This window comes from Heptranchias perlo, chromosome 16 (assembly GCF_035084215.1).
Source record: "Heptranchias perlo isolate sHepPer1 chromosome 16, sHepPer1.hap1, whole genome shotgun sequence".
NCBI classification, from domain to species: domain Eukaryota; kingdom Metazoa; phylum Chordata; class Chondrichthyes; order Hexanchiformes; family Hexanchidae; genus Heptranchias; species Heptranchias perlo.
This window is the reverse complement of record NC_090340.1, coordinates 17,340,858-17,461,509: the sequence shown is the minus strand read 5'-3', so window position 1 is coordinate 17,461,509 and position 120,652 is coordinate 17,340,858. Positions and strand designations below refer to the sequence as shown.

At 43.4% G+C, this 120,652-nt stretch overlaps 1 protein-coding gene and 1 pseudogene across 3 annotated transcripts; both read right to left on the bottom strand.

Moving 5' to 3' along the window:
• Window positions 1–5,131: 5,131 nt before the first annotated feature.
• Window positions 5,132–101,830, bottom strand: glg1a (golgi glycoprotein 1a). 3 transcript variants are annotated; one of them, XM_067997711.1, is made up of 27 exons: window positions 101,195–101,830; window positions 58,473–58,505; window positions 56,600–56,686; window positions 55,510–55,725; window positions 50,313–50,498; window positions 46,150–46,221; window positions 41,927–42,110; window positions 40,646–40,860; window positions 39,765–39,886; window positions 38,596–38,697; window positions 36,312–36,465; window positions 31,128–31,265; window positions 30,376–30,462; window positions 27,669–27,731; window positions 27,340–27,453; window positions 26,157–26,245; window positions 25,539–25,656; window positions 24,271–24,363; window positions 20,362–20,499; window positions 16,220–16,343; window positions 14,426–14,619; window positions 11,748–11,849; window positions 11,494–11,601; window positions 9,128–9,248; window positions 8,062–8,168; window positions 7,260–7,423; window positions 5,132–7,149 (listed from the first exon to the last, which is right to left on the bottom strand). In XM_067997711.1, exons 1-27 carry the CDS (start codon window positions 101,819–101,821, stop codon window positions 7,080–7,082), a joined length of 3,828 nt encoding a protein of 1,275 aa, XP_067853812.1. In that variant the 5' UTR covers window positions 101,822–101,830; the 3' UTR covers window positions 5,132–7,079. The 3 variants fall into 3 exon arrangements, with proteins under 3 accessions (XP_067853812.1, XP_067853813.1, XP_067853814.1); XM_067997712.1 differs by having other exon boundaries at window positions 14,477–14,619; XM_067997713.1 differs by having other exon boundaries at window positions 7,057–7,423; window positions 14,462–14,619.
• LOC137333856 (proteasome assembly chaperone 4 pseudogene) lies at window positions 77,931–78,297 on the bottom strand (annotated as a pseudogene).
• Window positions 101,831–120,652: the final 18,822 nt, after the last annotated feature.

Genomic DNA, 120,652 nt, shown 5'->3' with positions numbered 1-120,652 from the left:
CCCTTTTGAAAGTTATTATTGAAACTGCTTCCACCACCCTTTCAGGCAATGCATTCCAGATCACAACAACTCGCTGTGTAAATTTTATTTCCCTCATGTCGCCTCTGCTTCTTTTGCCAATTACGTTAAATCTGTGTCCTCTGGTTACTGACCCTTCTGCCACTGGAAATAGTTTCTCCTTATTTACTCCATCAAAACCATTCATGATTTTGAACACCTTTATCAAATCTCCTCTTAAACTTCTCTGCTCTAAGGAGAGCAACCCCAGCTTCTCCAGTCTCTCCACATAGCCGAAGTCCCTCATCCCTGGTACCATTTTAGTAAATCTCTTCTGTAACCTCTCTAAGGCCTTGACATCCTTCATAAAGTGTGGTGCCCCGAATTGAACACAATACTCCAGCTGTGGCTGAACCGATGTTTTAAAGAGGTTTAGCATAACTTCCTTGCTTTTGTACTCTATGCCTCTAATTATAAAGCCCAGGAACCCATATGGCTTTTTAACAGCCTTCTCAACTTGTCCAGACACCTTCAAAGATTTACGTACGTGCACCCCCATTCGGCCCATCATGCCTGTGCTAGTTCTTTGGTTGAGCTATCCCAATTAGTCCCACTTCCCTGTTGTTTCCCCGTAGCCCTGCAAATTTTTTCCATTTTAGTATTTATCCAATTCCCTTTTGGGAATTGGATAAATACTAAAATGGAAAAAACTTGGAAATATAGCAAACAATGAGTAGGATAGCAACAGATTTAAGGTAATTGGCAAAAGAAGCAGTGGCGACATGAGGGAAATAAAATTTACACAGCGAGTTGTTGTGATCTGGAATGCATTGCCTGAAAGGGTGGTGGAAGCAGTTTCAATAATAACTTTATTCCTGCACCCGCTTTAAAATTGTACCATTTAGTTTATATTGCCTTTCCTCATTCTCCCTACCAAAATGTATCACTTCACACTTCTCGACATTAAATTTCATCTGCCGTGTATCCGCCCGTTTCACCAGTCTGTCTACGTCCCCTTGAAGTATGTTGCTATCCTACTCATTGTTTGCTATATTTCCAAGTTTTCTGCCATCTGCAAACTTTGAAATTATGCCCTGTATACCCAAGACCAAAACTTTTGGTTTTGTTTCCCATTTTACTTTGCCAATCATTCCACCAGTGATCCAGATACTTGCCACCTACTTGCACTCGCTGTCTTCCAGCCAGCATCCTCCATGAATTTGAGGGTCCTCTATTTCTAAATTATTTGATGGGGTGGGAGGCTTTCTAATATATGCTCTATTGGCCATGGGACCATAAATCTGCTCAAGTGGGGAGAAGGGGGTCGGAATCTTGTTCCGTGAGGAGGGAGGAGCAAAATCTTGATTGATGGGGAGGAGCTAAATTCTTGCTCCTGGGTGATAGGGAAGAGGCAGTATCGCTCAGCAAATGTATATTTGTTGGCCTGAGTACCTTTAAATAGTGTTGTCAGCTCTTTTCAAATCCTCTCTTCCTCTTCCAGTCCCTCAGCCATTTTCAGCCCACTGGTATTTGGTACTTATTTTCTTTCTTCAGAGTGAGTGGTTTTGGGTTTTCCCTTTAGGTATCCAATTTCATTTTTTTTTCACTTCTCAACCTCTCCTTTAAATATTACTTTACATTCCTTATTTTTTTTAAAAAATGAGTGAATAAAGGGGTCAATACTAGGACCGCTGCTAGTTTTGATAAATATTAATGACTTAGACTTGGGGGTACAGGGCACAATTTCAAAATTTGCAGATGACACAAAACTTGGAAGTGTAGTAAACAGTGAGGGGATGGTGACAGACTTCAAGAGGACATAGACAGGCTGGCGGAATGGGCAGACACATTTCTGCATTAAATTTCATGTGCAAAGTGCTAAGTGATACATTTTGGCAGAAAGAACAAGGAGAGGCAATATAAACTTAAATGGTACAATTCTAAAGGGGGTGTATTAAGACAGAGACCTGGGGCTATTTGTGCACAAATCTTAGGCGGTGGCAGGGCAGGTTGAGAAAGCAGTTAAAAAAAGCATATGGGATCCTGGGCTTTATAGAGTCATGGAGTACAAAAGCAAGGAAGTTATGTTGAACCTTTATAAAACACTGGTTCAGCCACAATTGGAGCATTGTGTCCAATTGTGGGCACCACACTTTAGGAAGGATGTGAAGAGAGGTTGTAGGAAAGTTTTACTAGAATGGTTCCAGGAATGTAGGACTTCATGGATAGACTGGATAAGCTGGGATTGTTCTCCTTAGAGTATATTTGATAGAAGTCTTCAAAATCATGACAGGTTTAGATAAAGTAAATAAAGAGAAACTGTTTCCTGGCAGAAAGGTCAAGAAGCAGAGGACACAAATTTAAGGTAATTGGCAAAAGAATCAAAGGCGATGTGAGGAAAAACTTTTTTACCCAGTGAGTAGTTGTGGTCTGGAACACAGTGCCTGAAAGGGTGGTGGATGGAGAGTCAATCATGGCTTTCAAAAAGGAAATGGATAAATATTTGAAGGGAAAAAATTTGCAGGACTATATGGAAAGAGCAGGGGAATGGAACTAACTGGATTGCTCTTACAAAGAGACGGCACAGGCTCGACGGGCCAAACGGCCTCCTATGCTGTAACAATTCTACAACTCTAAAGATCGCTGCCGCTTACCTACAGCAGTACCAACTTTAACAGTTTCTCTGTGCCGGTAAAATCACTTTGTTTTGAGGCACAAATAGCTGGGATTTAATCAGGGTACCATTTGGGCTGTCATTTAACATTAGGTTGTATCCCACTGTTTTCAATGTCTCAATATTACAGTGACAGTGCCACCTACTACCACAGAACCTTTGCAATCCTGAAACCACCGCTTTTAATAGACTAAGCTACAAACTTTGATTTTATATTATAATTTCTATTTAAATAGCAACATGTATCACAATTTGAGAAGCAGAATTGGTTAGACCATAAGTTTCTATGCAGTACAGGCTGATGGTGCTGTAGTGCTTCAGTCTTGCATCATCACTGGTGGGAAGATGTAGTTACTGCATGACAAATTTAGAAAAGTATTTTCCATTAGAAATGTGGGCACAGAAAGAAATAAAGAACTTGAATTTATGTATCAAGTATCACAACCTCAGGACATCCCAAAGCGCTATCCAGCCAATGAAGTAATTTTTTTTTTAAAAAGTGTAGTCACTGTTGTATTGTAGAAAACGTGGCAGCCAATTTACATACAGCAAGGTCCCAAAAACAGCAATGTGATAATGACCAGATAATGTGTACCATCCACAGGATGCACTGCAGCAACTCGCCAAGGCTTCTTCAACAGCACCTCCCAAACCCGCGACCTCTACCACCTAGAAGGACAAGAGCAGCACGCACATGGGAACACCACCACCTGCACGTTCCCCTCCAAGTCACACACCATCCCGACTTGGAAATATATCGCCGTTCCTTCATCGTCGCTGGGTCAAAATCCTGGAACTCCCTTCCTAACAGCACTGTGGGAGAACCGTCACCACACGGACTGCAGCGGTTCAAGAAGGCAGCTCACCACCACCTTCTCAAGGGCAATTAGGGATGGGCAATAAATGCCGGCCTCGCCAGCAACGCCCACATCCCATGAACGAATAAAAAAAAATGTTTTAGATGTTGGGTGAGGGATAAATGTCGGTCAGGACACTGAGGAGAACTCCCCTGCTCTTCTTCGAAGAGTGCTGTGGGATCTTTTACATACACCTGAGGGGGCAGACGGGGCCTCGGTTTAATGTCTCATCAGAAAGACATATGTTCAATTTTATAATGGGAAAAGTTGCCAGAAAATGTGCAGCGATGCAGAGTTTTTTTTTTATTTCCGATAGATTTGTATGCTGTGTGTGTAGCACCTGTCCGCCATGTCAAACCTTTGCCTATAGACAAACTCGTATATATATTTGGAAAAATAGATATTAGTGATGTGAAATAATCAGACGGCAGCGGTTCAAGAAGGCGGCTACCACCACCTTCTCAAGGGCAATTGGGATAGGCAATAAATGCTGGCCTCGCCAGCGACGCCCACATCCCACGAACGAATAAAAAAATCGGTTAACATCTGCAATTAATGTGTTAATTTTTTGGGAGTTTTTTTTATTAACGTGCATTGATCTTGTGGAGTGTACCTACGTGGGAGTTTTAAAGTAATTACAATCAATCGTTGACCTCCTGGGCCCATCACACCTGGAACCGCCTGCAGCCTTCAGGACACCTCAACTCCTCACCCTAAGCTTCTGTGCACAAGCGGCCATTGTGTCCTGTGGACGTGCGAGCATTATCCCGCTTCTGCACATGTGCGGCGTTATCGCAGTGACAGTTGAGTGCGAGTGCAGCAATGCCTGTCAGCGGTACTCATCACAGAGCCTGAAGCCAGCTGCAGACTGTCTCCATCAGCCGTGGGCCCCAGTCGGTCTGCTGCTCCATGGATCTCCAGTCGTGTGTTGCAGGTTAGAGTGTTACCGTGGTTCGGATCCATTTTACTGTCTGGTGGGAGAAAGCGAGGGACCCTGGAGTGGGACTTGAACCCACCACCATTCTGACTTTGGAGAAGAGAGTGCTACCAACTGAGCCGCAGTTTACACCATTGGATTAGATATAAAGATTAATTTATCCTCTCATCTCCATGTAATATTCAGTACACAGCCAATCCAGGAGTGACTATCAAAAGCAGGAACAGGTAAAGTTACTTGAGAGTATCACCATGGACCAGATCCACTCCTGACGCTTTGCTGTGGTCCTATAACCCCTTTACAGTAAGACACCACAGTGCTGTACCCTTAATACCCTCCCCCTCGTGATGGGGCACTATTACTCTACTCCTATAACACCTTCATGTGAAGGTATCACACTGCTGTACCCCTAGCCACCACCTCATTGATATGTTAAGCACTATATACTCCTGTATATACTGCAGTACTCCTAAAATTCCTGCTTATCCTTTACAGTATGGACAAGATGAAATGAATAGCCTTCCTCGGCCCTAATTATCTTGCGATTAGTACATACATCCCTTCAATCTGAGGGAGCTTACCCAGATAACTGGTCAAAACCCACTGCAATTCAACTAAGGCAAGGAAAATGCAGCAATGAACAGGACTCAAAAGGAAAGGACAAAGTTTAAAAACCTGCAGACCTTTTTATTAATAAATTCTGCCATTTCATCTGTACAGAACAAAGAGCCTGTATGTTAGGATTTCATTAACATCTCAAATTACACAGCATGATCGGGAACAAGTATCTTGTACGTTCATGAAGCGGATTTTATACACAGAAAAAAAATTTACAAAACCCTACAGTTTGTAAATTTTACTTCAAAGTGACATCGACACCTATAGCAGTACAACGCATGACTTTTTGCGTCTTGTCTGTACAACACGCAGGGCGACGCCAAGGAGTCTCACTGTACACAATTTCACTACAGATATTCTGTATTAAAAAATTTTAAACACCCCTAATACAAAGGAAATTTAAAAAAAACAGATAATCCCAAGTCTGCAACATGCAGGCCACCCCCTCGCCATGATGGCAGTCACCAAAGTGACCAGGCAAATCCACACAAGAACTTAAAACAGAAGGCAACAGAAAAGAGTCGACAATTACAGGCTGTGACCCTGCTAGAATTTATTAGTAAACAATAAATAAGGCTGAAGATTCAACACAAAAAGGAGAAAATAAATGTGCGTGATACTTCTGTTAGCAGTCAGAGATCAGTATTTAAAATGTACATTTCCTGATTAGATTGTTGTTCAGAAGCAATTTGTGTAGAGGACTATGGCTGATGGGATTTACAACACAGTCTAGTGGAATGGTGTTGATCACTGGTAGCACCCTCAGTGCATCCAACAGAGATCCTGTCAGTGACTGACTGAGGCCGATTAAAGCAGCCAGTTCACTTTGTGCAAATTAACCTTGCATTAATGACCACACTGTACACTCACAGCTTAAAAAAGGAACTTCAAACAACTAGTAGAGATTGACAATTGTTCAAAGAGAATTTTTAAAACAGGCAAAAATACTGCCACAGAATTTTACTTCTCTATATTTTTTTATTCCAAATCAGCATATTTCTTACAACATACTGATATGCAAAAGTTTAACGCTGTACACTTTATGCCATCTTAGTATGTACCAATGTGACTGCACAATTCAGTGTAATCACAGTATACATGTGAAAACGCATCTCATATGAAATTACCTCGTTCGCCTACAATTAAACTAAAAAATTTCAGGCTGCCTTGTTTCCTACTTGTCAGCCTTCACCTCAGAGTACCATAATTAGAATGCTGCTGTGAAATAATAGTGCACTAATATAGAGAGAATTACATAGATATGCATTAATGAACATTGGCTTAATTCAGAATAAGGTCATTTCTTAGCTTCACTTGGGGTATAAAAAGTGACGTAAACTTTAATGCATTTGCAGGGTAAACTGTTCTTAAAGTCGGTGTTGAGCTTTGTGGATGGTCCCCTTTAGGTCATCTTGTACTTCAATTGAGAAATGAAGGAAAAATCTGTAACCAAGACCTCAAACTGGAGCTCACAGTCCGAGTACCCAACCATCAAAGCACAGGGTGCGGATGAAAACGTCTACCGCAATTTTACGTAACACCAAACATTTCAAATTTACAGTGAATTAAGTTTGGCCTCAATACCTCTGGGCACGAGAGTGGCCAGATCTTCATGTTTTGCACAGACAGGTCCCTTTAAACCACTAACGCTCAATATTTCATTTATAATGTGGGCTATAGTAGGCAAAACCATAGCCAGCTTTTCTCCTTCTCCTCCCCACCATCACCAAAAGAAAGCGCAAAAAAATATATAATCTCCAAAAAAGAGAGCAAGACCGGTGTGCTTTATACAATCAAAAAAAGAAAACAAGAGGCATGTGTCTAAAGCATCCTACAATCTACTTGAACTGATACAATTCTTTGGAATCGTTTGGTTTGTGGCAGTTACCTTTTCTACAGGTGAGAATCGCTGTTGGATGAGACTGCTACCAGTAAGGTTCGTTTGATCTGGGCGAACATGATTCAGATACACAATGGGAACCAAGTCTACAGGAAACTAAAGAGAGGAGTCCTGCTGGAGCAGAAGCAGCAGCTTTTGGCTCGCACATTTGTTCTGCAGGTAAAATCTGTGCGGAACAAACAGAGAGAAAGTGTAAAGGATCGGATTGCGTCTGCTGCTCTTATTTAAGGAGACTATACAGAGGCTGTACAAAGGCAGGCTCGGGCCATGCTCTACCTATCCTTCAGCTCCCGTGTCACTCGTTTGGTGATCCTGCCGCAGGTCATGCCCAGTAGAAATAGGACGCACACTCCCAGCGCCAACAAGCCCATAAGGTAATTTTTGGACGGAGACGTCATAACTTGATAGGCTAAATCTGCAAATCCCTCAGCTGGGGCCACCTACAAGAAAAATAGTAATGCTATGTTAACTGAGAGGCTTTAGACTAAGGTAAAGCAGAATTAGACATCATGAAAACCAGGCAATGGATGCGTGATGACCACTTGAAGATTTTTATGGACATGAATTTTACCGCAATATTTTTACACAGGTCTCATCTCACTATCATCCCCTACAATGAATCATCCCCCAAAAAGACAAAATCACACCTTGGATTCTCCATGGCTTGAGCTGACTTGTTAAAATTGTGACTCTCCTCCCAACCCTTTCCATCCCTGCTGAAAATCACTGTTTGCTCCCTGGCAGCATCAGAAATTCACTGCGATGAATCATCAAGCTTGTGCCCAACGTGCCAATCTGCTGAAGCATGGGATTATTAACAAGCTCCATTCCCACATACATCACAAACCTGGAAAAGAATAGAGTGTTGGCTACACTCTGCGGGTTGGACTCGGGGGTGGGGGTGGGGGGGGGGGGGGGGGGGGGGAGAAAGAGGGGGAAATTTCAATTGTGGCTTTATTGCCTCTCTCTACAAAGAGAATGTTCCATTGTTCATTCATACCCCAGCTCCCCAGAAGTGGGTTGGATGCAGTGGCACTCTGCCTAGGATCCCTTCCCCAAACGCTCTGACTCGTTTTACCTTGGCTGCGTAACTCCACATTTCCAGACGATCTTGTAATCTCTTTTTACAGTCTGGCTGCAATCTCACCGTTTTATCTTCCAGTGCCTCCAGCAAACAGGACATTTCTAGGGAAAGAAAAATATAATTCAATAAACGTCGAACCCTTCCACTGAGCCCACCACAGGAAGCGGGTGCCAAGCAGCAGATTCCACACACACGAGGCCCAACGACAGATTGCTGCTAAATTAATAATGGGCTCCGATTCAGACCTCTATCCTCAAATATTCAAAAGAATACTTATGGAATGAAAAATTCACTTATTAAAAAGTGGAATTATTAAAAAAAGCTGCAGTTCATTTTAAACGTATAATTATAGTGATTTAAGAGACAGAAGCAGCGTTCCCTACATCCCAGCCAGAGCAGGGGCCAGTGAGAGCCTCTTGCATCTGTCCTGCTGCGTTGGAGCGATCAAAAGGTAAGTGGAAAATTGGAGTCCCACTGATGCTGGAAATGCCAGAGCTGACTGCAGCTTTTAAATGGGATATTTTGTGAATCTACATATATTAACTAGAGATTGCTAACGCACGATCATAGATTAAAGCCCACTTGACTTTTTTTTGTGTGATGTATTTATTAACGTGAGTGATGTTAGTGCTGAGCAATGGGACACTTTCCCACTTTCAGTATCAGCGGGTTGGGTTTAGATTCAGAGTAAAGGTCCCTCCCCACTCAGTCCTAACAATGTGCTTTAACGCAGAACAGCACCCCCATTACATCAGTGGGAAACAATTTGCATGTTACCCACCCTTGCAGCTTATGCATAGTTAATATTTATTCACAGGGCAGCGAGTGTGGCAGCAGGGCAGGAAGAAAGCACGTTCCTTCCTGATGTTCTCTTCTCCCTCTCCTGCTGCACAAGCAGCAACACATGCCATCAGGGTAAGTATCGGGTTTGTGGTAACCTCGACAGATAATGAGACTGACTGGCCAGGTCATTAGCTTGAATATCAGAATGGAACAAATTTCCACTCCAACCCCCCACCCGCCCCCACCACACCACCACCACCGAGTGCAATTTACTTACGCCGTCCCTTGCCAGGTAGGATCGAAGCACACTGATGTTTGATATCTAGGCCGCAGGCTGCATGAAGCACTGGGTCCACAAAGATGTCGGCTTTACTCTCCTGCAGCATGTTAAGCACCTCCTACGTAACAAGGAATTATTCAATTAAACAAAACCGAAGCAATCTGTAATCTCTCCTGTTGGCACTAAGTAAATGATGCAGTGTCAGTGTGCTGTACAGACCAGGAAAGAACACACCACCCATCAATTCCAAAAGTGGGTAGGACATTGGTATCGCCCACATGGTGGGTGCAGTGCCACAATTTGTCAGAGATAAGTGAAATCAGCAGCTGCATCCTTTCATAGTATTACATAGTATTTATAGCACAGAAACAGGCCATTTGGCCCAACAGGTCTAAGCCAGTGTTTACGCTCCACACAAGCCTCCTCCCACCTTACTTCATCTCATCCTATCAACATATCTTTCTATTCCTTTCTCCTTCATGTACTTACTAGCCTCCCCTTAAATGCATCTATCCTATTCGCCTCAACTACTCCATGTGGAAACGAGTTCCACATTCTCACCACTAAGTAAAGAAGTTTCTCCTGAATTCCTTATTGGATTTATTAGTGAGTGTCTTATATTTATGGCCTCTAGTTTCGGACTCCCCCACAATTGGTAACATCTTACATGGAACGTACGACACAGAAACAGGCCATTCGGCCCAACAGGTCCATGTTTATACGCCACACGAGCCTCCTCCCTCCCTACTTCATCTAACCCTATCAGTGTATCCTTCTATTCCTTTTTCCCTCGTGTTTATCTAGCTTCCCCTTAAATGCAAATATGCAATTCGCCTCAACTACTCCTTGTGGTAGCAAGTTCCACACTCTAACCATTCTCTGGGTAAAGAATTCTCCTGAATTCCCTATTGGATTTATTAGTGACCATCTTATATTTATGGCCCAAGTTATGGACTCCCCTGCAAGTGGATACATCTACCCTACATCTACCTTATCAAACCCTTTCATAATCTTAAAGACCTCTATCAGATCACCTCTCAGTCTTTTCTTTTCCAGAGAAAAGAGCCCCAGCCTGCTCAATCTTTCCTGATAGGTATAACCTCTCAGTTCTGGTATCATCCTAGTAAATCTTTTTTGCACCTTCTCCAGCGCCTCTATATCTTTTTGATCATAAGACGACCAGAAGTGTTCACAGTACGCCAAGTGTGGTCTAACCAAGGTTCTATACAAGTTTAACATAACTGCTCTGCTTTTCAATTCTATCCCTCTAGAAATGAAACCGTGCTTGGTTTGTGCTTTTTTTTTTAAAAAATGGCCTTATTAACCTGCATCGCTACTTTTAGTGATTTGTATATCTGTACCCACAGATCCCTCTGCTCCTCTAACCCATTTAGACTATTATCCAAGCAGTATGTGGCCCCTTTATTTTTCCTACCAAAATGCAATACTTCACACTTATCTACATTGAAATTCATTTGCCAATTACACGCCCATTCTGCAAGTTTATTAACGTCTTCCTGTATTTTGTCACAGTCCTCCTCGGTATTAACTAAAATCTGAATTTTGAAATTGTACTTCCGATTCCAGAGTTCAAATCATTTATGTAAATGGTGAACAATAGTGGTCCCAGCACCGATTCTTGTGGAACACCACTTCCCATCTTTTGCCAGTCTGAGTAACTGCCCTTAACCTCTTTGTTTTCTGTTTTGTATCCAGCTTGCTATCCACTCTGCTACCGTCCCTTGACTCCACATGCTCTGACCTTAGCCATGAGTCTACAATGCAGTATGTTATCAAAGGCCTTTTGAAAAACCAAATATATTACATCTACTGCATTACCCTTGTCTTTGTCTTTTTGTTTTTGTTACTTCTTCAAAGGATAGAAGATGATGTATCTTCTCTACATCTACCCTATCGAATCGGTGCATAATTTTAAAGACCTCTATCAGGTTACCTCTCAGCCTTCTCTTTTCTAGAGAAAAGAGCCCCAGCCTGTTCAGTCTTTCCTGATAGGTATAACCTCTCAGTTCTGGTATCATCACTGCATATCTTTTTTGTACCTTCTCCAGTGCCTCGATATCCTTTTTGTAATATGGAGACCAGAACAGTGCACAGTAATTCAAGCGTGATCTAACCAAGGTTCTATACAAGTTTAACTTAACTTCTCTGCTTTTCAATTCTATTCCTCGAGAAATGAACCTCAGTGCTTTGTTCCCATTTTTTTTTAAAAAATGACTGTTAACCTGCACTGCTAATTTTAATGGTTTGTAAATCTATACCTAGATCCCTTTGCTCCTCTTTCCTTCAAGTAGCTTAATGATTTAACTTCTAAAACCAACAATCAACTATGAAGTTGGCTTTACCTTTTTGCAGGATTCTACTGTAATCTTCAGCAGGTTGATTTTCAGACACTCCTCCACCTGCCCAGTCTGTTCCTGTGCTGCAGCTTCCTCTGCACACAGAGTGTTAATCTGCAAAAACAGGAAATGAAATTTCACAGAATGGTCCCAGCTATATTCCTCACCCCAAGCAACACTCCTTTATCCCAGTCACTATTTCTTTCTCCTCTCCATCCCCACTTTCTTCTTCTCACCACATTGTCCTGAATCCAACCCACCTCTTTAGTGCAGTGTATCTGCAGCTGAGGATCCAACCTGTAGTCGAGGGCTGACTCCTGGATAATCACACGGATCTGATCCTCACAGTCGGAAGACAAGCGCTGCCAAGAAATGAGAACGTCATCAGAAGGAGCTCAATCACTTTAGCGCAAACTCTTAAATCGATGCTCTCAGCACATTCTAAAAGAAAACCTAAGATTCATAATAGCTCAGATCAGGCCACTGCCAAGCGGACTCTAAATATAGTCTAGAAATAAAGCAAGAAATATCCACCAGTGGAATCACTCCAGTCCCTTCTGGCTTGAATTTATTTCTGCTCACTGCAGGGAAAGATGTAGAAAGGTTGTGTACACAGTAAACACAGGCAAAGCCTCAGTGGGAAGAAAATCGGTCGAACTGCACAACTCCATCAGTACGCTACGGTGTGGTGGAGCCAGCCACTTTCCAAAGAAAACCAGGCTCTATACAACTCCTGTTTAATACACAGATCTTATTCATCCAAACCAACAGGCCTTCCACTTACAAACAGCAACCACTGATCACTGTGGAGACATTAGCTGCCTTCAGTCACCAGATCTTGAGTTAATAACCGGTTGCGTCAAACGCTTTGGAAATCTAGTTCTGTGCACTGTTTGTTTTTAATCATGAGAGAACGAGGTGGCCCGTTAACACACAACGCTCCTCTCCTGTTTAATCGTTGCTAGGAACTTCCGCTCATAAAATGTCAGATGACGAGACATTTTCCTCGCTCACCAAATATAGCCTCTGCAAATGAATGAACATCTGCCAATCAGTGGGAAAGCTGCCTCTAATTAACCGTTAGCTTTTGCTGTCAGTGAGCTGAACTCCCAATGTGTGCCTGCATGGAGGTTTAAGTAAAACAAAGAGCAAAATACTGCGAATGCTGGAAATCTGAAACAAAAACAGAAAATACTAGAAAACACTCAGGCAGCATCTATGGAGAGAGAAACACAGTTAACATTTCAGGTTGATGACCTTTCATCAGAAACTGTGTTTCTCTTGCCACAGATGCTGCCTGACCTGCTGAGTGTTTTTCAGCATTTTCTGTTTTTATTGGAGTATTAAGTCCGTCATCTTAGCTTGCAACATTTTAAAATGCTGATCACAGACCACATAGGCTGGTTTGAAGATACTATGCACTTCGAAAATAGTCTAATATCAGACAATGTGAGCAGCATTCCCTTGAACCGATCACAGTAAAAGGACCTGTGGTGAGGTCTACAATTCTTGAATTTGAGGGTTCCTATAAAGTAAGGCTGGAGATGGCTAGCAGGACCAGTCAATACACACATCAAACAGATCTTAATGGGGAAGATATTGCCCTGAAAAGTCTAATTAAACAGAATATGAAAGCTCAGTGAAAACTTTTTTTTAAAAAAATTATAAAATTTTCAGCATTTGTCAAAAACAAACAAAAGTGGAAAGGCCAAACTAAAATATGAGAATGCTTTCTGGTACATTAGCTAAGCTGGCAATGACAGAAAAAGAACTGAGGTGGACTTCCAGAACAAAGCCCACAGATACTCAGCAACAAGGGAAGCCTGCATACTGCATAGGATTTTACAGCACAGGAGGAAGCCATTCAAGCCCATCATGCCTATGCTGGTTCTCCGATTGTGCTACCCACTTTACCCTTTGAGTTTTTTTCTTTCAAATATTTATCTACTTCCCTTTTAAAAACTAATACGGATTCTGCTTCCATCACTGTTTCTGGTAGGGCTTTCCCTGTCCGAATCCCTCCTTTTTTTCCTCTTTTAATGATCTTAAAGTTATGACCTCATACTGACCAGTGGAATTAGTTTTGTCTGATATCAAAGCATCATAACTTTGAACACCTCTATCAGATCACCATGTAACCTTCTTTGTTATAATGAGGGTTGTCCTACGAGGAGAGATTAAATAGAATGGGCCTATACTCTCTGGGGTTTAGAAGAATGAGAGGTGATTTCATTGAAATATAAGATTCTGAGAGGGCTTGACAGGGTAGATGCTGAGAGGATGTTTCCCCTGGCTGGAAAGTCTAGAACGGTAGCACTGGGGACATAGTCTCAGGATAAAGGGTTGGACATTTAGGACGGAGATGAGGAGGAATTTCTTCACCCAGACGGTTGTGAATCTTTGGAATTCTCTACCCCAGAGGGCTGTAGATGCTGAGGCGTTGAGTATATTCAAGACTGAGATCGATAGATTTTTGGACTCTAAGGGAATCAAGGGATATGGGGATAGGGCAGGAAAGTGGAGTTGAGGTCGAAGGTCATCCATAATCTTATTGAATGATGGAGCAGGCTCGAGGGGCCGCAAGGCCTATTCCTGCTCCTATGTTCTTATAAGAGCCCTAGTTTCTCTACTCGCTCATCACTAAATCCTCTCATCCATGATATTGTATCTGCTTGGCAACAAACTTGCAAAAGGAAGTGTGTCTTGGTGTTAATCCCATTTGTATGTGCATGACTGATTGAATAAAGGGTCTCAACTCGCTCTGTACTGAAAATTTCCAGTTTCTCTATTTTACCAAGTAGTGTAACATCCGGTAACAAGAGGCTAACAATCCCGCCACAGTAATCAACACAACCACTACATGCCTGAAGGCAGATACATTTGCTTAGTTACGGTGTGTAACAATGAGGGAGGGAGGGGTGAAAGAGAAATGACCAACATGTAATTCAGGAAAACGGTCTCCTTCGTGGCCCACCTGTCCTGTCAGTACCTGGTCAGCATATTTCAGTTTCAGACAGGAGACGACCTGACCCTCCAGCTCTTTGCCATCCTTTACATTATTCAAAACAGACTGGCAGAACTTGGGGATGTCAGCCTTGCAGGCTTTCCTCAGGACTGGATTTAAACGGTAATCTGAAAAAGACATACATGAAATTTAAATGAAAAATGCACAATAATACATGGAGGAAAAACTGAGCATGGTGGAGACTCCAGTCATATGGCTATAACTGCAGTAGGCTTTGATGACATACTCCATCTGGAGGCTGTGGGGCAGCATAGCACTGATCTGTAGTAATACGATGTGGGTTCATGTGTAAGTCACCATCTCAGCTATTTTATCATGGGAAAATGTCTGAGACCAGCTGCTTTCCCATATGCAAGGACAGAAAGGTGAAGTTACCCTGGGACTCTACTTATAACTGCCCCAACTTGGCCCATTTGAGACCTGCATGGACAGGTCTGGGAGCAGTTCATCAGCTTGGCTAGAGATGGTCTGCATAGGAAAATCCTAGAAAGGGAAGAAAATACCTTCAAAGTCAAAAAAAGGAAGACTCACCCTTAATGGCTACTACAACTGCATTTACTAGCACATCTATTAGGTTTCTCGGGTATTTAAATCAGTGTTTCATTGACGTAACTTACCAAGTTTTCTTAAGACCAGCATGACTTTTAAGGAGTCGGGGAATTAAATGCAAGAGTTAAAGGATAGTGGAAATCTGGAACACACTCCCCCAAAAAGCTAGGTCAATTGAAAATTTCAAAACTGAGATTGATAGATTTTTGTTAGGGAAGGGTATTAAGGGGTATGGAACCAAGGCAGATAAATGGAATTAAGATACAGCTCAGCCATGATCTAACTGAATGGCAGAACAGGCTCAAGGGGCTGAATGGCCTACTCCTGTTCCGATATCTCCAGGAACAACCCATCATCAGTAAGTACAGTTGCAATATTCCTCTGAGGCTCCACTGTGGCAAACTGGAGTCATTTTCAGGCAACTTTAACTGGTTCCACTAGCTCAGTTCATTCTGTTGAGAGCAATATCGGGGGATATCATAACCCAATTTTACAAAATGAGTGCAACTCCGCTTACTTCATAAAAACGGAAAGCGTTCACAATCCGGTCCCAAGAATTCCAATCTGATATCAGATCACTTCTAACACACAGAACACAGCACCCAGACCACAGCACCCAGACACCAACACTGCAGAACTATTAACAGCCTTGTTAAAAATGCATGTACTAAATTACCTTGCTACACATGGAGAATTGGACACAAGTTGTAAGCGATTGCACAAAACCCATCTGTGCATGGAAGGAGCAATCCAAAGGCTGTGCTCAACTCTTACCATCTAAGGTTACTTTGTTTATTTTCCTTTCATAGGAAGCATCCCCTGCAGACTAGATGCTGTACATAGTTAGCACTGGACTTGGCTTTCCTGGGAACCGGCATGCACTATGAAATAAAAGTTCCCTCTCTCTGCTGATTGTAAATGCCCTGCAGAAATGAATTTGGGCTGTGTCAATTCCTGTTCCTTACAGGTGGGGCCCACAGCACAGAACTGGCCATAATGCCACACAAAACTGCAATTTGGCAGGGTCAACACTTTCTCTTCTCTCCTCCCACCCCCCCCCCCCCCAGCCCCTCCTCCCACACAAGGTTGCAGGGCCCTACACTGGGAGGTTTCCAACTGCTGAATTGTGTCGGATTTTCTGGGCTCAGCAGCACATACCAGTGTTCTGCGTGATTTGCCGCTTGGTGATCATCTGTTTGCACTTGGGATCCATCAGTTCGGCATTCTTATTCTGCTTCAGGCACTGCAGCACATTCTTCGAGTCAGCATCAGCGCAGTAACGCTGCAAATACAGGGTACACACAACCTGTCAGAGTCCAGAAGAACAGCCTCTGGCAGCCAAACATTCAAACTGAGTTCTTATGAAGCCTAGCTTCAATGTTAAATCCACACACAGATGCTTGCGACGCTGCAGTTGGAACATTCCTCATAATAAATAACAACCCTCAAATAAACCAATGTTAGAATGGCATTTCCATTTATGCACCGTTAAAGGTAACATCCATACTAATCACCGCCAAAACTGGAATTATCACCCACATAGAAAACATAGTTTAGCAGCCGGGAAATTCAGCCTTTGACATCTGATGCACTTTTTCCTGAAACACCAGTGATGAAAAACAGATTTTGGAGAATGCGTTCAATAAATGAACACTTTCTGCTGTTTCTTGTACCCTGGGTATCTCACAATTTGCTACCACCAGTGTGATGTAACTTTAGGGTATGTTAACCAAGCCGTTCTTTCTTGCAACAGTCTCCCCGCATTTTCCCACAAGTGGACCTCACGTCCCTATGACCGAAGCCTCAGCCCTTCACTTTCCTACCCCCTCATACCATTTAGGACTCCCACAATCCTTGATCGCTAGTACCCATATACAATTCACTCAAGGACTGTTCTATCAAGATCCCATAGTTGAGCCAGGCTCAAGTCCCCCAAATTAACCAACCAGATTTATTTACACTAAAGTAGAACACATAGAACATCACAAGCTTGTGTACAATGACTGCAGCAAATAGCCTGACCTTGTGATACTACACTCTACTCCCAACAGCAACGCGTATAGTCAGTCTCTATCAACGCTCTAACACACACCAATACTCGCTTTCATGGTTCAATTTTTCCCTCAGTCTCAAACCACAGGATTAAATTATCCAGTAGTGTCACTGCATATAGGTAGGTAGGCAGCCAGAGACAGAGCTGGCTTTCAGTATGAATGTAAAGTAACACACTGAGCGGATGCAGCCCGGCCCCAGCAAGTCTAGTTTCCAGAAGGTGGCTTTTGTCTTTGGCTTCCAAACAGCATTAATGTGGTCATTAAAAGCCAGGAAGATTTCAGTCAGGAGATCCAAACAACTCCCTCCTGTGGATCATTCAAGCTGGAAATAGTTGTAACTTGTCTCTGCATTGGTTTATCTCTGCCTGGATATTCACTGTGGAGTCCTTGGATTTAATCCTCCAGCCTGAGAAACTGGGGAAACGCAAGGGAACCGGGATGGTCTTGGGTGAAATTGAACTGAAAGTGAGTACTGGAACGTGTTACAGAGTGTTAGTAAAGAGACTGACGACCTATGCTGCTGTCAGCAGCAGAGTGCAGTTATAAAAGATCAGACCATTTGCTGCCACCATGAACTCATGCTGTTCTGTATGTGTCCTACTTGTTTAATGTCTGTAAATAACAACTTGCATTTATATAGCACCTTTAACATAGTAAAATGTTCCAAGTGTTTTACAGGGGCGTAATCGGACAAAATTTGATACCAAGCCAAAAAGAGATATTAGGACAGGAGACCAAAAGCTTGCAAAGAGGTAGGTTTTAAGAAGAGTCTTAAAGGATTAGAGGTATAGAGGCAGAGAGGTTTAGGAGGGGAATTCCAGAGCTTAGAGCCTAGCCAGCTGAAGGCATGGCCACCAATGAAAGAACGATGGAAATCAGGAATGCACAAGAGACCAGAATTGGAGAAACACAGAGTTCTCAGAAGGTTGTAGGGTTGGAGGAGGTTAGAGGTTACAAGGAGGGGCGAGGCCATGGGGGGGTTTTGAACACTAGAGATGAGAATTTTAAATAAAAATAAATCCTGTTGGTTAATTTGGAATCTGAACCCAGCCCAAGTGTGGCATGTTAATGATACTGTCTTCCAGAGTGACTTGGAAATAAAGTTCAGTTGGCATTAACGATCTAATACAGTGAGAGTTAAAGGACGCAAAGGCTCTGAAGTGGTAGAAAACTGGAGGGCTGCAGTTTAAGAACGTAAGAAATAAGAGCAGAAGGAGGCCATATGGCCCCTCGAGCCATTCAATAAGAACATGGCTGATCTTCGACCTCAACTCCATTTTCCCACCCTATCCCCATATCCCTTGATTCCCTGAGTGTCCAAATATCCACTGATCTCAGTCTTGAATATACTCAACGACTGAGCATCCACAGCCCTCTGGGGAAGAGAATTCCAAAGATTCACAACCCTCTGAAGAAATGTTTCCTCACCTCGGTTCTAAATGGCCGACGCCTTATCGTGAGACTATGATCGAGTTCTAGACTCGACAGCCAGGGAAAACAGCCTCTCAGCATCTACCCGTCAAGCATTCTCAGAATTTTATACGTTTCAATGAGATCGCCTCTCATTCTTCTAAACTCCAAAGAGTATAGGCCCATTCCACTCAATTTTTCCTCATAGGACAACCCTCTCATCCCAGGAATTAATCTAGTGAACCTTCGCTGCTTCTAAGGCAAGTATACCCTTCCTTAAGGAGACCAAAACTGTACACGGTACTCCAGGTGTGGTCTCAACAGAGCCCTATATAATTGCAGCAAGACCTCCTTACTCACATACTCCAACCCCCTTGCAATAAAGGCCAACATATCATTTGCCTTCCTAATTGCTTGCTGTATTTGCATGTTAACTTTCTGTGATTCGTGTATAAGGACACCCAAATCCCTCTGACTACCAACATTTTAGTGTCTCACCTTTTAAAAAATATTCTGCTTTTCTATTCTTCATACCAAAGTGGATAATTTCACATTTTCCCACATTATACTCCATTTGCCTCCTTCTCGCCCACTTAACTTATCTATATCTCATTGCAGCCTTTGCGCCCTCCTCAGTCCACTTTCCCACCTAGCTTTGTATCAGCAAACTTGGATACATTACACTCTGTACCCTCATCTAAGTCATTGATATAGATTCTAAATAGCTGAGGATCAAGCACTGACCCTTGCGGCATCCCACTAGTTAACCGAAAATGACCTGCTTATTCCTACTCTGTTTTCTGTCTGTTAACCAATCCTCTATCCATGCTAATACATTGCTCCCAATCCCATGAGCCCTAATCTTGTGTAACAACCTCTTGTGTGGCACTTTATCAAATGCCCTTTGAAAATCCAAATATACTACATCCACTGGTTCCCCCTTATCTACCCTACCAGTTACACCCTCAAAATACTCTAATAGATTTATCAAACACAATTTCCCTTTTATAAAACCATGTTGACTTTGCCTAGTCATATTAAGATTTTCTATGTGCCCAGTTACTACGTTCTTAATAATAGATTCTAGCTTTTTCCCTACTACTGATATCATTCATAAGGGGTGCAGGGTCAGCTACGCGTGTGCAGCAAGACCACATTTAAATACCCCAAAAGTACATCATACTAGCAGCAGCAAGTTGAGATCTATCAGTCCCATCATACCTTCTACAACATTGTAATGTTTCGTTGTATAGAATGAATCATTGCACATTTGTCTCAATGCCCTCCCCGTTTAAGGAGGGTCATCCCACCATAATAAGAACATGGCTCAGTATAGAGATCAAGGAAGGTGCCCATTAAGAAACGTAGACATTGGATCACACAAAGTACCAGGGTGCAGATTTCACCAGCAGACGCACTTTGCTTCCCCCAGAAGGGAACACTTTTCTAAGTAACACCACAGGTCTAACATAGCAACGAGGGGAAGAGTGCAATCATTATTAGTTTCTAGCCTGGATACCAAGCTGTTACACAACTACAACTGCAGCAACAGTTCAGGGATGCAAAGTGGCTTCAAAGCATGAGGCCTGGTTATTGGCAGATATTTCCAGACACAAACTCTGGATTTTTCCAGTCACAAAATAAAGTGCATCACTGTCGTCAAGGACATAGCTGTGTCCCTCATGTCAAAACTACAATTCACTCTGTGGTGACAGGAACATCAGGGACACATTATACACATGCTGGACATTCTGGTGAAAAGCTGGCTTTGTTTTTATTGCAATTGGTGAAGTCTCCAGACTGAAAGCTTCTCTGAACCTAGCTCTGTCCTCCTACCTTAATCATCTGCTTGCAAACCCTCATGAGGGTATAGTCCAGCTCAGGGTCACTCATCTCTGTCTCCTGCAGTTTGAAGATTTTGTCATGACAGCGGCTGGACAGAAACTTCTTAACATCTTTTAGACACTCGACCACCTGTTAAGAAAAAGAGCACACACAGGGCTGCAAAGTCAGACAAAGCCAAGAGAATCTGTACTCATTAACTCAGAATTACATGGGTTTCTGAAACAATTTTTTGATTAGTTTCGCAAACTTGGCACACAAACTATACACCAAGAGAAAGGACACAGCAATGCAGTGTGTGCGTGCGCGCTTGGTACAAATAATCGAGAGGTAAAGAAAAGTCATGACTAGGCATTGTAACCAACCATACATAATTCTCGACGGGATAAAAGACCAGCAAGTGCCCAAATTTTACACTAAAGATGTCCCTGAGCAGATCATTTATTTAGAGCTAGAAATGACTGGAGAAATCAAGGTTGGTTTTGGGTGGTTAGGGAGAAGAGAGGGGAGGTGGAAAAGAGGAGAGAAGAGAAGGTGCATCTGGGTGAAGTACAGGGTTCACACTCAGCTCTATGCATTTTCCAGAGGAGGGAAAGCAGTGAAGTATGGGCAAGACCAAATGATGTGCAGAAATACCCTCACAAACTGGCACTGTGGCTGGTTAGTATCGATTCACTTTGAAGTGCTGCTTGAGTTTCTATTTGACTTCGATCATGAGGGAAGCTAACTGAGTGCGAGCAGATTTTTTGGGCAGGTGTTCAAAATATTTCCCAGGCCAACATTGATTGGATTACCAGGTCAATCCTCAGTGCACTCATTTTTTAATTATCATCCCTTTTAGAATTTGATCTTTTTTAATTTAAAAAGGCAAGTCTGATTTGGTTTAAGCAGCTTGCACACTTAGAAACACTCAGCCCCAAGGCTTGCCCCTTGCTAACTTCCAGATGTAAACTCATTTCCTGGGGCATTATTGCTCTGCATTTCCATTATTCACTAAGCTAATTAGCTTGCACAGATGCAGCAAGTCTACATTTCATAACCTCAAAAGTGAGGGAGATGAAATTTATCCAAAAACTGAACAACTGCTGCTAGAGGAGTGGAGGCCCCAGACTGATATTACCTACAAGATCTCCAGCACAATCTGTAACCTCATGGTCCTGCATATTCCTCACTCTACCATTACCAACAAACCAGGGGATCAACCCTGGTTCAATGAGGAGTGCAGAAGAGCATGCCAGGAGCAGCACCAGGCATACCTAAAAATGGGGTGCCAACCTGGTGAAGCTACAACTCAGGACTACATGCACGCTAAACAGCAGAAGCAACATGTTATAGACAGAGCTAAGCGATTCCACAACCAACAGATCAGATCAAAACTCTGCAGTCCTGCCACATCCAGTCGTGAATGGTGGTGGACAATTAAACAACTAACGGGAGGAGGAGGCTCTGCAAACATCCCCAACCTCAATAATGGCGGAGTCCAGCACGTGAGTGCAAAAGACAAGGCTGAAGCGTTTGCAACCATCTTCAGCCAGAAGTGCCGAGTGGATGATCCATCTCTGCCTCCTCCCGATATCCCCACCATCACAGAAGCCAGTCTTCAGCCAATTCGATTCACTCCACGTGATATCAAGAAACTGCTGAGTGCACTGGATACAGCAAAGGCTATGGGCCCCGACAACATCCCAGCTGTAGTGCTGAAGACTTGTGCTCCAGAACTAGCTGCGCCTCTAGCCAAGCTGTTCCAGTACAGCTACAACACTGGCATCTACCCAACAATGTGGAAAATTGCCCAGGTATGTCCTGTCCACAAAAAGCAGGACAAATCCAATACGGCCAATTATCACCCCATCAGTCTACTCTCAATCATCAGCAAAGTGATGGAAGGTGTCGTCGACAGTGCTATCAAGCGGCACTTACTCACCAATAACTTGCTCACCGATGCTCAGTTTGGGTTCCGCCAGGACCACTCGGCTCCAGACCTCATTACAGCCTTGGTCCAAACATGGACAAAAGAGCTGAATTCCAGAGGTGAGGTGAGAGTGACTGCCCTTGACATTAAGGCAGCATTTTACCGAGTGTGGCACCAAGGAGCCCTAGTAAAATTGAAGTCAATGGGAATCAGGGGGAAAACTCTCCGGTGGCTGGAGTCATACCTAGCACAAAGGAAGATGGTAGTGGTTGTCGGAGGCCAATCATCTCAGCCCCAGGACATTGCTGCAGGAGTTCCTCAGGGCAGTGTCCTAGGCCCAACCATCATCAGCTGCTTCATCAATGACCTTCCCTCCATCATAAGGTCAGAAGTGGGGACGTTCGCTGATGATTGCACACTGTTCAGTTCCATTCGCAACCCCTCAAATAATGAAGCAGTCCGAGCCCACATGCAGCAAGACCTGGACAACATCCAGGCTTGGGCTCATAAGTGGCAAGTAACATTCGCACCAGATAAGTGCCAGGCAATGACCATCTCCAACAAGAGAGAGTCTAACCACCTCCCCTTGACATTCAATGGCATCACCATCGCCGAATCTTCCACCATCAACATCCTAGGGGTCACCATTGACCAGAAACTTAACTGGAACAGCCATATAAATACTGTGGCTACAAGAGCAGGTCAGAGGCTGGGTATTCTGCGGTGAGTGACTCACCTCCTGACTCCCCAAAGCCTTTCCACCATCTACAAGGCACAAGTCAGGAGTGTGATGGAATACTCTCCACTTGCTTGGATGAGTGCAGCTCCAACAACACAAGAAGCTTGACACCATCCAGGACAAAGCAGCCCGCTTGATTGGCACCCCATCCACCACCCTAAACATTCACTCCCTTCACCACCGGCGCACAGTGGCTGCAATGTGTACCATCCACAGGATGCACTACAGCAACCCACCAAGGCTTCTTCGACAGCTCCTCCCAAACCCATGACCTCTACCACCTAGAAGGACAAGAGCAGCAGGCACATGGGACCACCACCTGCACATTCCCCTCCAAGTCACACACCATCCCGACTTGGAAATATATCGCCGTTCCTTCATCGTCGCTGGGTCAAAATCTTGGAACTCCCTTCCTAACAGCACTGTGGGAGAACCTTCACCACACGGACTGCAGCGGTTCAAGAAGGCGGCTCACCACCACCTTCTCAAGGGCAATTAGGGATGGGCAATAGATGCCGGCCTCGCCAGCGGCGCCCACATCCCATGAATGAATAAAAAAAAAAGACCTAGAGTCAAAATAAATTCGATGATAGTAAACAACTATGCAGAAAGGCCTCAAGTTGGACACATCTTTCTGCCTGCTCACACATCTTTTGAGACAATTGGATTCTGTGCTAAAGTGTTTAACACCAGTACTCTCTACAGATCTCCAAACCTTTTCTTATTCCCTATTTCTGACTGCACAGTGGGAAATTATACAGGCTCTCATCTGATCGCAGAGGAAACCAGGAGTATCAGCTCACAAATCCAGTTTCAAGTTTATCCAAAATTAAAATTCACAAAGGATATGTTTAAACTGCATCCCTTAGGGGAAAAAAAATTGATGGAGCTGAATTCGAACAAAGCATATGGTCGGAAATGATTAATAAACCACATCCCTGTCAGAAACAAAATCATTCTGAGAAATGTCTCTTTTCCCAAGATGGAAGGGCCCCACTTGACACAGCCAGCTTCAGGCTGGCTAAATAACTAATTTTAGAAACAATCCATCTCATTATACCCTGCTTATTGTAAGTTAATGTTTTACAAGAGATGTTACTTTTAGAAACAATCAATTCCTCTGAACACGTAGATTAAGCAGGGTCATTTTGTGTTCCTAACATCTGAAAATTGCTCTCATTTCTCATATAGTGGCTTTAAAACCTCTGAAAATCTTTTCCCAGGTTAAGATCCTGGTTCCTCCGCTGCTCACCTGCGCATTCCCAAATGGTACGTTCTGACAATACTTGTCCATGTCTGCTTTGCAAGATACGTACAGCTCAGGCTCCAAACGAATGTCCTCAGTCTGTGGAAAGATGAGCAAAGTGTGAATAAAAATACATGGCATCCCTTTATACAGGCCAGTTCCTTTTTTAAAAAAAAACTTAGCAAGGGTCCTCTCTCCTTTTAATCAATCCAGTGCTTCTCCCCAAAGGAAAATTCTGAAATTATAGTCAACACCCTGAAACTTCTGAGACATACTCATTTGGACAGATTGAAGGATGATAGCAATGTGAGCAGATTTCATGTCCCCTTTGCAACCATCTCAACACCTGCATTTACCAGACAGGTACCGGCTGGGTCTTCTCAATTCGGAGCACAGCCACACCCCAATAGCGCCTCTAAATCTCTTACAATGGTCCGTTAATGACCTATGTGGTAGGCCACAGCTTTCCAATGGAAATGGCAAGGGTCCAAGGAGGTCAGCTGTGTAAAGATGCTCCACAATTTCACATAGCTCGAGAGATTCCTGACCCACTTTGTTAACCTGGCTTGGACTTGGTGGATCACTAAAATGGCAGAGGGGTTGATGGAAAAAACGCTAGCAGTTTTTCACAATCCTACATCTTGCTATATACTGACTTGTCCTTGACTGAAAAGCCCACAAAGGTTAATCATGTCTTTTCCCAAAAGGGCACAATATGCAGAATCATTACTGCTCACTTGGGATCACACTCATTGATGGTAACCTGTACAGAGACATAATCATGCAATCTATACGTCTTAGGATAAATGCATCAGACAGTGGGACCAGGACAATCTCTTCCAATCACCCTCCCCCCTTCGGTTTAATGCATTTTAAACCTAAGCCGGTGGGGAGATTTTGTACTGGCTCCCTCAGGTTAAGCTGACCCTGGTGAGCTAACTTGCCTGAAACTGTCAATATCTTATAAAGGGCAAGTAACCAGAACTAACAGAATTTAACCGATGCAATTTTCTGCCAAAGCACTCTACTTCAGCTACAGGGAGAGGAAGATACTTCCTCTTCCTTTTGTGTGCATTTGCCTTATCACAACAACTTGGTCCTTTCTGTTGACACTTGTCAAAGAAGATGCAATTCAAGGATAAGTCTTTGTACAAAGTGTGGACTCTTGTGGCTAGCACGTGAATCACGTCCCTGTTTAACAGACTATTCATTAACAGTGGAAGATGAGTAAGGAGCAATGGCACTGCCGTGGCTACATACTGAGGGACACTCACCATTTCCAGTTCTTCCACACGCAGCTGTTTCCGACATTTCATGGAGACACGTTGCTCCTTATTGTCCTGAAGCGTGTCATTCCGAACTGTGGTACTCAGGCAGATTACAACATCCACCCTGCGCAGAAAAGTGAGGGTTAAGGGTCAGAATTCTTTTACAGAAGGTTCCTCCCACACCTTGTCAATTTTCTCCTCCAAACCTTTGCTAGTGCATAGTTCCATGGGCACCCTGTGATACCATGACCAGTGGCCATTAATCATGTGGACACATTAATAGCGACTCCCAGTAGGCTATTTTACTGCAAGAGCATCACAGCTGAACCATATTCTTACTTGACTTCCCCACGTCAGGGGGGGGGGGCATTGTATATTGGAATGGGGATCCTGACCAATGTTCCCCTTCCTAACCAAGATGGGTACGGGGTAGCGTAGTGGTTATATCACTAAACCAGTGATCCAGAGGCTTACTGAGCCATTGGACAGCCCGAAAAAAAAAGGATTTAAATTACTTCTTTAAATGATTGTGTTAAATCCAGAATCAATGTGCAGCTGGCAGAGTCCCATCGACAAAGTGATGAGCACTGGCAGGGAAAAATCCTAGAAACGCATCAAACTTACTTCTTCTTGATGTTCGGACACAGTTTCAAAACATCTTCTTTACATGCCATCTTAAACTTGTAAGAGAAGCGGAAATCTTTCATTTGAACCTGAAACAGTTAGCAGAAGGAAACACGTTTAGCTGCGCACCAAAATAAAAGGGATCAGGATTCTCTTGGCTTTTAACATTACCAGCTGGGTTACGATGTACATCAGTGGGAAAGGTTCGGCTCACATTACCAATGCTGACCTCCCAGGATCCTTTGCATGACTGACTTTTGTTGATCTCCCAGGATTCTTTGCATGATTGACCTTTGCTGATCTACCAGGATCCTTTAAGTGACTGAGCAAACAAGGCCAGTTTCTTCTGACCTCAGGGGAGCACAAGGCAACTGAGGTAGCAGCACCATTTGAAATCATAAATCTCACCTTTATTATTGCCTGCCCAGCAGTTTAATTTTTGAATGAAAACCCTTCTCTAGAGATCTTGGCTTTGACATTGTGCTGGAGAATCTATCTTTGAGCTACCTTTCAGGCAGCACTTTCAAACACTAATTCTGTTTGATTACATTTCCTCTGTGTACAACTATTGAAGATGCATACAGAAGCTATTTTCCTGCATGTCAAACTTCACAGAGACTAACTATACGATAACTGGCTACACTTGTATTAAGGAAAATTAGTGGCAGTGTGGAAGGGGGCAGAAGAGAGTGAGAGAGAATGTTCAAGGTTAGAAAGTATCTGATGAAACCACCAGGAATTTACAACACTGGTACATACAAATATATTTAAGTAAATAGGATCTGTGGCATCCTGTGTTAATAGACTTCATGCAGTAGCAGTCCTTCCAAGGATTCATGACATGGTGGGGGCCTGGGTCCACATTTAACCACCTTGTGTCATGATATCACCGCTAGATGAATGCAGATTCACCAACTGACAATGGCACTTTGGAGCAGTAAGTGCAAGACGGCCAATAAGCTTAAAAGAGCCCTTGTCAAAGGAGTTGAAAATTCACACCAACCGTTATTTTGCTACAACCAGGCAAGAGTAAAGTTTTTAAACATGTACATAATCTGCAGGGAAACTAATCGCCAGCAGTGAACATGACCTTCTAGAAACGGAAAACTTCACGCACCCCAATTCCCCCCCTCGCACTCCTCTCCCTCTCCAACCAGCCCAATGAGATTTGGACCAATCTTACCAATTGGAAGTGTGTGACTCCAACAGCACACTTGTCGTTCATCTCCTTCTGGTGTTTATTTTGAACCAGACACTCCATCAGGTCCCCGCTATCAATTTGATTGTCTGCTAACTCCTGCAAGAGGAGAAACATAATGAGACCACTGTTTAAAATGAGCAAGGGAACTGGGTGCTAATACTATTGCTGCTATGTAGGAGATAATCATATTTTAACAACATTGCTACTTCCACCATACAGGGTCCAGTGAAGACTTTTTAAATGTTAGCTGCAGACCATTTTCAGTCTTTTGGCTTCTGACAGCCAACACAAAACACTCCTCAGTTACTCACGTGACAGTATGTCTGAATGACAAGATCACAGGCTCTCATAAGCAGGACTTCAATTTGAATATCCTAGAAAAGGGAGGAAACAACAAGATCAGTTCATGTCATTTCTCCTTCACATTAACAGGCGGCAGAAAGGAAGCAGAGTAGGTGTGATTTAGGTTTTTAAAATGCTGAAAGACAGACTCATATGCAAGCCTGTAATTTAACTTTCAAAGCATTGAAAACTACAGGATGCCCAAGACAAAGCATAGAGAGATCAAGCAAAAATTGAGATTAAAAGAAATGCCACCTCCCCTTACAGTATGTACAAAAGACTAGTTGAACTTTTTTGAACAACATCTGTTTAAGGGACTGAAGTTCAAGTACAAACAAGATCAATAATTTTATAGCTCCCGTGATGCAGGAACCATGGAAATTTTTACGGAATGTACCTGCAAGTTCCAATGTTATGCTAACATTGAGATTTTTGTTCAACTGCCTTCAGGGGTCAGGGAGAAGGTTCCCTCTTCTCATACTTGATTGTTGATTATTTTGAGCTTCTTTAAAGGAGAAGGAAAATCCTAAGGAATACTTGTAATTCTAAGTAAAAATTTTTTTTTTTGTTGTGACAAATGATCAATTTTCTTATCCTCAAGTGAGGTCTGCCTCCATTAATCTGCTCCGGTGACATCACCAACAGGGAACAACAAAATTCACCTGAATCTATTGTTTTGCTCTACAAATATAAAATGGGGGAATAGTTTGAACCAAGAGTACTCACCAAGATCTGTTCTCCCTCCATATCAGACTGTGTTGGGGTACACAATTCACTTGAAGGATAAGGCACAATGGACTGTACAGACCGCTCATCTCATCTGGACTTTGGAACAGCTGCATAGCATGATGAAGCCCGCTGGTCACAACTGATATGCCACAGTCACAAATCTTAAAATATTCTTCCACCCTACTACAGTGTGGCAGCAAGTAGTGAAATAGGGACTGATGTCCCTGTCATGCGTCTTCATGCATGGAATGAACATGTGGAATTGACTGATGAATAAGGTAGCGGAGGCAAGAAGCTCAATTGTTTAAACAGTTAAATACAGTGACAGGGGCTGTGGATTTGTTCAGGATGGATGAGCTGAATGGCTTTCCCTAATCAAATCTACCTCGTGATGTGGGGAGGGGTGGGAAATCAAAGCAACACACCACAGTTTGAGTCACAATCCACGGGTTTCCCTCAATACATCGTAGAAATACACTCAGCCACAACTAAATAAAGGAACCATCTTCAATTCCTTTGAAGCATCTTAGAACAAGTGACAGGCCTTCCAAAAGTACCTACAGCAGCAAAACGCAGGGATTCTCTGTCTGGGTGTACAGGTTGGGAAATGCCACTCAACAGTGACAGAGTGAACAGGCCAAGTAAAAAATACTCTCACTGTTACACAGACTGAATGAGGTCGGGTCTTCGGACTGAGCAGTAATTATAGGCCAAAAGCTATTAAACAGATATAACTGATACCACGATGCATTACAAATGGCATAGATGAAACAGGTCAACACTAAATATACATAATGGAATAAGCTACTCCTTATCTATTGGACGTTGGAGAGTTGGTAAGAGTGCACAGCAAATTCCAGGAGTCCAAACACTTAAAGGGAAGACAAGTCTGTGAAGGGGGGTACTTTTTATTTAAAGTGCACTCTTCCTTCATACAATATAATTTTAGTGGTTTCTAGTAGGACTCCACAAAGCCACGTTGCAGGCTGGGAGCAGAATCTGTATTCTCAAGCCTATGGTGCCTGCAGCACTCCAGCTGCTCTGAGGTCACAGTCCCCATTGTTTGCATCCCAGAGTGGCTCTGTAGTAGAGATCCACCCAGTCAGTGACACCAGCAGAGCAACCTAGCAGGGTTAGAGACCTAACTTGAACATCAGAGAAATTTCTGGGATACAGATATTATTTTCTTCAATACATCAGAAAGTACTTTAAACAAAAATGACTTCCCCTAGAATTTCCTCCCCTTTTAAAATGTACCGAGTGTGCTAGGTCCCAATACAGAAAAGACAAAGTCAGATCAGATTTGGTCTTTAAAGCAGTAATGGATCAGAAAAAAAAACTAAGCTCAAACCATAGGACCAGGACTTCATTAGAAAGTTACAAGTAGCTCATCTTGCTTTGGTGAAGTGCTGTGCTCCCTTGTGAAGGAATTGAAGCACAGAGGGACAACTGCAATTGCGGAGTGACAGCTGGCCTAGGGTCATTGAATGGGTCACTAAGCACAAAGCCGTTCAAATGGATGAGCCGTATATCCAATTCTCGGATTATGAATTCAGCACTTAAGGAAGGCTTCTGGGGAGGAGCCAGTTCAACAGGGTCAATGGTACATCCCAGAAATTAGCAACTACCACAAGAGACAGAGAACACCAGTCTAACACAGAGCCAATGGTACATCCAGAAATTAGCAATCTCAGGAAAGAGAATCAATTTAGAGTCAAAGGGAGATGCCAGAAATTAGCAACTATCACACTCAGTACAGATACATTGGGTGAATAAGTAATATGCAAAGAAACCTACAATAGTATCAATTTAATACACTGATCCCAGTAGTAAATTTGACAATGACTGTGGCAAGTTACTAAAAGTCTCTGAGGATGGCACTGTCATTAAAATTAAATCAATCTGCTGGCTCAATTTACAAAGTTACTTGGTGCTGATCTCACTTACCTCTGACTCCAGCTCGGTCAGATTACCCACAATTTCCCTGCAATTCAGTGCCAAGTCATCAAGGTGGTCCTGGAGACACTCCAGCTCCTACAGACACAGAAAAGTAATCCAGCAACGAACATCAGGGATGCGTCACTTAACGATCAATTTGAGACAAACATTGGCCTTATGCCCATTCCAGATTCAGCAACAACACTGGGGAACAGGTTTGTAACAGCCCTACCAGGACGCTGCCTGCATGTGGATCACTTTCGTATGGAGTCACGTACAAGGGCTCACCAAGAGCTTTTTGTTATAAGCTGTATAAATGAGTGTCTGTCCATTCCCATTAAACCCCTATTTCTTTATCTATGCTCTTCAAAATATATACACCAAACAGCAGTTCTCATTTTGGAAAAAACATAGAAGAAACCAAGCCCAAACTGCTTCAGCAAGATGCCAGTTGCATCACCTCCTTGCTCTTGGGCTGTCCGAGGCACACTACCCTGCACATCTCCATACGCAAGACCAACATGAAGCAACCATGAAATGCAACAGAGGGTTAGCAATGTTAAGTTTGCTATATTGCGGCTACTTTTGTCAACTGGATACCTCCTCTGAGCACTCAGATTGAAGCCAGTTCAATTATCAGGCTACTCTTGTAACTGCATACTCCTCCCACTCTGCTGGGCCTCCCAGCAGCAAACATGCCTCGTCCACCCTGCCCACTCTGTTAACCCTCTTGGGCACACCCTGGTAGAACTGGTGAGTACCTGTCCAGGCTCTGTCTTTTCACTGCACCATTTCCCGAGGTCTATTATGCAGCGGTCTTGTAACGCAGGCTCCAACTTCACATCCAATGCTCGTTGATGAAGAATTCGCTGAATCTCTGCTCGGCAGTCTCGGGATAACTGGATGGAAAATTTGTTCTGGTCAGTTTGTCTTCTCTGCCATTTTCAACAATATTTTGCACTGATACATTGCCAACTTTCATTTTTGTGACCAACAACATTTTTTTCTAAAAACAGACATGATTCAGAACAGTTACTTTAATACATTAAGAACAAACTGACTCCTTAAAAGGCATGGTCTCAGACGTAAAAACCCTACGAAAACCGGGATTGCTCAGACCGGTTACCACTGCAGGTAAACCTCCATTGAGCCGTTGCTGGAAAGTGCACGTGGATTTCAGCTGAGGACAGAATTGGGCTCAGCTGTGACATCTCCCAACTATTCTCAAATAGCACAGCCCCTCTCACGCGTGAAGAGTGGTCACGTCAGCAAGGTGCAAAAAGGCTGCTACTGCCCGTACAACTGCACCCTGGCATGAGTCCTGACCTTCGGGTAGGGGAGAAAATGTGAAGAAAAAAAATGAACACTCTTTTGCAGGCCACATAAATATTCTGTTTCAATGGTGAATGCGTAAAACAATCCAAGTAGAGGTGCTGATCCCATGGAACAAGGGAACCAATAAATCATTATTATTAACTTGGGGTGCTTCAGCAACAAAGCCTGCTTGAACCGTGGAGGTTAATTTAACTCGGTGCACCATCAGGCACAGCCACACCACCAAGTTAACACCCAGTGTTAACAGCACTCATTTTAAATATACACAAAGTCAGTAATACTGAACTGAAAATAATACCAAGAACTATAATCTTTAAAATGAGAACCTCAAGAGGTAAAGCTCGCGCTTCAAAAGTGTTCAACACCCTACAAAACCCAGCCAGGAGCCCAGGAATTTTATCATTGAGTAACCATTGAGTGCATTTACTCCATGCAGCAGCCACATTTCAGCTTTAATAAGCAGTGAGTTGAGGTCTGTCTCCACCTGCAGAAAGTTCCGAAAAGATGCACATTATGCTGCATGACTTAAATGCTGAAAGAATTCACAAGGGGGCAGTACTGATTACAACAGTGCAGCACATCACAATTAATTTCCCTTGTGCACATTCTCTGTCCACGAGAACTGTACTTTACGGTATCCCCACGAGCTTACTGCAAGGCTTCAGGTGCCATCAGTACTATAGGAGGACTGAAAATCAGCCAATGCTCAATTCCAATAACCTAACTGATGCAAACACAAAAGTCAGAGTAAACACATTGATTTATGGAGCTTTTAATTTTAAAATTTGGCAGATGGAATATGTGGGAAAATGTGAACTTGTCCACTTTGGCCGGAGGAATAGAAAAGCAGTATATTATTTAAATGGAAAGAGATTGCAGAACTCTGAGGTACAGAAGGATCTGGGTGCCCTCGTAAATGAATCACAAAAAGTTAGTATGCAGGTACAGCAAGTGATTAGGAAGGCAAATGGAATGTTGTCATTTATTGCAAGGGGAATGGCATATAAAAGTAGAAATGTTTTGCTACAGTTGTACAGGGATTGGTGAGACCACATCTAGAATACTGTGTGCAGTTTTGGTCTCCTTATTTAAGAAAGGATAATTGCTTTAGAGGCAGTTCAGGGAAGATTCACTCGACTGATTCCTGGGATGAGGGGGTTATCTTGTGAGGAAAAGTTCAACCAGTTGGGCCTGTATACAGTGGAGTTTAGAAGAATGAGAGGTGATCTTATTGAAACATAAGATCCTGAGGGGACTAGAAGGGGTAGATGCTGAGAGGATGTTTCCCCTTGTGGGAGAGACTAGAACTTGGGGGCCACAGTTTAAAAATAAGGGGTCTCCCATTTAAGACGGAGAGGAGGAGAAATTTTTTCTCTGAGGGTCGTGAGTCTGTTGAACTTCCTTCCTCAGAGAGCACTGGAGGCAGGGTCATTGAATATTTTTATGGCTTAGTTAGATAGATTCCTGATTAACAAGGGAGTCAAAGGTTACAGTAGGTAGACAGGAAGGTAGGGTTGAGGTCATAATCAGATCAGCCATGATCTTATCAAATGGCAGAGCAGGCCCGAGGGGCCGAATGGCCTACTCTGCTCTTAATTCGTATGTTTGTATGTTAAGGAAGGTATAATGATGATTATCTGGAGTTGTCTTACTGAAGGCCTCATTGAACAGCATCTGGGCATTATAACTTTAACATATTGAAAGATTTAAGTTTGCAGTGCTGGAGGGCCTGCCACTGGCAAGCACTGTCTTTTTGCAACTTTTATTGTTGGAGATCGTTAGGTCACATCACACTGGAACACTTCACTTCCCGTCACCAATAACCTCTCCACATCAATCGTGGATACATACCGTGCTATCAATCTACAAAGTGTGCCAGATGTGGGAAATCAGATGAGCGTCACAGTAATTAAAAATACAGCTCCCAGTAAGAGGCAGCTTCACGTTTTTCTTTCAATCTTCATTCACCCTACAAGATGGTATCTGATCCAAAACAGTGGCAACCACCAGCATACCCCATTTTGCAGTCACATTGCGGGTAAGCACTGTGCATCAACTGGATGGGCCTTCTAACCGCACCCTGGAACTTGAGGAACTTACTGAAAATAATTCAAAGTCTTTTATAAAACGTATAAATAGTAAAAGGGTAGTCAAAGGAAGCATGGGACCGATTAGAGACAAAAAAAGATGATCTTCTTGTGGAGGCGGTGAGCATGGCTGACGCACTAAATGAATACTTTGCATCCGTCTTCACTGGAGAAGATGATGCTGTCATCGTAGCAGTAAAGGAGGAGGTAGCAGCGATATTGGATAGGATAAAAATAGATAAAGAGGAGGTACTTAAAAGATTGGCAGTACTCAAAGTAGAAGAGTCACCCAGTGGGATGCATCCTAGGTTACTGAGGGAAGTAACGGTGGAAATTCGGAGGCTCTGGCCACAATCTTCCAATCCTCCTTAGACTTGGGGATAGTGCCGGAGGACTGGAGGTTTGCAAATGTTATACTTGTCCGAAAAAAGGGAGGGCAATTACAGGCCAGTCAGACTAACGTCAGTGGTGGGGAAACTTTTAGAGACAATAATCCAGGACAAAATGAATTGACACTTGGAAAAGTATGGGCTAATAAATGAAAGTTAGCACGGATTTGTTAGAGGAAAATTGTGTTTGGCTAACTTGATTGAGTTCTTTGATGAAGTAATGGAGAAGGTTGATGTGTATATGGACTTTCAAAAGGCATTTGATAAAATACCACATAATAGGCTTGATAGCAAAATTAAAGCCCATGGGATTAAAGGGACAGTGGCAGCGTGGATACAAAATTGGCTAGGGAACAGGAAGCAGAGAGTAGTGGTGAACAGTTGTTTTTTGGACTGGAGGGAAGTATACAGTGGTGTTCCCCAGAGGTCAGTATTAGGACCACTGCTGTTTTTGATATACATTAATGACCTGGACTTGGGTATAGAGAGTATAATTTCAAAGTTGGCAGATGACACGAAACTCAAATGTAGTAAACAATGTGGAGGATAGTAACAGATTTCAGGAGGACATAGACAGACTGGTGAAATGGGCAGACACATGGCAGATGAAATTTAACACAGAAAAGTGTGAAGTGATGCATTTTAATAGGAAGAGTGAGGAGAGGCAATATAAATTAAATTGTACAATTTAAGGGGGTGCAGGAACAGAGAAACCTGGGGGTGCACATACACACATCTTCACATCTTTGAAGGTGGCAGGACAAGTTGAGAAATCTGTTAAAAAAGCATATGGGATCCTGAGCTTTATAAATAGAGGCATGGAGTACAATAGCAAGGAAATCATACTAAACCTTTATAAATCACTGGTTAGGCCTCAGCTGGAGTATTGTGTCCAATTCTGGGCACCAGAGTTTAGGAAGGATGTCAAGACCTCAGAGGGTGCAGAAAAGATTTGCTAGAATGGTACCAGGGATGAGGGACTTCAGTTATATGGAGAGAGTGAGGGAGCTGGGATTGTTCTCCTTAGAAGAAGGGGGGATTTAATAAAGATGTTCAAAATTATGACAGTTTTGATAAGAGTAAATAAGGAGAAACTACTTCCAGTGGCAGACGGGTCGGTAACCAGAGGACACAGCTTTACGGTGTTCGGCAAAAAAGCCAGAGGCAACATGAAGAAACATTTTTTTTTTTACGCAGCGATTTGTAATGATCTGGATTGCATTGCCTGGAAGGGTGGTGGAAGCAGATTAAATACTAACCTTCAAAAGGGAATTGGATAAATACTCGAATGGAAAAAAAATTACATGGCCATGGGAATGGGATTAATTGGATAGCTCTTTCAAAGAGCCGGCACAGGCATGATGGGCCGAATGGCCTCCTCCTGTGCTGTACCCACAATGATACTATGAAACGCAGTTACACCCCCGCCCCCCTGAAAAAAATTGTCTACAAAGGGAACCCATCCTCAAAAAAACCTCATCTACAGAAAACAGCACGGATTTCAGTGTAAAATTTAACTAATAAGTGTTAATAGGTGAATCCCGAGGCGGCATTGATCAGTGGGGAAGGCTGTTTATCCTCAGCAGTGCAATGCTAAACAGTTTAATTAGTGATTTAAATGGCCAAGATTAAAACTTATCTTAATGGGGAGGGGCGGGGGGGGAATCAATGCAACCTAGGCCAGGTGATGAAATACCATTTGGCAACTCAGTTTGGCAGCACAGTCAGAGCCTGTCTCAATACTCATCCATGAACAACTGCTTCATACAGGTGACTGTTCACTTATGCCCATGATTTGCACCAATTATCCTATGCTGAATAAAACATTTCACCACTCAGTTTACTTGTGTATCACCTGCATTTGCAGTGCAGTGAAACATGCACAGGCCGCTGTCCGCGACTCTTGCAGGAAATTACGTCTGGATGGCCCAAGACCATGCTCAGCTGTGATGCCTTCCATGGTCAAGTAGCCTAGATACTCACTCTCACAAAAGGAACGACCCTTGGGCTACAGGCACTTTCAGCACAAGTCGGCACCTTGAGGGGAGTATGGAAAATATGTAGAACCCTCTCTCCTCACCTCCCAATATGGTACTGCTTAGTGTCACAGACATGGTCGAACTGTCATTCTTACCCTACGTCCCTGTTCCTCTGTACGATAGGCATGACGATACAGGCAAGAAAACACAGCTCCAGGGGGCAGCATCTCACTGGTTTGATTCCAACCCGGGGTGTGGCACAGCCTGGCAGCATCTCCCTGGCACTTACGATAAAGAACAGGATCCAGTCTGAGGAAGGACACCGTAAGAAGATATTATAAGACGACTTGACAATCCCATTTTATGACAAGAATCCCAATAAAGTCACCAGCCACTCCCCAACAGCACTTGATCAATTATAAAGTGACCGATTTACAACCAGAACAGCTTGCATTATATAGTACCTTTAATATGGGTGACAGCCCATAGCACTTTACAAAGAGGAGGAAATAAACAGATAAAAGGAACAGGACTTCAGTCAATCACCAAGGTTACAGCCAAAAACTGAAAATGGCTGCATGAAAAATCTGAAGCATTAATTTGAGAACTTTCTCGGGGAGGAGGATACTTTCATTAACTTACTTACTATATTAATAGCAAGAAATCATGGGGTGGGGGGTGTGAAGAAAGAAAATATCACAAAACAATTAAATGTTGTTTCATACTCTGAATTTGTCTCAAGCTGCTTCTATGACCACTGACAAGACTTGGATTCACTGGTTAGTCAGTTCATAGTGCACTCTCCTTTTGGGTCAGGAGGTTGTGGATTCAGCCTTCAAGTTTTATAATCTAGGGTGGCACTCCCAAAAAAAATTGACGAAAAGAACATTCTGCTTTTATTCTGATACATTTCAGTGAACATAATGAGGGCGGACCACCCTTTAGCTGCGACCTTCAACTGAAGTCTGCCTGCCTGTTCAAATGGTTCACTATCCGGAGAGGAGCAGAGAGCCATCCCAGTGTCTTGGCCAACATTCTTCCCTGAACCACCACCAAAATGCACAGATTTACTATTTATGGGGCCCTGCACAATAGCTGCCATGTCTGCCCACGTAATAGTCACTGCATTTTTGTGATGTGCTTTGAGATGCGTTACCTAAATGCAAGTACTAAGTTAATTATTGGTTACTTCACTCGAGCGCCATCCAGCCCAAAATGCCATCATAACCCAAGTTTAGAAGGACAAGATCTAACTGTAATGCTAGACATTGTATCCTCATTCAAGTACAAACATTTCACACATCTGCCATTACACTTCACTAAAATCCCAGTGACAATAGTATCCTGAGGAGCGACCCATACAGGAGTGAACTCAACATTTACTGGAATTAGAATTATTCCATTCTTCACACAACTTCACCTCATCATTCAGTCTCTACTGGTTCCCGACATCTTCAGCATCTTGAGGGGAGCATGGAAAATTGGTAGAAGCTCACCTCCCTCAAAATGATGTAATTATGGTCTTGCTTAGTGTCACACTGAAATGGACGACATTCTTCAGATGTCATTCTAACCCTGTTCCTCCGTATGATAGACATGACCATCAATATAAAACTACAAACAGTGGGAACAGGCAACGAATCCAATCGAATCCTCAACTGGATGAAGTGTTCGAAACATTCCAAGCTATTATGTTTTTTAAAAAGTAAAAAAGAGTCGATGCAAAAATCACTAATAGCAAACCTGGATCACTAACTGTACAGTGCTGTTTATTCAGCAGGGTATTGGTTTATCAACTGTATGCAGTTCCTGCTTGTTAATCGGGGTAAGGATTAATCATTGAGCAATTGTATGAAAATACCATTTATTCAGCCATTTACAAACATGTTCAATTTGCTAAATTATGCAGAAAGGGTTCACAATCCACTATACACGAAAAATAGCCTATTTACAGGCTTTGTGAAAGTAGCCAGTATTATCTGTATACTTCATCTGTACCAGTTCTCCTCTGTCCTCTTCTGTTATGATTAGCTCTTCCCTCCTGGCCTCCAGTCACCACTGTCCCCTGGAGCTTGCTTGCTTGCCTTTGGGAGAATCAGAGAGGAGGTTCCCCACCCCTTTCCCCTCATTAATTTGCCTCACCCAAGGAGATTGTGCAGCTGCGTGGAGTGATTGTGTACAGAGGTCACACCATGCCAGGATGTGCCAGGCTCTATGGTCCAGCTGGTCTTTTGTCATTTTTCTTATGTTCATAAAGGCCTCACCGTAAATGTTTACCTTTCTGTTTTGGATGCTAACTGATGCACTGCATATTTACAGCATCTTTTATTTTGACCTCAGATTTCTTGCAGTTAATGTTTGTCTTTGAGCTTTAATGGCTCGTGGTTTGATTACAAGATACTTAAACACGTAACTTTCCAAACAGGCGGCAATGCTTACTTCCAGTCACGGGAGATGAAGTACTGCAGCTCAAGTAGGCGATGCTCGCACTCCTCCACCATCTTCTCTGTGTACAGATGTTCCATCAGGCATGAGAGGATCCTGCCAAGAGAAAATATGGCAAGCATTAGCACAACAGCTTGGCGGTTGATCCATTTCCCAAATACAGGACTGTCGCTGGCAAAGTGCACAACTGCGTCAAGGGAGCAGCTTTCCTCAGCACACTCCAAGTAAGAGTAAAGTTTTATTTACAATCACACCGTTACTGGTGTTAATCTGTACAAGTACCCAGCAGCTTTTCAGTTCAACAAAGTGCATTTTGCTTCTGTCAATATTCGCCCTCTTCTCCTGAAGGCATTGACTGCTGCTGGGGTATGGTTCCACAGGCAATGGCAGATCTTTGATACATAGCTCAAGAAGCCACAAGTCACGTGTAAGCCAAGACAGTGTGTCAGCAGGCTATCTGACCATAGAAAACAAAACAGTTGAACCCAATACTATCTTATGCCAGCGTGCACACTTTCCTGTGGGATTCATTGGACAGTAACCCTGGCTAGTCCATGGTACTGAGCCACCCCAATTAGTGCCCTGGTTGAGGTCAGCTGACTCAACATAGGTCAGAAATCGAACCTAGGATCCTGAGCTTGCATGGCCTAGTGCTGCACTGGATTATGCTTTTACCCACATGGCTGTTAGGAACATCAGCACAGGAGTAGGCCATTCAGCCCCTCAAGCCTGTTCTACCATTCAATCAAATCATGGCTGATCTGTACCTCATCTCCATTTACCAGACTTGTTCCATATCCCTTGATATGCTTAGCTAACAAAAATCTATCTATCTCAATCTTGAAAATGTCAATTGACCCAACATCCACAGCCTTGAGGGGGGAGCAATATCCAAATTTCCACTGCCCGGTGTGTGGAAAAAGTACTACCTGATTTCACTCCTAAATGGCCCAGCTTTAATTTTATTATGCCCTCTTGTATACTTTTATCTGGATTACAGATTTCAAAAGTTTGCTGCAGTCAAAAGCTTAAACATAATATACTGAATCTGAGCCTAGTATCTCATGTACAGACTCTACACACCCCAGATGACAGCAGCAATTCCTCTCTTTCCCTGCCTGTTTCACACAGATTAGACAAACATCATGCTTCCTCTGACTTACATCGGATCTCCACTGCGGATGTGTTTGCAGGCTGTTTGGATGACCGACTCACAGGCTTCATTCAGTGCTCGATCAATACGGTAGTCTGCACCAGGGTCTGTTTCTTGAATTAGGGACTGGAGCTGGAATGGGAGTGGAAAGGGTATTAACAAGCAAACTAACTAAAAACCTGGTCACTAAACACAGGGCTGTTTACAGGTGATGATCAATTCTTTCCAGCCACCCACATCCTCCCAGCTCCTTGATCCTCAAGTCCCTTCATCCACCTAATGTACTCTAAAGGTTGGAACTACACACTATTGATGAAGTGGCATCAGTACACCACTGGCTGCATCCTCTCTGCAAATAAGGTGATACTTTTGACCTGCATTGTTTTGCGGAGCATGACTACAGTATCCAGATCATGACACTGATTTTCACTGCAGTTAAACCTCCACTTCACCATTCATCACCAGATGGCATGCTACTAGCTGACATTACACTGAGATTTAGATGTGAGGTCTTCTTTAAAAAAAATCTAATCCAGAATAGCCACATAGAATAAGTTTAAACAGTACTGAAAAATGGAATATCTCATTAAAAGCACACCCTCCTGTGCTGACATTTAGATTTCCCGTGTAATTTCGTTAGGAGCAACATGACATCTTCCACTGACAAAGGCCAACAACATCTGCACAGCTATCAACAGCTGGTCTGTGTGTGCAGGAAACACTCCCTTTAAGGGCTGGCTTTTCTGCACTGTGCAGTTGCTCCCTTCAATTAGAAAGTGATCAACTTCACTTTCAATCTTGCATCAAGAGTGTCAAATGATATGCTGTGAATTAAACATCCAATCTATAGGTTTAAAAAACTATGATTTTTCTACCCATCAAAATACTCACAGCCTGCTGGCAGCTCTGCCCCAGACTGTTCTGCTCTCCTCGACCCAGTCTCATCAAGCAGTGTAACGTCCGGCCCTTCCGGTGTAGGCCTGAACAGTGGAGTTCGATCTCACTGCGACAGTTAAGGACAATCTCGGGGCTTAGTGAGAAATCCTCCATCAGCATTCTGCGATAATCCAACATCTCTCCCTGGCACTCGCCGCTCACCTGCCGACCTGTCCAGTATGAGAGATAAACAGTGGAACATCAGCAATTTTGTACATAACACAGCACATAAGCAGGAATAGTCAGAGGCACACCCCACTTCCCAGTGCCTCCTTATGGATTGTGTGGCTACCTTCTCCTCCTCCCCTACCAGGGGTGTTCAGTAACAGTATATTACATAGAGTAAAACTCAAGATAGTTCATGTACTGTAACCAAGCCCCCCTTTCGCCAAGCTCCACTTCTGTGGCCAAAGGGCAGGCACGCACTAAGCCCCCAGGATTCAACATCATCGAAATTTGGTTGCCAGATGGTGCAAAATTCTGACTGCGCAACACATCCATTACTCTACACATGCTAACAATACACTCAAGATTAAAAACTAGGGAAATCGCACACATTAAGAAGCAAATGTTTTTTTGATAAATTTGAAGCACAAACTCAGGATTGGCACCTGTCTGGGTTATGAACGGTCAGTCTGGTTTTTCACTGGGTTGTCTGGTAATATTTTAAAATGTCATCTCTAATTTTCAAAATCCAAGTCCTTTTTGTGCCCAGTGTGCAGGCATTGAAAAGCAAAGAAAACACCAGAACTCAAGCTATGATCCCACTCCTATTCTCCTCACTCTTCAGTTTCTAACTTTGTAAAAAGGTGGCATACCTTCCACAAACGTGCAATATCCAATTGAGTTCACTGCCCAGGGCTGTGCTGAACACTGCGTTGCAGAATAGCAGAGGGATTCAGAATGCTGTAATTGGCCCAAATTAGCTCACCGATCCAGTCTTGGACAAAACTGAATGTGCCTCCCCCTTCAGTCAGCTGCTACTTAATGACTCAGGGGGCTACTTGTCTGAGGTTCCTGCTAGTGAGATGACTGATCAAAGCAACACTCCAACTTCCTGATGCACCCACTTTCCCAGGGCGAAGTAAGAGTGCCACGCTTGTTAAATTAATTGGATTTCAGTTTTAAAACTCCACTGCAACCTACAGATAGTCAGCATTCACCAAAATGCTCAATGCTCTTGGTTCAGGCGACACGCCCAACTGCAGGCCAGTGCCAGTATTTGTTAGTACTTACCTCGGTGCACGGAAGATTCCAGACAGAGCAGCAAGTAGGAAAGTCGAGCCTCACGGGCACGTGGCAAGTTCTCTGCATTGCACCGATATTTCCTGAGGTCAGCTTTGCATGCCTTAGCCAGGGAGTAACTCACTTTATAATCCTGAGCAATCAGCTTCTGTCGTGTTGTGAGTGCCTCGCGACACTGGAAAGAGAATAGAGAGTGTCACCGTACTGCAGCAACCCCACACTGAAAACAGATCTTTACAGAATGCGTTGACCTTTAACAAGCCAGTCTTGCAGCAGCATGAAGGATGGCACACCAGGTCTGCGCTGCAGCAATGGCTTAAGAGAAACTCCAGGCTCCAAACTTCTATTTAATACACGTAACGCTCTTTTAGCATCTTATTGCCTAACACCATTTAATTTTATACAGAAAACAAACTTGTTTCTCTGTTATTGGATTTCATATCCAGGAGGGGGAAGGATACTAACCCACACTCACACTGACAGAGTAAGATGGGTCTCCAGCAGCTGCCAACATTGAAAAGATTACCAGAATTGATGTATTTTTCTAACTTCACGGTATGTCCTCCCACCCTAAAAAAAAATGACTACCATGCTGCTAAGCAGTACAACTCCATGAAAATTTACAACTTCTTGCATTTTAAATGCAAATATTTCACAATTCCTCATTAACGCAGCAGTAAGGCAAACCTCCACTCCAAGTACCCGACTGCTGTGTTGAAAGAGTCAGGCCCTAGGATCTGGGGAAGCACTACTACATAAATGTTTGCCATTGATGGACCCTTTCTGAAGCCTTGACCTTTGGCATAACTTTTTTTTTGTGTGTGTTTGATGGCAAAACTGGGTTTAGTTGGGGACAACTGTAACATCTCATTAGACTTGGAGAATCTGTACCGCGGTTCCAAGTGAAAGTCACAGGTTTCCCGTGGCTTAATGCAAGTTATAGTTAACGGTTTGAACCTGGGTACAAGGGCCAGAGTACCAGATGACATTGTCTAGAGGAAAGCTCCACAGGCATAAGTGGTGTAAGCATCCTTGCCGCAGGTGATCGCACGCGAACTTTTTAATTAAAACCACGAAAGTGCAGATGCTTTTCATGCTCCTGACAAACATGGGAGGTCTGGATCAACTCCTAGCAACTCGTGATGCTGCTCAAGTCAAACACTTGCAAAAAGGCTAACAGCCCAGCAGAGGGCAGAATACACAAGCCTGCAACTGAAGTTGCTGGTGAGGTCTTCTCCTCTTGCTCCAGTGTGGATCAGATGTAATTATCACGAAAATAAACTCAATGTTTGTAACTGAAGAATTTGCAACCCTTAGACCAGAGGTGTTTGGGCAATATCACAGTCAGTCTTTCTTGACAGAGGTATTGATTTGGTCTTCTGAGCTCTTGAAGAGGAATGTGCCATCTGCCTGCTTCTGGAGACCCTGTAGCGCACATATGAATTATCCAAGGGATAAGAGAGCGCAGCAGGCCATTAAAGGACACAGAAAGAGGGCAATTAAAAAAGAACCAGAATGAAAAGGACCAAAACACACAGAAACTGTCAGTTCTCAAGTGAAAATTGCTCCCAACGTAAATACATAAATCAAAGTCCATAGTAATAATATGAAGCTGGTTGGAAGCATACAAACTGGTTTTAAATAAAAATGCTGCCATTTTACAGTAACATTGCAAAAATCAGAACACTGTGCAAATATACCTACCACCAGGTTCCCACTCCAGAGTGAGATCAGCTTCAGAAGAGACAATAACTGCTAGGGATGTATTTTTCTAATTAACTACAATTTCCAAATTAATATGGTAAATGAAACATCCTGCAGCTGGTCACAAAGTCCCACCTTTGTGGGGCTATTAATATATTGAGATTATTTATGCACTGACCCAAATTTTAAGAACTCAAACACCCGCAGAGCTATCACTGTTCAACATTCAGAAATATCATTGAAGTTGAGGATATGCGTATCAAAAACAAACACAAGTACCCTCATGCACGCACTTTACGGTAAAGCAGCAAATTCACTGTAAATGACACATCCTGTGATTTTAGTTATTTGCACTCGGGAGGGAGTAAACTCCAGTGAATGAGGCAAGTTTCAATGCAGACAAATGGCAGCTGGGCCATGACAGAATGTGAACATTTCTATTAGCAGCTGATACACAAATGTTTGAATGATTCGAAGGTCTTAACTTGTCCTGTAACTGGTTAATATGAAGTGTGAAAGAGAATGCTAGGATACTGCCTGTTCTCTTCTGCTCTGACTGAAGTCTTTATTTTACTGCTCATCCTTCAAGGGATCACAATGAATTGAGGGAGAATAACAGTAACTAGATATAATTTTGTTTTAAATCCAGATTGTATTCGATATCAGAACAGGAAACTAGATTATCTACCTTTGAATCAAGCCTTAACATGCATGTCTGCATTAATACAATTTTTAAAAAAAGGTCTGAAAAATTCCAGGCTGCATTGTGCCTGCCATTTTGTAGATGAAGTCTAACCATGCATTCAATTAAATTCTACAATTCTGGAGAGGTTGTGCTTAAGCAATGCTCACTGTGAAGGAACAGTGCTAATGACTTCCAGCATCTAAAACGTGGCACATGTAAAACTGCAAGCAGCAGCTATGCCATTTAACAGACACATTACAAATAAAACCCAGCTGCTTTTCATTTCCTCAATAGCTTGGCCACATTTAGAACAGCATAAATTTAATCTTTCTGCAACTTAGTGGTTGCTGCATTACCAACCACTAACCTAGATTTTGGGCCCGTAGGTTTGATTTCTACAAAGAAAATCTGAGCTGGTAGATACTCTCCCTGTTTTTAAGCACACAGTAAAGAGAAGCATATATTCAGTTATGTATAAAACCAACTCACTTGTATGAATGAATTATGTAAACAAGCAAACAAAAAATTAAATTCAGTTATCCAGTGTGGGTTTTGTCAACTTATAAGGGGACTCACATTCTGGACCAATCCACGATCAGAGGGGACTGCTAGTGCTTTAAGGGTGTGAAGTTATATCTGGTGTTCCCACAAATGATACTAAAAACTTGTCACAAGGCAAAAAAATGCACAAAATTCTCAACTACAAATATCTGCAAAAAAGGAGGAGAGTACAAAGATGGATTTGTGCTTTGAATTTCCAGAACTAGGAGTTTGCAGGCACTTCCTAGCATAAGGATAATTTGGAGCTGCTCAACTATTAAATGAAGAGCTTCAGATTTAATAGATCAGTCATCCCTTTAGACTTTACTGGGTTATATAGGCGGGGGGGGGGGGTGGGGGGAGAGAAATGATGTGAGGGTTGGCCATTCCAGGCCCAAGTTTTGAATCACTATGGACATTGGTTCTTGCACAGTAGCTGTGGGCAACACTTCTCTGCCTTGATAACTGGCTAAGGCAGGATTCAGGAAATGAATTCCACAGACTCTTCACTCATTGCTCCCAAATCTTTGTTCAAGGCAGCACAGGTGACACAAAGATCCAAAAGCACTTTTTTTTGTGAGAACCTGTGAAAATTAAGAAGGAATGTGCTGCCTGCTAAACTCAGCACATCTAAACTTGCTGAGTTTTGCAAGGAGCACGTTCCTTGTTCATTTTTGTCCCAACGACACTGAAAATAATTCTTGGGAGTAGGACATTCGAATCCAGAAGTTTACACATGCAGGTAGACTGATTTATAAACACATGGGGGTGTACGACAAGGTCATCTTGCAATCACAGTTATTGTTCAGTCAGCTGCGCAGGTGTACATTTAACCAGGTGAGTGCTGGAGAGCCCTTAGTTAGTATGAGTAACAGACACTCACTGAAAATACAAAACAAAGTGCAACTGGGAAACCAAGTACAGTATCCAAGTGAAACAGAAAAGGACTCCATGGTGGCAGGATTGAAAAGATCAACTAGGCACACATGCAGTCCCACAATGTTACAATTCAAATCCAAATTTTACAAGCACAGGAATACTAAACAAATGGGAATGTCTAACTTGGACTAATTAAGTTCAGGAAGAGTGGTTGCAATCACCACAAATAATGCAATATATCAGTGGGAACTGGCTAATGGAACATATTGAACCAGCAATTGGAAACTTGTATCAAAAAAGGAAAGATATTTGGCAAATTTACCATTTCAAATGAGACCAAGACACAATAGGACACAAGTGGATGAGAGGGCAGTAAGGGTACTCAAAACGTTCATTGGCCACTTACCTTATCACTCATGGCGTCATCAAACTTGTGGTTGAAAAGGCACTTGTACACTCGTCCCTCACCACCCTGAATCTACGGAGCCAATAAAAAGGCAGAAGATTAATGGCAGTCAGTAAGTAGTGTTAGAAAATCGTACCAAACAGGTGCAAATTAACAAAGCTGAATACCATTTACACGAAGAAGCGAAGAAACTGAAGTTGCCTCACATACAGTGTTAGGATTCATTTTGCTCCTAGCACTGTTGTTGCATTGCTCTAGTTGCTCAAGAGTCAAATCAAAGGAAAGAGTCACACATTCTGCTTCAGCTACAACATCCAGCCGGCCATAAATGCTACCAGAAATTGTAAGACCCCCAAGGTTCATATTCCAAGGCTGGTCCTAACTATGGGCTGAACTCACCAGCTAGACTGGACTAAAATCTTCGTGCCAGCCAACCTAGGTTGAATGACAAATATCATACAATGTTATGACATGATTATTCCACATATATTATTCCACACACAAATGGTCCTGAGCAGGTCATCGGGGAGGCTTGAGTGGAGATTCCTCCACACCACAAAAAGAAAAATCAAGTCACTACTCTTCTCCCTCCTCTTCCCCCCCACCCCACCCCCTGTACTTAATACTGCAATCCAGGATTAGATTGCAGGGATGTCACTAGAAACTGAAGAAATTTGTCACCTACCAGCTATGTAACAATTAGTGGGGATTCAATTCCCTCTGTACTGAGTCAATGCTGTGGGCAGTAAAAACAGCTCTTACAATGAGAACAATATTTCCCTCTTCTCTCTTTCCTCCCCCCTCCAAATGGAGACTTGTCTCAATATCTTGATGTTATACAAGATATTTTATCTGAAATTCACTTCTTTTCCCCCTAAAAACAAAGTTACTGAATACTGAAACTATATTCTGGCATGTTTAAAACCAACATGAATCCCTTCACACAGACTGGAGCTGTGGCTGTACACAATTATGCAGAGTCTTAAGATTTCCTCCACATCGACCGATGACAAACAATTGAAACCAACTACATTGAGTTGTAAAGTCAGGAAGGAAAGTATATGTGTAAAACCAAAAGCAGGGCCAGGGAGGTACTTAAGATACCCAGGTTATCTCCCAGATTTAATATTGCTGAGAAAATGACAGTTAACACATAAAAGTAGTTGTGAACAATTCACATGGCATCCCACATAATGTTCCCTTGGCATTCAACGTCTTGAATTATCAACCTTGGAGCACTTTGACCATAATGGGTATCTTGTAATTTAATTGAAAACAATGCATCTAATTTGGGTTCTTAGTGGAAGCCAAGACCCAGATTAAATCTGTTATGTTAAAAATCAATTCCATCACTATGGCTTGTATTCAAATCTTTTATTTCAAGAACCCAAATACCAATGGAATATTGTGCATCGAGAACTTGCTGTCCCTTCTCACACTTCTTAGCTTTGAATTTTATGTGCAAAATATATCCACATCTTTAAGTCTGCCCATGGTGTACCTCTGCTTCCAACCCACTACCAATGCCCACTTTTATCACCTGCTGTGAGGCAAAGTGCCACCCAGTCAAGTATCCAATCAGATTTACCTTTCCCCTCTCCCACTGGAAGATGCCACAGCCTCCACTGGTCTTCCCAGCCAGCACTGTAAAATCAGAAACTACACAGTAGGGATCAATCCCATGACCTCCCATAGCGTCCATATCCTATCCTGCATCGTCCCACTCACCCATCAGCTCTGTGCTTACTGACCTACGTTGACTCCCAGTCCCCCAGTACTTCAAATTTAAAATTCTCCGCCTCGTGTTTAAATCCCTTAATGACCTTGCACCTTCCAATCTCTGTAACCTCCTCCAGACCTAAAACTACCATCCCCCCAGCACCAGAACTCTCCATTCCTGACTCAGGCCTCTTGTGCATGTCCCCCTCCCTTCGTCCCATCGGTGGCCATGCCTTCAGCCGTCTGGGCCCCACGCTCTGGAAATCCCTCCCTAAACTCCTCTATCTCTCCAGCTCCCTCTCCTCCTTTAAGGCTTTCCTTAAACCCCACTATCTCTTTGACCAAGCTTTGGGCCATTCCTCCTAATATCTCCTTCTCTGTCTCGGCATCCATTTTTGTCCGATTATGCCTTTGTGAAGCACCTTGGTGCCCATTTCTATATTAAAGGCGCTATATAAATTCACATTGTTATTTGAATTTTAATAGCGCTTGTTGGCTGTAAGTTACTGAGTGAGATACAAAGATTTTAAGCAAATTGACTAACAATCAAATCTCGTAAGTTATGAACCAAACTCTTAAGCTATTTGCTACATAGGAGGCCCTTTTCCAGTTTTGAGGCTAATCGTTATGCCATTTTATAAGCTCACTGAGAATCTTTCAGAATACCTCTGAAGATTAGCGTGCTATCAGCCCAGCAACTCTAGGACAAACATCAAACCACTGAATGGTCTACAAATTCCAGATATGATCTCATTCCATCCCTCTCCCCAACGTCCAACAAGTCCTAATTATTACAGATGCTTGCTCCCAAAGCATGATCATTGAGCAGGTAAGTCACAATGTCCCCTGCCTGAAGAGGCATGCAGTCTCCAAAAAGTCAACTGCCTACCTGGTAGGGTGGTTTTTATTCTTTGAACATAGATTTTTCCTTACACCGCGGAAGTATAGCCACGCTTACACATAAAAATAAATGGATGCTGCAGATCGATGATCTACTATTCTTGCACGTATAAGGCCCCAGAAACAACTTGCATTTATAAAGCGCCTTTAACATAGTAAAACGTCACAAGACGCTTCAAAGAGGCATTATCAAACAAAATTTGACAGAGCCATATAAAGATATATTAGGACGAGTGACCAAAAGCTTGGTCAAAGAGGTAGGTTTTAAGGAGCGTCTTAAAGGAGGAGGAGAGGGAGGTAGAGGGGTTATGGAGGGAATTCCAGAACTTAGGGCCTAGGCAGCTGAAGGCATGGCCGCCAATGTTGGAGCGATGAAAACTGAGGATGTGCAAGAGGCAAGAATTGGGGGAGCGCAGAGATCTCAGAGCGTTGTAAGTCTGGAAAAGGTTACAGAGATAGCGATAAAATTGAGGCACTGCCGGACCGGGAGCCAACGTAGGTCAGCAAGATACCATTGTCCCAATTTGTTTTCAATTGAAACCTTGTTGAACAAGAAGAATTTAAGAGGACACAGGGAAAGGGCAGGAAAATTGGAGTAAGTGGATAGCTCTTCCAGAGATCTTGCACAAGCGCAATGGAATGAACAGTTATAAAATTCTATGATTGCTCCAAATACAAATCTGTGCCTTAGCCCTTGTAAATTAATGCTTTTAATGGCTTTTGCCTGTCTTATTTGCTCTCTATATCGATCTGAGAAACACAGGATTGGTTGCTGTGTTACCATGTGACCAAAATAATTTTTCTTTTGTGTACTTGTCCTGAAGGACAGCCATATGTTATTTTCTGCAGGTTCATGTTCAGGAGCCAACAACTCAGTCCGAGAAATCTTTTTTAAAAATAACACAAAAACCCCGATAGGCCAGATAAACAAACAGAGTATTTGATCCTCTGTCCGATTTATTTAAGCTACTCCTGTCGGTAAAGAATACTTAGCTGGAGAAAAAAAAAACTGCTGCAGTAACACCAGTCCTGGAGCTTTAAATGGCATCGGAATCAGACATCTACCTGCAATGCCATGACACCATTTTTATGTGCGTGCTCAGCACATGGATTCCAGACTTTACCAAGGTACACTACACTTCTTCAGAATGGGGGCCATACAAAAAGAATCATGGTTTTAACATACTAGTCTTTCACTTTCATGATCTCTTCAAACATCCAAACACTAGGAAACATCAGAAACATTCCTCAAGTTGGGCTTTCATCACTGGGCCAAGCTTCACATTCCGTTTGGCCAATAAATGCTAGTGCAAACTGAAAGAAAATGGTTACAGCTTACAGGCACTTCCGATTCTTCCTCTCCTCTATCCCTTTCTTCCCCCGCCTCCCGCCATTTTGTTGCACCAAAGCAAACTCTACAACAGGTAGAAAATACATTATAGAACATTACCCTCGGTAAAAGTACCTAACTTGGAGATTTTTATTTCAGTCAGTGGGACGCGGCACCAATAAATAAAAACCAAGAAATGAAAACACTGACTCACATCTTCACAGAAGCGCTCCCGATCATCTCTGCAGGAAAAGTACAGGTGTCTGTCCAGGTGGAAGTCATCTGAGGAGAGTTCAGCTACACGTAGGATGGCCTTCTTACAGTTTTCAGAAATCACCTTGTCTTCATTCACCAAAGCCTTTTCCAAACAGGATACCACCTCTCCCTGTGAATGTACATCCTGTTTTGAGAGGACAGATAGTTGTTAGAAGCCTGCCAACAGCTAAATGTCCCACGTCTCTCTAGCACAGCCAATCAGCCCTAGCCAACTGAACATCTTTATTGGCTAAATGCCACAAGCAGCTTTGTGCTGCTCCCAACCAAATACCCATCATCCTGCGCACTAGCAAACAACATTAATCATACCCATGTAATGTTACACTGCAGTAGGTACAGTCTTTTGGATTGACTGAAAATGAACTATAAATCCAGACAAGAATAAACCATTACAACTAAATTATTAAAAACAATAAATGGTTTAAAAAGTCTACGGTACAACTGCCAGTGGGAGAAAAAAAACAATGTGGCCACAATAGGCCCTTATACAGCTAAAGTGGGCTTGAGCCACACGGGGAGTATGGCATGGCGACCTGAAAATGGTAGTGTTCTCTGGTGGGTTTCCCCATGACGATGATGAAATGACGTATTTGTAGAAACTGATAAATTAAGAATTTCACTTCAGGCACAGTTGTGAACTCCTGCACTCAATAGGCTAAATTTTAGATTCATCCTTAGCGTCTGCACTGGTGTGATATTAATAGATTTGTGCACCAAGATATGTTTTGCATATGTGTTGCTGCCCAGGTTTTAAAATTGGTGACACATCCAACGGCTCAGTCAGTAAGAATACTGGCCAGCATGGAACAGAGCCATTTAGACCAGAAAGATCCCCAGTTCAATCCACGGTCTGTATTGAGGGCACAATTGGCCTCAGCGTCCAGAGAATGGAGAGCAAGGATGGAGAATGAAAATCAGCTGGGTTCTCACTTCTGATGACGATCCAGCGACCCCTGCAGGATGAGCAGTGAGAACTGGATCAGGCTCCACAGTAACAGCACACATGGTCAAACAGCCTAACAATCACTATTTAAGCTAAGAATATGAAAAATTGCCATGTGGGTAAGGTACCAGAGGGCACCAGCACAACTGTAGCCCAGCCATAAAGCAATACCTTAGGGTGGTGGACAGGGAGAAAGAGGTGAGAAAAAGAGGGGGAGGAACTTAAGTTACACTGCAGGGTAAATGCAATCTATTTAGTTCTGAAGCTCGGTGACTACAGTTAAGGGGACTACATTGTATTTTCTAACAAAGCAAACATTGCAAAAATAAATTGATATGTATAACTGAGCTTCTTCCAGTATTTGGCTGTTTCCATGCTACTTTTTGATAAAACTGCAGGCTTAATGCTTATTCTGCAGCTGTGCCCAGTTGCCAGTGGGAAAATAATTTAATTTGGAGGAAGCAGATATCACAAATGCCTTTGGTGGTGCTGCACCATCAGGAACAGCAATCCTTTCCCGACCTTTGCATAGAGTTTGTGGCTTTGAAGCAGCACACCACCACTGCTGGGCACAGCACAAGTTCCTAAATAATGACCACATACATGCTACCACAAAGGGCATTTAGGGATGGGCAATAAATGCCAGCCTCGCCAGCGACGCCCACATCCCATGAACAAATTTTTAAAAAAACACAAAAACATGGGAGGAAAACCAAAGGCACACCCACACTCAGGCCTCACCCAACTGCCTTCAAGCAAGGCTCGCTCAAGCCAATATGAACAAAACTATTTAAATCAGTGCGCCTCCAACTTTTCTTGGGTTGAGCCTACCAAAACAAAAACTGAGCCTCTTCCACCCCTCCAGCTAAGGATACTGGTAGTGATAAGTCTGCGAGAAATGTCTCTTCCTTCACTTGTTTTTCTGCGCTCTTTCTCCTCCCTTACTTTCATCTTTCTCTCCCTTCCCTCTCCTCCCTCATTTTTTTTCTATCACTTTCCCTTTCTCTCCTCTGCCTCTTAAGTAAAGCAGGGGAAACAGAATGTTGAGAGATACGCAACAGGACTGAACTTTTTCCAAACAGTGAGCAGAAAGTTGACAACCTGGCCTATCCTAAATGCTGGTTGGGCCTCACCCATCCATCCCAAAAGTGGTTGCCAATCCTCAGTTGATGCTATTTTGGTGTACATGCCCCTCAAAGGGACAATGCTAAAACAACTATTCAGAACATCAGCACATTCTGAGAATCAGGCCAATTGTCTTTTAAAGGTGACTTTGGTTGAGATTCAGACCACAACTTGCTGCGGTGAAGGCAACACCATCACAGCTCAATCGATGGATATTTACTGCAGTCTAGCAAGGAATGGACAACAAGTCAACTATATCTGAGTTCAGCCAGATCATTTCACTGATAGTGGGCACCTGGTTCCACTTTTACCCAAGTAAACACAATGAAGCTCGAACCTTACTCTCCAGCTATCATTCTCGATCCTTGATTCGCAGACCACAGAGTACATACAATCCTGAAGATCCCAAACGAGCAACGTAGCTCTTTCAAAGGGCCGGCACAGGAATGATGGGCCAAATGGCCTCCTTCTGTGTTGTATCATTCTATGATTCTATGTATAATGTATATTTTGGGGTAGGGACCACACTGATTCACCTGATGCAGTACTCCCCAATAATTAACTCAAACACAACTATAGGCAGAGACCTGGAGTTGAGCAACTCTTCACCCAGGTCATGGAGTGTTTATATCATAGGACGGCAAACGAGGAGCTTGCATTAGAGGCTGAAAGGTCTCTAATCCACCTGCTTTCAGATAAATTGACGCCACTGAAGTCCTATTTAATCTCTACCATGTCTATAAGGGACCATTTGCTCAGTACCAAACAGCTGATTGCAAGTTAAAATATTAATGGGACAGCCTTGCTGCTGTACAGTAGGAATTAGATCAGACATTAGAGCAAGTAATTAAAACCACTTACAGCTCATCAGCTGTTTTAATGGACTATAATTAGGTTTGTGCCAATTGCTGAGTAGCTGTGGTGCCAAAGAGTTCCTCATCAATTAATGCACTGAGCTTCATAACACAGCTGGTATTTCCCAATGGAAAACTGAAAACAATCCTGACTACCCCTTTAACTGGGTATAATCAGGACACTTGGGTGGGAAGGTGAAAAGAGAACCTATTTTATAAATTTGCTTTTCAAAATAGTGTTAAAGACACAATCAGAGGGGAGAAATAGGCCTCCAGCAACTCAGGCACAGACCACGTGGCTCCATGGGCTACTGTTGGCAATACTGGCCTGTGAATGGTGAGAAGGAATTGCATTGTGGGCAAACTTCTAAATGAGTAGTCAACACCCAGATCTGATTCCAGGATCTTTCTAATACTCTGGTAGAATTTGTACAAAGTTAATTTTTATTATTTAAACAGCCAAAAAAAACTTCCAAGTGGATGCATTCCATTCATTGGCCAGTAGATATTCATTTAGTTTTAAATTAGATTTCAATTTGTTTCTTTTGCTGAATTTTAGGCATTAAAGCATCCCTCATTCGGACATAAAGGAAGAACCATTACAACTACAAAGCCTTAACATGACATCTGCCAGCAATGGCTAACATATTTGCCTCACGGCTTCATTCTTGGTCCAATTCAACAACCCCTCCTGCAAAATGCTGATCAATTTATACACCCTCACTTTCAGTCCATTGGTGACCACCACTCTCAGACAAAATAAATCAAAAGGGTCTGCAATCTGAAAAATAACAGCTTTACTGAATACTAAGCAGCAGGTCTTCCATGAAAGGCATCTATTTTTGAAAATACAACACCATCTGTACTCCACTATACCTTGCAACACCTTCACCCATCACTGGAGAGCTTCCCTTTTAAAGTCAAGTACCCAGGCAGATGGGTATCTGGTTCTACTTAGATTTGTAAATGCAAACTATTTAGAGGACCAAAACACAAGGGACAGTATGCCCCACAGAGCATAAGTAACCACATAAGTATTCCCCAATCGCAGGCACTTCATTATGAGGAAGAACCTACCACTGGTCAGGCATTTAACCACAAGAGTCACCTCTAGCATGTTCTTGCACGTCACAAACCAACTGCACAGCAGCACAAGCAGAGACCTGGAAGCAGGTCCCCCACCCTCTCAACTAAAATGCAGAGGCACCCAGCTGGGGATAAAGGATGAGAAAATATGTAAGGATGCTACCCTCAAAAAATACTCAAATGAAGGAAATGCTCTATGGCAGAACAAGTCACTGTACAATTAAAGGAGCATCATTTTCCAGAACAAGTGCTTGGAAATAAACAGAAAAATTACTGCCAAAGGCACATTAATATATCAAGTTACATCAAAATGCATCATATGCTCATACTGATGCAAATAGCTTCTCTCCCTCCCCAAGGGCGGCATGCCAAATAGCTTCCTGAAGATACCACCCACTTAAGTCAAATACAAAGCCTTAAAGAGAAAATATGTACAAGTAAACATAACCATTGTTATGAAAATATGTTCAACACTTGCATCAAATGAAACCTAAAGCTAATCAATATTCCTCCACATACCACCACCATGACTGACTGACTTATATGCCCGCTGTCCTGTCCCAGCTAAGATAGGGGGGGTCCATGGTTGGTGCGTGTTTATTGATCCAAGGTAAATGTCCTTCTGTCCTCAATAACTCACTCCAGAGATGGCAAAAAAGATTGGCGTAGATCCTAACGAAGATCTGGCAATCCAATCTGAAGGGTAGCATCAGATGCATATTTTACTGCCATTCATATTCCCTGCACCATGGCTCATAATGACAGGCTGGTGCCTTGCACTAAACAGCTGCCGGCCCAGAGACAACAGAGGAGACTGAGCTAAATATCAAACTACACACAACCTTTCAGTGCCTGAATACCAATGAAAGAACATTTCTTACTCCAGCTCAAAATAGCTTCAAACACACACACTAACAAACATACTTGAGATCACAAATAAGCTCGTTCTGAACAAATTAGTCCAACAGTCCATGGTTTAATGTCCCATCCACTTATTCTTATTTTAACTGTTTAGAATCCATAGATTCATGAAGCCTACACAACCCCAATCTGCAGATAGTCAGCACCGATCCACGCTTGGGGTGTACTCCATGGCTGGCGCTCTTAGCCATGGACCAGGGAAGTACCTTTTCACCGGGCCGAATGCTGCCACATTTCAGCTGGTTGATGTCGCTCTTGCAACTGTCCACAAAGCCACAGATGAGTTGGTAATCACTAAAAATGATGGCTGTCATCTTGGTTATGAATTGGCGGCACTGGTAATCAGTAATGTTTGCACGATGCTCAATCAAGCAGGAAATGATGTAGCCTTTCCCTGGCTCCTGATCAGCGCACTCTTTCACCTACATAAGAGAAGAGAAAGGAAGGATTGTGAAAAACACACACCTACAAATATTGTTGCATTATCCAGCAGGTCACCTGCATTTCTGTCACTTGATTTCACTGTAAAGGCCCCATAGTTCAACTGCAGCTTTCCCCAGACAGGTCCAGTCCGGTGCAATTGTATCAGCATTGAAAGTCCATTGAAGGCTTCTAAATATGCATCCATACCTCTCTTCTAATATGTCTTAGTGATATGAGCAGTCCGTAAAGCAAGATGGAGACACACTAGGGTTTCCTTCCTCCAGACAACTCAATTGTTTCCAGGGCTGTCAATGCTGTTCTGCCACCAGTCTCACGGTGGTACCAGACACAGGGTGACTTGGCAGACTGATTCCCTCTTCATTCATGACCTGAGACTCCATTAAGGACCCTAGTGCTGCTGTCACTTTTGAGATTTTGGAATTACATATATTAAAATTATGATGTTAAGGGAATTGGATAAATAGTTGAAGGGAAAAAATTCACATGGCTATGGGGAAAGAGCAGGGGAATGGAACTAGATAGCTCTTTCAAAGAGCCAGCACAGGCACGATGGGCCGAATGGCCTCCTCCTGCGCTGTACCTACTATGACACTATGAAGTTAAATTCATCTCAACGAATTAAATCCACAAAGAACACCCTGCCTTTGGGATCACAGATCAGATCCAGACGAAACACCTGTCCAGGATGCTGTTTCGTACATACCATATCGGTTTAACAACGGAGACATTCCAGTAACATTCACGCATGTTGAAATGACTTCATTCATTTGAGGCAAACTAGCAGGTAGCTGCTATGAGCCTACAACTGGTGCAGCAGAGATTGGCCACTCTAGATTATCACACTTTACTTACTTCGCCTAGGGCAGTTTTGCAAACTTCGCCTGCAGCAGCTTCAAATTTAGGGTCTGTAGTCAGGTTAAATTTGTAGTTCCACAATAGCTGAAAGAGAGATTGAATTAAATGAGAGGATCTGTGATAAACCAATTCATTAGAAGTACTGGTACAAGGTAATCAAAGATATGTCCTACGCCATCTTATGACACCTGTGTAGTTATTAAAAACCGGGTAATACCAGATATCTAACATCAACAGAAAATGTCAGCAGTAAGATCAGTATCCAAACCAGGAAGTAAATAATAATTTACTCAGGGACACGTCAGCTCTCACTGCAGATTCCAACAACCAGATACCTGCATCAATCATTTCCATTTCATATCCCAGGGCCCATTATGGGCCAGCTCAGCAGCTCCAGGGCCAGAAAACTGGTCTGAAACTCTCAATTCTAGTTAAGAGTAACAGCATGGGCTGTCAGAGCATGTAAGAGAATCTGTCTGGATTGGCAACATTAGTTTCACGCAGCAGCCTCTCAGGGTGCAGTACACAACACAGCCTCCCGAGTGAGTGCTGTGGTGCAAACAGAGCAGAAATTAGCTAATCACTCACTCCTATCAGGATCTTACTGGTCAATTAATGGTGACCGGGGGGGGGGGGGGGGGGGGACACGGGCGGAACACACACACGGGCGGAACACGAGCGCGCACGCAGAGGCAGAGAGAATTACATAGAATTAAGAATGCACAGCGCCGAAACAGGCAATTCAGCCCAAAAGGTCCTTGCTTGTGTTTATGCTCCACAGGTGCTTCCTCCCTCCCTAATTTATCTAACCCTACCAGCATATTCTTTTATTCCTTTCTCCCTCATGTGTTTAGGTAGCTACTCCTCAACTACTCCCTGTGGTAGTGATTTTCACATTCTCACCAATCTCTGGGTAAAGAAGTTTCTCCTGAATTCCCTATTGGATATCTTACATTTATGGCCTCTATTTTGGTCTCCCCCACAAGTGGAAACATCTTTACGTCTACCCTCTCAAACCCTTTCATAATCTTCAAGACCTCTAACAGGTCACCCCTCAGCCTTCTCTTTTCTAGAGATAAGGGCCCCAGCCTGTTCAATCTTTTCTGATAGGTACAACCTCTCAGTTCTGGTATCACTCTAGGAAATCTTTTTTGCACCTTCTCCAGTGCCTCTATATCCTTTTTATAATATGGAGACCAGAACTGCATACTCCACTGTTCCAAACAAGTTTAACATAACTTCTCTGCTCTTCAATTTTACCCCTCTTGAAATGAACCCCGGTGGTTTTTTTTAAAATGGCCTTATTAACCTGCTTCGCTGCTTTTAGCGTTTTAGTATCTGTACCCCCAGATTACTCTGCTCTTCTACCCCATTTAGACTCTCATTTTCCAACGAGTATGTGGCCTCATTCTTCCTACCACAATGTACTGACTCACACTTACACACCCGTTCTGCAAGTTTATTAATGTCTTCCTGTATTTTGTCGCAGTCCTCCTCAGTATTAACTATATCCCCGAATTTGGTGTTGCCCACAAATTTTGATATTGTACTTCCGATTCCTGAGTCCCAATCATTTATGTAAATAAACCTGGGATCTGCTGGCCTGTATGACTCAAGTATATTTTTTGACCAACTAACCAATGGGGTGGGCATAAATTTAAATTACTATGGCAATAAGCAAGGGTTGTGTGCACTCAGCATGACCCCTGACATCACCCTCCAACGTATATGTAATAGGAAGGATTAAACAGTTGATGACTTGAAGGCAAAAGTGTAGAAATCTTAAAACAACAGAATCTCTCGTAAGTTTAGAAGTGGATATGAGCGAGGGCTTGCAGCACAGGATTTACCAAAGACTTTGTTTACTCACATGGTTGCAGTCAGAGGAAATTTCATCATCTGCCTGTAAAGGAAGGAAGAAAACATTACCAACAGTTGCTAAATATCTCCGCCAATTAGAAGTTTATAAGCATGCACACTTCACGTTAAGAATTCCACACTTTGTGGACTTGGATGTTTGGGGATTTTGCTGGCTCAGTAATCAGATGCTCGGTGAGAAGCTGCTCCCCTAATGTTAGCTCATTTGCTCTTTGCCGCATAAATTTGCAAGTTACAACAGCTTTCACAAACTGGTGTGCAGTTGTCTACAAAACCCAATGCTACAAATTGGAACGCTTACCACAAAGCACATTACTAATGAGATTAGTTTTAAAGATTGAAAGCAATAAAGAGCTTGTGTTTACACATTCTATCACCATTAATCTTGAGTCTCGCCCCTCCCTCCATAGAAGCAGAGAGCTGGCCACAGGAACGAGACCATTGCAATTGGGAAATTTGACACATCTGGATCCCCTAATACTTGAGGCTTACATGAAAGAATGATGCTTTTTATGTTGCAACCCTTTTAAAAGGGGATTGATTAATAGGGTACTACAGTGTTAAATCCACAACATAAAAATGGATCGAGAAACCATTTACTTTTAGTGGGTGTCTTTCAGCTTTTAAAGGGTAGGCTAAATGTCAACTGTAAGCTGGAGCTGCTGGCCTGCAGGTTTAATAAAAGAAAAGATCAGCCGTGAATGCCTGTTTGATGGAACTTCATCCCATCTGTAGTCACAATTCAGACACCCAGCAGTCGGCTTGTAAAAATGAATGCAAATAAATTCCTGCCGAGACTGCTCCAGACACAGCTCCATGCAGGCGCAAACTGTGACAGTCTTATGTAATTACCCTCGTCAGCAACACCAACAGGCTTTAGGAACCAAATTTTACCATATTACAGCAATGATGGCCAAAACAACCGGATCGCCACCTTCTCGATGCATACCTTCTGGATCAAGATCAGGGATATTTAGTGCTGGCTGTGTCCCAGATGCTGAGTTCCGATATTAAACTACACTCAGTGGTTGTCCAGACATATGCAGGCTGAACTGGAATTATTCGGTGAGCAGAGAAACATGTCTCAGTGAGAAGTGGGGTAGAGTCAACAACATAACTTTAATTGTGCATCTGCTTCTACTGATAAACAAGTCAAACTGCTTGAAGCTATGGATTTGTCACAAGCTGTTGTAGTCTTACAATTAAAGCTGTGATCAAAAGCGAAATACTGTGGATGCTGGAAATCTGAAATAGAAACAGAAAATGCTGAAGAAGCTCAACAAGTCAGGCAGCATCTGTGGAGAAAGAAACAGAGTTAACGTTTCAGGTCGAAGACCCTTCATCAGACAAAAGGACTTCAACCTGAAACAAAAGGTCTTCGACCTGAAACATTAACTGTTTCTTTCTCCACACTTGCTGAACTTCTCCAGCATTTTCTGTTTTTATTTATTACAGTTAAACCTGAGATGCTGGTCATATGTCAGTTTTAACAATTGTTGATATTCAGACATTTGAAATAAAAGCTTTCATCAAATGTTATCCCAATAATAAAATGGAGCTCCACAAAGGGCAACGATATTTACCGATAAACAGAAGGGTGTTACTAGCAACTGAAAACCCAAAATCAGAGGAATGCTTTTACTGTATTTGGAAGTATTGCATGATTTGATTCTTACTCAACAGTCTGACTATCTTTCACCTGTCAATGGAAACAATTGGGAACAGAAGTGTAGAATGAGAAGAGGCCATTTGGCCATTCAAGCAAGTTCCTCCAGAACATGTGGAATCCATTTAAATAGGCTGGGGTCAACCTCCTGAGAAAAAATTATTTAAAGCTTCATCTGTGTCCCCACAGGTAAATCAAACAAAATTCCAGAATATTTATCCAACCTACTTCCTGCATATTCATCCCTGAACAATTGCTTCATCGAGGTGAAATTTCCCATGTTTCAGCAGCTCACAAACCATGTTCCACCACAGCTTTCAAGTAATCCTTATTTATCCTAATAAACCTCAATCCCATTCCTAACCAGATAATTTTTTGGAAGACTTAATACATCAATTGCTTTTGTCAGGGGTCTATTCCACCTGGACTCAACTCTGCAAAACCTCAATTTAATCTCAATCTTACTTTTATACTGATGTCCATCCAGTATGTTTTTCATGAAAGAGAATAACTAATTAACAATAAATAATTCTTAACTAAAACTAAATAGTGAACGTTATATATAAAAACTTGTAACTAAAACAAACGATTGTATAGCTCTTAAACCACACTTTTGCCATCTACTTATATACTCACAGTCCAGGTTAAACCCCTGTATCTACACTATCCATTGCTTGCACTTTAAAAATCTGAAAGTGAGATCACAATCTTCTCAACGGAAACAAGTTGGATTGTCTCATGACAACTTAAACTCCAAGTCCCAGAATCATCCTCATCACTCAATCATGTTACTCCCTAGCCAGGAGGACAAGTATGCATCTGAAGGTTATAATGTACAAAATTAGGGAAAGATTTGTTTTTAAAATAGTATTTTCCTTTCCTGGGCTGTGAAAGGAACAATTTGTCTAGTTCATCTGTATGATGCTGGATAAGGTTTGGGGGGGTCCAATTAAGCTCTATTACATTGAGTCTACAGCAAAGAAACTGGCCATTCGGCGCAACTGGTCTATGCCGGCATTTATGCTCCACATGAGCCAATTGATAGGGTTTGGGGATTCCGAGCAGTTATGGTTCAATTACTTTTCAAACTGGTGAGGGAAGGAGGGCGGGGTAGCAAAATTGCCAAAAATATGCTCAGTTGAGCTGGTGGGGGAGGCAGGGTGCTGAAGGTGGTTCTGCTCAAAAGTTTTCAAACTAAACCTGTCCCACCCACAGATCTTTCTAAAAGGATGACCCTTGAATGGGTATTTTTTCTTTCATCCTGAGACAACGATATCAATATCAAAGACTGGTCTTCCTTCTTTTCCTGCCAATTTTTTCCCCTTCCTCTCTAGTAAAAGCATCAACTTCTTATTGGGATATGGTTCCACAGGCATCTATACCCCATTAATACCAGGTCAAAATGGGCATTGTGTGTTGGCAAGCTATTCAATCTCAGGTGGCATCACAGCCAAACCAGCCCCAATCCTCATCTACATTTATACACATTTACAGGTCTGTACCACTCAGCTACTATCTTAAGCAGCTGAACTTATCTGAGTAAAATGTGAACTTCCTGATCCAAGTTTAGAAGCTATAAATCAATGTACCTCCCACAGAACAAATTCTCTCAAATTTCAGTTCAGGAATTTTGACAAAGGTTCCAGGTACATGCTTGGATAATCTGATCACTAAATGGGTCCATTCAGGCAAGTTTTATTAGTGGGAGGCACTCCCTCAAAATTTGCTACCTGCTTAGTCAGAGGACCATGTTGCTGTGATGCTCTGCCTGGAGAGAAAGCTTTTGACCCAGAGCGCGATTTTCCCCAAGGGGAATTTGACACTACTTTCGCCTGATGAATCTTCCTAGAAGTTTGGTAGTTATAGATGTCTCCAGTTTTGAGCTTTCCAGAGGAAGAGTTGGGAAGCTGGGGTGTCCTTCATCACCTGTTTACTTCTGTCATTAAACCCTCATCTGTGATTCAGGGTTATAAATGTTCAAAGGAATATACATCCCTGACCAGGGAGTGTCTCCTCAGTGCAATGGCAAAATATTGCAATATTGTCTGGTTCTGAAGTCAATTACACAAATATAAAAGCTACAGCTATTGGCTTAATTACTCCCCCAGTTCCCAGACTTCAAGTTTCTTCTCCTTCAACTGGACTAATAATGATCTTAAACACCCAGGATCGCAGATAAATCTTCATATAGGGCCAGTTAACAACTCCAGCTGTAATGTCATAGTGTTTGCTGAGCAGTGCTGCTGTTTGGTAGACTTAATCAAAATAAATAGACTTTCCACTGAATCCATTTTAGATACACCACCACCCCCCCCCCCCCCCCCCACTTCAGCTATTACACAGTATCCATTTCAAATACTCCCTTACATAAGAACAGGGGTAGGCCATTCAGCCCCTCCGCCATTCAATTAGATCCTAGCTGATCTTTACCTCAACTTCGTTCACCCACCTTTATGCCATACCCCTAGACACCACTACCTAACAAAAATCTATCGATCTCTGTCTTGAAAATTTCAATTGACCCAGCATCCACAGCCTTTTAGGGGAGCGAGTTCCAGGTTTCCACTACTCCATGAAAAAGTGCTTCCTGATTTTACTCCTGAATGGCCTAACTCTAATTTTAAGAATGAGCCCCTTGTTCTAAATTCTCCCCACCAGAGGAAATAGTTTCTCAGTATCTATCCTATTGAATCCCATCATCATTTTAACCAACACGATTAGGTCAGCACTCAACTTTCTACGCTCAAGTTAGTACAAGTCAGGTTTATGCAACCTGCCCTCATAATTTAACCCTTTGAGCCCTGGTATCATTCTGGTGACTCTGCACTGTACCTCCTGTGCAGTTAGAAGGACTTGTGCCATTTTTCCACATCTCACTTTGTCCTCTGACTGAACATCCCTAGTTAAGGCTTTCTGAATTGAGCGGGAAAGGATTCAAGTCTTTCGCAATTACTGGATAAAAATCAGTCCAAAAGCAATTTCACTTTGAAGATGTAAAAATTTACTACTCCCTCCAGATAACTAACTTATTCTTCATAAACCACTAACTAGCAATGTGAGGGGCAAATTAAATTCTACACATTATATGTTGGTGCTCCCATTACCATTGGAATCCCTTCCATCCCTAATAGCTAGTGGCCTCTTCTACATCTTATGGATTTGCCAGAAGTTCAGTTTAAATAGGCTAATACTATAACCAGAATTATAAGTGTCCTAATCAACAACTTGCATTTATATAGCGCCTTTAATGTAATAAAATATCCCAATGCGCTACATCCTCCTTCAGTCTCCCACTGGAAACCCTTTTAGATCCCAGGACCTGTCCTGTATTTTCTAGTCAGATGTGCAGCTTAGTCACATGACATCAAACAGGGCTCCCATTGTGATCCAGACATGGGAGCACTAAGATTGGCAAACATAATATATTCTCTCTTCCCAAATCAAATGGGAGTAGGATTCTTCCACATCCCAAGGCCACTCTGAGAAGCTAGGATGAGGAAGGCACCGAACAGATTGAAGCGATCTACATTAATGAATCAACTCTATCAACTACCAATTTGATTCTCATTCATAAACAGCCCACCCACCAAATAATTCTCTCTACTACCCCATTCCTGGACATGGACGCCACATCAACCATTCAATGGGCTTTTTAAAAAAAATGCAATCTTTTTGCTATTAAGAATTTTGAGGTGCAGTCAAACCTCATTGTATAAAACCCTACCCTCTAGTTACAAAGCATTCCCTTCTCCACTGATTGAGTTCATTTTCAAAGCCTGAAGATTTTCTTTTAAAAACTTTACACATATGCCACTGTGGTTTTTAACAGTGACTGCAAGGGCAGAAACCAGACTGCAAACTCAAGATAACCGAATAAGATGCAAAGAAACTTAAGGCACTGTTACACAAAATTTTGTACAAGTCCCAAAAACTGTCCCAGACTGTCTAGAATCTTTAAACTGCAATCTTTATAATAACTAATACATAGTTACAAAATAGAGGAAAACTGCTTCCTTAAATGACAATGTAAATATTATAATGTTCAAATCCTGCAGTAAGCTACACAACGGTGACTTAATGCTAACTTATGGATACTACAACGACTGTTGTATTTGGTCATTCCAATGAGACAGTCAGAAATCACACTATTTTCACTGTCTTACTGCACTAGTACAGGGCTATTTAAAGCAGAGTGCTCGGAAATGACAGCATTCAATAAAGCAGTCAATTACAAGTTATTACATAACCGTGTAATAGTCTGAAATATTGTACATTAATCCTCTACATCTTTTGATTTACAATAGGGCACTATGATCATAAGATTGCACAGCTTGACTATGAGAACATGGTACAGTAATACAATTCAAACAAAGCCACTTATTCAATAGGCTCAAATTAACCTTACACCCACTGTCAGAATGAAACATTAATGGAGTCAGTTCTACACGCTTGGTCCCGCAAGATCTAGAGTATGAAACCACAAGATAATTTATAGACCAATCCCAACATATTTGGATTGAGTTGCGATACTATCTTATTCACATGGCACAAGGTAATTATCACATCTTCAAAGACATCATTCCCCCTAAGATTTATTGCAAGGTACATGTAACCCATTGATTTAAAAAAAAGACACTGCTGTTAGTCGATCAGGAAGCATCTATGGTGAGCAGAAGGTAGGGTTAATTTTTCAGGTCGATGATCCTTTGTCAGAACCCAGGGTAACCCACGTGTAATCCATTCTTGGGCTCAGCACTTGTGCCAGCTACCCTTGCAGCTTGTTGACCATAAGTGACGATCGATGTGCGAATTCTGATCTAAACTTTATAAATCTTGCGAAATCCCATATTCCGAACTATCTGGGCTCCCCACAGCCATTCAGAAGCACAAGACGACAACAGCTGCACAGGTTAAACACTTGAATCCTAAACACCTAAAAAAAATACTTTTCTGCTATATAGCTATTCCTTTTGTTACCATGTCAGTTGCATGGGACGGTCTAAGAGACTGCTAAGCGAACTACTTTCAGCAGTTCCATTACATTGGTCAAGATAATTACAGTAATATCACTACACGGAACACAAGTTGCCTACCTGAGGGTCAAAGCAGTTCTGAAACTGGGTTTGTTCCGAATACTTTGGGAGGTCAAACTTCTCTGGGAAGGTGGGAATACAGCTTCAACCAGCACAGTTCGAAGGGTACTGAATGACTTACTCCTACCAACAAGTCATTTGAGACTGGTGCAGTGGGCCCTAATTTGTAGCACCATACAGTGCAAACGGCAGGCATGGCATCACAGGGATACTGTCATATGCTGATCAACAGCCAGCTGAACAGCAAAGACAGAGGTATGGGAACAGGTCTTCTGAAGGCATGTGGAGGATGGGGAGAGAGCATTGCACATACTAAAAACCCAACTTCCCTGAAAAAAGAAATCAGACTGGGTCCTTCTGTGTCTTAGCTGGTTACGGCAAGTAGCTGAGCCATACAGACCAGAAAGGATTACGGTATTATAGCAGGGCTTTGCTATCCTAGGTAAGGGAGCAAGGGGGAAGAAAAGCAGCCAGGATTACAGTGCCCAGTTGGCATCCAACATTCCTTGCTGGTAGTGCATGTCAGGACTGGATGGGCTCAGCTGTCCAGAAATCTACCAGTCACTGCCAAGACACACACATGAATAATGCCAACTCAGGCATGGGGCTGAAGGGTGCCCATGGAACCGCATCTCAGCAATGAGTCAACACCTTCACGAAAGTTGGGAAAAACATACTGGACAAAGTAGTAGAAACAAAGAAAAACTGCATGACTATACAATCACTGCATCATTGATAATGAACTTTAACCTATTAAAACTGGATAAAAATTAAACAGGTACTGTATAATGAATGATCTGTTAAAACATTTTAAAATCTGAATTCAGCTTTGGAAAAGCAAATATGAAGGACTATTTTAACAGTAGACTCCTCACCCTTCTTAAAAAAAAATGCCCAGAAGCAGCAGCCCTAAACATCAACATTGCATTGTTTAGATTCACTTTGAGGCAGCACTGACAACTGGAAATCAGCTCACATTAATAACAGCTGTTTGTCCAAACAAAACCAACCTGAACAACCTTCACACTTCTCCATTCACTGTAATCCCTTTAAGAACATTTTTAATTTTAGCACACCAGCAATATGGGCATTGCTTTCAAGTTTGTGTGTACCAAGTTTGAGCTCTGGGATCATACTTTGGGTTATGTGTTAAGGGGTAAGACCTGGTACAAATCTGCCAGATCAGCAAGCCAGGTTTCCAAACACATCTCAACAAATAAGCAGCAAGCACCCACTCACTCTACAGCATGGTCAGCCTTAGATATTGTATCAACTTGCTACAGTGGCCAAGAACTTCATGTACAGTTAGTTTCTGTAATAACTCAATATATGAACTTACAGTGTGGTTAGTGTTATGAATAGTCCTCTTACTCTGGTTACTATCTCATTATCTACCCTAACATTTCCAACTGCCACAGTTTTGCTTCAAAGGATACACATGGCTTAAAATGCCCTGTAAACACCAACAGCCAGCTGTAAACTACAAAGATGGAATTCAGAAACTCAAGTATTTTGATATGTTCCAGTGAACTGATTATGTATATTTGCAAAACTCCACAATTCAACATTATTACTCATGAGTACACAGTGCAGAAGTCTGTGGAAGGAGGGCAGTTGTGGAGTGGTCTTAAAATTTCCATATTATTTAAAATGCAAACGGGAGAGAGATTGTGGAGCCATTTTACTACTGTAAATTCTTACCACCGCATTGAAGTTGGGATGTAGATAGAAGAACGGTTTTATTTCCGTTTGACCAATCTGCCAAAGTGCAGAACATCAGGTTTTAAATGACATGCAGTGCGGCACTGATGCAACAAATCCAGGACCATTCCTAAACTTGGGTGGATAGCAGGAATTTCTCCTCTCACCCACCTGCAGCTCGACCACTTCCCAGTGTGCGGCACAGACCAGACGAAACTAGACACAACTATGTCACACCAGTTGACCTGGAAAGAATGGATCCAGCTGAGTTGGAGATGCACATGGGCCTATTGTTATACAATACCCTCAAAACAACTTTATTTGGAATATGCCAAAGAAGGTACGCCACATTTGGAGGCCGTGGAGGACTGGTGATGTAACTATTTTAACGTAATTAATTGTGCTTACACAGTCCATAACACAAGGAGGGACGAGAAAGCCAAGTTGTAAAGAGTACGTCAGAACTGAATAGTATTTGAATTCACAAGTGTTCAAATTGACAATCATTTCACAGCTACCCACCTCTTTCTTTGCATGGACTAGAACTGCAGTGGTCTCCAAAGATGTACACATTCCCAACTTTCCTGGGGTTTCTTTTATAATTTCTCCAGTTTTCTTAACCATTTCTGAATGTATGTACCTCCACTGGTCTCAAAATAATTAAGGATGAGGAAGGCCATTCAGACCACCTTAGTTTGACCATCAAGACCCTACGTTCCCCCATTGAAGCATCCAATTATTTAACCATCACTATTCAGAAGTCCATTCCATACATTGGATCACTCTGCATGAAGAACTTCCTCATAGCAGTCCTAAATTTGCCTTTTACTATTTTGAACTCATATCCCCTTGTTTTACACTTGCAATTTAATTTAGTTTTCCATTTTACCTTTTCCATGCGGATTACAATTTTACATACATCAATAAGATCACCTCTCAGATGTATTCTTTCAAGACCGAAAAGCTCAAATGCCTCCAGTTTTCCTCCTACTCAAACCTTTGACACTAGGGATGAGCCATGTGGCAATAATCAAAAAGGCTAATGGAAAGCTGGCCTTTCTATCTAATGGATGAGAATACAAGGGAGTAGAAGTTATGCTACAGCTATACAAAGCCCTGCTCAGACCACACGTGGAGTACTGTGTTCATTTTTGGGTACTGCACCTTAGGAAGGATATATTAGCCTTGGCGGGAATGCAGATTAGATTTACTAGAATGATACCTGGATTCCAAGGGTTAAATTACGAGGAGAGATTACACATACTAGGGCTGTATTCCCTAGAATTTAGAAGATTACAGGGTGATTTGATCGAAGTTTTCAAGATATTAAGGGGAACTGATAGGGTTGATAGAGAGAAACTATTTCTGCTGGTTGGGGAGCCTAGGACTAGGGGACACAGCCTAAAAATTAGAGCCAGGACTTTCAGGAGTGAAGTTAGGAAACACTTCTACACGCAAAGGATGGGGGAAGTTTGGAACTCTCTTCTGTAAACAGCATTTGATGCTAGCTCAATTGTTAATTTTAAATCAGAGATTGATAGATTTTTGTTAACCAAAAGGTATTAAGGGATATGAGGCTAAAGTGACATCAGCACAAGGGAAAGAGCTGATTGGTGAGTGTCTTTTTTTAAAAAAGTCTTTAAATTTATTGTTAAGTTTAGTTAATATAATAAATCAAGGCACGGCAGGGCACCTCAGTCCCATCAAATGCACGGCCTGTGCCACGTGGGAACTCCAGGACGCTTCCTGTGGCCTGGACAACCACAGGTGCGGGCAGTGTCGTCAGCTGGAGGAGCTCGAGCTCCGGATTTCAGAGCTTGAGCAGCAGCTGGCATCACTGCAGTGCATCCGCGAGACTGAGCTACTTGGATAGCACGTTTCAGGAGGTGGTCACCCCTCAGCTTGAGTGCGCAGGCAGAGAGGGACTAGGTGACCGCCAAACAGACAAGGAGGACTAGGCAGGTAGTGGAGCAGTCCCAAGGGCATCTCGCTCTCTCCCTCCAGAGGAACCCTCTCTAACCGAATATTGGTGGGGGAGAGGGTTCCTCCAGGGAGTGCAGCCAGGGCCAAATTCACAGCACTATGGGTGGTTCAGCTTACGGTGGGGGGGGGGGGGGGGGTGGTGGAAAAGAGGGGTGAATGGTCAGGAGAGCAATAGTGATAGGGGATTCTATAGTTAGGGACAGATAGGCATTTCTGCAGCCACAGACGAGATTCCAGGATGGTATGGTTCCATCCTAGACCATGGTGCCAGGGTCAAGGATGTTGCCAAGCAGTTGCAGAACATTCCGGGGGGGGGGGGTGGAAAGAGAGGGTGAACAGCCAGAGGCCATGGTCGATATTGGTACCAACTACGTGGGTAGAAAGAGGGATGAGGTCCTGCCGGCAGATTTTAAAGGAGTTAGGAAGGAGATTAATAAGCAGAACCTCAAAATGTAGTAATCTCCTGATTACTCCCAGTGCCACGCGCTAGGAAAAGAATTAGGAGGATAGGGAAGATGAATGCGTGGCTGGAGAGATGGTGCAGGAGGGAGGGCTTTAATTTCCTGGGGCATTGAGACCAGTTCTGGGGGAGGTGGGACCTGTACAAGCCAGATGGGTTGCACCTCAACAGGGCCGGGACCAATAACCTCGCAAGGAGGATTGCTGGTGTTGTTGGGGAGGGTTGAAACTAGCTTGGCAGGAGAATGGGAACTTGAGTGTAGATTCAGAAGGGAGAGCAGCAGAGCTGGAAATGGAAGGCAGAGGAAGTGAGTTTGGAAGGCAGAGGAAACAAAGGTTAGAAACTAGCCAACAAAGGAGTTTGGCAGTGCTTAATGGTATATACCTCAATGCAAGGAGTCTAGTGAATAAGGCAGATGAGCTAAGGGCACAGATAGACATGTGGAAGTACGCTATCTTAGCTATTACAGAAACATGGCTTAACCAGGGGCAGGAAGGGCAGCTCAACGTTCCTGGTTACAGGGTTTTCAGACGAGATAGAGAGGGGGAGGCAATATTGGTTTAAGAAACAATTACAGCTGTGAGGTGGGATGATATGTTGGAAGGATCATCAAATGAGGCCATATGTATTGAGCTAAAGAACAAAAAAAGGGCAGTCACACTGCAGGGAGTGTACTATAGAACCCCAAACAATCAGAGGGAGATAGAAAAGCAAATATGTAGGCAAATTTCTGAAGTGCAAAAACAATAGGGCAGTAATAGTTGAGGATTTCAACTACCCTAACATTAACCGGGATACAATCAGTGCAAAAGGTATAGAGGATGCAGAATATTTAAATTGCATTCAGAAGAACTTTTTTTAGCCAGTACGTAGCAAGCCCAACAAGGTGGGGGGGCAGTTCTGGATTTAGTTTTGGGGAATGAAGCTGGGCAGGTGGAAGGAGCATCAGTGGGTGAGTATTTTGCTGGTAGTGATCATAATTCAGTTAGATTTAGCATAGTTATGGAAAAAGGACATGGAACAGGAGTAAAAGTTCTAAACTGGGGAAAGGCCAATTTTACTAAGCTGATAAGTGATACTGCAAAAGTGGTCTGGAAACAGTTACTTGAAGGTAAATCAGTGGCAGACATTCAAGGGGGAAGATTCAAGGGGTTCAGAGTAAACATGTTCCCACAAAAAAAGGGTGGGACTGCCAAATCTAGATCACCCAGATGACAAGGAGCATGTAGGGTAGGATAAGCTTATGTCAGACACCAAGAACTCAATACTGCAGAAAGCCTAGAGCATAGAAAGTGCAGGGGTGAAATTAAAAGGTAAATTAGGAAAGCAAAGAGAGGGCATGAAAAAATACTGGCAAGTAAAATTAAGGAAAACCCAAAGGTGTTTTATAAATACATAAAAGACCAAGATGATAACTAAGGAAAGAGGAGGGCCTATTACAGACCAAAAAGGTAACCTATGTGTGGAGGCAGAAGATGTGGGTATGGTTCTTAATGAATACTTTGCATCTATCTTCACAGAAGAGTGGGATGATGCAGAGATTGTAGTTAAGGAGGAGGAGTGTGAAATATTGCATGGGTTAAACATAGTGAGAGAGGAAGTATTAAGGGGTTTAGCATCTTTGAAAGTACGTAAGTCACCAGGCCCGGATGAAATGTATCCCAGGCTGCTAAGAGAAGCAAGAGAGGAAATAGCAGAGGCTCTGACCATCATTTTCCAATCGTGGTGCCGTAGAATTGGAGGACTGCTAATGTTGTACCGTTGTTTAAAAAGGGAGAAAGAGATTGGCCTATAATTACTCGGTCTGTCAGTCTAACCTCGGTGGTGGGCAAACTATTGGAATCAATTCTGAGGGACAGCATAAATCGTCATTTAGAAAGGCATGGGTTAATCAAGGACAGTCAGCATGGATTTGTTAAGAGAAGGTGGTGTCTAACTAATTTGATTGAATTTTTTGAGGAGGTAACAAGGAGGGTCGATGAGGGTTAAGGGTCTCATCTCTTCCTTTACAAATTCGATTTTGCCCAGTTTGTATTCAGCCTCAGCTTCTATTTCATGGATATTCCCATCTCTGTTGAGGAGCGAACGAACGCAAACACCCAGGGGGCTCTCACAGGGCATGGGATACTCTCAGTGCAACTGTAGAACTGCTGTTCATTCAGTAGATTTACCCACTTCCACTGAATATAGTACAATTGCTTCTTCACAGCCAAATGCAGACTGAAGCAGTGAATTAGCAGACTGTTTCGTGCTGTAAGCACTAACATTTTCAATTCCCAGCCGTCGTTGCTGTTCAGTTGGATCCTACTGAAAGTTGCTGTACTTTGCTATGAAACAACTCATACTTCACCGCCACTGAACATATGCAATCATTCAGAACCAGCTCAAACTGGATCTTTTAAACAATTACAAGTTGCATCTCATCTATTATTACCTCTGCAAATTTGCAAAGCCAACAATTCTTGGAAAAGACACTGGTCTGAAGGCTAGACATTAAAATTAACAAAATCTGCACAAGAGAACAAAGTTCAGTGCTAAGATCTCTGGGGAACACATTCCGGCATCAAAACTATTCATACGAAGCCTCAGCATCACATGCAATTCAGCCAGTATTGGCATCAACTTTGAGGTATGCATTTACAGGATAAAACAGAGTTAAATCTCAATTTCACACAGCTGATTAACAGTGCAACTGCAGCCCCGGAAAGAGGGGTTGAATTCAGTTTGACAGAAAAATCAAACCCTTTTCACAACTGTAGAATGCTTTGGGAAATTAAATTGGGGCATGTTATCTAACTAAGAAAGAGAGAAAAAAAACTGCTGTAACACGTGACATAAGCACTTATTGTGGGTCAATTGTTTTACTACATTAGCACACGCCACACCATTAGTGGTGCTCCCCCTCTGTAAACTAGTTCACATACTCTGACATCCAACCAGCTTGTTCCAACCCCCACGCCCAAAAACTGGCTCAACTCAAACCAAAACTCTCTTCATTTATTTGTGTATTGCTACGTGCTCCATTCCTCCAACTCAGGCTGGGACATTTCCACACAAAGGCAATCAGTTGCAATTCACTCCATATTACACAAAGTACAACCCTTGACAGTTCTTTCCTTGCAATACATTGAGAACAGGAGTAACATAGGTTTATCCCACCTATCCTGCAGCAGGGTCTCTAGTAGCAACCATTCTTCTTGCCTCACCTGTACATTGTCCCATCATTGGCCTGTATGAAGCACCCCATTCATAAAAAGTTCAGTGGCCAGAACACAAAGTCTCACCATCACTTTCAAATAGTTTGTTGATCTGGTGCTGTGGAATCAACACTGCAACAAAAAGGGGCAGATTCCAACCTATGTGTGTTAGAGAAACATTTCTTCTCACACTTCTGTAGCATATAGGACATTACAGCAACACCAGGGACAGAAACAATCACAAACAGCTACATTGGATACTTAGTGCGCTCCAATGCTGCATAGGATCTGAGGGTCTAACAGTAAACATCTCAGATTCAGAAGCAAGTCCCTCCCTACCATCCTGAACAAGTCATTTGCTAGCAAACAGTCAAGAGTGCCAGTTTAATTTGCTTTTCTTAGCTGTATGGAGTTGCTCATTATATAACTGCACAAAGTTGCTGTTTACTTTCAAGGTACACACCACAAATGAGACAATTGAGGTACTGATTTGATACAGGGACAGAGCTAAATTATTAGCAAAGTCATAGCCCATCTGAGCTGCTACTCCAATTGCCAGTTATTGCTTTTTCTCCCCTCCCCTGGAGTGGTTTACTTATACTGGTGTAGGGATTCATGAACACCAGAAGTGCACTGGTACCTCACCCAAAAGCCCGCTTTTCATCTGCAAACAGAAACAGAATGAAACCAGCTATTCCTATCCAAGACCAGTGGACGTTCAGACAAACTCACTTTCCAGCAGGTCACTGAATAGAAACCCTGGCTGATTTGTTTTCTCTTTCTCAATAGTTTAGGGATATTAAGGCTAACTGTACCATTGCCACCTGGCTGAGATCAGCTGACTCAGCACAGAGCAAGTATTAAAGCTGGGATCTTCTGGGTCTATATGGCTATGTACACCATTAGGTATCAGCCTTGGCTCAGTGGTAGCACTCACCTCAGTCAGAAGGTTGTGTGTTCAAGTCCCACTCCAGAGACTTGAGACAGACTCTAGGCTGACCCTCCAGTGCAATAAAGGGACTGCTGCACTGTCGAAGACACCAGCTTTCAGATAAGACATTAAACTGAGGACCCCTCTGCCCTCTCGGGGATGTAAAAGATCCCATGACAATATTCGAAGAGCAAGGGAGCTCTTTCCAATGTCCCGGCCAATATTTATCCCTCAACCAACATCACTTAAAAAAAGATTCTTTGGTCATTATCTCATTGCTGTTTGTGGGACCTCACTGTGTGCAAATTGGCTGCTGCTTTTCCCTACATTACAACAGTGATTACGCCAAAAAAAGTACTTAATTGGTTGTAAAACACTTTGGGAGGTCCTGAGGTTGCGAAGTGTGCTAAATAAATGCAAGTATTCTATTCTTGTATTTACACATCTGAATTGGAATATCACAAAACATTTTTTTTGAAAAAACAAACCAAAACAGAGAAAATGTTTATCATAATTCTTAGTAATGCCCTCTTTAAAAGGGGGCCAGGTGAGCAAGCACACGTTTACCATCACTAAAATGCATAGATGTGCCTGCCTTGAATGCACAACAACAAAGGCAATCTTTCAAATCTATCAGAACCTTCAATGGCACTGTAACTTTATACTGATATCAACATGTGCAGGCCCCACATTACTTCCATTTCAGTATTAGCACTTCTGCTGCTGCCACAAGTGGGTGAACAGTACCAATCAGGATAACATGGAGAAATACTGGGGCTCCAGGAGATGTCTTTGGAGTAAATACAATCAGGATTATGTAGGTCAAAGTCAAATGGTCTTTAGAACAACAGGATGCGAACTGCATCCAATAAAGTTTGGGCAGTCTCAATCCAGTTATTTGTGGACACAGGCTCATAGCAAATTTTTGACACACAATTGATAATCACACTCAAGCCATTAGGATGACTGGGTCAGATATTAAAGATTCCACAGTGATGTCTTTGGGGGTTTTCTAGATTGCCACAGGAAGTGTGCTGCAGCTCCAATGTACAAGCAGCTAACCATGCTACATCCGATCTCAAAAGTACTGCTGATTACAAAAAAAAGTGTTCCGTCCTCCAGAAAGGACATCCCTCGCCTTGAGCACGAAAATTTCAAGGGAGGGGTAGTGAGCACACAAGAGTTGAATAAAAACACTATTAACCAAACCTTGTCTCTCGGCAAGCTTGGTCTAGAAAAGACAGCTATGGAACAACAAACAATAGAAGATGCCAGCCTGTTTTTAAAAGAAAAGCCAAGCTTTCTTGGACACTGGAACATTCCAACAGCCCTTCCTTCTGTGTGCTTTTATTAGGATCACAATTCCTCTTAGTGCCTTGAAACATACCTCAGCTTCACCTCAGCACCCTCCTGTAATGATATAGTGGAGTGCTCATAATTCAGTGTTCCCCTTCACTTTCCAGTTTAGGGTCTGTATAAATGGAACAGATATCAGTGTACGATTTGAATACCATTTGCATTGGACTGACTACAGAATGCAAGCAAAATAAAAGCTTAAATGAAGCTGAAGTACATATTCCTATATGGTTCAAACTGTGTCCTTTCCAAACCTTAAATACAATTTTGCTATAAGCAGGCCTTTAAGAGTCACACGTATTTCTCCTTTAATCCATGAAAGTAGCTGAGATCTATCTATCCACATTAGATTTTGTGACAGATATTAGTTAAGGGAGACTGTATGTTCTCAGGACAGTTGTGACCTTACTGCAAAGCTTGTTGAAAGTGTGTATTTAATGAGCCCAATCTCAAAGACCATCTCAACTTCATTCCCTCAGCAACACTGTTCTGCCTTGAAATGAGGACTCAAACCCCCAATGGCCAAACTCAATGAGCTGGCAAAATAAAATTAAAAGCCAAACAGCACAAAAAGTAAATAAAGATTGCAATGGTGTCATTCAGCTAAATGGTAGGTTACGGAAAAAGATTTTTGAAAAAAATGTAATTCACTTGGCAGGTCAGTCACCTCTGCTGAAGGTTATTACCCACTCGCACGACCATCTAACTAGACTCACCTTTCCAACCCATAAACGGAGATATATGCTGACTGCTTAGTCAATCAGTTCTTTAGGAGTTGCTACCTCTCTGTTATAACTGTAGCTTTGCACTTTAGACCTGCTGCCTTCTTTTCATGGGATGGGGCAAGAAACAGAGAGCATCACAGCATTAACTGGACTAACACATAACTGGAATTTCTTTCCTTCTTTTTAGCCCCATCTCTTGATGCCTTGGTGTTTGGGTTTTGTTCCACAGGCACCAGCATCTTGCTCAAGCAACCATTCTGCACCAGTGAGCCTGGAGAGAAAATAGTGGTAGGCTACTCAATAATGGTGGCATCACAATTCAACCTAATTCTTTCCTCATTCAACACCCATGCTTCTGGTAGGGGTCATTAGATAATGATCCATGGCAGGAAGCCTGTCCCTTTTTTTTTGAAGGTTGGTATTCTGGAAGGTGGGCTCAACTGGTATTTTTCAACTCCTCCCTAGCACAGGGGCACTGAAGCCACAATTTCCATCTCGATGAGCAACTACCACTGATCCAATCAACCAAGTGAGTGTGAGCAGCTACAGCTCAATGCCTGAGTGATCACAAACTAAATGGTTAAGAGCACAGCACAAGTGCGTGGAGTACCAATGGCTACAGTGTGTAAATGCAAACCCCGGTGACAAGTGTGTGGTTGTGCAGACACAGATTTGAGACTTGAACAGCCTGAAACCCACTTTGCACTGAACGCTTGCCATTATACCATCATTGAAATTTTCCATCTGCACACCAGTAAAAAGTTTGTGAAATTGATGGAGCTCTGTGCAGCTGGCATTTAAACCCTTTCTCCTTAACTAGACTTTAAGCTGCTTTTGCCGAAATAGATTTCTAAAAAGGTCTAAATTCACAGCTGCCTTTTTAATCCATTGCTGACATTAACATGGCTAATACCTGTGTACTCAGCCTTGAGAATACAAGTTGCTTCTCAGAAAATACTCCCACTGCAAGTTAAGATCACTTAGGAGTGTCAAACCACACTGGGTAATTGCAGCTAGGACTTCAAGAGTCCAAAGCCAAAATGCCCACGGCTCCACCTCCAGTATCCATTCCCTGCATAAGATCAATGGGGCAGAAACTTAGCAGAGCCTGGCTACGTTAAAACAACTGACCTGTGTCCCTGGGCTAGGGAGGAGAAAATTGGCCAGGGTTCCTGCCCCTGCTAGCTATCTGGTTACTCCTGCTGGAAATGCATCTGTGGGGTCAGTGAGGACAGGATCGAGCTCAGCTGTGATGCTACCCACTCCTGTACGGTTGAATAGAACACCCGATACTCAATGGCATGGTTCACACATGGTCAATTGGGCAAGATTCGCAAAAAGAGCCACTTGGGTGCTTAGAAACCAGTTCCTCCTTTCTCACATTAGGACACTAAGACCACCTTACAATGTGCAAGCTGGTCTGTACAGTGCAGTACCACTCCGTGCAGTGTATTTACTCCACTAAACCACAGGGGATTTACAGACTATTACACCGTGTTATCTGTAATTTTCAAAAACAGTCCAGACAGATCAATAAACACATGCATTTCAACATTATCTAACTTAAAAATTCAATCAGTTGTTCTTCTCTTTCCCTTGCGCAACAAATCATACACAAGGAAGGAAATAATTGCAGCTGACCCCTTGCCCCAAAAAATGAAAGTAACTTCCAAAGACAAAACATCCAACCGTTTTGGAATTACAAGTATTTCTTTTCTCAAGTAATCTAATTTGCATTGTGTTAAAATCCAACCAGGGCATAATTAATATAGTAACAAGAACCTGCTTACACAGTGAATATGCTGACTTTTAAAACAGTTCCAATACATCTATTTGACCAGGGAATGGCAAGGACAGCATTCACACCCAGGCCTCAACACATTCTGAATGCACACAAAGCAGTGTAAACACACTAGAATTCAGCGCTGGGCGTCTATAAAACCAAATTAGCACCTTGCACTTAACATTTACTCAGAGACGGAAAGCAAATCATTAACAATTTCCTGTTAGTCTGATCATTTTCCCCGAAGTGCAACGTGAATAGAGGACACTCAGCTTGTCACCAAGAGGTGGCCTCTGTGTGTGCTGATGAATGACACTTGTAACTTTGCTGGTACTATAACACCTTGCCATAAAGTAAATGCCAATCAGCGCTCCAGCACACACTGCTCACACGGACATGAAATAGACTTTGACCACATGCCACATGAGAGGTCATCAAAACTGAACCATTTAAATACAATTCAAATGAAATTTTTTCATAACAATGTTTTTTTTCTTTTATAACATTTTATTAAACAAGACAATATATCTAAAAAAGTAAAAAAGAAAATTACAATTAGAACTTGTCTGGATGAGCATCCATTTCTTGTTTGATTCGGTTTTCCACCTGCAGTGATAGGTTGGTGTTGGCGTTTGGTGGGTTAAAGCTGAATGAAAACCTGTTTACCTGTCTTCTTAGCTGGTCTTTGTGCTACAGAGTTGGGTGGGGTATCAGAGGCATCTCCAAGGACTAATGTGGACACTGGCATTGGGTCAAATTTGGTACACATGGCTACAGCGAAGTTAGAGAAAATCAGGGCGGTCCCAACCCACAAAAAGCTGTCCGTCATTCTGAGGAGGTGGAAATGCACCATCTGCTCTGACAGCTTCTCACTAAAGTTATGGACAGACAGAATCCCAGCACCGGCCTCGCCTGCAGCCATCTTCATTTCAGTGCGTTCGTCCACCCACCGTAATGTGGAACATCTACAATCAGCCCAACAAATAAAACCGTAACATCCCAGAGTCAACTATCTTTCACAAGGTTACAAACACCAAATATCACTCACCTTTCTAAATGTGTATGGTTTAAAAAGACAATTGATTATGAAATGCCAAGAGCATTAAACATCCAGCACTCTACATCCTACGAATGAGATCCATTCTTCAGATTAGACCTTAAATTAAGGTCCTGTCTGCCTATTTAGGTAGACAGTAGGGTTGGTATTCTGAAAGTCATGATGTGGAGATGCCGGTGATGGACTGGGGTTGACAATTGTAAACAATTTTACAACACCAAGTTATAGTCCAGCAATTTTATTTTAAATTCACAAGCTTTCGGAGATTTTCTCCTTCCTCAGGCAAATGTTTCAAGAGCTCCTTGAAGCCTACGCATTTATACATATTGAACAATACATGGTGTTTACAGACTGCCCCTGCAACTGCCCGTTGCCAAGGCAATCACCGTGTTCAGACAGAGAGGTGTCACCTGCAGAACCCCCGAATACACATTCAACAAAAAAACAAACAGGGAAAAAAAAAGAGAAAAAAAAAACAGAGAGAGGCAGAAACATCCGGAAGGCAGAGAGAGCCAGCAAATGACCCATTATATTAAAAACAGATAACATTTGTTCGCTGGTGGGGTAACGTGTAGCGTGACATGAACCCAAGATCCCGGTTGAGGCCGTCCTCATGGGTGCGGAACTTGGCTATCAATTTCTGCTCGACGATTTTGCGTTGTCGTGTGTCTCGAAGGCCGCCTTGGAGTACGCTTACCCGAAGGTCGGTGGATGAATGTCCATGACTGCTGAAGTGTTCCCCGACTGGGAGGGAACCCTCCTGTTTGGCGATTGTTGCGCGGTGTCCGTTCATCCGTTGTCGCAGCGTCTGCATGGTCTCGCCAATGTACCATGCTCTGGGGCATCCTTTCCTGCAACGTATGAGGTAGACAACGTTGGCCGAGTCACAGGAGTATGAACCATGCACCTGGTGGGTGGTGTCATCTCGTGTGATGGTGGTATCTGTGTCGATGATCTGGCATGTCTTGCAGAGGTTACCGTGGCAGGGTTGTGTGGCGTCGTGGACGCTGTTCTCTTGAAAGCTAGGTAGTTTGCTGCGAACGATGGTCTGTTTGAGGTTGGGTGGCTGTTTAAAGGCGAGTAGTGGAGGTGTGGGGATGGCCAGAGCGAGGTGTTTGTCCTCATTGATGACATGTTGAAGGCTGCGGAGAACATGGCGTAGTTTCTCCGCTCCGGGGAAGTACTGGACGACAAAGGGTACTCTGTTGGTTGCGTCCCGTGTTAGTCTCCTGAGGATGGTACATGCCCCAGAGCATGGTACATTGGCGAGACCATGCAGACGCTGCGACAACGGATGAACGGACACCGCGCAACAATCGCCAAACAGGAGGGTTCCCTCCCAGTCGGGGAACACTTCAGCAGTCATGGACATTCATCCACCGACCTTCGGGTAAGCGTACTCCAAGGCGGCCTTCGAGACACACGACAACGCAAAATCGTCGAGCAGAAATTGATAGCCAAGTTCCGCACCCATGAGGACGGCCTCAACCGGGATCTTGGGTTCATGTCACGCTACACGTTACCCCACCAGCGAACAAATGTTATCTGTTTTTAATATAATGGGTCATTTGCTGGCTCTCTCTGCCTTCCGGATGTTTCTGCCTCTGTTTTTTTTTCTCTGTTTTTTTTCCCTGTTTGTTTTTTTGTTGAATGTGTATTCGGGGGTTCTGCAGGTGACACCTCTCTGTCTGAACACGGTGATTGCCTTGGCAACGGGCAGTTGCAGGGGCAGTCTGTAAACACCATGTATTGTTCAATATGTATAAATGCGTAGGCTTCAAGGAGCTCTTGAAACATTTGCCTGAGGAAGGAGAAAATCTCCGAAAGCTTGTGAATTTAAAATAAAATTGCTGGACTATAACTTGGTGTTGTAAAATTGTTTACAAAGGTATTCTGAAAGGATGAGATCAACATGGGCTCAACTGGTCTTAAATCTGAAATGTTATATAGGATAGGACGACCCTAACAATGCTATCCACTTTTAATTGCAATGTTTAATCTATTTTTAGTTATTTTAGGGCAGATGTCTGTCAAACATTCTACTAATGCTCTGTGCTCATAGGCACTCTTTGAAAATTGTTAGCCGCCACTCTATTTTGGCTGGATCTTTCCATTTTCTCCCCGTCTGTTCGAGCAAAAATGGGTGGCAGCAGCACACCTGCCTCAGCCAGGGACATAGACGACAACAGTGGCAACCCAACTGCAGCCCAGGATGAGATCAGCTAACGTACGGATCACAGATTGAATCTGGGATCATCTTGCTAGCAGCAGTGCTAAACTGTAACTGATTTAAGAGATAGCTCCTTAACCCTGGTTTCTGGAAGCTACAGGTTGTCATTGCTCATGTAAATTAACCACTGGGGCTACTTCGGAAGTTTATACCAACCATTTTACTCTCTCCCATTACAATAAATTTCCCTTAACTCATAATGCAGGTTACTATTTTGAGCTTGTGCTGGAGTTGCTCATGCAGAGTGAAACTGCAGCTGGATCAGTTGCTGGTTATAGGATTGTTTAGTTTAACCTCCAGCATGAGTGAACTCTCCAACTCCCTGGTTCATCACAGACTGCCTGGTGGCAGACGGTTTGTGAGAAGCCTCTTTAGAACGGTGAGCACTTTTTATATTGTCAAGACATGGTCATTTAGTTATGACAAAAGCATGCTATAAATCTTGCTGGGGTCTGATAGTATATTAGGTAAATGCAGGTAGCCTGTTACTGACCATACAGATACCTGGCCTGTGCCAAGCTAATCCACCCCATCTCAGAGCAGCAGTGGGAGCAGCAAGACAGGAGGGGGAAAAAAATGGAAAGATTCCTGCTCATGAAATCTGAACCCTATCAGTCATCTCTAATAGAAAATGCACGCAAGTAAAGATGTGGAACTCAACAGTGATAGCTCCACAATTGACCAGCCTGCCGACATCCAAGTGGCCATTCCTCACTAAGTCTAGGATTGCCAGTGGCTGTGGAATTGCATCCCAGCGCGAGTCACCATTTAAATGGGGAGAAGGGGGGAAATGAAAACTCTAAAACAACTGCAAATATTTGAAGCTTACAAATGAGTGCAGCCCACGCCAAGATTCCTACCCCATCACGTAACCACAAATCTAATCCAACATGGAGTCAAGCCATTTGGATCCATACAGCTCTAAAATTGCACCAACTGCCTGGGTTTTAATCAATGCGCAAAGGCCGACAGGCAATAAAAACAGGGCCATTATTTAACCTACTGGATATGAAGAATTTCACATCAGAGTGACGTGAATTCAAAAACAGCAGAGCTTGGTAAAAATTTTAATGGAAAATATTAATGGTCATTCCTAATTTACCATTTTCACCCGGGGTTATTCCACTCACTCAAATTAACTTCCTTTTACAGTATGCTATTGAGGGGGAAGGGGGAAGCAACCAATCCACACCATCATCTCCTTCACCATGAGGATTTGGATTCCCATCCAAAGGACTGAGCCAATGTGAGGACCAAGGCAGTGCATTAAATTAGTCCTTGACTCTTCCACTAAGCAACCACACTCCCTACAATTACAAGACAGTAAATTACAATGGACAGAACGGCAACTAGACAGAATAATGGAGTCAGGCTCTTTTGTGCACTTTTGGGTTAAACAGAAAGCTGTGGGTCAAAGGATCTTCCATACAGGATACTAGCAGTGCGACAATCTTAATCCTGCCTTTATCTCAACTGTCACAGAACAAATATGGCACACTGCACTTGGCTGGTGTGCCTGGTATTTTGAACACGTGCCTCACTGGCATATCACATTCTGCCACGAAGTGTAATCTTGGAACTGCAGCTACCAACACTGCCCACAAATAATCAAATTATTACAATACATCCTTGAGACAGGGCTGTTTCAAGTTCACCGTTTGGTAAACAGGATTGAAAAACATAGCTAAACACACTGTTGACTTGCATGCGGTTACTTGAACTTTAACCACATGAAATAAAGCCTAAAGGTGAAGATGATACTATAGTCTACCCTTAATTCAAAGCTGCTTAAATTATCTGTTCATTTGAATTAAAATTTGGGGGGGGGGGGGGGGGTGGGGAGAGGAACATCCTGTGTTTTATTAAACATGCTCAATTTGTACTACTGAATAATTCAGTTTTTGACCGAGCAAATATCCACTTTGAATTGACAGGATTAGACTGTATTGGCAATAAGCACTTTTGCTTCCCAATCGGCAAACTGGTGTGTAGACAGCATTATTACATTTCTTCTTGGACTTCGCAAGAGTGACATTTAGGCTGATACCCAGACCTCTGTCACGCTACCCCTTTAACTTGCATCAAGTGCAATCGGTGATCATGGGTTACGTTGACGAGCAAATGGGAGGAAAAAGCACCCTTTCTTCATATCTCCAAACACAGGACCCAAGAAAATATGGGTCCCCGGTGAGTTTATATTAGAATGCATTATCAGCAGCAGTACTGCATGCTTGCCATCAATGTAAAAGGATCCAGAAGCTAAATATAAGCAGCATTGCTGAGCCCAATTTAACTCTAAGTTGGTGTTAGCTTTCAAAACCTACAATTACAAGTGTCCTTAAGTAAGAGAAATGCAGCAAGACTCCTTCGACCTGAAGCAATAGTGTCCTATTTGGGGAAATGTGCTATTGATGCTGCTACTTATGCAGTCAGAGATTTGTAAAAACACGAATTTCTATCCTGTGTCATTTATTTTACACTTAACTAGGCCAACCAGGCTGGGCATTCTTCCAAAGGGATTGAACAGGCTGTGTACAACACAGTCAAACTGAAGGGACAGGTGTGGGTTAGGAAACAGCGTACAATCCTACACCATATTCAGTGTTCCACACAGATTTTCATGGTGAGCATACATTCTTGTTTGTAACGCTACAAACTCAAGGACTCTGAACTAGTGGGGACAAGAGATCAACTCAATATCCTGAATGAATCCCACAAGCAGAAGAAATCATGTGTCACGCTCACACAAGCATGTTTTCTAATCATTTCCCATTTCTTCATTGGTCCCCGTGTAGTACGTATAGGGTTTGGTACATACATAACCACAGAAGAGACCAGCTGGAACAGTAAGGATAATACCTTTAGTTTGGGAAATTACCCCAGTACAATAGACCAGTTTAACAAGCCAGCAGGCATGTGTCTGATTTGTTGATGAATCCAATGGAATACTATATGTGGCACCATCGCAAGGGAATTAATTTTTTTTAATTTATGGTGTTTCAATCAGGAGAATAAGCAATGAGATACAGAACAAGAAACAAACTAGCACAAAGCAATACAAACTCTGAAAAACAGTCCTAGAAACTAAATACTGTCAACAGCTGATACACAGCATACTTCAACCTCAGTTACTAACCACAGTTGATAAGAAAAAGCATGAATACTGTAAACAGAAATGAAAACCAAAAATGTTGGATCTGGCAACCAGCACCTCCCATCAACTGGAACCTTTAGACCACTCTGCACAGGCTAAACCACTACCCAAATAAGTTTTAAAAATAAATGATTCACAGAAGCAATAACAGACTCAATACAACACAGCAGAATTGGCCATACACAATACAGACAACTGTGCTGACTTTTTTTTTAAAAAAGGTCCATTGGTCGTCCAACCCTTCTGGCAAGTTCTCCAAGACATGGGTGGTACACACAAGCATTGCTTACAGAGTGTCACCCATCTTCCACATATCTAACAATGAAGATGAACAGAAACTGAAGAGTAGAAGATTCTGGTGTTAAAAGGATATTGCCTCCTTTTAAGACTCAAGCAATTTTCTTGAAATGTCTGAGCAGCCACTTCCATGTATAATGAAGCGCTGGGAGTCCATTTTGGAACAGAGTTACCACCACTTTTAAAAGATGGATGCGTACAGTTAACAGGATAAAAATTCTATTTTTGTCACAGCCAGTTCTGTAGAAACAGCTCGAGATAGCAGTATCTAGTTACCTCAATGTCCGCAGTAACAGAGTGCAACATTTAACTAATTAATCTACGTCACATTTTGCTTCAGTTCTTTGGATTGATGAACCCCTCTAATAGTATTGTTTTCCTTTATTATTCAATTATATCATTCAGCCACCTTAACAGCAAATCCATACATTCCCTTACTAGAATAGGAATTTTTTTTTTTATTCGTTCATGGGATGTGGCCGTCGCTGGCAAGGCCAGCATTTGTTGCCCATCCCCAATTGCCCTTGAAAAGGTGGTGGCGAGCCGCCTTCTTGAACCGCTGCAGTCCGTGTTGTTAGGTAGGGAGTTCCGGGATTTTGACCCAGCAACGATGAAGGAACGGCAATATATTTCCAAGGAGGGATGGTGTGAGATTTGGAGGGGAACGTGCAGGTGGTGTTGTTCCCATGTGCCTGCTGCCCTTGTCCTTCAGGTGGTAGAGATCGCAGGTTTGAGAGGTGCTGTCGAAGAAGCCTTGGCGAGTTGCTGCAGTGCATCCTGTGGATGGTACACACTGCAGCCACGGTGCACCAGTGAAAGAAGTGAATGTTTAGGGTGGTGGATGGGGTGCCAATCAAGCGGGCTGCTTTATCCTGGATGGTGTCGAGCTTCTTGAGTGTTGTTGGAGCTGCACTCATCCAGGCAAGTGGAAAGTATTCCATCACACTCCTGACTTGTGCCTTGTAGAGTGGAAAGGCTTTGGGGAGGCAGGAGGTGAGTCACTCGTTGCAGAATACCCAGCCTCTGACCTGCTCTTGTAGCCACAGTATGTGTGTGGCTGGTCCCGTTAAGTTTCTGGTCAATGGTGACCCCCAGGTTGTTAATGGTGGGGTATTCGGCAATGGTAATGCCATTGATTGTCATGGGGAGGTGGTTAGACGCTTTCTTGTCGGAGATGGTCATTGCCTGCCACTTGTCTGGTGCAAATGTTACTTGCCACTTATCAGCCCAAGCCTGGATGTTGTCCAGGTCTTGCTGCATGCGGGCACGGACTACTTCATTACCTATGGGGTTGCGAATGGAATTGAACACTGTGCAATCAACGAACATCCCCGTTTCTGACCTTATGATGGAGGGAAGGTCATTGATGAAGCAGCTGAAGATGGTTGTGCCTAGGACACTGCCCTGAGGAACTCCTGCAGCAATGCAGGAAGGAATTTCCAATAAACTGATCTGAGACCAGCCGCAGTTTTCAATCTACCCAGTATTTCTTGGATCAATTGAATCTCCCTCCTCAGACCAGTTGAAGTAGAGCTGATGGAAACCAGATCACTGCAATAAACTTAAAATAACTGAAAATCTACACAACAGCTACAAGGCACAAAGGCAAGTGACTCAAACCACATCAGCACAGTTCAAGTCGTTTATAGAGTCAGTGAAACCACAATTTTTAAAAATCTTGCAACTGCACACACTTGTCACACTGTTATGTTTGTGTCAGACCTGGGACGCACGCCCCTAAGGCTTCATAAGGTTTCTTTTTAATTTTCTTAATCTTTTTTTTAAATAAAAATGGTTATTTCTGGTTGGTATATCCTCCTCACATGACCAAACCCCTCCTTGGTCTTCCCACATGCATCTCCTAAATCCTTCCAAGCTAGCTTTCCTGACACCACTAACTGAAATAATGAGTCATTTTGAAGCTGTTTTTCTGGATATATTTCTTTTCTGCTGCTTCTCTGAGCAGCATTACAGCAGAACTAGCATAGATTATATATGTGCAAACAATTATACATACAGTAAGCTCTAAACCATCTGAATACCTGTTACAAAGTAGCACTTCCAAAACCACTCAAACTCATTGTAGATACTATTTGAAAAACAAAATAAAGCTTGCAAATTTGACTAGAAATATCCCCTGAGGAGATTCTGGATATAATCCTTTTTGCTGCTTCTTTGTCTGAAGGGGCAAAGGCAACTTCTACATTTTAAATTAAATAGAACTGCCCTTTTCAAATTAAGATTTTAATTAACTAATTCAGGGGAAGCATGCCTACTCCCAACAATGTTGTGCACTTCTTTTAATTGGTGGCCCCTTCCGAAGAAGCCTGCTGCAGGTTAATTGCCGTTGCTTTTCAAAGAAGCCTGTTACATTAAATAGTCAATACATTATTTAGATCAGAGCACTTTTTTTTTGCAAAATTAACTTATTTTATCTATCCCTCCTGCTTCAACATCTCACCAAATGCTTTCCCAGTTTCCACGGACTGAAAAGCTAAAGACCGCTGCTTTGCTTCTGGTTTCTATTTGGTTCCCTTCTCTCCCTGCCCGCTGCTGCCCACTTCACCTTGCTGCAGAGCCACTTCTCCTCGCTGCCTGCAATCCCACCACCATCTCCTGGTTTCGCATTTATTTTTTTGACAGTTCACCTACACTGCCTGAGAAGGCAAAAACCACTTGTTTTCTGTGTCTACTTTTACTCCTGTACTGCCGTACAGTATTTTCTGCTGCCACTTTCTCTCTCCTAGTGCCTGCTGCCCGAAGAACTCACCTTACGTTGCCATAGCACCATTCCGTCCCACTGGCTGGGAGCCTTGCATTCCAATCATTGCTGCCCTTCGCCCTGTTTTCCTAGATCTCTCTTTAAATGGTTCTATTCTGGTCTTTATTCCCTTTCCCTGGTCTTTTTTTAAAATGGTCCTGTTATGCTGTGAGGTTGTTTTTAGTTCCTAGTCTCATTTTTAAAACCCCTTTGCCTCCCCACTACAGTTTTTTTTCCAAGGTCATCACTCCACATTGTAGTTGTAACAGCCTCTTCTCCACAATCTTATTTACAGAGCTGCTCTCCATTTCTTTTTCAATTCCTCTGTCATTGTCTCTTTTCCTGCAAATTCTAACTGTCCAACTACACAAGCTCCAATTTCTCACTACCACAATCCCCCAATACTCACTACCCCATTACTTTCTGCATACCCCCAACTACTCACTGATGTTTCCTTCCCATTTACACCAAATATCACAAAAATCCTCAGTAGTTTCCTTACCAATTCTCACTACCTCTACAATTTACTACCACAAACCACTTCATTACTTCCACACCTCAAATCCTTACAAACAACCTGCTTCCACAAACCATATAACCTCATCTACCATAACCAATACTATTAAAGATCCACTCCCTTATAACAGCCCATATCCTGATTCTCCATAAGCAGCATTACAGCAGAACTAGTTGAGCATATATGTGCAAAGAATTATACATAAAATCCTAAACAATCTAAATACTCTGTACAAAGTTAACACTTCCAAAACCATCCAAACTCATTAAAGACACGATATGCAAAACAAAATGAAGCTTGCGAATTTGACTAGAAATATTCGCCAAGCAGCTTCAAAGCTGCTTCTGCTATCAACCTTTGACCTGATCATCTAAACCCCTTGACAAAAGCCTGTGACACTCTCTTTATCCATTGTCCCATATATGACTTCCCATGTCCTGTCATTGCAGAGCCTTGCACATTACTACACCAAGGCTCATTCTTCAAACTTGGGGATTTGTTCATTTCTCAGGTTCACAACCCAGATAGTGTATGTCCTGACAAGAGTAGTGCCGGGTGGGTGTTGTATCACAAAAATTTCCTACATTAGTGACATATTTGCCTTCAATAACAAGAGTTCAACACACTGCTCCTTTTCCCATGCCAGACATCAGAGGGTTAGAATCCAATTAGTTTCTACGCAGGCATGCAATAGTTAGCACAATGAGGCGAGCATACATCATCAGGCTGCCTGAGCACTTTCATCTCAAACAGGTTCAATCGGTAAATTCAGCACAGCGCCCTATATAGCCATTAGCTGCTGCAACAGTCTGCACATGGAATTATAACCCCAGAATCAATCTGAAAGCTGCATACCGCGCTCATGATTATTGCTTCAGGAGTATTCGTACTCATTACAGTTCAAAAATATATTTTTTAAATGACATTTGAAAGGATGAAACACTGATAGGCAAGGATGCCTATCCTGTCCAACAGCAACAAACCCAATCTTTACCCCAGGACTGACTTTATCCAGATGATTTTATACTGCCATTTTCAAAGCATTTTCCAGTGATGTGACTTTGCATTAGGTTAGGAAAGAGTTTGGGAGAACACTTCTGGCCAGCAACTTGGAGTAGAGTGAAACTTCAGGACAGCTGGCTTTAAGTCTAGCCTGCAAGCTGCAAGAGTAGGTTCCTCATGATTGGTTGCAAAGCACGATGTCTGATGAATGCGCACTGGACTTCCAGAAGCACCGTTAGTCGGTTGTTCCCCCTTCACACATCAAAAATACGTGTACATACACAAACTGTACCCAACTTCAAAATACACAATTCACAGGCAACTGGAGCATACTTTACATCTAGTGTCCTTTTAACATTAGTTATACTTTTGCCCAGTTTGATCCTTTACTACTCCTCTGCCCAAGGGTACGGTAGCATAGTGGTTATGTTACTAGACTAGTAATCCAGAGGCTTGGACTAATAATCCGGAGTCATGAGTTCAAATCCCGCCACGGCAGCTGGGGAATTTAAATTCAATTAAAATACAAGTATCAGTAATGGTGGCCATGAAACTACCGGATTGTCATAAAAACCCATCTGGTTCACTAATGCCCTTTAGGGAAGGAAACCTGCCGTCCTTACCCAGTCTGGCCTATATGTGACTCCAGACCCACAGCAATGTGGTTGATTCTTAATTGCCCTCTGAAATGGCCGAGCAAGCCACTCAGTTGTAAAATCTCGATACAAAAAGTCATAGTAAGAATAAAACCGGACGGACCACCAGGCATCAGACACGATAACGGCAAACAAGCCCAGTCGACCCTGCAAAGTCCTCCTCACTAACATCTGGAGACTTGTGCCAAAATTGGGAGAGCTGGCCCACAGACTAGTCAAGCAACAGCTTGACATAGCCATATTCACAGAATCATACCTTTCAGCCAACGTCCCATCACCATCCCTGGCTATGCCCTGTCCCACCGGCAGGATAGACCCACCAGAGGTGGCGATACAGTGATATACAGTCAGGAGGGAGAGGCCCTGGGAGTCCTCAACATTGATTCTGGACCCCATGAAATCTCATGGCATCAGGTCAAACATGGGCAAGGAAACCTCCTGCTGATTACCACCTACCGCCCTCCCTCAGCTGATGAATCAGTCCTCCTCCATGTTGAACACCACTTGGAGGAAGCACTGAGGGTAGCAAGGGCACAGAATGTGCTCTGGGTGAGGGACTTCAATGTCCAGCACAATCTGTAACCTCATGGCCCGGGATATTCCTCATTCTACCATTACTAACAAGCCAGGGGAACAACCCTGGTTCAATGAGGAGTGTAGAAGAGCATGCCAAGAGCAGCACCAGGCGTACCTTAAAATGAGGTGCCAACCTGGTGAAGCTACAACTCAGGACTACATGCATGCTAAACAGCTGAAGCAACATGCTATAGACAGAGCTAAGCGATTCCACAACCAACGGATCAGATCAAAGCTCTGCAGTCCTGCCACATCCAGTCATGAATGGTGGGGGACAATTAAACTAATGGAAGGAGGAGGCTCTGTAAACATCCCCATCCTCAATGATGGCGGAGTCCAGCACGTGAGTGCAAAAGACAAGGCTGAAACATTTGCAAACATCTTCAAACAGAAGTGCTGAGTGGATGATCCAGCTCGGCCTCCTCCCAATATCCCCATCATCACAGAAGCCAGTCTTCAGCCAATTCGATTCACTCCACATGATATCAAGAAACTGCTGAGTGCCCTGGATACAGCAAAGGCTATGGGCCCCAACAACATCCCAGCTGTAGTGCTGAAGACTTGTGCTCCAAAACTAGCTGCGCCCCGAGCCAAGCTGTTCCAGTACAGCTACAACACTGGCATTTACCCGACAATGTGGAAAATTGCCCAGGTATGTCCTGTTCACAAAAAGCAGGACAAATCCAATACGGCCAATTACCGCCCCATCAGTCTACTCTCAATCATCAGCAAAGTGATGGAAGGTGTCGTCGAAAGTGCTATCAAGCGGCACTTACTCACCAATAACCTGCTCACCGATGCTCAGTTTGGGTTCCGCCAGGACCACTTGGCTCCAGACCTCATTACAGCCTTGATCCAAACGTGGACAAAAGAGCTGAATTCCAGAGGTGAGGTGAGAGTGACTGCCCTTGACATCAAGGCAGCATTTGACCGAGTGTGGCACCAAGGAGCCAGAGTAAAATTGAAGTCAATGGGAAGCAGGGGGAAAACTCTCCAGTGGCTGGAGTCATACCTAAAAATACAAAGCCATACAAAGGAAGATGGTAGTGGTTGTTGGAGGCCAATCATCTCAGCCCCAGGACATTGCTGCAGGAGTTCAAGGCAGTGTCCTAGGCCCAACCATCTTCAGCTGCTTCATCAATGACCTTCCCTCCATCATAAGGTCAGAAATGGGAAAGTTCACTGATGATTGGACAGCGTTCAGTTCCATTTGCAACCCCATAGATAATGAAGCAGTCTGTGCCCGCATGCAGCAAGACCTGGACATCAAGGCTTGGGCTCATAAGTGGCAAGTAACATTCGCGCCAGACAAGTGCCAGGCAATGACCACCTCCCCTTGACATTCAATGTCATTACCATCGCCAAATCCCCCATCAACATCCTGGGGGTCACCATTGACCAGAAACTTAACTGGACCAGCCATATAAATACTGTGGCTGCAGTAGCAGGTCAGAGGTTGGGTATTCTGTGGCGAGTGACTCACCTCCTGATGCCCCAAAGCTTTGCCACCATCTGCAAGGCACATGCCAGGAGTGTGATGGAATACTCTCCACTTGCCTGGATGAGTGCAGCTCCAACAATACTCAGGAAGCTCGACACCATCCAGGACAAAGCAGCCCGCTTGATTGGCACCCCATCCACCACCCTAAACATTCACTCCCTTCACCACTGACGCACTGTGGCTGCAGTGTGTACCATCCACAGGATGCACTGCAGCAACTCGCCAAGGCTTCTTCGACAGCACCTCCCAAACCCGCGACCTCTACCACCTGGAAGGACAAGAGCAGCAGGCACATGGGAACAACACCACCTGCACATTCCCTCCAAGGGTCAAAATCCCAGAACTCCCTTCCTAACAGCACTGTGGGAGAACCTTCACCACACAGACTGCAGCAGCTCACCACCACCTTCTCAAGGGCAATTAGGGATGGGCAATAAATGCCGGCCTCGCCAGTGACGCCCACATCCCATGAACGAATTAAAAAAGACATAACTCATGCTCCGACCCCGTTCAATGGGCACTACAGGAGGGTATCCTAAACAAGCCCATCTCATTCTCACCCAACATCTAAACACATGTACTATCCAGCAATGGTTATTCGCTAGAAATCAGTACTGTGAAACATGAGGGGTTTTGCCCCTCACTAGTGCAGGCAGGCCGAGGGCAATTGCCATAACTTCACCACTGGCCCAGTTCAGACTGGATAACACCAACCAGCGAAATTTCAATCTCCTGGTCTACATGGCTCAATACCACACCACATGATGCATTAACCTAACCCCCAGATATGGGAAGACGGCTATACGGTCCCAGAATTTCCTCCACTAAACAAGAGAACCAAAGATTTCATAATGGAAGACTGATCAGGGACAAGGGCTCAGCTCCTTCACTCATGGGCTCTAATCAACTGATAAGCAACTTGCCCAAAGCCATGAAAGATAAACCAGGCAGACAGTAACAGTTACCTCACCCTCAGACTGACTAATAAAGTACGATTGAAGCCAGTGAGTGTGTTACAAAATAGAATAGATAATCTTAAAAGCAGACAGGCAAAATCATGGTCTGCAAGCATTCCCAACAGTACATATAGAATTACCAGCAACGCTGATGTGCTATAGCCTGCACAATACTGCAGCGACATGGATCGAAGGCAAACCAACCCAAGTGGAAAGGACAATTGTGTGGAGGAGTAAACAGGAAGCCTTTTCATTAAGGTATACCAGAATAACCAGATGCTGTCAGAAAAGATCCAAAATAGCAAACGTTCTAATGAGATGAAGGAGTGAGAGGTTAGGACAGATCAGGATAATAAAAGTTTGGGAAAGTACTTCTGACCAACAATTTGGAATTATGTAAAGTTGTGCAAAACATACTTCCAATTGAAAGAACGAATCCAAGTAAATGATTCCCTCGGATTGCAACTTTCAAAAAAGGTAAGTTGTGAATTTCCATGAGGACCATCTGACTACAGTTTTAAAAAATATTGACAATATACATAATTAAGAATGAAGCACCCATTCCAGAGTCCTCCTGTTAGAAGGTACCAGCTGCTCACCAGGATTACCTTTAAATCTGAATTCCTCACACATGTTTAACTGAAAGCTTTGCTAAGAAGATTGCGTTACAGGCCACAAATTAATATAACTAGTATACAGAACCAGCGCTGATAATTAGGACGTTCCATTAAATGGATTCAATTTCCCCTGGGTATCCCCCTTATCTCAGCCATATTCAGAGCAGTGCATTGCTAGAAGTTTGTTGTGGCTCTCAAATAACCCCTTTACATTTTTAAACAGCCATCACTCCATTGGACTCCAAAATAGAACTGAAAATGGGCAACTTTTTCGCGTTCATGACCGTCCACTGGCAGTACCTTCCTTGCAGGGCGGCAGTGGCCAAAATTGCAGACCAACAATAAAGCATTAGCTTTAGCACTTAGTCAAGAGACGTTTCTCGGCATTCCTTCTCATGAGGTTTTGGTGCCTTTGACAACACTACTGGCACAGGATCACCTGCATTGGAAAACATCTCAAAGTATGCTTGCTCACAGTGATATTATACAAGTTGCAAAATGCTGAACACAAACATGCCCAGGGCAAAATTGTAACAAGGATAGATAGTAATCTGTACATCTACAGCTTTCTAAAATCACACCCAAGCCCCAAGCACCTTCACTTTTGCAGGTCATCTGTAACAAATCAATCTAAAAATAACAAACTACCTGAAGTGGGTACAACACTATGTTTAAATCCCTCAATAGCTCCCTTGAATAGCTGCACCAATGGATGCAGTAGTAATCAGTTATTCCAGAGAATGAATCAGCCTCTATCCATGCAAATTGGAGTGGGCGAAATGGGGATAAAATGAAAATCCATGGACTGCCCTAAGCAAATCACGTCCCAGAAGAGAACAAGACCCAACCCAAAAAAAAAAATAGGATATCGTGGCACAGGCCAAAAAGCTGCAGGAAACAATGTGTTTTTTTTTGGGGGGGTTGGGGGGGGGGGGGGGGGGGGGGGGAGAAAAGCAATCAATTTTGACCTAAACAACAAAATAGATATTTATACAGCAGCTACTTATAGTGAAACATCTCAAAACACATCACGCAATGAATTGTTTTTGAAATGCTGTTATCGAGAGAAACAAGGTAGCCACTCTGCACCAGCAACATTCCACAAACAGCAATTATCAACCAGTTTTTGGCGCTGTTGATTGAGAAAGGACACCGGAAAAACTCGCTGCTCTTCTTCAGATTTCGCTGCCTGAACAGACGGAGCTCGGGTCAACACCTAATCCGAAGGGCGATACCTGTCAGCATTATAGAATCAGTCTATATGTGTTGAAACCCTTTAGTGGTTGTTCAAACACACTACGTTATGACTCAGAGGTGATTGCACTATCAACTGGGCCAAGCAGATTTAATTTTGGGGGAGGAGGAGGAGGTTGCCAAGGTCTTTTGTACCATATGCTATACTGATGGGAGCCACAAAAACATGGGTAGAATCGTTGGGACATCCATGTACGCAACATACGGAGCTGCTCAAAGATACCTTCCCCTCAGAGACTGCAAACATCACATTATTTGACTTACAATCAAGACATCTCCCACCACCAAAAAACTGTTAAACCCCTGCCATGGTGACAGCAGTGCTGCTAAGTTTATGCTTCTTGCTTGCTGCTGACTTTCTTGTTGCAGTCAGCCGCAAACTGGTAAAAGCAAACAATGCAAGGTTTAGGAGCAAGGCGGCAATATTTGGGACTCTCCGCTTGTGTCACTCATCCAGCACTGCTGTCACTGTGGCAGCAGTTTAACAATTCTTCGGTGTTGGGGGATGCCTTGACTGCAAGTCAAATGGTATGATGTTTATGGTCTCTGAGGGGAAGTGTCCTTGAGCAGCTCTATGTTGTGTACATGACTGACCCAACAATTCGACCCACATTTTTGTGGCTCCCTTCAGTATAGCATGTGGTACAAAAGACCTCGGCAACCTCTTCTCCTCCCCCGAAATTAAATCTGCTTGGCCCAGATGGTAGTGTAGTCACCTTTGGCTCACACAGAATGTGACCCGTCTACTCCCAGGATAAAAAAAAAATCTTTTCACACAAGCTTTATGAACTTCATTTGTTGAGGGCAAACTCAATTATCAGTAATATTTATATGCCATTTGACCAGTCCCCAGAATTTTGAAAAATTGACTTTACTTAAAGAACATTTCAAGATACAACTTTTACTGATAAGAAGGAATGTGGCATTGACCATGCAGGTGCAGCAAGCAGTTAGGAAGGCAAAATGTTGGCCTTCATTGCAAGAGGAGTAGAGTACAGGAGCAAGGATGTCTTACTGCAGTTATATAGGGCCTTGGTGAGACCACACCTGGAGTATCATGTCCTTACCTAAGAAAGGATATACTTGCCATTGAGGGAGTGCAGAGAAGGTTCACCAGACTAATCCCTGGGATGGCAGAACTGTCGTATGAGGAGAGATTGGGTTGACTCAGCCTGTATTCACACAAGTTTAGAAGAATGAGAGGGGATCTCATTGAAACGTATAAAATTCTGACAGGACTAGACAGACTAGATGCAGGGAGGATGTTTCCCCTAGCTGGGGGGTCCAGAACAAGGGATCACTGTCTCAGGATACAGGGGAGGATATTTCGGACTGAGATGAGGAGAAATTTCTTCACTCAGAGGGTGGTGAACCTGTGGAATTCTCTACCACAGAAGGCTGTGGAGGCCAAGTCACTGAATATATTTAAGAAGGAGCTAGATAGATTTCTAGACACAAAAGGCATCGAGGGATATGGGGGGGGAGAGCGGGAATATGGTATTGAGATAGAGGATCAGCCATGATCATACTGAATGGCGGAGCAGGCTCAAAGGGCCAAATGGCCTAATCCCGCTCCTATTTTCTATGACCAGGGTTCCTTAAATCCAGGTCATCAGTTGAATTTGGGATGCAGGTTTGTCTCCCAGCATCCATCTATCAGGATCCTGCTGAGCACTCCAATAAACCAATAAACTGTGGATCCCGAAGTTGGTATTACTACACAAAGTTAATACTCTGGCAAGCAGCAGTGATGGCCCTGCCTCTTCATGTCAACCTCAGTGGTTGTCACTGAGCTCAAAGGAATAAATTCTGAAAGCAGACACAACCACTAGATTAACCGTGGGGCGATAATCCTTTCCTGAAGTATCGCAATTAGTGCCAGATGCTGTTAATCTAAATGCTATTTAAAACACTGAGCACCGCATTACACACAGCTTGGTGGAGCCAAGCCTTTACTGAATGTAAAGCAGATTTTTTTTTAAAAACATGCAAATGCTGGAAATCTGGAAAAATAAAACTGGAAACACATACAAATCAGCCAGTATCTATGGAAAAGAACAGTCAAACAGTTCTGAAAAAGGGCATGAGCTCAAAACATCGACTGTTGTTTCCACATATGCTGCTTGTAAATCAGAAAAACCCTGGAAAGAATAAAAATTCAGACAAATTTTTCTGATGCTTTTTTCTGTCAATCTGAGGAAACGCCGAGTAGTTACAGTTCAAATACAAGCAGTTAGCATATACAACAAGTCAATGTAGCTAGTGTTACAGAAGTGTTATGGAGGATCCAGGAAATGAATTATAGTAATAGAGGACGAGACATCAATCAACCCTAAATTGCAATCTGAAACATCAGCTTCCATTAAAACCAAAACTGGGAAAATCCCAGCTCCTGACAAACAGACCAATTCAGGAATATTTCAGGTAAAATGAAAAAGTCATTACAGCTATATTTATGAATTCAGCTAATGCACAGGTTAAAACCAGGTTCCTGCAGCAATGTGGTGGCACTGACTTCAGGTTTACTTTCAACTTGCAACAAACTAGTCAAAAACCCGTTTAACCAATAAATTAGCACCCCTATTCCACTGCATGTTAATGGGTTGTACAGAATGGATCAAAGCCCCAAGCATGAACCCCTAATCTCCAGCATGCAACCGCTAATTAGGGCTCTGGAGGTGGGGAGGGTACAGCAGTTCTGGATTGGGAAGGAGGAGATCCCACATCTGCTCAATGCCCTACAGTGTGCCTGTCTGTACATCTGGTGTCAACATTGACTGTGGTGCTCCCTGCCCCCATCCAGTTGAATGGTCTATCAATGTTCATTGTGCAAGCTCACACACAAAGAATGACCACTTGAGTAAGGTACCAACAGTAACAATGAAAGCAGTCAGGGAATAGCAAGAGGAGGCCAACACTTAGAATCTCATTAAAGGAATCAAATAGAAAAAGGGAAGAACCTTCAAAAGTGACAGAGTAATTCAAGATGTGGAGATGCCGGTGATGGACTGGGGTTGACAATTGTAAACAATTTTACAACACCAAGTTATAGTCCAGCAATTTTATTTTAAATTCACAAGCTTTCGGAGACTTCCTCCTTCCTCAGGCAAATGTTTCAGGATCTCGAGATCCTGAAACATTTGCCTGAGGAAGGAGGAAGTCTCCGAAAGCTTGTGAATTTAAAATAAAATTGCTGGACTATAACTTGGTGTTGTAAAATTGTTTACAAGAGTAATTCAAAACAGCAAAGAGGAGGTCAACTGACCATTGCAGGTTACACTTTAAATTTCCCACATTAAGCAAAGAAATTGGAATAAAACAGGTGACAGGATGCAGGGAAAAGGTTGGGAACAGGCAATTGGCATCATAATAAGCAGTTAAACACATGTGGGTGCAGAGGACAAAACAAAGGGGCACAATAACAGAAAACCAGAAAGAAACAGTTGGAGTTATATGCTATTTTTGTGATGTTGCAACTGTTCAGTAGCAATTAGGGTGCAGTCACATCCTCTTCAGAAATGACAGCACTCACTCATCTTTCCCCTCCCCCCTTGGTATCACTATTGGCTTGTTTACGTCTGGTTTATTTTTGGAAAGTCTGCTCCACTTTTTTTTTTAAATAGTAATTTGTCACTCACTCCTCCACAATCTGATCAAGTTATTCTACCGGTTCTACACAATGAAAACAGCGCACCGAGTCTGTGATTATACAAAGGTCAGAATGTGCACATCCGTAAATGGAAATCAAAATTAACTAACTTTTACATGAAAACATTGCCAATGACTATCGCTGGTTAGATTCCCAGCTTGTGCTGAGTTTGCAGATCTCAGCAGGGTGTTGCAAATTCACACAGTATCCCTGGGTTGAAGAGTGCAAAATAAGCCCGGGTTCCTGTTCCTGGTCGACATTCAGCAACCATCTCGTGAACGCACCCAGCAGAGATCCTCAAGCGAGAACAGCATTGGGCTTACCCATGATGCCCATCACCAACAGATAGCCTGCTGACATAGTCAAGAGTGTAATGTGAGTAACGGCCATTTGGGGCAAGTACCTGATGAAGGTCAGTGCCTGTGTGCCTGTACCCCAGCAAGGACTCAATGCCTATGGAGACAGCAGCCCAGGGGTGAGGGACAAGAGAGAAAATATGCACAAAAAAAATTCTACTGTGAGTGTGGACAAGTGGTCTGTATTCGGCAATGACAGATCTCTGATATCCTTTCTCTCGTGCACCCTGCCCTTGTAGAATAGAAACTGCTCAACTGCAAATCCAGCTATTCAAGATCAATTGAATAGCCAAGTGCACATGCTGGCCTTCATTTATAGCAGAAGATTACTGCTCAGTGCACAGAAATAGAAAGTCTATCTGAAGCAATTGTGTTCATTCCGCTTAACAGAAATAAGTAGCCAACACTCCACGTGGGAACCACTTACACAACTATATCTACAGCCCAAATCAGCATCACTATCTGCAGAGTTCTACAATTAGTATGCAGTAAAAGGGAGAGAATGGATATCTGCACCTCACAAACTTAATTAAAAAAACTGCCAAAGACTGTTCAACTCAAAACTTTTACCGACACATCACTGATCTTCTAAGTGACTACATTGCTACATTAAGCAATTCTAATGGGGCTGGGATGACAAATCACAGTTCTGCTTACATGGGATTCCAGCTTTCAGCTAGGCCACTGATCTGATTTAGCAAGCACTATCCGGTCTTCATTTTAAGTCCAGCATATAGGAGAGGGAGACCTCAGATTCTTCCAGCTCCAACGGTATGTTACTGCACCAGTTCCTCCATCCAACTATTGCAAACTCACTCATTGTCTATTGGCATGACAGTCACATGTCTCTGGCACCTAACCCAACAATGTTCAAACCTGAGCAATCAGGTCAAAAACCCTACCTCTGGTATTGAACAACTGCTGATTTAGTATCAAAACTCGGACTCATGGTGTCACTGCAATTACTTGGGGCTGACTTTTGGGATGTAGGATATAGGATACAGGGAATCTAATCATCACAGAATATACTCTGCAGCGATTAGAAGATAGCACAAGTGTGAAGCTCAACTCCAGATGCTGGAATCCCTTGGCAGTTATGTCTGCAAGGGGACTTGTGTGGAGTGCTACAGCTTCCACGCACTTCTCTCCTTGATTATTACTTGTCAATCACTGGTCAATAGAAAGACCTTTGCTTGCTGTGGTTCCATACCAAGGAACCACCAAAAAAAATGGGCCCTAAGTGCTGCATAAGGAGTTCATTTGTATATAGTGCACCGGCAGCAGTGTGCACCTAGTGTAGCCTTTCTGGCATTCATTATACTTTAATTTGCATTTCAGTACAACAGCTGAACCCCACAGCTATAAAACCAGTTTTAAAGTGTACACAGTACTCAGCATTGGGGTGACTACTGCTTGCATTTTAGTAAGCACCAGTCACTGAATTACACGCAAGTGTGTAAAATTTGTCGGCATACCGCAAGATATAGACATGTTCTGCACCAGCAGCTACAGCTCATTAGAAAAGCCCAGCTAATGGTAGCATACAAGCAATGCAGGTTTTGCCCAGGTCCCACTACCAAACAGACCTTTACACAGACATTACCCACACAAACATTCCCATTAGAATGGGGAACTTTGTACAGATCTGCTTGCACTTCAAGCAATGCAATTATCGATCATTGTGAAATTTCAACTAGTCCCTTTCTTTTTGGCTCAGATAAACAAGCTTTACTAGTTCTGGTTTAACCTTTATTGTTTTTTTCTGATCAAGAGAGGGCATATCTCATTACAATATGCAATGTCATTCGATCCCAGTGCTGGGAACAAACAACTAAAGCCTCATGCAAGAAACCAATTCCAGATAGATTCATTTGTACAAGCCTTAAACCAGTGCTAACACTGCTTTAGCTCCTCAACCACAATGTCAAATGTCACTTACAAGGCATTGTCATTATTCTCATTGCATTAACAAGGGTCGACTCAGCTAGTGATTAACATTCTCTCAAATGAGGTATCCCAACCCATTAGATAATCGCTGTCAGTGCTTTGACAAATACAGAACAAGCATTTCAAATCTCAACACAGGAAGGAGTACATTACTCTTCATCTTGCTAATGCCACCATATTTAGATCATTTTGAAAAGCTGATGGGAGACGTAGTGGTGGTAAGAACAACTAGTTCAGAGTAATTATCAGAATTAAAGTAGTAGTTTTGAAATAAACTGTTCCTGCATTCCCTACAACATGCAACACATTCAAAGAAAAAAATTATTTAGCAATCCTGAATCAATACAAGGTGTCCCTCTGGATATATGGTGACCAGTACTAGATAGCATATTGGTTACTCCTGGACACAAGTCAATTAACCTGGGAATTTAAACCTCAAAATTTCACTGGAATTACTTAAAAAAAATCACTTGAAAAATCTCCATAGAGGACCAAGGGTTACACCATATTGGTAACCAGAAACCACTGCCATGGATATTTCCAACAGAAAGGCTTGGGCTGAGTAGATGAATTTAATTTGGCTGGTTGCCGTACCCCAGGAGCCCCAGTTACACGTGGCTAGTTTACTTTAAACTGCAAACCTCGAGAGAACAAAGAAAGATGCTCAAGAGTCCTCAAGTACTGGGCAGACTCTTTGACCTGCAGTCATGGCCAGCAGCTGACACACCCCATCTATTCTTCACTCAAGGCACAGCAACACCCTCCCACCACAACTGTTCATTCAAGTGTCAGAATATCCCCACGCCAACAGCCCACACAGGGGAGATAATCAGCAAAGAGCCAATTCGCCCTCCCCACTCAGGGCAGCCCGAATGTCCCCCTCCACCCCGAGGAGCAGTGCTCAACAACCGGCCTCATACTCCCATCTTCCACTCAGGACACTCAGAAGCTGTGTCCACCAACCAGTCTGATCCCTCATTCTGCCCCCAGAGGCAGTACCTGGGAACCAGCCCGATCCCCCGTTCTACCCCCAGGAACTGTGCCCAGCAACCAGTCCAGTCCCCCATTCTGCCCCCAGAGGCAGTGCCCAACACGCAGTCCGATCCCCATTCTATCCTCAGGAGCAGTGACCGGCAACCGGGCCGAATCCCCAGAAACTGAGCACGGCTGCCAGGTCACTCCCCCATTCTGCTCACTCAGGAGCAAGGACCAACGTCAGTGAATGCCTCCACCCCCAAACCCCAGGAGCGGTGCTTATTGAACTCCGGTGCCCACCCCTCCCCGCTTACCTCCCGCACGTCCTGCAGGCACTCGAGCACCGCGAAGTTGTTCTGCCAGGTGTGTTTGGGGCAGAGCCGGGCCACGTCCTCGTGACACATCGGGTCCTCCGAAATCCGCCAGATGTTCTTCCGCGGGGCCTGGAACTGAGCCTGGCCCTGGAACGGAGGATGGGGCTGAGCCTGGCCCTGGAAAGGTGGATGGGGCTGAGCCTGGCCCTCGAACTGAGCCTGGCCCTGGAACGGAGGATGGGGCTGAGCCTGGCCCTGGTACGGCGGATGGGGCTGAGCCTGGCCCTCGAACTGAGCCTGGCCCTGGAAGTGGGCCTGGGGCTGGGGTTGAGCCTGAGCCTGAGCCTGGAACTGAACCTGGGGGTGGGGTTGAGCCTGAGCCTGAGCCTGAGCCTGGAACTGAACCTGGGGGTGGGCCTGGGCGATCGCTTCTATCCCCTGCTGCTGGCTTCGGTGACGGGCCATGGAGTTCGAGTCCGCCTGATCAAACTGCTGTTCCGCAGCGCAGAGACTCGGGAGGAGTAAAGTGAGGGCCGCCGCCGCCAGCAGACAATGCGAGGCCCGCAGCCATCGCCAGCCCCAAGCCGCCGCCGCCAACACTAATCTCCCACGTCCACACGCCGCCATCTTGTAGTAGCCGCCGCAGCCTCTCCGCCCTTTTATAACGTGCGACATCGTGACGTAAACGCGTTCTTCACGTTTCCCCCGTCGATCCTGGACGTCATACGTCCCGGACCCTGTCCCCTGCTGGCCACGATGCAGCCCACAGCTCCCAGTCCAGCGGGTGACCTGAGAGATTTGGGTTGTAATAATAAGACACTTGCATGGAGTTAGCCCCTTATATCATGCTGAAACATCTCAAAGCACTTCACTTAATGACATGTCCGACTATTCGGCAAATGAGACATACAACTTTTTTGCATAGCAGGATACCACAAACACCCCACAGCTACCTTGATTACATTTCCTCCCACCCCACTTCCTGTAAGGACTCTATTCCCTTCTCCCAGTTTCTCCGTCTCTGTCACATCTGTTCTGACGATGCCACCTTCCACACCAGTGCTTCCGATATGTCTTCCCTTTTTCCTCAACCGAGGATTCCTCTCCAATGTAGTTGACAGGGCCCTTGACCGTGTCCGTCCTGTTTCCCGCACTTCTGCCCCCACCCCTTCCACTCCCAGAACCATGATAGGATCCCCTTCGTCCTCACCTTCCACCCCACCAGCCTCCACATTCAACATATCATCCTCTGCCATTTCCGCCAACTCTAGCACGATGCCACCACCAAACATATCTTCCCCTCCCCTCCACCTTCAGCATTCCAAAGGCACCGTTGCCTCCGCAATGCCCTGGTCCACTCTTCCATCACCCACAACACCCACTCTCCTTCCCACAGCACCTTCCCGTATGAGCGCAGGAGATGCAACACCTGCCCTTTCACCTCCTTTCCCACATCGGTCCTCCCACATCGGTCCAGGGCCCCAAACACTCCTTCCAGGTGAAACTGCGATTTACTTGTACTTCTTTCAATTTAGTGTACTGTATTCGCTGCTCACAATGCGGCCTCTATACTGGGGAGACTAAACGCAGATTGGGTAATCCCTTTGCTGAACACCTCCGCGCAGTCCGCAAGTGTGACCCTGACCTTCCGGTTGCTTGCAATTTTCATTCTCCGTCCCACTCCCACTCTGACCTCTGTGTCCTCAGCCTCTTACACTGTTCCAATGAAGCTCAACGGAAGCTCGAGGAGCAACACCTCATCTTTCAATTAGGCACTTTACAACCTTCTGGACTCAATATTGATTTCAATAACCTCAGATCATAACCACGGCTCCCATTTTTTTGGACAGCAGATGCTGGTAATGGTTCTGATGTTGCCATTTACAGCTTCTCTAAACCCATCTTTTGTTTCTTTACTTGTCCAATTACCACCCTCCTTGCTTTGCACCATCATCACTTTTATCATTTAATCACTCCTGCCCTCCACACTATCAGAGACCTTCCCTTTTGTTTTTTCCTTCCCTCCCCTTCCTCATCCCCTTTCCCTGGCTCTGTACTTGCTTAAAAACTGTTTAATCTGCAACTTCTTCCAGCTCTGATGAACGGTCATCGACCTGAAACGTTAACTCTGTTTCTTCCTCCACAGATGCTGCCTGACTTGCTGAGTATTTCCAGCATTTTCTGTTTTTATCCCACAAACACCAATGAGACGAATGGTTTTTTTTTGCTGGCATTAGTTGAGGAAGGGATGGTAAATAATGTCATGGGCTTTTCAACGTACGCCTTTAACGGGACAATCAAAATACCATGACTGCACTGGGTTTAGTTATGGGTGGAATATTTTTGAACCAGGTGGGCAATGTCATTTGGCAGGCAAATGTCAAGTGAAATCTAAAAATCAAGTGACCTATCACATGACACCTGTAAATTGACATCAACTTTTTCACCTGTTGCACACCCCTCGATGTGGCAACTATAAACTGTGGCCTGCAGCAGGTGTGGCTATCATTTTCACCGAATGCACTAATTTTAGTAGAAAATGCCTTGCATACACTCACACAATACAGGTGAATGTACTTCACATGTGTATTTTTACTCAACGAATATCATCATTCAGTAACCAAGGAAGTAAAGCACTCACAACGATAAAAAAACACTCGCACACTCTGTTTTTTGTCTTACCATTTTACCAATGAATGCACAAAAAGGTTAAAGTACACATGCATATGCTGTGCGAATATGAGTATTGAGATCACATGTCCAACGACGGTGTCTAGTACTCATTTTTATTTACTAATCAGAAATGCAGTTAGCCACATCTGGATTCCCAATTAGCCACATGTGGCTAGTGGCTATTATTGGACCTTTTTGCAAATATCCTCACCCCTTCTCCCTTGATAGATTCTGTCAGTTATATGAAACACTGTGATTTATCTTTCTGCTGACATTTAAACTTTTGCCCCTGCTAATCTTATTTCTTAATAAACTTGACGTGTGATTTGTAGCCAGAGATATACGCATATTATTTCACAAGCATACCTCATCAGTAAAAGGGTTTATTGTTTGCCCCGGGGCTCTCTATAATTTCACGCAAAATCTCACATTTCAGTTCATAGACAGCACAGCCTCACCTAGGAAAGCTGATCTTTACAATGGGCACAGTAAAAGTATCGAGAGTTCGCCCAAATTATAGCACTGACCAGTTTGGAATACTTCACTGTGAAAGTTAGTATAACATTTGGAGATTTGTACTCTACTTTTCTGTCTACTCCCTCTGCCCCACCATTGGTAGCTGTGCTTTCAGCCATCTAAGAACATAAGAAATAGGAACAGCAGTAGGTCATACGTCCCCTCGAGCCTGCTCTGCCATTCAATAAGATCATGGCTGATCTTCTACCACAACTCCACTTTCCTGCCCTATCCCCATATCCCTTGATTTCCTTAGTGTCCAAAAATCTATCGATCTCAATCTTGAATATACTCAATGACTGAGCATCCACAGCCCTCTGGGGTAGAGAATTCCAAAGATTCACAACCCTCTGAGTGAAGAAATTTTTCTCATCTCGGTCCTAAATGGCCGAACCCTTATCCTGCGACTATGCCCCCTAATTCTAGACTCTCCAGCCATGGGAAACAGCCTCTCAGCATCTACTCTGTCAAGCCTTCTAAGAATTTTATACGTTTCAATAAGATCACCTTTCATTCTTCTAAACTCCAGAAAATATGAGCACATTCTACTCAATCTCTCCTCATAGGACAACCCTCTCATCCTGGGAATCAATCTAGTGAACCTTCATTGCACCCCCTCTAAGGCAAGTATATCCTTCCTTAGGTAAGGAGACCAAAACTGTACACAATGCTCCAGGTGTGATCTCACCAGAGCCCCATATAATTGCAGCAAGACTTATAATCCAACCCCCTTGCATTAAAGGCTAACATACCATTTGACTTCCTAATTGCTTGCTGTACGTGCATGTTAACTCCATCTGCCATCTTCTCGCCCACTCGCTTAACCTGTCTATATCCCGTCTCAGACTCTTTGTGCCCTCCTCACAGTTTACTTTCCCACCTAGCCTTGCATCGTCAGCAAACTTGGATAGATTACACTCGGTCTCCTCATCTAAGTCATTGATGTAGACTGTAAACAGCTGAGGCCCAAGCACTGATCCTTCAGGCACCCCACTAGTTACAGCCTGCCAACCTGAGAATGACCCGTTTATTCCTACTTTCTGTTTTCTGTCCATTAACCAATCCTCAATCCATGCTAATATATTACCCCCAATCCCATGAGCCCTAATCTTGTGTGGCACCTTATGGAATGCCTTTTGAAAATCCAAATATACTACATCCACTGGTTCCCCCTTATCTACCCTGCCGGTTATACCCTCAAAAAACACTAATAGATTTGTCAAACATGATTTCCCTTTCATGAAACTGTGTTGACCCTGCCTAATCATATTATGATTTTCTAAGTGCCCTGTTACTACGTCCTTAATAATAGATTCTAGCATTTTCCCGACTACTGATGTCAGTCCAACTGGCTTATAGTTCCCCGTTTTCTCTCTCCCTCCTTTTTTGAATAGCAGGATTACATTTGCTACCTTCCAATTGACAGGGACCATTCTAGAATCTAGGGAATTCTGGAAGATCAAAACCAATGCATCCACTATCTCTGCAGCCACCACTTTTAAAATCCTAGGATGTAGGCCATCAGGTCCAGGGGATTTGTTGGCTTTTAGTCCCATTAATTTCTCCAGTACTTTTTCTTTACTAATTTTAATTACTTTAAGTTCCTCACTCTCATTAGCCCCTGGGTTCCCCACTATTTCCGGTGTGTTTTTTGTGTCCTCTACTGTGAAGACAGATACAAAATATTTGTTTAACATCCTCTAACATTTCCTTATTCCCCATTATAATTTCTCCTGTCTCTGCCTCTGAGGGACCCACGGTTATTTTCGCTAATCTTTTCCTTTTTGTATACTTGTAGAAGCTCTTACAATTTGATTTTATATTTCTTGCTAGTTTAATCTCCTATTCAATTTTCTCCCTCATTATCAATTTCGTGGTTATCCTTTGCTGATTTCTAAAACCCTCCCAATCCTCAGGCTTACTATTCTCTTTTTGACGACATTGTAAGCTTCTAGGCTCTAAGCTCTGGAATTACCTCCCCAAACCTTTTTACCTCTCCACTTTTCTCTCCTCCTTTAAGGCATTCCTTAAAACCTGGTCACCTGTCCTAATGTCTCCTTCTTTGGCTCGGTGTCAATGTTGTCTGGTTACGCTCCTGTGAAGCGCCTTGGGACGTTTTACTTCGCTAAAGATGCCGTATAAATGCAAGTTGTAGTTGTTGTTATCTATGTATCGCAGCATTCAGTTTAATTTATTAAATTGCTTCACCACATTGTCCAGACATTAAAACTGATTCATCTCATCTCATTCCCAGGTCTCTTTCTAAGTCTCTCAGGTCCATTCATTGTTGCTCAATATTTTTTCGACGGGTGTATAACACTTTATATTTATCAGAGTCGGATTGCATTTTGCCATCTAAATCCTTCTGCGAATCTTTAACTGCTTTCTCCGTCTCTGCTGCTTTCCCTATTTTAGTGTCATCAGCAAATTTAGCAAGTTGACACTTGGTTTCAATACCAAGGTCATTAAATGGAGATTAGAAACAACAGGAGTCCAAGTGATAACTCCATCCGTCCTCCAATCTAACATTATACCTTTCACAAATACTCGCTGTTCCCTACGTTTAATTCAAAAAGTCCCTCGTTAATCCAGACAAAATCCTTGCCAGAAAAAAATGTGTCATATTATCAAGGCCAACCGAGGACAAAACTCTGTGTTATTCAACAGTGCAGCACACAACAGTCAGTGAAATCAAAAAAAAACAAACTGTTGAAGAACTGAACATGGACAATTTTATTTTTATGCCAAGATAAAAGATAGTTCCACAGTGTGGTGCTTATATTACCTGTGTGTAAATCAGACTCCCACACTGTGTTCATTCAGGTTGTTGAATATTATTGAATTTTATGATGATAGCTGAGCCCACTGGATGGTTCGGGTACAGTCTAGGCACATTCCCACGAGGGAGAAAGGTAGGGCAACTCAAGGCAGAACTCCATGGATGACAAAAGAGATAGTGAGTAAGAAGAAACTGAAAAAAGTGGCGTATGACAAACGTCAGGTTGATAACACAAGTGAGAACCAGGCAGAATATAGAAAGTTCAGAGGGGAAGTGAAAAAGGAAATAAGAGGAGCAAAGAGAGAGTATGAGAATAGACTGACGGCCAACATAAAAGGGAATCCAAAAGTATTCCACAGGCATATAAATAGTAAACAGGTAGTAAGAGGAGGGATAGGGCCGATTAGTGACCATAAAGGAGATCTACTCATGGAGGCAGAGGGAATGGCTGAGGTACTAAATGAGTACTTTCCATCTGTCTTTACCAAGGAAGAAGATGCTGCTCGGTAAAGGAAGATATAGTTGAGATACTGGATGGGCTAAAAATTGATAAAGTAGAGGTACTTGAAAGGCGAGCTGTACTTAAAGTAAATAAGTCACCCGGTCTGGATGGGATGTATCCTAGGTTGCTGAGGGAAGTAAGGGTGGAAATTGTGGAGGTACTGGCCATAATCTTCCAAACATCCATAGATACGGGGGTGGTGCCAGAGGACTGGAGAATTGCAAATGTTACACCCTTGTTCAATAAAGGGTGTAAGGATAAACCCAGCAACTATAGGCCAGTCAGTTTAACCTCAGTGGTGGGGAAACTTTTAGAAACAATAATCCAGGACAGAATTAACACTCACTTGGACGAGTGTGAATTGATTAGGGTAAGCCGGCACGGATTTGTTAAAGGCAAACTAACCTGATAGAGTTTTTTGATGAGGTAACAGAGAGGATAGATGAGGGCAAGGCAGTTGATGTGGTGTATATGGACTTTCAAAAGGCATTTGATAAAGTGCCGCATGGCAGGCTTATCATCAAGATTGCGGCCCATGGAATAAAGGGGGCAGTAGCAACATGGATACAGAAGTGGCTAAGGGATAGGAAACAGAGTAGTGGTGAACAGTTGTTTTTCGGACTGGAGGGAGGTGTACAGTGGTGTTCTCAAGGGGTTGGTGCTGGGACCACTGCTTGTCTGGATATATAATAATGACTTGGACTTGGGTGTACAGGGCACAATTTCAAAATTTACAGATGACACAAAACTTGGAAGGGTAGTAAACAATGAGGAGGATAGTGATAGACTTCAAGAGGATATAGACAGACTGGTGGAATGGGCGGACACATGGCAGATGAAATTTAATGCAGAAAAATGCGAAGTGATACATTTCGGTAGGAAGAACAAGGAGAGGCAATATAAACTAGAGGGCACAATTCTAAAAGAGGTACAGGAACAGAGAGATCTAGGGGTATACGTGCACAAATCGTGGAAGGTGGCAGGGCAGATTGAGAAAGCGGTTAGAAAAGCATAGGGGATCCTGGGCTTTATAAATAGAGGCATTGATTACAAAAGTATGAAAGTCATGATGAACCTTTATAAAACACTGGTTCAGCCACAACTGGAGTATTGTGTCTAGTTCTGGGCACCGCACTTCAGGAAAGATGTGAAGGCCTTAGAGAGGGTGCAGAAGAGATTTATAGAATGATTCCAGGGATGAGGGACTTTAGTTATGTGGACAGACTGGAGAAGGTGGGGTTCTTCTCCTTGGAACAGAGAAAATTGCGAGGAGATTTGATAGAGGTATTCAAAATCATGAAGGGTCTAGACAGAGTAAATAGAGAGAAACTAAACTGGCGGAAGGGTCAAGGACCAGAAGACATAGATTTAAGGTGATTGGCAAAAGAATCAAAGATGAGATGAGGAAAAACTTTTTCACACAGCGAGTGGTTAGGATCTGGAATGCACTGCCCGATGGGGTGGTGGAGGCAGATTCAATCATGGCCTTCAAAAGGAAACTGGATAAGTACTTGAAAGGAAAAAAATTGCAGGGCTATGGGGATGGGGCGGGAGAGTGGGACTAGCTGGATTGTTCTTGCATAGAGCCGGTGCGGATTCGATGGGCTGAATGGCCTCGTTCCATTCTGTGATTCTATGACACTATGTACTGCTGTGGGGTTCAAGACCCCTTTAACAAAAGACATTTGAAGGAAAGGGTTAACGGTACCCCTTTTAAACAAAGACATTTGAAAACCTGCAAGCACAGTAATGTGGTAAACTGTGTTCTCACAAATCCTGTTTTTCCCTCACTGATGCTGATGGCATTGGAGAAGTATGAATTTCGGGATCGAAGACATTGTTCTGCGGATCAATATCTAGATTATTAAATACATGAGCTAGATGGATAATATTGAGCTTAAAGCATTGTCGGGCTTTCAAAACACATAGGCTTTTGGAAGCACAAGCTTTTCAACACAGCAGGGGGTAATGTAAGAAAAGGCAACAAGGACATTCATCAAAGGCTTCGGATCAGGGAAGCAATGATAGGTGTGGAAAAAAAATGGGCCTCTCATTCCTATCTGGTAATCTGTTCAAAAGAACTGGAATTTGTAAAACATCAAATAGTATTGAACCCAGCATAGGGTCAAATGGAATAAGGAACGGATTTGAAGCCATTGAAGCAATCAAATTTGGAAATGTAAGGACCATTAAGAATATCTGTGCGTAGAAATGTAAGGGGCTATCTCTACATGAAAGGCCATAAACAGAGATAGTAAAGGGGCCTTTTATAACCCATGGTTCGAGCACATGGTCTTTTCTACATCAAAGGGTCTCCAGTCACATGATCAAAGCCTAAACGGTCAACTATTGAAGTATGTTAAAGATTGAGGCATAGCAACAGGGAGTGATTGGACAAAAAGAATGACCCTCCCCAATCCTATGTCTTATTGGTAAAAAAACAATATAAAAAGAAGATTTTGAGAGAAGAACAGTCTCTTCACCACCCAGCAGTCACAAGGAACGCACACTGCAGTTGAACATCAGACAAGAAGAAGAGGACCTCAAGTACTGAAGAGCTGGTCAATCTTCAGGCCCGATGAGCAAAAGCCTTGGTTTAAAGATTGTATATGTATTAATGATTTGCCTGATGTGTCTATGATTTGTTCCGTCATTACATAATAACGTTGTGAATTATTAAGTGTGTAGTGGGATTTTATAAAGGAAAATCATTTGTGTGGTTTGATTTTGGTTCATGAATGCTCGTATGAATAACATCATTCAATAATTACTTTTGATTAGTGAAACTACTGTAAGTGAGGGTTTTGCTTTCCTTGATTACTTGTTCAGTGTTCGAGAATCACACAAAATAAGGAATTCCCTACACTGCTATGTATAAGTAGCTTTGTTACAAAACAGGCTCGACTGGAACAACTTAACAGGACCGGTGGAGAAAATCTTTCCTGTAAAATTGTTCTCCTCTCAAGGCTGCAGCCTGTGTGAACGTGTTTCTTCCAGGGGCCCATTAGAGTTTAATCAAGCAGCTTTGTAGCCAGAGGAAGCAGTCAGGAGTTCACCATCAAGCCCAAGGCTCTGCTGGGGAGGAAGAAGGAACAGGTGCCAGCAGGTCTGAATGCTTCCTCAAATGGGTTAGTGGCAGGGTACGGAGTCACTCAGAAAAATGGGTCTCAGGTCACATCATCAACCTCTTCTCAGTTGGTCTCGCCCGAGGCAGCAGAGTGGGGGGGGGGCCCTCGGTACCCCTTCGGCTAGGGATGGGATGGTCAGCTAGCATTTCCTTTCCTGATCACTACTCGATGACTCCTGCTGGAAAATACATGTGTAGACATCAGGGGGTAAATTTTAATCCCCAAGAATGGGTTGGGGCTGGGTGGGCAATGAAAATACTCTGTTTTCACAGCAGGAGCGCATCCCGGCTCCAATGCGCCCACTTCCGGGTTTGACCCAGGCGAATTTGGATGCGCGCGCACTTCTGATACCCTGAAGTCCCACCGGCACTTAAAGCCGGCGGGCTGATATTTAAAGGGCCGATTTAGGAGCACTTAATGCAATTAACTTTTTATGTATTGAGTTACACAAACCACTTTAACTTCTCCTGAACATGTCTCCCCTGGCCTCTGAAACACACCATAGAAACGAAGGCGAGTTGCAGCCGACCCTTATTTGGACCTTTAAACCAGTGATTGACACGTGAATAAAAGGTGAGTTTTTGCAGAAGGGCACACAGCTCTCTCAAAGAAACCTTTGGCTGAGAGATCTTTGTGTTTAGACTGAGATTTCTTTGTTCACACTCAGAATTCTTGTGTTCGGACAAATTTACCTACATTTTGGACCCCCTCAAACTGACAATATCAGGATGGGGGGCACAATGGATCTATTCCACAGTACATCTGAGGTGGAGGCACATCACCATCCACAGCAGGCATGGCGTGCAGTTCTGGGAGTTGTAGGTACACAAGACAGAGGTGAGCCACAAGGACCTGTAGAAGAGCAGAGAGAGGACCAATGGAGGGGCCGATGTCGCAGGAGGCACTACCCATGTGATAGGGTATACAGGCAGAGGCTGAGCTTCCTGGACCTCTCCGAGGAGGCTCAGATTGAGTCGCCAGGTGGTCGCAGACATCTGCAGTCTCTTTCCTGCAGAGCTGCTCCCGCTGTGCCTGGTGGCCATGCATTGCCCGTCGCAGTTAAAGTCACCATTGCCCTCAATTTCTTCGCCTCCAGATCCTTCCAGGGTGCCACCAGTGACATCACCAGGATCTCTCAGTCATCTGTCCATGAGTGTATACAACAAATGATGGAGGCTTGTTTGCCAGGGCACCCCACTATGTCAACTTCAGCCACAATGAGAGGGCAGTGGGTTTCAACTCTCTGGCTGGCTTCCCAATGGTGCAAGGCGCAATTGATTGCACACACATAGCAATTCAAGGACATGCACATGAGCCAGGATTTTTCATCAACTGAAAGGGATATCACTCCATCAATGCGTAGCTGATTTGCGACCACCAGAGGAGGTTTCTACAGATTCCCTGGCAGTTGCTATGATTCCTTCATTTTGCACGAGTCCAACATCCCGGCCCTCTTCCACGAACAAGACAGACTTAAGGGCTGGCTCCTTTGAGACAAGGGATACCCCCTGCAGATGTGGCTCATGACATCTGTGAGAAACCCCATCAATGAGGCACAAGCGGTACAAGGACAGTCACATCACCACCAGGTCTGTCATCGAACAAGCCATAGGAATGCTGAAGATGTGCTTCAGGTGCCTGGATAGATCTGGGGGAGCCGTTCAGTATTCACCAGCGAGGGTATGTAGAATAATCATCGTGTGTTACGTCCTGTACAACATCGCTCAGCAGAGAGGGTTAGAGGTGGAGGAGCTCGAATGCACTCATGAAGCATCCTCATCTGCCGGCAACATTGAAGAAGACGATGAGGAGGAGGAGGAGGATGAAGATGGGTAACCCATTGCTAGAGCAGCGGCTGCTCATGATGCCAGGGAGGTCACTCATATCTAACAGGTTCTCATGAGGATATCTGTAAACTGAAGATAGTGAACGACTCAGACCGCCTGGAACAACCAACACCACCAACACCAAAATTAGCCATCCCCCCCTTCCGCTTGCACAAAACAGTCCTTCAACCACACATACACCAATTGTAAACGTGCCCAATGGGTGGCATCAAGTCTTGGAGATTATGATGAAACACATGAAAGGGCGCTTTCACAAAAGGGACTCAAGAATGGACAAGATGTGGCAGTGGTGGTGACAAGTATGGCATTTAATGTGCATGTAAGAAAAAACAAATCGAGATGAAAAACATGACATTGCATCATACGCCCTAGTGCATTCCCTTGGTGATCATAAACCCTTCGCCTTCCTCTTCCTACCACTTCTATGTGGTGCATCCCCTGTGGCTTTAGCAGAGATAGTGGCAGATTGCTCAGGTCCCTGCCCTGGCTGCTGAGATGCTCTCGGTCTACGAGCTCTGGGTTTTGGAGCCAGTGAGGGTCCCACCAAAGACTGCTCCACCTGCACCTGTGCAGGGGCAGACTCAGCCATTGAGAGAGGAGGCAGCATTGCGGGTACTGGTTGAGTTGGGGGGGGGGCGAAACGGGTGAGAGGTGGGAGCTTTGAGTAGAGTCCCCATTTCTTTGTCCCCTTTCGCCATCATCGCTCTCCTGGGCCGGGGGTCACATCATTCCCACCACTCTGCTGGAAAACAACTTGAATCTGTGACACATTCGAAGGCCACTGCTAATGTATCTGTCTGCCAGTTTAAGGCAGCAGACATGTTGGCATCCAGAGTCTGCACGGCCGTTGTCATGGCCTGAATGGATTCATTTGTGAGCCATGCTTGAAGCTCAAAGGAGGCTGCCATTCTCTTTGCAGACATTCCCACACTTACCTGTGCCACCATTCCAATAATGCTGGAGGTGGATTCCTCCATCCTTTGCTATTATGGAGTGTGTGCGTGGCACATTTTCCAGTAACCCACAAAGGTGCAGCCGTACCTCTATTATTCTCATTCTCAAGGATGTCCCCCGGGATTCAGCATCTGTGTCCAGCTGAGCAGAGTTTGGAGAGGAGTGGTCCCACCGACACGGTCTCTCCACAGCTGCCTGTCACCACTGTCTGCTTGTGCTCACTTGTGAGTGGTGAATCACTAGGTGACAACCCAACTAACTGAATAACAGGATCCACCGAAGTGCCAGTATCTGCACTGGTGCATGGCTGGATATGATGTGACCGTGTGCCCTCAGGGGAATGGAGCTCCTCTGAGGAATCGCCCTCTTCCGTTGCGCATGCTTCCTCATCAATCCGTGAAGGCCCCGGAAGAGAATGCAAAGCAATGTTAACAATCACCGCAGAAGTTAGTTTGCAATGAGCATACTGAGGAGTGCAACAGGTCAATCATTGATAACATCAACTTATGATGTGTGTGAGGGATGTTAAAGTTCTGTCACCAGCCGTTTGTGGGTTGCCAGTCTCGCCATCCCCGACAGTCAGGCATTCAACCATGAGGCTGAGCTGCAAGGCCTCCTCCACTGCCTCTTTCGGGACACTATTTGTGGTGGCCCCCCTCCAGTCCTACTCCTCTCTCATGCATTTTGTGCTCTCTCCTATAAGCGGGGAAAGAACAGATGTGTGAGCGAGTGAGGGTGACGTGTTCTGGGTGAGGCTGCTAATGAAACAGGAATCAGAGGGTGAGTATCGGACAGATTCATCACATTACATCAGGGTTGCGTTGAGTGGGAGTGGTGGGTTCACAAATGGAGAGGTGAAGAAGTGCAAAGAAAGTGAAGGTAAATTGATAATGAGACTTAAGTGGGTGTGAGGAGTGATGTGATGGAGCGGGCTTGGCAAGACAGAGTTGGGGTGGGGGGAGGTGTTGAACACCACAGGATGTAGGTGAATCTGTAACTGTACTCACTGTTCCCGACCTGGTTAGGTCATTAAAGCGCGTTCTGCACTGCACCCATGACCTTGCCACGGTACTCCTGCTGCTGAGCTCCTCTGCCATCTCGAGCCAGGCCTTCTTGGTGGCAGAGGCAGGGCGCTTCCTCTGATCAGCCGGGTTCAGTATGTCCCCACGCTCCTCACACCAACCAGTAGCAACTCAAGAGAAGAGTTGTTAAAGTGGGGTGCTGCCGTACACCTTTGATGCTGCATCTCTGCACATTCCTCCTTTCTCCCTCAAATTCCATGGTTCCAACAGCCCTTTAAATACTCCAGTTCACAGCACATCATTCGGGTCCGCAGTACACCCACTGCGCAGCTTGGAGACGCAAAACCCTTAAGTTACATTAAGGGCCTTCAATTTAGTCGCGATCGCTCGAGCCGACACAAGGAAAATTTTTCCGGGTTTCCCATGCGACTATTCACCCCTTCCCCCCCGCTGAGTTTCCACCACCATGTTAAAATTATGCCCCAGGTGAGAGTAGAATCAGGCATTGATGTGATTCTCCAATGGCGAATGATCTGCTGACCTGTCTAAGCTCATTAATGGCCCGCCTAGAACCGCATCCAGGAAGGGTCAGCACCTTAAGGGGAGGAAAGATACAAGAGACTGAGGCACATTTGGCTCAACATATTCAAACCTTTCCACTGGTGTGAGCCCTGGATGGTGTGCTGCACTGTCAGAGGTGCCGTTTTTCGGATGAGACGTTAAACCGAGGCCCGTCTGCCCTCTCAGGTGGACTTAAAAAATCCCACGGCACTATTTCAAAGAAGAGCAGGGGAGATCCCCCCAGTGTCCTGGCCAATATTTATCCTTCAACCAACATCACTAACGTAGATGACCTGGTCAAGTATCTCAGTGCTGTTTGGGGGGCCTTGCTATGCGCAAATTAGTTGCCACATTTCCTACATTACAACAGTGATTACACTTCATTGGCTGTAAAGCGCTTTGGGACGTCCTGAGGTCATGAAAGACACTATATAAATGCAAGTCTTTCTTTCTTTGCTTTGAAGGTGGCAGGGCAAGTCGATAAGGCTGTTAAAAAAGCGTATGACATCTTGGGCTCTATTAATAGAGCCATAGAGTACAAAAGCAAGAAACTTGTGCTATACCTTTAAAAATCACTGGTTAGGCCTTAGTTAGAGTATTGTGTCCAATTCTGGGCACCACACTTTAGGAAGGATGTTAAGGCCTTGGAGAGGGTGCAGTGGAGATTTACTGGAATGGTGCTAGGGATGAGAGACTTCAGTTATATGGAGAGACTGGAGAAGCTGGGATTGTTCTTCTTAGGGTAGAGAGGTTAAGGGGACATTTTATAGAGGTGTTCAAAATTATGAAGGGTTTTGATATATTAAATAGGGAGAAACTGTTTCCATTGGCAGGAGGGTCGGTAACCAGAGGACACAGATGTAAAATAATTGGCAAAAGAACCAGAGGGGAGATGAGGAGAATTTTTTTTAAATGTAGTGAATGGTTATGATCTGGAATGCGCTGCCTTAAAGGGTGGTGGAAGCAGATTCAATAGTAACTTTCAAAAGGGAATTGGATAAATACTTGAAAAGGAAAAAAATTGCCAGGCTATGGGGAAAGAGCAGGGGAATGGGACTGATTGGAATAGCTCTTTCAAAGAGCTGGCACAGGCACGACAGGCCAAATGGCCTCCTTCTGTGCTGTATAATTCTATGATTTAGCACAACATATTCAAACCTCTCCTCTGGTGTGAGCACTGTATGGCGTGTCAGCCCGTAACTCGATCGCAGTGCTTCAAAGACAGTAACCAGACACTGGGCACAAGAGTGAACACTATTACAGGCAATTCTTACAGTACCTTTTATTGGCAGGATGGCAATGGGTATGAAGGGGAGGGATATTATTAATCCTGTTGGGATCAGATGTAGGAAAGCTCATATAATGTCAATTTTTGGTATATAACAGTGTCAAACATCATCAGCTACTGGGAACTGGGTCTGATGCCTGGTTTCTCCTTTAAGGTTGAGCATGAGATTTAATCAGCAAATCTATGTATGACCCATGTACTTTTGTGGCTTTTGCTTGGTCTGGCACTTGAGTTTCTGAAGTGAATGTCTGCACCGGCTGTGACCTCTGAGTGCACTTGGTGACAAGAGGTAGCTACAAGGTCAGGAGGAGGTGTCCACAAAAAGAAAACAGAAGTAACATGAGTAATAGACTGTGGGAATTACATTGTCTGCTGTAAAATAGGAGAATTCAGTTAGTGAAAGTAGCGGAGGCAGTGAGATGAATCGTACAATTTGAAAGGGAAACTGAACACATGTATTGAAAACAACCCTTTTACTATATTTGTCACACTTTCTCCTGTAGTGTTCTCTCCGCCGTGGCCTTTTGTGGTCAGAGTATGTATATTTAGGCCTTCTGGGTTGCCACGGCACCACTTCCCAGCTAGGGATTCTGGGTAAATTAGTAAGACTGATGGTATTTGTAAAAAAACATCCATCTACTGTGATACTATGTTCACTTCATTGGAAAAAGATCAAGGGTGTTCTGCAGCATTGACAGCAGCAGTTAGAGCATGTGTGCTGCACTCATATAGCAGATGGAGTACAAATGTGTGTCACTCTGCTAAGGCAGGTGCAGTGTAAGTAGGTTCTGCTGTCCTTCTTTATTTTTTGCCTAAACCTCTTACTCTTCTCTCTCAATGTCTTCTCTTGTGTCCTTACTGTCCACCTCTCTGTCTCTGCTTTATCTTGGCTCAGTTGTTAGTCCCACTCCAGACCTTGAACGCATAATCTAGGCTGTACTGTGAGATAAAATGTTAAAGCGAGGCCCCATCTGTCTGTTCAGGTGGATGCTCAAGATCACTTGGCACTATTCAGAAGACCAAGGAGTTGTCTTGACCAACATTCCTCCCTCAACCATCATCACCAAAAAAAATTTAATCTGTTTGTGGGATCTTGGTATGCACAAAATGGCTGCTGTGTTGCCTACATAATAGCGACTGCACTTCAAAATGATTCATTCTATATAAAATACTTTTGAGACATTTCTGACTGATGTAATAAGGCACTACTTAAATGCAAGTCTTTTCTTGTTTCTTAATGTTGTGCCCTTGCCATCTCTCACTGTCTCTGATTGTGCTTTCTTACTGTCCATTTTTTTGTAATCCTTTACTTTGTCTTAATGTTCATTTTCTCAATCCTCTGATTTCTTCTGTTTCTTGCTTTCCATTTCTCCATCTCTTAACTTCTCTCACTCTTAAGGTCTTAAACTCTTTACCGTCTATGTGGATTTCTCAAGCTGCTTTATTTTGGTTCTTCATTGTTTGTCCCTCTATCAATAAATGATCCTGTCTTACTGCCCATTCTTCTGTCAGTGCATTGACGTACCCTCTAACTATCCATCCCGGCTCTCTGTCTCTCTCCTCAGTGCTTTAGAGTCGGTCTCACTTTTAATTTACATTACTTACTTCTCTCTTTCCTTGCCTCACTCAGTGCTTTATTCTCTTTTTTCTGCCCATTTATCAAAAGTTCTCAGTGATGTTTACATCCTTCTTGATTAAGAAAGGATTTGCATCTATACAGCACCTTTCATGACATCCTAATGCGCTTTTCAGCCATTGAAGTACTTCTGAAGTGTAGTCACTGTTGTAATGTAGGAAATCCAGCAGCCAATTGCAGACAGCAAGGTTCTACAAACAGCAATGAGATAACGACCAGATAATCTGTTTTAGTGAGGTTTGTGGAGGGATAAATATTGGCTAGGACACTGAGGAGAACTCCCTTGCGCTTCTTCGAAATAGTGCCTCAGCAGAGGGCAGATAGTTTAACATCTCATCCAAAAGACAGCACCTCTGACAGCGCAGCACTCCTGCAGTACTGCACTGGACTGTCAGCCTAGATTATATGCTCAAGTTTCTGGAACAGGACTTGAACCTTCAACCTTCTACCTTCTGACTCAGAGGCGAGAGTGCAACCGCTGAGCCAAGGCTGACTCTTTCATTCTCATTGGCACATCTCAAACTTTGATCCAAAGCAGACCCGTTTTCTCTTTCAGACACTGGCTGACCTGCTGTGCAATCACAGCATTTTCTGTTTATTTCGGACTTTTTCAGCATTCGTAGTTTTTCACACTAATGAATGGTGCAGCAGTACATGAGTACTGGCACGCTGTGTGAAGCACTCAGAGTTCTCACAAAGGCTCCCACCTGGAACATTGACCCCTTTTTCTTTCAGGTCCTGACTGACCTGCTGTTCATTTCCAGTTTTATCTCGTTAAAACATTATTCTTTTTACATAATTTCTGAGTTTTCTTTGCTTTAATCTCCAGGCCGGGTTAAAATTTAATTAGCTCGCAGTTGCTGTTATTTTTTCAGTATAGAACAGCTTTTCAAAAAAAAATTCCTTGCCAGTCTTTTCCCCCCTCCCCCAAGAGAGTTGACTTGTTGCCAAGGTACCGTTCCACAAGCACAGATCACTCTTTAATACCTCACCCCAGTGCCTATTATTCATAAGTGAGAGTTGACAGTGAGGCTAATTGATTGGGGATGGTCGAAGAAGCCTCATGGCTGGGCCAATCCTGTCCTCATTTGACTTTCACATGTGCAATTGCAGTGGAGGTCACTGGATAGCAATCCGGAGCAGAAACACTGGCCAATTTCCCTCCCACCCCACCCTGGAAACACTGAGGCCAATTGGAGTCGAGTTATACAGCACGGATAGAGGCCCTTCGTGTGTACCCCTATCACTATTCCAGCTAAGACCAGCAATCCTAGCACAGAGCATGGAACCCCTCCTGATTTGTGGTTCAGATAGTTACTGAGTCAGAACTGAAAAATGTCAATACAGTCAGCACCCATACAGAGAAAGGACAAGTTAGCCTTTTGGCGCTGTACCCTTCACCTGACATTAATATGTCTTTGTTCTATACAGATGCTGACTGACCTACTATGGATTAACAGAACTTTCTATTTTAATTTCAGATATCTGGCATCTTTTGCTTTTCTTTTTAAAAAGTCTCCAGATAAACCGTCTGGAATCCTACAGACCTGCTTTTGGTGATGTTAGATCATAGGAATAGGTGGAGGCCATTCAGCCCCTCGAGCCTGCTCCGCCATTCAATGGGATCACGGCTGATCTGTACCTCAACTCCATTTACCCGCCATAGCCCCATATCCCTTGATACCCTTACCTAGCAAAAATCTATCGATCACTCTTGAAAGCTCCAACTGTCCCAGCACCCACAGTCTCTTGGGGGCAGAGAATTCTAGATTTCTACTACCCTTTGTGTGGAAAAGTGTTTCCTGATTTCCCTCCTAAATGGCCGAGCTCTAATTTTAGGATTATGTCCCCTCATGCTGGATTCCCTCATCAAAAGGAATAGTTTCTCCATATCTACCCTATCGAATCCTTTTAACATTTTAAGCACCCCAATTTGATCACCCCTCAATCTTCTACATTCAAGGGAATATAAGACATATTTATGCAACCTGTCCTCATAATTTAGCCCTGGTGTCATTCTGCTGAATCTGCACTACACCCCTTCCAAGGCCAATATATCCTTCCCGAGGTGCAGTGCCCAAAATTGAACGCAGGACTCCAGGTGGGGTCTGACCAAGGCTCTGTACAACTGGGGCATGACTTCCTTCCCTTTGTAATCTAGCCCTCGAGATAAAACATTCCCTTAGCCTTTTTGAACCTGTCTACTAGCTTTAAATGATGTGTACTTGGACCCCCAAATCACTTTGTTCCTCCACAGTTCCTACTAGCTCACCATTTAGAAAATACCCTGTTTTATCTTTCTTAGGTCCAAAGTGGATGACTGCATACTTGTCCATAGGGAACTCCATTTGCCACAGCAGGCTTGGAGAGTTCCTTCAAAACAATCTTTGCCCCAGTGGATCATTCAGGTAAATTCCATTGCAAATTCTTCCCACCCTTTATTTTTCTCTGGATATCATCCTTCACTTTTCAAGGCTGTGGCTCCTTACAGCACAGGTTACCCTCCTGTGCCTTGTCCAAGGAACCATTTCTCACATGTGATCACAGGCAGC

What these genes read in the sequence shown, in the direction of transcription:
- glg1a (XM_067997711.1), bottom strand. Translation starts at nt 101,821, where the DNA reads ATGGCGGCGTGTGGACGTGGGAGATTAGTGTTGGCGGCGGCGGCTTGG. An exon ending in AAAAGACAGAGCCTGGACAG is followed by an intron (nt 30,463 to 31,127) that starts GTACTCACCAGT and finishes CTGTGTCTGTAG; the next exon opens with GAGCTGGAGTGTCTCCAGGA. An exon ending in TGTGGAGTTACGCAGCCAAG is followed by an intron (nt 7,424 to 8,061) that starts GTAAAACGAGTC and finishes TTTTTCTTGTAG; the next exon opens with GTGGCCCCAGCTGAGGGATT.